The sequence below is a fragment of the Diospyros lotus genome, chromosome 15, assembly GCF_014633365.1.
Source record: "Diospyros lotus cultivar Yz01 chromosome 15, ASM1463336v1, whole genome shotgun sequence".
NCBI classification, from domain to species: domain Eukaryota; kingdom Viridiplantae; phylum Streptophyta; class Magnoliopsida; order Ericales; family Ebenaceae; genus Diospyros; species Diospyros lotus.
In genome coordinates, this window is record NC_068352.1 from 32,800,724 (window position 1) to 32,944,033 (window position 143,310).

General features: G+C 34.4%; 15 protein-coding genes and 1 pseudogene across 22 annotated transcripts; 11 read left to right on the forward strand and 5 right to left on the reverse strand.

Moving 5' to 3' along the window:
* Positions 1–396: 396 nt before the first annotated feature.
* On the forward strand, positions 397–22,322 carry LOC127792673 (anaphase-promoting complex subunit 6). The gene is made up of 16 exons (XM_052323286.1): positions 397–729; positions 1,700–1,834; positions 4,440–4,513; positions 5,704–5,743; positions 7,929–7,974; positions 8,206–8,285; positions 8,479–8,660; positions 8,761–8,886; positions 9,900–9,974; positions 11,486–11,611; positions 15,050–15,119; positions 16,098–16,180; positions 16,976–17,089; positions 20,380–20,479; positions 21,076–21,111; positions 21,710–22,322. Exons 1-16 carry the CDS (start codon positions 484–486, stop codon positions 21,833–21,835), a joined length of 1,659 nt encoding a protein of 552 aa, XP_052179246.1. The 5' UTR covers positions 397–483; the 3' UTR covers positions 21,836–22,322.
* Positions 22,323–24,074: 1,752 nt separating this feature from the next.
* LOC127792428 (uncharacterized) lies at positions 24,075–30,058 on the reverse strand. 4 transcript variants are annotated; one of them, XM_052322914.1, is made up of 8 exons: positions 29,466–30,058; positions 27,491–27,607; positions 26,349–26,476; positions 26,166–26,271; positions 25,941–26,088; positions 25,670–25,809; positions 24,719–24,885; positions 24,075–24,641 (listed from the first exon to the last, which is right to left on the reverse strand). In XM_052322914.1, exons 1-8 carry the CDS (start codon positions 29,533–29,535, stop codon positions 24,348–24,350), a joined length of 1,170 nt encoding a protein of 389 aa, XP_052178874.1. In that variant the 5' UTR covers positions 29,536–30,058; the 3' UTR covers positions 24,075–24,347. The 4 variants fall into 4 exon arrangements, with proteins under 4 accessions (XP_052178874.1, XP_052178873.1, XP_052178876.1 ...); XM_052322913.1 differs by having other exon boundaries at positions 26,349–26,542; XM_052322916.1 differs by lacking the exon at positions 26,349–26,476 and having other exon boundaries at positions 25,941–26,060.
* Positions 30,059–30,511: 453 nt separating this feature from the next.
* LOC127792300 (protein DOG1-like 4) lies at positions 30,512–31,795 on the forward strand. Its single transcript, XM_052322753.1, has 2 exons — positions 30,512–31,139; positions 31,405–31,795. The coding sequence occupies exons 1-2, from the start codon at positions 30,687–30,689 to the stop codon at positions 31,630–31,632; spliced, it is 681 nt and encodes a 226-aa protein (XP_052178713.1). The 5' UTR covers positions 30,512–30,686; the 3' UTR covers positions 31,633–31,795.
* A 4,606-nt stretch (positions 31,796–36,401) lies between these two features.
* Positions 36,402–40,827, forward strand: LOC127792015 (tubby-like F-box protein 7). The gene is made up of 4 exons (XM_052322295.1): positions 36,402–36,874; positions 38,220–38,307; positions 39,095–39,224; positions 40,005–40,827. The coding sequence occupies exons 1-4, from the start codon at positions 36,515–36,517 to the stop codon at positions 40,576–40,578; spliced, it is 1,152 nt and encodes a 383-aa protein (XP_052178255.1). The 5' UTR covers positions 36,402–36,514; the 3' UTR covers positions 40,579–40,827.
* A 320-nt stretch (positions 40,828–41,147) lies between these two features.
* Positions 41,148–45,602, reverse strand: LOC127792016 (multiprotein-bridging factor 1b). Of its 2 annotated transcripts, none has more exons than XM_052322296.1 (4): positions 45,409–45,602; positions 44,355–44,441; positions 41,640–41,722; positions 41,148–41,545 (listed from the first exon to the last, which is right to left on the reverse strand). In XM_052322296.1, exons 1-4 carry the CDS (start codon positions 45,542–45,544, stop codon positions 41,426–41,428), a joined length of 426 nt encoding a protein of 141 aa, XP_052178256.1. In that variant the 5' UTR covers positions 45,545–45,602; the 3' UTR covers positions 41,148–41,425. The 2 variants fall into 2 exon arrangements, with proteins under 2 accessions (XP_052178256.1, XP_052178257.1); XM_052322297.1 differs by having other exon boundaries at positions 44,355–44,438; positions 45,409–45,601.
* Positions 45,603–47,261: 1,659 nt separating this feature from the next.
* LOC127791345 (uncharacterized) lies at positions 47,262–50,358 on the reverse strand. 3 transcript variants are annotated; one of them, XR_008020932.1, is made up of 6 exons: positions 49,549–50,358; positions 49,025–49,207; positions 48,641–48,817; positions 48,447–48,548; positions 47,758–47,916; positions 47,262–47,674 (listed from the first exon to the last, which is right to left on the reverse strand). XR_008020932.1 is itself a non-coding variant. In XM_052321147.1 (6 exons), the coding sequence occupies exons 1-5, from the start codon at positions 50,299–50,301 to the stop codon at positions 47,798–47,800; spliced, it is 1,329 nt and encodes a 442-aa protein (XP_052177107.1). In that variant the 5' UTR covers positions 50,302–50,358; the 3' UTR covers positions 47,262–47,674; positions 47,758–47,797. The 3 variants fall into 3 exon arrangements, 2 of the variants coding, with proteins under 2 accessions (XP_052177107.1, XP_052177109.1); XM_052321147.1 differs by having other exon boundaries at positions 47,758–47,911; XM_052321149.1 differs by having other exon boundaries at positions 47,262–47,916.
* A 3,175-nt stretch (positions 50,359–53,533) lies between these two features.
* Positions 53,534–62,434, forward strand: LOC127792077 (polynucleotide 3'-phosphatase ZDP). The gene is made up of 12 exons (XM_052322410.1): positions 53,534–53,913; positions 54,261–54,320; positions 54,461–54,517; positions 54,588–54,650; positions 58,564–58,635; positions 58,825–58,881; positions 59,334–59,410; positions 59,843–59,924; positions 60,051–60,167; positions 61,204–61,331; positions 61,433–61,502; positions 62,212–62,434. The coding sequence occupies exons 1-12, from the start codon at positions 53,590–53,592 to the stop codon at positions 62,257–62,259; spliced, it is 1,155 nt and encodes a 384-aa protein (XP_052178370.1). The 5' UTR covers positions 53,534–53,589; the 3' UTR covers positions 62,260–62,434.
* Positions 62,435–62,512: 78 nt separating this feature from the next.
* LOC127792076 (uncharacterized) lies at positions 62,513–64,541 on the reverse strand. The gene has a single exon (XM_052322409.1). It carries the CDS (start codon positions 64,458–64,460, stop codon positions 62,634–62,636), a length of 1,827 nt encoding a protein of 608 aa, XP_052178369.1. The 5' UTR covers positions 64,461–64,541; the 3' UTR covers positions 62,513–62,633.
* A 3,480-nt stretch (positions 64,542–68,021) lies between these two features.
* On the forward strand, positions 68,022–71,086 carry LOC127792070 (peptide-N4-(N-acetyl-beta-glucosaminyl)asparagine amidase A). Its single transcript, XM_052322399.1, has 2 exons — positions 68,022–68,669; positions 69,274–71,086. The coding sequence occupies exons 1-2, from the start codon at positions 68,209–68,211 to the stop codon at positions 70,613–70,615; spliced, it is 1,803 nt and encodes a 600-aa protein (XP_052178359.1). The 5' UTR covers positions 68,022–68,208; the 3' UTR covers positions 70,616–71,086.
* A 3,240-nt stretch (positions 71,087–74,326) lies between these two features.
* LOC127792071 (uroporphyrinogen decarboxylase 1, chloroplastic) lies at positions 74,327–81,461 on the forward strand. Its single transcript, XM_052322400.1, has 6 exons — positions 74,327–74,519; positions 74,645–74,802; positions 76,563–76,945; positions 77,073–77,357; positions 79,951–80,186; positions 81,114–81,461. Exons 1-6 carry the CDS (start codon positions 74,497–74,499, stop codon positions 81,280–81,282), a joined length of 1,254 nt encoding a protein of 417 aa, XP_052178360.1. The 5' UTR covers positions 74,327–74,496; the 3' UTR covers positions 81,283–81,461.
* Positions 81,462–86,017: 4,556 nt separating this feature from the next.
* LOC127792072 (protein LIGHT-DEPENDENT SHORT HYPOCOTYLS 10-like) lies at positions 86,018–89,036 on the reverse strand. 2 transcript variants are annotated; one of them, XM_052322402.1, is made up of 3 exons: positions 88,715–89,036; positions 88,330–88,636; positions 86,018–86,353 (listed from the first exon to the last, which is right to left on the reverse strand). In XM_052322402.1, the coding sequence occupies exons 1-2, from the start codon at positions 88,901–88,903 to the stop codon at positions 88,364–88,366; spliced, it is 462 nt and encodes a 153-aa protein (XP_052178362.1). In that variant the 5' UTR covers positions 88,904–89,036; the 3' UTR covers positions 86,018–86,353; positions 88,330–88,363. The 2 variants fall into 2 exon arrangements, with proteins under 2 accessions (XP_052178362.1, XP_052178361.1); XM_052322401.1 differs by having other exon boundaries at positions 88,330–89,036.
* Positions 89,037–94,288: 5,252 nt separating this feature from the next.
* LOC127791733 (epidermis-specific secreted glycoprotein EP1-like) lies at positions 94,289–100,796 on the forward strand (annotated as a pseudogene).
* Positions 100,797–105,561: 4,765 nt separating this feature from the next.
* On the forward strand, positions 105,562–107,056 carry LOC127792447 (epidermis-specific secreted glycoprotein EP1-like). The gene has a single exon (XM_052322936.1). It carries the CDS (start codon positions 105,580–105,582, stop codon positions 106,897–106,899), a length of 1,320 nt encoding a protein of 439 aa, XP_052178896.1. The 5' UTR covers positions 105,562–105,579; the 3' UTR covers positions 106,900–107,056.
* Positions 107,057–112,082: 5,026 nt separating this feature from the next.
* LOC127792628 (epidermis-specific secreted glycoprotein EP1-like) lies at positions 112,083–113,682 on the forward strand. Its single transcript, XM_052323211.1, has one exon. The coding sequence runs from the start codon at positions 112,136–112,138 to the stop codon at positions 113,456–113,458; it is 1,323 nt and encodes a 440-aa protein (XP_052179171.1). The 5' UTR covers positions 112,083–112,135; the 3' UTR covers positions 113,459–113,682.
* Positions 113,683–122,092: 8,410 nt separating this feature from the next.
* Positions 122,093–123,713, forward strand: LOC127792210 (epidermis-specific secreted glycoprotein EP1-like). The gene has a single exon (XM_052322640.1). It carries the CDS (start codon positions 122,103–122,105, stop codon positions 123,423–123,425), a length of 1,323 nt encoding a protein of 440 aa, XP_052178600.1. The 5' UTR covers positions 122,093–122,102; the 3' UTR covers positions 123,426–123,713.
* A 3,970-nt stretch (positions 123,714–127,683) lies between these two features.
* LOC127792473 (epidermis-specific secreted glycoprotein EP1-like) lies at positions 127,684–129,150 on the forward strand. The gene has a single exon (XM_052322970.1). It carries the CDS (start codon positions 127,712–127,714, stop codon positions 129,035–129,037), a length of 1,326 nt encoding a protein of 441 aa, XP_052178930.1. The 5' UTR covers positions 127,684–127,711; the 3' UTR covers positions 129,038–129,150.
* Positions 129,151–143,310: the final 14,160 nt, after the last annotated feature.

The window sequence follows — 143,310 nt, forward strand, 5'->3', positions numbered from 1 at the left end:
TCAATCTCTATAAATAAGAGTTGATTCATGCAATTGAGGTACTTCAAGAACTTTACCAAAACTACACTTCTACCACTAATATTACATATACATATTCTTATAATTTTTGACTAATTTAACTTAAGTATCAAAGGTCTCAGTCGAAAAACACCTTATGCCTTTAATTGTCTTTTGTTTTATAAGTCTTTTGAAGATTGAAGATTGAAGATGAATATTCTCCCACAACTATAAATTTATTATTGTATTTCGATACCAACGAGTGTATATGAATAACATTTGTTAGAAGTATTTTGATTGAAATCAGGAAAATAATTGTTTTTTTTTTTAACCCGGCCCATAGGATAACTTCAGGCCCAGACCACACATGCGAGCCTCCCGCTCATTTAACTCCTTAAACACACTCCCCCCCTCCCTCCCTCTCTCATTGCAAATTCGAAAACCCTCCGCGATCGGAATCCAGTGGCCGTCGAATCGGGACCGAAGATGAGAGAAGAAGAGATCGAGAAGCTGAGAGGCGTGGTGGGGGATTGCGTGAGCAAGCATCTCTACTCGTCGGCCATCTTCTTCGCCGACAAGGTCGCCGCCATTACATCTGACCCCGCCGACATATACATGCAGGCCCAAGCTCTCTTCCTCGGCCGCCACTACCGCCGCGCCTTCCACCTCCTCAACGCCTCCCACGTCGTTCTCCGCGACCTCCGTTTCCGATACCTCGCAGCCAAGTGCCTGGTATTTCGATCTCCTCCTCCTCCTCTCATTTGCGTGATTGGTACCTTTCAGTTTATTTCGATGATATCTCGTTAATTAGGGCTTTCTTTGATTGACAGAGTAATAGTGACGTGAATATGTTTGTCCTCCCTGATAATTACGGCTGGGTTAATTTGATTTTTCATTTTCCCGCGACACGAACGAATGGAGAAGAAAACGACGGGACATTGCTTTAGAATAGCATATACTCAATTGTTACCCGATCTGTTGCTACAATGGCTCATGCCATTATAATACTAATTTTACTAGAGGTTAAGCGTGCAAGAATATGTTTTTTTTTTCTCTCTCATTTAGTTTCCTAGTTTTTCTCGGAGAAAATGCGAGGAAGCGGAAAAGACAGCACTCTGGAGAAGTTAAGAGTCTCGCACCTTCCACATCTCGAGGAATGACAAAAATCATGAAAAATTGAAATGACAGAGGTTTAATTCCGTATTTGTGCCACTGGCAAATGAAATTATTTAAAAAGTAAATCATTTAAATTTTGGGCATATGAATCCAACTTGAAAATAAGGGAATATGAATCCAATATTCTCCGTTTATGTACTAGTATTGATAAAAAACCAAATGTCCAGCCAACAAAAAGGATGAATTATACAAGAGGTCTTGTCATGATCTAAAATTTTCTACTGTTTCCATCTTATAGGTATCAATCACCTTAAATCTAATTCCATCTTGGTGTTGACTTCAACTCAAATTGGTATGAGAATTATTTAATCTGTGTTTGGGGAGTAGCCATTCTGGACCGTGATGCAATGCTATGCTTTATTTTTCTTTATTGTGCATTCATACTAAAGGCTGCATTTCCCCCTTTCCCCTTTTCTTCCCCAGTTCCTCTCAACCTTATTAAGTTGTGTTATCTTTCATTCTTTATCTATTCGTTTGCTTCAATATTTATTTTTCATTATCCAATGAATAAACCACATTTGACCAGGAGGAATTGAAGGAATGGGATCAATGTCTATTGATGCTTGGTGATGCTAAAGTGGATGAGCATGGGAATGTTCACGATACGAAAGACTCCAATGTCGTGTACTTGGATAAAGATGGGGAAGATCGCGAAATCAATGTAAAACCTTTTCCTTTATGGTACTTTTACCCGATGTTACTAAATAGGAATCTTTCAAGGGAAAAGAAAATGAAGTTACTGTATATTTATTTATTGTGAAGTCTAAACAGAAAAAACTGTTTTTTATTTTTTTTACTTTTTAGAAAATATCTTCAAATTTTTGTCTCATTTTCTAACCTAATGGTTATTTTTGGGCTCAAACTCTTCTCGCCCGCGCGGGGGGGGGGGGGGGGGGGGGGGTGCCTCTTTCCTTTCCTAACATAGAATGAAGACTATGAAAGTTGTCTCATTCACTGCAGTCCTAAATTTTCTCCTATCATGTGCTATGTCTTTGTGGGTAGCAAAATTTACCACCTGTTTGAAGACTTACTTCCTATGTTATTACATCATTGGTAAGGTAGACTACGGCACTGCTGTAGAGGCATCAAATGTATAGCAATGACTTAAACATGTTTACTTTAGATGCTAGAAGAAAAGACATCTCTCGTGTCCTACATTTATCTCTCATTTGATTTTTGTTGTTTGCTTTAAAAAATATGGGAATAAAGGGATAAGATGTCATTTGATACCTTTGTGTTGATTTTTGTTGGTTTGTATAATGATAGAATTCATGTAATTAATCTAATGTATTTTATTTTACACATATATTAATGAATTCACCTAATATATTTCTATGATTAGATTTGGGTTACAACTACAGTTATTCACTGATTTTTTTTCCCCAATATGCAGTTGTTATACATTTTTCCAAGATAGACGCAAAATAGAAATATGGTAACAAAACATTTAACAAAACCAAGTACTTATCCAAGCACAGCTGCATTTGAGTACACACAAATGCCAAAGCCAGAAAAAATATCAATGCATTTATAGCAAAGTGATGCAATGGAAAAAAACAAAAATGAAAAGAAATAAAAAAAAAGCTAAAACAGATGTACATAGAGCTAAACATAGGAGATTGTAAGAAAATATTGTCAGAGAGAAAATGTTTCTTCCTCCAACAGAGGAACACCAGAGCTTCTCTTGTTCAAATCCATGCTGTCATGCTATGGAATTCTCACCAAGTTAATCTAGGCTTCATCATGGAGTTTGTCATTGTTTGCTCTTTGGCCATCACTGTGGTCAGTGCTATCTTCTCTAACCCATTTGCTGGAATCCAATTCACTCTCCAAGTTTTATATTAGATGCTTTAGGAAGATGACACTTTTCTTTGTAACATCATGATAAATGCTCATCTTACTTAGATTCATTGAATGTACCACTCTATGTCAATATCTTAGGAGGGACATGAATTTCATGCCTGATAACTGCACTTTTTTTGTGGATTTCAAAGGCTTTTTTGGTCATAGAAAAAGCCTTTTGGTTGGCATTTTTTTTGCTTTGGATGGTTATTGATTCAAGAAGATGGAGAATAGAAAGGTACTGTCATAAAAGATATTTTAGTAGAAGAGCTTTTTGTTTGAGAAAGGGGTTCAGTTGACAAAGATGAAGAGCACAATTTCATGGAGCAGAGGAGGGAAAGGAAGAGAAACCAAGAGCAGGGCGAAGGGTTTGTGATGCAGATTGGCTTATGTTGTGGTGAGCAAAGTTTCAATGAAGTTTGCTTCTCTGTCTCTTGGAGTGAACTCAAAACTAATAACATGAAGTGGAATGAGGATGGGTACACCTTTCTGGTGTTTTCAAGTCTTGCCACTTCTTTTTGGGTTACTTTGTCTATATTATTTTCTGAAAAATGAAAATACATAATCAAACGGTGTTTTCAAAATTATGGAAGCAAAAACAAAAAAATTGAAGCAAAATGAAATGGGCACTTACTGTTTTCTGATCTTTGTTAAAACATCCGAGTTGTTGTACTCTTAACATGAAACTTTCAGTTCGTTATCCAGTTAGCTATCTCACAATTTTAAAAATTCCAACTCCTTTGAATTTCAAATCTACACTATTTTATGTCCGCACTTCATGTTTCCATGGAAAGCCAGTTTTACAGTCTTGAAATACTCCCAGCTCAATGAGTCTCTGCAATATTGCAAATTTGTGATCTTGCGTTTGCTTCACTATTTGTTTGTCATTTTTTTGTGGGTCCAGGTTTATCATTGGGCCTGCTTTGTTGAATTCCATTTGTTCAAATTTTTGATGCTTAATCTAACACCCTATTGTCGCACAATGGTGATGGTGCTCCATTGTGACCTGGAGGTCACAGGCTCAAGTCAGGAAACCACCTCTTTGCTAAGCAAGGCTAAGGTTACGTACAATTGACCTTCCATAGAGCCTGCAATGTGGGGAACCTCATGCACTGGATCTGGGTTCACCTTTTATATCCTTCCATAAGAACAAAAATGGCAATATAATGTATAGATATTGATGTTGTCATTTGCTTCTTTACTAGGGCCTTCTTTATACCACATGCATGTACGTTTCTGTTTGCTAGCCAGAGTTCATGAATGATCTGTTCTGCATGATTGATTACTGAACTTTTGTAGATGAGACAAGATATGATATTGGATACTTCATGATTTTGTCATGTGATATAATGATTATTATTATTATTAACTCTTTAATATGGAAGTATGCTTATATGTATTTATGTATATGTATCTTGTAATAGATTTCTTCAGCGATATGCTTTTTAAGAGGCAAGGCATATGAAGCATTGGAGAATCGTTCCCAAGCTAGACAATGGTAAGCATTTAGCTAAAGCATAAGCATGCAATCTTGAGGATGTTGTCATGATTTAAGATATGCAGTACATCCTTGTCAGGGTGTAAAGATATTTATTATTATGAGTTGTGAAGCATTAATTTCCATATATACATTGTTTGGGAATAATGGTTCTTTTGTATGGGTTAATTGCAAGTTGACGTTATAGTTGCTTATGAAGATATTTCTTTTTGTTTGGGTTTATCACAAGTTGACATTGAAGTTGCTTAAGAAGTGGTCATTAAGATTTATGGAATTTACCTTGATGATGCTTATGCAAGTAAGATTATATAAATTCTGGAGATTTTTTGGGTGGTGAAGATATAGTTGAATGTCTTAAAAATGAAGCACAAAATATATTTAGCAACTTGCAAGTTAATTATTTTGTAGAAATACTGATTGTATGATTGTAACTTGGTAATATCTTAAATGTTTATATATTGTGATGCATTGTTGTATAATTTCTTCCTCATTGTATCTACTTGTAGAGATTGACTTTTGATTAGCTTGAACCTTAATACAAGATTAAATCTCTAAGTTTAACACAATGGAAGTGTCGTAACACATTTTTTACCAATTTGAGTGATATGAGTAGATTTTATGAGATTCTGCTATACTGCAATAGAAAGCTTGACACTATGTTTGTAACTAGGATTTTGTGGAAGGAAAAAGGGCGAGGAAATTAAATATTTTTATGTCTATTTAAAGTTGCTCATACACGAGTTATTTAATTTCACTTTTTGTTAAACCATCTCGATTCAATGAAAGGTTATGGTTTTTAGAATAGTATATGGGTCTTATAATGCTACCATGTTTTATTAGGTTTATTTTAGAAGGTATGGCATGCTTTAAGAATTTTGTGAAGTCTATCATTAAGAATCTTGGGGAAGAGAGAAGAGAAGTGGAGAATACATGGTTAGGAGGGACTAAAAATAGCTACTTGTTTGATGTTTGAGCTCTACCTTTTTATCCATTGCCATCCCCTCTATTTATTGCACTTCATTTCTCTTCTTATTTCTATTGACTGCTTCAGACTTTCCTTCTCTTGGATTGTGTCTGTGCCTTAATTTGTTTAATTTTGTTCCTTAGTTTCTATCTTTCTTTTCGTTATTTCTTTCTTTTCTTTTCTAATACTTTGTTTGTCTCTGTTTTTTTTCACAATGGCTTTTAAGGTACAAAGCTGCCATCAAAGCTGATCCTTTATGCTATGAGGTAAGCAACATGGTAACTAATACTGTTTTTTCTTTATCTTTTCTTTTGTGGTACATTACATTTATTAAAAAATGCAATAACTTCTCAAGCTTTAAATCAGGGAATGATTGTTGTGTGTGTGTGTGTCTCTGGGGGGCGGGGGATTTTATCCTTGGAGACGGTTGACTTGCTCCAGCACTTTTGTGCCTTAATTTAGAGGCTTTATACAGTCACAATTACATGAAGGACTTTCACTTATAATTAAAACAACACAACGAGCTTTCATCTTTTTAGGTTGTCTTGGCTAAATGAATTCTAGTTTGCCAATATGTTTGTCCATGGTCACATCTTATGTAAGGTTGTTGTATGCTATGCTATGTGAGAGTTTGGGGGGGGGGGGGGGGAAGGGGGTGTTCTTTCTCTCCTCCTTTTGCCAAATGCTCCACTCTTCTCACAGGGGCATTATAGTTGGATATTTTCAATAAGCATCGCTTTGTCCAAATATGGATATTGTCATTTCTAATTGTCTTTCTTGTATGGCCGCACATCCACCATAATAGTCATCTCAGTGACGCTCATATTTTGCAAGTGTTAAATTTTAACAGCCTAATTTTTTTTGTTATATAATTTGGTTATTTTTTAGCCTCTGGTAAAATTGTTGTTTTGGTTTTAATGAGATTTTGCAATTGCATAAAACATTGTAAGGACTTATCCATTTTAACCATCTTACCTTGATTTTATAACATCCTCTCAATAATCTTCTCATGTTTTTGAAATCTTAACTGATGTTTTCTTGGATTTACTTGATCTTCAAGTTTTATCATAACATTATCCTCACTTCTACTTTTACCAACTTATATTCCATGTTCAATTGTCAATCTGTTAATTTGGATACTTCAGATTTTAAGGTGTTCTTCTATAACTAAAGCTTATTAATCATGTCTTCTTTTGCCTCATTCAGCAACTCAATGTTGTTCACAAATAATATACATCAAGACACATCATCTTAGATGTTTAGAGAGTTTATCCATCATTATAGCAAATAGGTATGTGCTTATTGGAGATTCTTGAGGTAATGCAATTGTAATTTGAAAAGTTCTGGTATCTCTTTTACAAGTTCTAACTTCTGATCTATGTTTTTCTTCTATGATACATGTTTCTTATACATTTTTTACTGTTTAAGTCCCCTAATTTGATTTTTGGGCTTCATCCATCATTTTTTTCCTATACGAAAGTTGAGGACTGTAGGTCTATGTTGATTAGTAAGGCACACTTTTAGTATAATTTTATAGTCCTTACGAGACAAGTGGTTTTTTTGTCTTGTAAGAACAAGGTCTATTTGGGAAGTTGATAAATCACTTATGCATGTTATTCTCATTCTTAAACATGACATTAGCTATGGTAGGATCATATGCCATATTGAAATCAGTTATCTCTCTCTCCAAAGCCATGACCTTAATGTCCGCCTCTATTCCCATTTACTTCTTTACCTACATTAGTGTTCGTGCCATCTCCTATAATGATCTCTTCTCTTTGAGGGTATTCCTTGTGACAATCCCTTCCAAAATTTTGTTTTTGCCTTTTCTTCCAATTTCGACTTGTGGTCCATTTACACTAGCAATATTCATAGTTTAATCTCCTAGAACAATTTTAATTTTGATAACCCTATCTTTCTACCTTATCCTTTAAAATTTTATCCATAATAATTTCCACTCTAATTCTCATATGATCCTTTGTTGAGTACCAAGGTTTATATTTTAACTGAGAGAACATTTTAGCCTTCTCGCCTGTCCATCTCTTCTCTTGGGGACAAATAATATTAATTCTTCCCCTAATCATCACAACCACCAACTCCATAGATTTTTCTAACTGCCAATGTTCCATGATCCAATCCCAAAAATGCTCCAATGTTCCATAGATTTTGACGTTCCATAGATGTTTCTGGTCTTGGACTAACTTCTTTAGCCATGTGTGTCTGTGAAAATGCAAGAACTCCTGCAAATTTCACTTATAATAAGTTGGGAATATTATCACCATTGTGTTAACTGTTTGCTAACAAATGTTGGACATTGTACTGCATTTTATTCAATAATTTATTAGAAATGATTTCCTGATCTAAATAGTAGTTTTCATTTTCTCACATCGTTTTCCTTGTGATTGTCTTTATTTGTTCAATTTTTTTTTTTACTATGTGCTCTTTTTGTAGGCATTGGAACGTCTTATCGAGAACCATATGCTTACATGTGAAGAAGGTGAAAATTTTATCACTTGGCCATTTTTGTATGTTTTTTGAGAGCAAAGCAATTGATGGCATACAACCCTAAATTCAGATCTTCTTTTCTACTACCTGTTATTACATTGCTTGAGATTCTCTAGAATCATCTACCATTGTGCTTGATTTGTCCTTACATTATTGGAAAACTACATGTGTGTTTTTTTCGTTCCTGTGGATTGAACCACTTAGTTCTGTTAATGAATTGCAGAGACAACTCTACTTTCATCATTGCAATTTTCAGCTGAAGATGGATGGATTTCGTCTTTCTATTCTTGTTTAGTGAAGAAGGTAAGCATGTGTGAGTTCTGATTAGAACATGATACAAGTCATTCAACATGTCTGTCCTTATTCAGTTCAAATTAATATTTTCCATTTCATAAGATAACATTTTCTTCTTTTTCTTTGGATTTTTTTAAATGTCTCTCACTATGAAATTCTTATGTTGTATTGATCAAATATTATGCTTTCTTTTATGATGCAGTATGATAAGGAAAACGTTGTAGAAGCCAAATTCAGTGAACTTGAGCAGGAGGGATGTAATGTTAAACCTTCAGAGAAGTCTCTGATGCGTACTCTGAAAAACAACACTGATCTTTTGGCCTGCAAAGCTGAATACTACCATCAATGTGGTGAATATCAAAAATGCTTTGAACTAACTTCCATGTAATGTTGCAATGACTTAGTAACAGAAAATAGTATTAGTTTCTTATTTAATGAATCTTGCTCGACTGATCTGTATCTTCTTGCATTCTATATAATCCAGATTGCTTGAAAATGATCCCTTCCATCTGAAATGTACCCTAGTACATTTGGCAGCAGCAATGGAGCTTGGACATTCAAATGAACTCTATCTTATGGCCTGCAACTTAGTAAAGGATTATCCTCAAAAGTGAGAATTCTTTTATCTTTGTATTTTTCTAATTGAGATTTGGTTTTATGGCAAAATTGAGTTCATCATCCAACATCCAGCTAACAATTTCCTTAACTACTTGGGGTTGGCTATATGGATCCTTTTTCCCCATTCAGCTTTATCTAGGAGAATAAATTCCATTAATCCACTGTAATTTATTCTGTGTCAATTTTCATATGGTATTGTGCAGTCTTATGCTAGGACTGAACTTATCAAGGTATTGGCTATATAGACATCCAATGTGATACTTTTCCCACCACGTATGGAGAGGGAGGCTTAGTTTGTGCTGCTATTTGTGTTTGTGGTTCACCTAGGAACTAGTTTTTTTTTTTTTTGTGATTTTCTTGTTTATTCACGAATAATCAATTTTTAGCTTTATTTGTTGGAAATTTTGGTGTGATTTCCCTTTAAATTATGGTCTGTGTATTTGAGGTTCTGGCAGACATACGGATGGGGTTGCAAGACGCCATTAGGGGGCTGTGATCCTGGTAACACTGTTTGTATCTACTATCTGCATTTCCTAGATTGAAGGTCTCTGCATTGGGAAGCTTTCACCAGGATTAAAACATGAACCATGATTTCATAGTAGTTTCTACAGAATTGATGGTTGGAATGATGTAGCGCATGGTGCTCCTTTTTTTTTGGTTATGTTTGGACATAGTTTTTAAGGTTGCTTTTGATTAACTTTTAAAACGACTTATAATCCTGTTACTTTATAATTGTATATCATATCATAGATAAATGTCAAACACCCTGTAAACTTTAGAAGGATAAGTTACTTCCACTAATATTATTTAGCCAATTTGTATTTAATGGCTCTAGGAACTCTTATTACCTTGTGATTTGAATATAATCATTGTATTGTTACCATACTAATCTGTTGAAACTGAAAATGGCATCTAGATAGTAGATTTTCAAATTTCGTAGAGAAACTGTACTTCACTATTCTACATTGGGCATTAAGTTGTTTCTCACTGGGATTTATGTTTTAGGGCTTTGTCTTGGTTTGCTGTTGGTTGCTACTACTATTGTATCAAAAAGTATGATCAATCACGCCGATACTTCAGGTAACACTCTTTTTAGTTGACTTTGATACCTCAACATTCTGGATATGGTCACTTCTATGAGTTCAATTTTGCCATTTGGTAGTGAAAAATATGTTATTCTGAAAAAGCCTAAAAGTTTGAATTTGTGCTGATTTATATTAATCAACAAAGTGGTATTGATAATATGTTTTTTTTGTGCTAAGATAAGTTGATAATATGTTAAGCAAACTTACACAAACAAAATCTGTAATACCCATATATCAACTCCACTTAATGGAATAATCTTATCTGACTGATCAAGTCCTCATCTCTAGCTTCTTTTGTTTAGTTGCATGAATCTGTTTTGCAGTTTCAATTGATTAAAAATCATAATGTCTTTTTAATTCTTCAAGGTCTGCAACTTTAAATTTATATAATAAAGTTAGGCATGTGAATATTTTAGGCAAAATAGAAACGCATGGAAGTTGACAGCTCGATCCATTATACAGTACATGGACCGAATGTACCACCCATGCCCAATAATGTGAGGACTATCACACCCGCAGATTCCTATGGCCATAAGCTTTGATGTGAGATCTTAAGGATCAACCACAATGTCATTATAGTTTGGGGAACCATGATTGGGGCCAAAGAAGTATGAACACTTAACTGAAGCCATATACAAGTACAGAACACTTTCTGGACAAGGATATGTGCTGCACAATGCTGCCTGGAGTGTGGTATTTTCTCTTTTTTTTTTTTCTTTCTTGGTGGACATGCTGTGGTACATTGGGAGTCTGCAAGTCTAAAAATAGGACATTCATTGGACATGCTTAGGGGTTATAACTTATAATGATATTGTTAAAATTTTTCTGGTGGTTGTAATGTAACATAACAAAATAGTTTGGTCTACAACAACAGCAAATATTTGTTGTGGTTGTAGAATGGTCTAATAGAACAATAAAAAAAAAAAAAAAAATTATCCCTTAATATGATCCTGATTGAACTACACTTTTGTTTGAGCCCCAAGTTGATGCTGCACTTACTAATGTAGCATTGATTCACCACTACCAGTGGGGGGCTGTTCTTATTGCTCAAAAGAAATAACCATAAGCATGAACCATGCAAATTTCAAGTTTCCCTCATTCTTCTTATCATGCCCGGTGTGGTTCTGGAGCATTATTTAGTATCTTGCATAGATTTCGTGTTGTTGCTAGTTACTATTTATTACCATCACTATTTGAAGCCATTATTTCGAGAGTGATTGGTCCATTATGTTCCTAAATTAAATTTTGGCATTTCCTTGATTACCAAACTAATCCAAGAGCAGTCTCTTTCTTCTGATCTTGTGCTTTACCCAATAGAATATTGGTCCTGGATATTTTCCAAGGTGGTATCCATTTTCATGAATTAGTTGCAAGTTCGACTATGTTACTTGCTGTCTTTGGGTTTTTTAATTTTATTTTTCTGCATAAAGGCTGCTCTTAATTTTTCCATCCTTGATGCCTAGCATATTGTCTGATTCGATTATTATTGGTTATATCAATCAACAGCAAGGCTTCAAATCTAGATGGAACATTTCCACCAGCTTGGATAGGTTTTGGGAATGCTTATGCAGCTCAAGAAGAGGGTGACCAAGCAATGTCAGCTTATCGCACTGCTGCTCGTCTGTTTCCTGGGTAAGTTTTTATTTATTGTTATTTTTAGTGATGTCTTTTTTTTTTTTTTGGGGGGGGGGGGGGTTGATGGTCTGCCCCTTAGAATGAAGCTCATATGGAGGAGAATGAGCTCTAGCTTAAGCTAGGCAACATAGTAGTTGTTGCCCAGAAAAATACCCAAGAGGGGGGTGAATTGGGTTTTTCAAAAATAAATAATTTTTAGCTCTTGTTGAAAACTCTTAATTTGTGATCTTAGTTAAAAGGTGATTGCAAGAAGAATATGAATAATAAGATCAAGCAAGCACAAGGAACACAATTTTTTATAGAGGTTTGAACTTTTAAGAGTTTACTCCTTTCTCCCAAGATTGAGCTTGAGGATATCACTAGGGAAAAGATAACACTCGCTTTTGATTGGAGCTAGAACTACATACAATTCCTTGCCTAAGCAAGAACCACTAGCACACAACTAGCAAAACCTCTCACACAAGTAGTGAGTAAAAAACAACAAACTTACAACCAGAAACAATTCCAAACAAGTGACAACTTGAGAATTCCACCAGCCAGCAACACTTCCAGCACTTGAACTTTTTCACTCTTGTTTGAATGTTCTATCACTAGTTTGTTCTATCTATCTATGAAGCCTTCATGCTCACTCTTTATATAGATATATTCAGAAAACTAGTTGTTACAAAGAAAGGTGGGAAGCAATTTTGAAATACGAAAAAAAAAGACCTTCAGCTTTTCCAGTCTTCAGCCAGCACTTGTTGGTATCTTGGAGCACAATCTCTACAGAAAAATATTCTACACAGAAATACCAATAGAGAAAGCTGAGGGGATAACCTGAGATTAAAATTGACCATAAACTTTTTGAGACAAAAGCTCATGAGAGTCAGAGACAAGAAAACCAGAATCTGCAAAAACTAAGTCAAAAGCCTTTTCTTCAAAAAGAGATTTTAATATTTTGCATGAGGACATCAGACTATGATATTAAGGTACAAGGTAAAAAATATTTGAACTAAGGAAAACACACAACTATGTATGACTCAACAAAGCTAACATTATCAATCGAAATCTCTAAGACTTATGTCTTCACCTACAAAAAGAAAAAAGAAAACATAAATCTCTAAGACTCCCAATCAAAGGTAAAATGCTTGTATTATCTAGGCTTGATATGAGATAGCTTAGCCCTCAATGCCATTCAACTCCATCTATCACTGCACATTGGGAAATCAATCAAGTTCCTTGAACAATTTTTTTTTTTTTTTTTTTTTGGGGGGGGGGGGGGGGGGGGGGAGCACACTCAAGGTGAGGTTTGGCCTTATTTTCACATGTACATGCACAAGCAACAATTCTATAGGTGGAAACACAACATCTTATTCATCGTTTCAACTACAACAAAAATGGCTTACTAATCACATAGCCCTTTCTACACTCAAAATAATAAGAGATTATCTATTTCCCCTAGGGGGAATGGTGGAATATCAGGGCAACAAGTAATAAATGATCAAAGATATCAAAATTTACACCGCTTTGCCATACACCATGTGGATTACTACTGTTAAACTCAAGGGTAAATAAATATGATTTTGATAATAACAAAAATATTTTTATGATATTAATGTATTTTATCCGTCTCTTGTGATGTAAAAATATTATTTTTTCGTATCCATGTATCTTAGGTCAACTGATGTTTAGTCTAAGTCGACTGAAGTGAGGCAATATGTTTGAATCTTCTTGCATACCATTTAGATCAAATGAAATTTAGTTTTGGTCGACCAAAGTTGGCCAAAAAGTTTGGTCTCATGTTTTAGGTCGACCTAGCCGTCAATTGAAGTTATGGCTTTGGTTATTGGACAATTTCGGTTGATCAAAGTTGTGCTTTAGGTCGATCGAAGTTGACCAGAATGTTGGCCTCTTGACTTAGGTTGACCGGTCCTTTGACCGAAGTTGAGCATTAGCCTATTGGATGACTTAGATCAACCAAAGTGGCAACTTCAGTTGACCAAAGTCCAGTGGCCGTTTCTAATTGTACGTTGCTTTCTGTATCTCTCTTTATTGCACGCCCATGGACTAGTGGAGTAATATTCTTGGTGGTTATTAGGTGATGATGAGGTTGGTGTTAGACAATTGAAAACTCATTTGCACTCTCATTTTCAGACCAAGTGTTTGGGCATATTGAAGTATTTTCTTGGCATTGAGGTAGCTCAATCTACACATGGTGCGTGCATCTCTCAACGGAAGTATCTTGGATATTTTGGAGAAGACTGGTATGCTTGATTCTTGGCCTGTAGGGTTACCCTATGGACCCTAATGTTAAGTTTGGACCAAGGCAAGGGAGCCATTGGAGGATCCTTGGCAATATAGGAGACTGGTTGGGAAGCTTAATTACCTCACCTTTACATGATCCAATATCTCTTTTGCTATTAGTGTGGTGAGTCAATTCTTGGACACTCCTTGTGATAGCCATTGGCATGCTTTAGTGCATATCGCCAAGTACATTAAGAGTGCTCCTAGTAGAGACTTGTTGTTTGAGAACAAAGAACTAATGTATCGATGCAGATTGGGTTGGTTGTCCTACAGATAAACACTCCACCTTGGGCTATTGTATTTTAGTTGGAGGTAATTTAGTGTCTTGGTAGAATTAGAAGCAAAATGTTGTGGCTAGATCTAGCAGAAAGGCAAAGTATCAAGCCATGGATTTAGTCACATGTGAGTTGGTTTGGCTCAACCAACTTCTTAAGGAGTTGAGATTTGGACATTTAGGGCCTATACAACTTATTTGTGATAATCAAACAACCCTTCATATTGCCTCTAATCCCGTTTTCATGAGTGGACTAAACATAAAGAGATAGATTATCACTTTGTGAAATAGAAGTTGATTTCATGAGAGATTAACACCTCATTTGTTGTCTCTGATGACCAGCTGGTTGATCTTCTTACAAAGGTATTATAGGGTCCACAGCTTGACTACATTTGTACTAAGCTAAGCACGTATGATGTGTATGCATTTGCTTGAGGGGGGAATGTTAGCTTTATTGTGTTATGCATAGTTATGTGTTTTCCTTTGTTGTACCTTGTAGAATTGTATATATATAAATATATCTAGTTATGAATAAAGTATTCAACATTTTTCTTTTCCTGAAAAACAATAAAAAATCAGAGAATAAAGGATTCTGGTTACTTGCAGAGATAAAAAGGGCTTGATAGGCTGCAATTTTCCTTATTTTTTTTTCTACTTTTTTGTCCGCCTCTGCCCCCTTGGGGCTCTTTTTGCAATTTTCATTTTTCATTGCTATCTTGATATGTTTTTAATCTAATCAAGATTTTCTTTGCTTATAAAAAAATATGAATAATATGATGAAATGAGTTTGCTCATGATTTCTTCATATGCACAATGGAAATCCTCTTTACTCGTGAATCATATTTTACAGGTTGAATCTTGATATTCTCTTGTTCCAGGTGTCATTTACCAACTCTGTATATTGGGATGGAGTACATGCGAACCCACAGTTTCAAACTTGCTGAGCAGGTGATAGATCAGGCCAACTTTAGCAATTAAATAGTTATGGTTCTGGGTTTGGTTTGATCAGTCAACTTCCATTTATAAGAATGAAATTTATTAAAGAAGAGAAAAAAAAATATCTCTAGAACTTGTCTTCTCAAATTTTCTATTTAGTTCCAGATTAGGTGATGTATCTTTCTTGTTGAACTAGTTCCCAATCGCTGTTGTTTCTGGATATATCTGTCAGTATATGCACTAGTAAGGTTTCTTTACCTCTCTTTTTAAAGAAAAAGTAGAAATCAGAAAAGGGCAATCCCCTCCTCCCCTGCACCCTTCTTCTCTTCATTAATCAATCCTCTATTTGTCATCCTACTCTCATTTGCAGTTCTCAATAGCTTTAATGGATGATTTTACGGCTTGAACTTCATGGGAAGAGATGCTAGGAGACGCTTTGGGTGTCTTTTTGTGAGTGTATTAGTATAAAACTGTTAGTTTGATCAAGGAGCCCTGTAACCACATGACTCTTACACACATTTACTAAAACATTAGGGAATAGTTTCAGTATTTTGGTTGTTTGGTGGATATTGATTTCCCTTTATTCCTCGGTTAAAATTTGTCCAATCTGGTTCAGTGTCATTGTTCTGAAATGGATTTGCCCCATGCAAGTTGTAATGCTGGAAATGGCATCTGCATGCTGACGCGTGTTCAATATTCTTCAAAATGCTAGAGCCAGATGACAATGTTCTTCACCACTTGAGATCAAACTTTTTATCTGCATTTATCTCTAAGTATTGAAAATCTAGAACTGCATTTGGATAAAGATGGTTCCCGTGGGAATGGTATGAAATTTTTCTGAAAACACTTTAGGCTATTTTTTCTTGGGGAAAAAATTTAGTATTCTTTGTTCTCCTGATGTTTTGGGTGATGGTATTTGATTTTATGAACCCAAATGGGTTTTGATGAATCCTGTTTTTGCCCAGGCTTCTGATTATATTATTCTCTCAGTTTCTTATGCAGGCAAAGGCAATATGCTCTGCAGATCCACTTGTATATAACGAGCTGGGAGTTGTTGCTTATCACATGAAGGAGTAAGGGCATTCACCCTTCAAAAGAAAGTTGGTTTAGGTATATAAGGATGCGTATTGAATCAAAGAACCATTGATTACTTACTGAAGTATTTCCAAATAGTACTCAGATAATAAAAGAATTGACCATAACTTTTTTTTTTTCCAAAAGGTATTGAAAAGAGAACTCCAAATTAATATGAAGATTCAATTGAATTCATGAAAAGTCAACATCACTTAACATATAATAGTTATGCTATTACTACATTGTGTTGATCGTACACAATGTGAAATTCACAATTCAAAGAAGATTAAATTCAATTCTATCATCAAAATTGCTGACAAATATAAAGATGAAGTAAAAAGTCATTGCCTACCAATGCATCATTGTAGTCTTAATGAAAAGTAAAAGTGTGTATTTTTTGACTTCCAACATTTAATTAGATATATCTTTAATCAAGTCATTACCATTAGGTATGCCATGTGGTACATTGGACTCATTTTTCAATCTGATTGAAGATTTATGAATATGAAAAGCCCTGTAGAAGTGTCTCTGTTTCATTTTGGTGCCCTCAAATTTAAAAGTAAGGCTGGTTAGTTTACTTTCGACCAGCATCATGATTGCTATCTTGCGTACAATTACCTCAAGGGAGCTACATGTACTGGTGCTGGAAATATTTATTTTCACTGGTATATTATCTGATTAGTTGTGCTTTTCAGTTCTTTCAATCATGCTACCCAATTTTGTGTAATTGTTTGAAAATGACTTTCATTTGGGAAGCTATTTCATTGTCTTACTTTGTCTTCTGACTCTTGCAGGTATAAAAAGGCTGTGTGGTGGTTTGAGAAGACTTTAGCTCTTGTTCCTTCATCTCTAAGTGAGATGTGGGAATCAACTGTGGTTAATCTTGCCCATGCACTGAGAAAGTTGAAGTATGTTCACTTTGCTTTCTATTCTACTGTTTACTTCTCAAACTGAATGATAGTAGATGGGATACTATTTTGTGCAGTTTTAGTTTCATGTTGAAGTAAAGTAGCATACCTAAATTGAAGTGGATTCGATTCATTTATGAACTAAGTCTATAGTCTATATATGCCTTCACTCAATTGTTTGATGTTTTCGTAATGACATCAAGATAAAATAATGGGCTGAAATCCTAGGCTAGGCGGGATGACTAATATCTTTAAGAAGTTTCACTGCTTTGAATACTGAACTATAATTGAGGTAAAATACATTTTATAGAATGATATCTTGCCTTGAGCTTACAGGTTAGAGCTAGAATGAGGATAAGGTACATATTACATGTAATTGGATCATAACTTTTTGGCCTTTTAATATCCCCGGAGAGCAAGTTCATTTCTTCTCCTCTGGTGGTGCATATCTTGATGAATTCCTGTCCTTTGTAGATGGGGTCTTTTTGATGTATGTGCAAATTGTAACTCTTGTCTAGGAACAAAATAGTGCCTAGAATGGTGGGAGGTAGTTGTCTAGTAGAAAAGTCGTGTTCAGACAATTGAGGAAGGGTCAAAAGACTCTTGGGGTAGATATGCAATATGCTCATGTTGTTATGATAAGATTTAGAGAAATTAGGAATCAATAGTCAAATATATGTTAATAAATGACTATCAATGAAAAATTTGTGATATTTTTTTCATTCTTCTACATGAAGAAAATATTTATATTTCTTACATCAAAACAGTAAAAAGAAAAAAACAATTAACGTCCTTCAAATTGAAAGAAGTTTGAACAACAAATTCTATTGTCTATTTTAGAAAGTGTTGTTCAAAAACAAGTTAAGCAACATGTTCACATATTCTTTCCTGCAAGTGAACGGAATCGTAACAAGTAATATAATGATGAATAAAGTATCGTTCCCACAAGGATTAGCTTTTGATCCCTACTTTAACCACTATTAACTTTAATAAGTCACACACAATAAAACAATTACTCACAATAGGTATTATATTAATTAAGACTGAATGACTAACTAAAAATGTAAAACAACTCCTTGGATTTTTAAATGCAGAAATCTAATGCACTAGGGTTCATGAATCCATTGTAGTTCTTTAATTGGTTTAATCTTTCAGTGATCAGGTTTTATAATTCTTGCTTTGAGCTGAAAATCAATGATCCTAAGTTAATCAAAAGCCTCTCTCGATGGTCAATTGAATCTATGCTTATATATGAGATTAATCTGCAAGTATACAAACATGCATTTATCCACAATAATCATCTAAATAAGATTTCACAGGGCATAACGGTATCTCTACCTATTATCGAACCTTGTGTCGTTTATTAGCAAGTGTTAATCTATATTGAATCTCTCGAAAACAATATAAATCACAAACACATTTTAATGGCGGCCAAGCATTAAAACAAAATTAGTGCATAATAAACGATCAACCCGAAAGACAAGAATATGATAAAACCTGAATACTTTTAATTAAACCATCATTGAACTAGGTTTCATCAATCACCCTAGTCACAAAGTAACATAGTTTCAACCAGTGAATGAATAATAAAAACGGAGTTCATGATGTGGAAGAAAAGAAAGAATAGAAAAATATAACCAAAACTGAAGTTCTTCAAGAAAATCTCTTTCTTCTTCCTCGACTTGTCTTCTTCTCTCTCTCTCCAAAAACTACCCCTAATCCTCCAAAACCCAGTATTTTTATAGTGGTTTCTAGGTCTTCAAAGTCATGCCTCTTGAAAGAGCCCATCTCCACTTGATTTGAAAGGAAACGGGCTTAAAACGGTCTTTTCGTGATGTTCTGTGCCTTACTGGGGCCTTACCACAGAATGCTTGTCGTAGTAGGCTGTGACTCACATAATACTTTTCCAACCATGGCCTTACCACAATGTTTTTCATGATTAAGGTCGTGAGCCACAGAAAGTTTAAACAACTGCTACCCTACCATGGTATGCTTTGCATGATAACACCGTGAGCCACATAAAGGAATTCTTACCACGACCCTACCATGCATTGCTTTGCGCGATAACATCGTGAGTTGTTTTTCCTTGCTTTCCCACACTTCACCAATGACATTCTCCTTCCAATGCTTTGCGACCTCATCAACCTCAACCCCGGGTAGACCTTTGACTTTGCCTTTAATGCCCAGTTTAGCTCCAAAGAATGCGACATCATCATCACTTTTTGCTCCAAATGTTTTCAACACATGTTTCACACCTACATGGCCAAATATTGAACAAATTAACATAGAAACCATGCTCATTAATAGAATAAATGCTAAGTTCATTGGCCTAATCTAAGTGTATAAAACACTTATCACAACACTTTTGGCAAATTCTGATTTCATTTTATAATCAATGTCCAACTTTATTTTAAACTTGTAAGGTTGTTAAAATATGTTTCCTCTTTCAACATGTGCATCCTCCAGGTCTCATGTTTGTGGTTTAAAAGTAAAAGGATAATGACAAGCGTTCAACAAGTGTTGGTGTTTGCCTTGATAAGCAACTTTCTTGTATTATTGTTAAAACTATGTGAATTTAAAAAATACTCAGTTATAATTGATGTCTGATAAAACAAGGCACAAAAGATGTTTAAGTACTTGTAGAGACATGCCAACTGTAGCTTGCTCAGATGTGAGAAGAACAACACATTGTTCCTTGACTAATCTTAATAATATGTGAACTTCAGAAATATTAGGAGAATAAAAACCACAATCATAACAATGTATCAAGCGTATCATTAAAAAAGCAAAAAGACACACAACAAGCCTTTATCCCACTACGTGGGGGTGGCTACATGAATTCTAGCTAAACAATCATTTTTATCTATAGTTTTATCTTCTAAAAACTGTTATAACTTATATTATACCTAAGTGTCTCACACCAAGTTTCTTTTGGTCTCCCTCTATGGCTCTTATCTCTTTTACTAAACATGTGCTCCATTCCATCCATTCGCCTAACAAAAGACACTCTATTGGTTTTATTCTTGTATGACTAAAAACCATCTTAATCATGTCACATACATTTTGTCTTAGGATATTAGTTATAATAAAAATTTCTTTGTAGATTATGGAAGTTCAGATTATGTGTGGTTAGTTTGTAATTCCATTCTTCAGTAAACAGACCAGACCATTTGTGGAATTCCTCTACTGCCTTGCTAGTTTGGTTGCTATGTGCTTATTTATTCTTTCTACAGACATGATTCGTCTATACGTTTTTCCAATTTCAATAATATAGATTTGCTCTGTTGCAGGAGGTACAGAGAGGCAATTACATACTATGAGAAAGCACTGGCAATATCAACTAGAAGTTTGAGTACTTATGCTGGCCTTGCATATACTTATCACTTGGAGGTACTTTATGTTCAAAGATGCCATATTGGTTTCATAACATGGTATGGTTTAAATGATAACAAGGACAATTTTCAGAATGGTTTCTTTAATCTCTATGTTGTTCCATGACAACTGGATCTGAAATTCTGAATGAAACCAACTGGGGTAAGTCAGATGGAGAAGATAATGTCCTGCGGTCATCACTGATAGTGATTGCTCATAGTGGTTTGCTCATTAGATTCCATTCAAAAATTTTGCATCATACTGTACATTCAATAAAACTGAAATTTTAAACTGGATTTTGTTTTCCAGGTGATATCCTCTTTAACTAGTAAGTAAACTGTTGTTTGCATTTGCTCTGAAAATGTTATGGTGATTACATGTTTGACAACTTTATCTTCCTGGACTAAGAAACCTGAATAGAACATTTCAATATCCTTATATCCTGAAATGATCACTTTATTGAACTTAGTTATGTGATTCTCCTTATTTCTTCTTTGAGTGTGGATTTCTGTTCAAGCTCTAGTTATGTCCAATCTGATCTGATGTTGCAACTTGATTTTTTCTTCCCCTTTGAGATGATTATCTTGTTGATAATGCTGTTTGTGATTCTGCAGGATCATTTTACTGCGGCAATTACATACTATCACAAGGTAAGTGGCGGAATCAGGATCATATAAATAAGTCCTGTTTGGTGGTCTGATGGCTTTTAGCAATGTGCTTTCTTTTTCCCCCTCCCAATAAGTTCTCCATATGACTCCAGAACCAAACCAAACCAATGTGGGTTGATCTGGTCTGGGATCTTTTTCCGACCTAGTCTGGTTTAATTGTATTTTTTGCGTCCGATTGAGATCAGGCCAGGTCTTGGTATGGACCGGACCCGACTAATACCCCATTCCCCTGAAATCGGTCAAATCTATTTTCTTTGCTCTGGTGGTTTTTATCTGGTTGATTCACTTTTGCTTTGTGATTTAATCTGTCCCATGTCCAAAATTTTAGACTAGGTAAATGATTTGTTTAGGTCTGGATTTTTATAAAATTCAAGCCAACCTGATTCGCAAGCACCCTTAGTAAGGATAACCAGGAAGACCAAATGGAGCACTTAGTTCTACAGATGACAAGCATTGAGCTAATGCTGAGAAAACTTATTTCTTAATTCGCTCACCTGGTCTTAAGTGACGCTATAGCATTACAAGCACATGTTTTTACCCATACGTTTCTTACAGCTTCCTCCTAACCTTTCCAAAGCAGGCTTTATGGCTGAAACCAGATGATCAGTTCTGCACGGAAATGTTGACTTTGGCCCTAGCAGATGAATGCCGCTTTGGTGTACGGACTGAAATAGATTCTCATTCTTCTGATGAGATATTTATATAGAGAGAATGTCATTTAGTCAATTTGTAGATTTTACATGGTATGCTATGCATATCTATTTATTGTATTAGATATAGTAGGCATCCCTGTCAAAGGGGAAGACTCACCAAAGGCATCTTACAGGCCTTTGAACTGTGTATTTCCGCACCCAACTCCCACCGAAATCCAACTCTATTGCAGCCCTAAGTGGAATGGGAGGGACTCATTAATAGGGTTGTCAGCCATGGTCCCCGGGGCTCTCTCTCTCTCTCTCTCTGTGCATGTGTGTATCCATATGCAGCATATACAACCATGGTCCGAAGATCAAGTTTTGGACAGCTGCATATTGGCTTAATTTTGGTAAGGTGCGTTAAATATGGCTTGTTGGATTACATGTTTATGGTATGAGTTGTGTGAATCGTGTGGCAGTTTTGTGGACATACATTATCTCTGATTGGTTGTAAATCTTGAAACATTGCTCATTTTGTTCTTCTCTCCAGACCATTGCCTAGCCATCCGTATTCACTTAACTAGTAGACATCTATGTAAAAACTGGCATTGAAAATATTCAGGTTAAATGAGGCACTGCCTTAATGTTGATTTGGGAATCTAATATTTCTGGGCTTTGAAACTGTGATAATGCCAAGGTTGGGCAGGTGAGGGCAAGTATAGCATTGTGTCCCAAGTCTGCGTCAGTTATTTGTCCATGCCTCAATTATTGCGTTTGTTTCAAATTGCGGGCGAATGTTGGCTATTCCAGGTCGAAAGCTACGCTCTCCTGGCAATTTCTTGCCGCTTTTTAAAAATAAACGGTCTAGAAATGTGGCCCCCCTTTTCTGTGCCAATATTGACAAACAATCGTCCCAAATTGGTTAAATGACCGGATGTTTTGCCCATTTTATTACAAATTCAAACCTCCCTTAAGTTTTCAAATAATTGCCCCTCTTAGATAAATGGGTGATGTTTTGCCATTTTTTCCCCTATTTTAACCAATCATCTCAAATAATTAGTTGATGTTCCGATGTTTAGAATCTGGCCAAGCTCCTTGGCTTCTTTGTTTTTGTCTAGTTTTCAAATAATCGGCCGTGCCATTTCATAAAATTGGGCGGCTGTTTTGTCCACTTTTTCAAGGAAAATGCTATTTGTACATAGAAGCCTATATTTTGAGTTACATACACACAAATGATCAAAATATTCTTACTCAATTGCAAATTTACTCTCTATGTAACCTGAAGTGTAACTTTCTATGTACAAGTAGCATGACTTCATTCTTCATTTAATGTAGTGAGCGGATGTATAGCCGAGTTTTTCAAATAATTAGCCACATTAAGAAATGGGAAAATTCCCTGCCAAGAGAGACCAATTGGAACGATGTTTAGTCGAACTTTTCTACTTACAACAACAATAACATATCCAGCCTTTATCCCACTATGTGGGGTCGGTTACATGAATTCTAGACTTCCATATATTTCTGTCTTTTGTCCCGAACTTTTCTACTTATCAACAAAAAATTGCCACTCTTTTAACATGATTGACACAACTTGGGAAGAGTTTCCTCATGACATCCCAGATCCAGGCAAGATTTTGTTTAACAATGCAATGTGGGAACTCATTGAAGTTAGAATGTAAATGGGTCAAGCCTATAAAACCTTTGCAGTTTCACATTTTTTTTATCTACCAACCAAACTTTTCATACTTTTCATTGTTTTATTTACACCCATCGACAATGCATTTTTGAATAATTTAATTCATATATTTTTAAGTACATTACACATCTCGTCAATACATGACTCAATTACATTTTTGTTGCTTCAATTGCATTTGTAAGATATGCAATTGATTTGAAAAAGCATTTGTAAGATATGCAATTGATTTGAAAAAGTATAATTTAAAAGTGTAATCGAAATAACAAAAAATTTAAATTGTCATACAAAAAAAATATCAAAATACAAGAATTAAATTACTCAAAAATATATTATCTAAAAATATAATCAAAACAACATAAAATTTAAATAGCCACACGAAAAAAAATCATTAAAATAAAAGGATAAAAATATAAATTTGGTCAATGAAAAGGGCCTTAACATTTAAGTCAGGTCCCAAGTATTGGGCCTTCCATATTTACATGATACCGCCCAAGTTGAGAGCCCCATGTGGCCTAATATTCTCCTTTTACAACTCCACCTGTTTGTGCAGCTCAGATGGAGTTAGGAGTCTCCCAATAGCCTCTTTGCCTTAAGGCGTAACAGTGCGTTGCAATTAGTTTTACACCTAAAAAACCAGAATGATTTATAAATTAACAATATACGCAACAACTATCAGCCCTGACGTCCATACCTTACAAACATGATAGTGCATGACGAATGTAATGAAGCACGACTGTGGGTCTTCCCCTACTAGAATAAATAGCCTTCAAGAGTGAACAAAATCCCATTAAGACCCATAGCCGTGCCACTCAATCGGGGCATATTTGCCCCAAGTGTACCGAGACATCATGGAGAAGAGAAGAGCATGGACCCCATTCGTTTAGATATACTCACTCACTCTTCCATCCGGCTATATCGATGACAATTTGATTCAAGCGTCGACCAAATATCTTGGTGGAAAATGACTCGGTGACATGACGTTTAGCTTCCGCTCCCATTCTCTCTGCCAGCTGGGGCTCCTGAATGAGCTTCGCCATGGCTGAACAGAATGCTTGAGGTGTAGGGTCACAAAGGAACCCTGTCACACCATCCTTGACTGTTTCAACAGGCCCCCCACTTTTGCATGCAATTACAGGTTTATGGGCGGCCATTGCCTCCAAGGGAACAATTCCAAAATGTTCATCCTATACTCATCATGCACTCTTGTGAGACCTCTCAACACATGTATGATCAAGTTGATAAATATAGAACATTCATGTACCTTGGGTGTATAAAGAACGCACAGGCAATCTGAAAGCAGGGCATTTCGATCAGCTGTGGAGCAGGATGTCATGAAATAGACTTGGTGAGACACGCCTTCCCTTTCTGCCAAGGTTTTCAATTCCTCCAAGTATTCAACATTCTCTTTTAGCCGTTTGTCAAAGCCACCTGGAGATGAATAAGCAAATAACAAATGAGCAGTTACACACGTGTTTGCTCCAAATGAGTGCATATATATATGCAAAGAGTATTGCCATAATTTCTTAAACACAAATTGAATATCGTTCAAGCAGGGTGATTAAAAGCAAAATGTAGGATTGTCTTGTAGAGCAAGGAGATGAGTACACATGGTCGTCTTGAATATCAGTTCCCAACAACCTCATTAAATCCTACTCTTTTTTAAATTTCAAGCTGAAAAACTACCATCACCAAGGAATTAAACTCAAGTCAATTTCATGCTACTACCATCCGTAGATTATACAAGATGACTTATATTTTCCACAAATCAACATTAAATTTGCTACTACTCAAGGACAACAGCAAGTATAATAAATATAAATGTAGTATCTTCATAGGAACAAATAAGAATTTTATTTGTATTATAGATGTTCATCAAACAATGCCATGTAAGAAAAATAATCACCATTTGCATACGAATACAAGTATATCTAAGTTAATAAAGTGTAAACATAATTGTCATCATAACACACATTCCAAGTCCAATGGTTACCAAAGAATGCTATATCTGAAATTATAGCATATTTGGTTATGGATCCACAACACTTGGCATGATCACAAAGCCTACACTAACACATTTATGCTAATCCCTTAAATGTACTGTAGCACAGCAGTAATATTAACTGCAGTTTCTTTATGATAGCAACAAGCAAATAGTATGCATTTAATAGAATATACAGGAAGCCAAGTATGACAATAGAACGAAGAGCCTTGCCTACAACTGTCAAGGTAACATCAGCCACATTGTGTGTTTGAGGAGCATCATCTTCAAGAGTGTGAAGCATGGCAAAGGCAGATATCGCTAATTCTATGTTCTTTTTCCTTTCAAAGCGGTTGATGGAGAGAAAATTCAACCTAAAACAGAATAGTGTTACATAACCTCCTAAACTTTGATGCAAGGGTCAAAACTAGATGAGGAAAATGCATGCACAGTAATAAAAAACCATGTCTAAGTAGAAGATACCAAGAATGAGCATGTTTATTACTTAGAAGCATGAGGTCTATCAAATTGATCTACATTGACAGCTGGGTAAAGCACGGCTGGTTTAATTCCTCTTGCGTCAAGATGCTTAAATGTATTTGCAAAAGTGGATGCAGTAAATTTGCTGTTAACAAGAATCAAATCAGCCATGCCTGCAAATCAATCAGGAAATCAATAAATATTTTAAAACACACTTTAATGCAGAACATACTAAGGATACAGAAATGACCAGTGGTTATTTCTTCTATAAAGTCTATGGGTTTCCGGTATATCCTTCTGAGAAGTGTTGTATGTTGAGCAAGCAACAAATCTGGAAAATGGCAATAGAACACAACCTGGACAAGAAAGGGCCAGGGTGAAATACCTATAAATGTCTAATGCTGGAGCGAGAAGAACAGAAAGTTGAAGTTACCTTAGCTGACTTCTTTAGCTTCATCAATGGAACAACTATAGAGACTTGATCAGCAAGTATGACATCAAATGATGGCCACAGGAACAATACACACAAAGCAACAAAAATGCACCGGATATATGCACATACTGCATGTAGACGGTAGAAGATATGACGGGGTAGGAAATCACCATATACAGCAACAGGGAAGGTTCCTGAACATTTCATTTTATGCTAATTTCACATATCACACAGAAGAATAAAGCCTACCTCAAAAGGGAAGTTGAAGCAAAACACATGCAGATATTTATAGCAGGTGTAATTCCAGGCATACCCTGATGATTGATGCTTGAATACACCAAAAAATAATAAACAAAGAGAAGCCGAGAAGCATGAAGACCCAGGAAGTTACTAATTTCCTAAATTTTTTCCTCATGTGTCATCAAGACACTTAAAATGAAAATAAGATCCAAAATCGTCCACCATTTCAAAAAATTTTATCCGCCAATAAAATAACAAAAATTGACATCTCATTTTAAAATATTTTTATCTAATTATTTCTTAGTGTATCAAAGCTGCTTACAATTTCATTCACACTGTGCTAAACTGTTCCTTCTGCATTTTAAACAGTACTGCTACATGATTCAAATTCATAGCAGAATCCAGCTTCCGACCAACATATTGCAAACCAAATTTTGACTGAATGGGAAATTCACAATTCCACAGGAAATGAAACTAGAAGAGAACAAGTGTGTCTAAGCAGAAGGGAAAACTTTTTCCTTTTGCAAATGATTTCCATTGTACATGCAAAACTTTTTCTATAAGCATACATGGAAGGAAAAAGGTACCATACTGAATTTTTGTTCAACAAATTATGGTTGCATTTCTACAATAACAAGCAGCTTTGTTGTGTTTCCTTTTCTTTCTTTTTTTTTTTAATGCTAAATAACACATGTTTTGCTGGGTGTTTGAAGGGCTTAGGTGTCGAATGCAAATGCAGCACCTGGAAGTGTCCATCTTTCTTAGACACCATATGAACATAAATTCAAGGCAGGCAAAATGAATAAATAAACAAACAAAAGAATCTAAGAATATTAACTCCAAATCACATGGGTTACAACCCATAAGCAAATTGTTAGGGCAAAAAGATACGAAATACGCACCACTTAGGGTCTCCTCAAAACATCGATTTTTATCATGATGCGCAGTAAAGATATGAACGTTGTGCCCATGGGATGCAAGCTCCACAGCAGCATCGACAATTAATCTTTCAGCTCCACCTATACATAAAACATCAAGATATTAAGTATAGTGACAACACATGTAGCAACAAGTCTAACAGCCAGGGCTAGATTTCCACATGCACAACATATGATTACAGTAAGATTTATTCATGATGAAACACCTCGCTATGGTGATAACAAGTGTACCAACAAAGTCTAATAGGGGCACAAGATTTTCACATGCACAAAAGTGTATGATGAGCGTACATGCTGCAATAATGTATCACATTATGGACAAGAGTTCCTTGTGCATAAAAAGTGTATGAACAAAATATATTCATAAATGATGAAATAGCTGAGTATATGATAACAGATTTGGCAACAAATTATCACAGTACGGCAACATTTCAACATACACAGAGCATAAGGCTACAATAGATTCATTCATGATGAAATACCAAGCAACATCTAATAGCAGTTAGATTATGTGCCACTCATCCTTGTTGACTGACACATTCAGAAAGCTTTACAAAAAAAAATGTTGGTAAAATTGACAGTCAAGAATTATTAAATTATCCAATAAAGTCGTTACATCCATTGCTGTTGTATCAATTAGAGATCAATTGGAATGAGAATGTTTTAGAGAATTTTTTGTTAATCCAAGATACTGCAGAATCTATGTAAGCCTTGAGACAATACCAATGGTCAGAACAGTTCCATTGGAATTGATAAGGTTAGGACATGCTAGCATTCTTGCTATTCTTGTTAGCATCAATTGGTTCAAAGACTTAGATTGAAACTGGGACTTTCTTCCACTTATAAGCTAATCATTTTTGGAATTTCATTGACCATACTTGTAGAGGCTACTTTAGAACTAGTATTTTGAAACTATGTTTGGTGCTAATATTTTCCAACAAAAAGAAAAATGACAACTTATGTATACATATTTTGGCATGCACATATGAATATTCATTTTCCTTTTCCTTTTCCTTCCAAAATCCTAGTTCCAAAACATAGCATAAAGATATCAAACAAGTTCACCATATCCTTCCTTTAGCTTACACTGAAGTGAAAACTATCAGCTGATTATAAATGATTAGAACAAGGTGGAATAACAAAATGAGTTGAACAGTTACTGATGGTATGCAAATCACAGATGTATTATATTAATGGTATTGTAGCACCTTATTTTATTATGTGAGGCAACATACACTTTTACAGTTCCTCTTTGCAACTATGGAATTCAAGACATATTTAGACTAATCCATGTCCTGGCAGTCTGAGATAAGTCTAATTATCAGTGGCTTGAATCCTCAGTTAATCTCATATATTTAGGATCCAGAGGTGGAGAGTTAAGACAAGAACAGTAAATATCCAAACTAAAAACCCTGAGCCTAACTTCTTAAGTAGTTTATGCAATTGACTCCTAGATGGTCAAACAGTAATAACCATATTCTCTAATGGCTTAGTGTTTGTGGCATGAAAATTGGACACATTGATTAATTCACTCATTTATCAATTGGATAATTCCGAAATTTGATTGCAGAAATGAAATAACTCCAAACCTTACAAATTAGCTTTCTTTATGAAAATTTGAATCATTTATTTTGCAGCATGTATTATCTACTCACTAGGCGTGTAGATGAAACTTGGAACGAAGTTGTTTTAGATCAACAAATGTTGAATTTGTTCAATCAAAATCGAAACAGGTTCATCCAGACAACCAGATTGAGCATTAATACAATTTCGACCATTTGAAACAAAAAAAAAAAGAAGCAAGATTAGAATATTGAAGAATTAATGATATATAATATCGTTCTGCCAACCCTAAAAACCAAAAATTGTCCCAAAACAGTGAGATCCAATCTTAACCCATAATTGTTAAATAAGATGTACATGCACACAATATAGTTACCGATTCCAAGATCTGGATGAATGATGGCAATGTTGAGCTTCGTTCGGGAGCTTTTTCCCCTCTTCTCCATGCCCGTACTCGCTCGTCCGTCCTCCCTTCGCTACCAAGTCGAGTGCGATTTTCAAAATGGAAAAAAGGGAAATGCACTAATTGTATTGGCTAATTGCCAGATATCAGTTATGTTGAGCGTGAAACGAACTGAGCGGACAATGGTGAAGAATTGGGGATGGTCTTTAGAGGGTAACAGTGGGCGTGTGTCTTCAAGGTAACGATTTGGAGTGATCGCTGGGTCACCGACTTTTGGGGGTGGATTTACAGAGGAAATCGATGATAACGGCTCAACAACTTGGTGATTGGGCTGTAGGCGATGGAGAACAAAACCTTGGGAGGGTGGAACAGAGAAGCGGAAGAACGTGGGAGAACAAGGAGATGGAATCAGCGGAAAGGGAAGAGAAATTGGAGAGGAAAGGAACCTTCGGCGTCGGCGGATCGTCGGATGGCCAGCTTGACAGCGGCGACGAGGGTTCAAGCCACAAACGGCGGCTGCTAGGGTATCTCGAAGAGAGAAAAACTCCAACGGGATCTGACATCCGTATCCGTAACTTTACATTTTTGTGTTTTTATTAAAATTTAAATTATTTACAAATAAAATTAAAAATTAAATTTCTTTCATTTTATTTTAATAATCAAAATTATTTATATTTTCACCCATATACTTTTATCTTTTTTTATAATTATCAAAAAAATATTATTTTAATTATATCTCTAAACATTTATTTTGAATTAACTTAATTTCTTTACTTTAATTTTTTTATATAATAAATTGAACTTCTTATTATTTTAATTAAATTTTTGTACCTATATTTTAGAATTAATTTTATCTCTTATATTTTAATATGTAAAAAAAATTAAAAATTTAAATTTAAAAATAGAAATATAAAAATATAATTTAAATAATAAAAAATTTAAATGGATAAAAAAAAGACATGAAATGAAGAGGGGAAGGATATGAATTTGGCTTATTGTAGAATTAATTAATTTAAAGTTTTAGCAAAAGCACTCAAACAGTGTCCAATGATAATCTCCCAAGTTTCTTCAAGGGCCTGCCACCGGGCATTCCTCACCGTCACCGTCGTGCCGTTTCAAATCCCATCTCTATAAATCAAAGCCAATCCCAATCACCTGAAAACCCAACCACTTTTCTCCCTAAAATCTCCCCAAATGAGCTTCCACGGCTTCTACCAGACCTGGTTCGACCACCTCCGCCGCATGGTCGACCAGCTGGCGGAGGCTCGCCGGCCGCCGGCCACCCAAGAGGACCACCACGCCCTCCGCCAGCTTGTCCACAAGGTAATGACCCACTATGCCGAGTACTACCGGGTCAAGTCCCTCGCCGCCAAGCACGACGTCGTGTCCGTCTTCGCGGAGCCGTGGTGCACCGCTCTGGAGCGGTCGCTGCACTGGATCGGCGGGTGGAGGCCCACCACAGCCTTCCACCTGGTCTACACCGAGTCCAGCATCCTGTTCGAGTCCCACGTCATCGACATCCTCCGTGGCCTACGCACCGGCGACCTCGGGGACCTCTCGCCCGCCCAGTTCCGCCGCGTCAGTGAGTTGCAGTGCGACACCGTCCGGGAAGAGAATTCCATCACCGATGAGTTGTCCGACTGGCAGGCATGAATTTCGGAACAAAATTCCCTCTTTTCTTCTTGATCCTCCTTATATGTGGGTTGTTCCTAATTACCTCGTTAAGATTAAAACATTAGCATATAATCATCACATTAATTACTGTCATTCTCCTAATAAACATAATTATATCTTTTCATACACTCAAACCAACATTTGCCATTGTTCTCTTACAACCCACAAACTCCAGAGTCCAGACACAGGCTCTTCATATTAACTCGCATGTTAATTAATTTATTCATTAATCGTTTAGGATTGTTCGAGTGATCTTCTGGGCGTATGCACAAATGTGGATGGGAAGATCGAACGGCTGGTGAGGATTCTGGAGAAGGCGGACGATCTACGGCTGAGAACGGTGCGGAAAGTGGTGGATCTGCTGACGCCGCAGCAGGGGGTGGAGTTCCTCGTCGCCGCCGCCGAGTTTCACTTCGGCGTCCGGAGTTGGGGTCTTAACCACGATCGTCTTCGTCGCAAAGTTTGACCGATCGGTCGACGACGACGAACTCGATCGACCAATCGTGCTTCTGTCTTAATGAGGGAAGATTGTGTTACAGTGGTTAATTAAAGTAATGTTACGCCGATCAAATAATTAATCGGGCCGGTTAGAAAATAAAAATCGTCAAAAGCGTGTCGGTCGCTCCAAATCGTCCGATTCCGATCAATTAGATGTTAAGAAGATATAATAAATAATTAATTAAGATAAACTTTTTTTTATTAAGTTTCCATAATCCTTTATTTGTAATTAATTAATCTTTTAATCATGGAAACTCTGAATGTTAATATAGAAGGGATTATCAGTGCTTAGAGAGGGAAAGAGGGTGGCTTAGTCAAAGCTGGGTGCTACGTGTCACGTGGATGTCTCGTGCGTGCATGCATGGCGACACCTGTCCACAGGTGGGGCACGTGTCTCGGAGACTATTAAAACCCGATCGTGTTTCCGGAGTGACTACAAAAATAATTTTTTAAATAAATTATCGCTAATATAATTTTATTTATTTTAGCAATTTGGTAATTAAAAGTCCCTATCTCTTAATCAAATATAGTAATCCTTTATTATTGAGAAATTATATAGAAAAAAATAAAAATAATCCACAATAAAGCAAAACAAACCCCTCAAAGTAATGTAGACGATTCGTTATACGTATTCGGTAAGTTGAGATATTGTGAGGTTATGAGTTTAATTTTATCTCTATACAAGATTATTTAATTATTTGTATCTATTTGTGGTAGAGATGGGAAATGAATTGGGCAGCCGGCCTCATAGCCCGTTACTATAACAAACGGGTTGGGCCGAGCCGGCCCACCTAGCAAAATGAGGGACGTGCTGAGCCAGCAATATGTGACCTGCGGCCCGACTCACCAAAATAGCCTGTTGGCCGACCCATCAACCAACTCGCTAAAATGGCTCTACCCAACCCACAAAAAAATTAAAAAAAATTAAAAAATTATGTTTGTATTTAATAATTATAAACATAATAATTAAAAATTATGTTTCTTGTAAATATAATTTTATTGTAATGTTTGTAAACATAATGTTTATTATGTTTGTAAACATAATTTTAGTGTAATTTTTGTAAACATAATGTTTATTGTAAATATCATAATTTTACAAACATCAAAATTATAAGTAAACATTAATAAACATATTTTAAAAATATTAGTTACATTTGAGAAAAAATAAAAAAATATATAAAAAAATTAAAAATAAATTGCTCACAGGCCGGCCTAGCCCAGCAGGCCCATGGCCCGGCCCGGCCCACTTTGGCCCATTTACTAAGGGCCATAAGGTCGTGCCAGGCCCAAGTTTCCATTTTCTTGGCCCGGCCCATCTCTCTCGTGGGCTAAATTCGGCCCGGCCCACCAAATTGCTGGGCCAAGCGGGATGCGGGCAGAGCCGTCCCGACCTGCCCATTTCCCATCTCTAATTTGTGGGGACAAATCTCAAGTTTCACTTATTGTCTAACATGTTCGTTATCTAGGCCATAGTACAAATAGATCGTGAATTTTAAAAAGGGTGAAATAGTTTGAATCGAATGTCATTTGTGTAAATTTTATGTTTGTATCTTAATTTTTATATTTACTTAATTGTAAATAAATAATTAAAATATCTATTATCATTCTTACGAGTAAGTGCATGTTTTTGATTGATGGGCTCACATTTTGAGATTAATTAAGAGTGTGCAAATGGTTTAAATAGGGATCGGAGAGCTTTTAATTTGAAGACCGAAGATTGAATCGAAACAAGAAGCACAATTCGATCACATATTACTTGGTTTTTGCTCCAAATCGAACCAAGTAGATCAAAAACTAATTTACTATTTCTTAATGAAAAATTGAATCAAAATGGTCTAATCTTAGATCAAATCAATGTTTTAAATTCAATCCAATCTATTTTTTCAATTTGAATTGAAATTTACGCAACCTAGTGTTTTAAAAGGCATGGATTTGGCAACTCCTAGGTGGTGGATGCGGGTCTCAATCCAAGTTGGACTTGGGTATTTGGGCCGTTTAACTTTCAGATCCACAGAGCTAGGGTTCTAAGGTTATCTCTAATACGAGTAGAAATTACTTGCTAAGTTAAAATTTTAAGAGCTATCTCCATAAAATCCACCTCAATATTGCTCTCCATATGTCTTGTCACTATTCAAATATTTGTTGAGTTTCAAATTGTTCAACTCTCTCTCTCTCTCTCCCACCCAATGACCATCAATAACCACCAAATTTGGTGGCGGCTAGACGCAGGAATTGACTAGAGAAGAACAAGTAGCAATAGAAGGGATGAGCAACAGCAAAAATGATGGGGACAATTAGAACTAGTGGCAACGGCAGCGTGGGTTTCTTCATGACCAATGATTATTTCGTGGGTTTCCTTTGAATTTTGGATTGGAATATTCAGAATTTGGAGACCAAATTTTGAGGAAGTGGGTTTGTGGGATTTTGATATTTTTTCTTTATTAATGTATTGGATGATTGATATTTTGTATTTGGTTATTAATTTTTATAGTTAATTATTGATTTTGTATATATGCATATTTAATTATTTTGTTTATGCATGTATGTGATTATTTTGTGTATTTAATTATTAATTTGTGTATTTGATTATTAATTTTGTGTATGTATAAAAATTATAGAGAAGATAAAATAAATAAAATTGGAGTTTATTAAAATAAATAAATGAAATAGAAAGTGAAATAGAGATGTGAATAGGGAATGTAGTTGGAACACACGTATTTTTGAAATAAGCTAAAAATAAAGAGTGAATTATTTATAATATAATAAGAAATTAGATTAAAAAATGAGTTGAAAATAGCCTAAAGACACTTGTTGGCCTAAGTGGCTTCCACCTTGAGTAGCATCGGTACCTCCAACTATACAGAACCAAGTGCAATAAAACACAATTGTATGGTCAATACAAAAACAAAATATAATATCAAATGATTTGTCTTTAATAATCTCCCTTATTTTTAATCTCTCAAGGTAGCTCAAGTGATCGACCGCATGAGTTTCTGGTGCTGGGTATGCCAAGGTTGTGTGTTCGAATCCTGCACAATGTAATAGGTATTGCTTAACTACACGGGGGGCCGCGGGCAAGGGTCTTTGACCCGAACTTACCTTGGCCTAGCCCGATGGTCCAGTTTGGGTTAGCTCATAGGTTATAAGGAGGCAATGCTCGCACTGAAGGCGCAACTAGGCAAAGCTCCTCGATTCCTATGTTTAAAAAAAAAAAAAAATCCCCCCTTTTATCTAAATTTGAAAATGATTTTAAATAAAATAAGGGTCATATTAATTATTGTATTAAGATATTAAGAAATATTATATAAGTATGCATAATTTTTGTTATGTCCAAAAAAGTGAGCCCATCCATGACTTAAAGAAAGAAGCCCAAAAGCCTAATAGAAGAGACGTCCACAAAAACAAGTTACAATTGCGTGAAATCATCGGATGACCAAGGCCAGGGAGACTCGAAGGACCTTCCTTAGATGACTCACTTGAGTGACAAAATGGTTGGAATCAACTAACTTCACTCGCACCCCTCATTGATTTCTTTCTTTGTAGATCACTCACATACTCGTCGAGATACTCTTTTACATTATGATCAAGAAACTTTTCGCACACAAAAAAATTATTATTTTATCTTATAACAAGTAATTTTTTAAGTAATGTGTATTTATTACAACTCATTTATAAATCTATACTTTCTTTATCGATCGATTTTATCATTGTGAATGTATTTATTTTAACATTGACTAACTAAAATTGCTCACTTATAAAATTTAGATATAATAAACACATATTATCAAAACATAACGTGTTAAAATATATGGTAATTACATAATTTACGAAAAAAATATACTATGTTGCTACACATGGTGATGATAGTTTGGAGTCAATCACAACCAAATATGTTAAAGATAGCAATCTTCGGTCTTGAGCGTATCCATAGCCTGCCCAACCTGCAATGGCAATGCTTGATTTTCGTAGTTTTGGATGATTAAATCAATCTTAATATGTGATAATACGTAATAAATTATGTATTTGATTTTTAAAAATTTACACATTTATGATCATATTATTTGTACATCATTTATATATATTTTGGATTACACAAGGCACATAGATGATATAAATACCTCTCGTCTCACTACGTCTCACTATCATGAGTGAGGACATTTTATACATTAATACATCATTATGTACCCCAAAATATACACAATAATATACTAATAATATTTTCCTACATATTTATATACTCAGTCATACTTGTACTATGTGAATGGTCAAATTGCTATCATAAGTCAATCTAAATAAATAAAAGTCAAATTTTTGACCGAAGAGAATTCAATGAGAGGAGAAAATTCAATGAGATGGACGAGTGGAGTCAAATTTTATATTTGAATCAAAATACATCAAATACATTGGGACACGTGTCGCGTGGTAAATAACTTGAAGGGCTTATATGTAAATTAGGAAAGAAATACACATGATTAACTATGATTAATCATCATAATAAACTAGATTAAAGCCTTGTATTTGTTGTTTACAGATAATAATCGTAACTCTTAAGATTCAGTCAAACTAGAACGGCAAAGTCCTCTTGACTCTACCTTTTTCAGGGAAACAAAAATAAAAAATAAAATAAATGAATGAATGATGAATCATAACGTCAAATGCCGGTCAAGAAAGACGAGAAACCGTCCGGTGGTGAGAGGACACGTGTCCATTCACGTCGTTTTAAGTTCTGTGACAAAATCTCAGACGTAGCAGGCCACTCTTATCAAATTTTCTCTTCCCCGAACAATTTTCCCGAGAAAATATTCTCTGATTTTCTGAGCGCCTATCTGAATGAGACCGTGTCGGTAACGATGTCACTCAGAAGGTCATTTCTGTCGCGAAGGATCAGTAGTCGGTCCTTCGCGCTCTCCAAATCGGTCAAGGGGCTCAAAACCCTAGAAAATGTGCAAATCGAGCAGAAAATGGATGGCAGTGGAGGGCTGGAAGATGGCGACGGCGACGGCGACGGCGACGTGTCCTGGTCGACGATGCTGCCGGAGCTGCTCAGAGAGATCATACAGAGAGTCGAGGCGAGCGAGGATCGGTGGCCGATTCGGAATACCGTCGTCGCTTGCGCTTGTGTGTGCAAGAGGTGGAGAGGCGTCACCAGAGAGATTGTTAGGTCTCCGCTTCAAAGTGGCAAGATCACGTTCCCCTCTTGCCTCAAACAGGTCTGATCTTTATTGGCATTTTTTGAATTTTTCGCTGATATGCATAATTAGATTTGTGCTTCCCTCTTTTCTATTTTTGATATAAAAGTTATATGCGTTTGTATAATTAACGTGCTGGTTGATTTTATGTGGACATGGTAGCTGGTTTTGTTCTTCTAAGTTTGCAATTGATTTTATGTTGTTCAACTTTTTCAGGGACTTCTTTCTATACGTTAAATTCGGGCTCCTTATGTTTTAAAAACTTTTTTGTAAAATGCTCCTCTAGTAATTGTGGATATTGGATTCCTAGTAGGTTGTTTGAGGACCCTTCTCGTAGTCTGTCTGGTGTTGAGCTGTGTTGGAGCATGGAAGTGAATTGGATGAAAGAGGAGGTCCTTTAGGACGCAGACTGAGAGAAGGTGGGGGGGAGTGTTTACGTAGCTGTAATGGAGCCCTTTGTAGATGAATTAGTCTTTGAGACTGTAAATGAATTGGAACAGGCAAAATCTCTAGCAAAAGGTATAGGAGCTAAAGGCCAGGTGCCCAGGCTTCTACTATTGGTGCATGAGTGTTACTAACTAGCTCGACATCCCATAGTGGAATAATTCTAACAAAGATCTCAATCGCAATGTTAATTGGACAAGTATGGGAGTTGGGGCATGCTGTAAGCCTCTGTCTTGGTTTGGAGTTGCTATGTGGCATAAATCTCATAAGATCAAAATTTTGGTGGATGACCCCTATATTAAGAAGTATGGCTTAATACTTTTATGTCAAATGCAAAATTTTGGCCATTGAACATTGTCGATGATCTTGGGATTGGCATGTCTTAATGCCCAAGCACTACTGGGACATAGTATCAGCGTCAGATAGATTTTTAGCCCTTTTTCCTGACCTAGACTGCTATGAGAGAATCTCCTTTGGTGGATGACCCCTATATTAAGGTAAGGAACATCTGAGCCCATTGTCCTGAATGGAAAATGAAAAAACTCAGCAAAGGATACTCTCAGTTAATTGTGCGAGGATTCAGCACTCTTGCCGAGACTTCTTGGAGAATTTCCATCATTTCACAGCCTCACCAAGGATGAATAGAATTACATGTGCATTGAGTAGCAATGCTTGACCTGGGAGGATTCCAAGATAAATGGTGACATCATCTGACATGTTTAGTTTGAGTATCACCTTATGAAGCTGATCTGTGGGCTCTAGCATGTCTCAGATGATGTGGTGTTCATATGGCATATACCCGTAATGATCATTATTTTGTATTTGAGTAAATCAAAGACTTTGAATATTTTGACTATCAACATTTTTGTTACTGGATGCAGAGGTTGGGATTTATGGTTTAACTATTTTCTCTCTTTTGCAGCCGGGCCCCCGGGACTCTCCTCTCCAGTGTCTTATACGGCGGAACAAGAAGAACTCAACATTTTACCTTTATCTTGGTCTCACACAATGTAAGTACATTTTTCAAACTTATTAATGATCATCATGCAGTGCTGCATTAAATTGATTCCATTTTTGTGTCAGATGTTTGGCATTGTGTCTAAAGTAGTTGATACAGACAAAAACGCTTGATGTCTAACTCATTAAAGACTGTACTAAAGGGATCATCTGTCGTCTTTTTGGATTTCTTACGTCACCAATCATAATTTTAATCAGGAAATGACCACGGATTCTTGCTTGGTCAGATGACTGGAAAGACTGAAATCAATTATTATAAATACTGTATCTTCAAGAATTCTTTTAAAATCCTTTTCATTTGAACAATGCGTATGCATGTATACATAAACAAACAAACAAAATATTATCTTGACTTGTTTGTTAAAAGGTCTTGCATGAGAATCTTGACCTGTTTCTCGATTTAAATGGAGTGTGGTTGGTTTGGCTGCTTTCATGTTCATAAATACTTATTTTTAGTATTATTAGCATCTTGAAGCTACCCTCAGGAGTTAGGAGTCATCTTGAGGGGATTAAGAAAAAACTTTAGCAGTCAGAAATCATAATTGTATGTCTTGGTGTCCTTGGGGTGCAATGCTTTAGGAGTTATCTTGCATATGGTAAGTGGTGGGTGAAACTGCGTGAGTTTTTTTAAAACTAAGGGGCCTAGCATACCAGGTTCTTTGACATCTGAAGCTGCCTACTGTTTATGTGATGTGCACATTGCAGTTCTGTTCTTCCTTTCTATTCTAGATGTTTTATTGTGATTTGAATTCAGAAACTTATGGTTTTTATTTTTTGCAGCTTTTACAGACGACGGAAAGTTTCTTCTAGCAGCACGAAGGTACAGACACGGTGCTCATACTGAGTATATTATATCACTTGATGCGGATGACATATCGCAAGGAAATAATGCCTATGTTGGAAAGCTGAGGTAAAGCACCTTGATAAAGAAACTGGATAAATAAAAAAGAAAAAGTAAGAAACTCAGTTATGGTGCACACCGATTTTCATTTGTTTGAATACAACCATTCTTGCACGTTGTTTTTGGTTACAGTGTCTTCTCTAGAATTTTCTCGAGTGCTAATTTGAAAAGCTTGTCAGTTAGTTTTGAGTAAGCTATTGATTTTTAACTAACTGTATATGCATATAAAGTTTTTGTCTGAACTGAACTAACCTGGTGGTGGTTCTGCATGTGTTAACTTTGTGTTTATTCCAATATATCGCCCCCCCCCCCCCAAAAAAAAAAAAAAAAAAAGAAAAAAAGAAAAAAAGACGTTAGTGTCTTATTCCATGTTAGGCAGTGAAATATGACATCAGCATTTTCTTTCTGATTAATACCCACATAATTCTTGGTTATCTGTCCATTTACTGAAACAGTCCCTTTTCTTTTCTTTTACGACAATCGTGTATGCCTGCATAGATATAATTTACCAATGCAGATATAAGAAACCATCTGTATTGGTAAAACAGCTATATAGCTGCAGACTATTGCTATAGTGACCAAGATTTTTTGTTTTTCTAATTTTCATTTGTGTGGCAGTAAGATTCTTTCTCCTCTTCTCTTTATGCCAGTGAGTTTATAATCATGTGAATTTGTGTTTGATTCCTTGGTACCAACATTAAGACACATCATAGGTGGTGGCCAGACGTTTATTCCCTCAACCACCTCCATTTTGTGCTAATGTTTTGACACAATCCTGTTCCTTTGCAGTTCGGATTTCCTTGGCACCAACTTTACAATCTACGACAGTCAGCCCCCCCACAATGGTGCAAAGCCCTCAGGCAGCAGAAGTAGCCGCCGTTTTGCCAGCAAGCAGGTGAGTCCCCAGGTCCCTGCAGGTAACTTCGAGGTTGGACATGTCTCCTACAAGTTTAACCTCTTGAAATCAAGAGGTCCTCGGAGAATGGTATGTTTGCTTAAGTGTACATGTTTGGGGGAAACAGAAATCAAGCCTGAGCACAATTCTAGGATGAAAAACCCAGAGTCATCTCCTGGCGAATGCACCATTCTAAGAAACAAAGCTCCAAGATGGCACGAGCACTTGCAGTGCTGGTGCTTAAATTTCCATGGCAGGGTGACAGTGGCATCTGTTAAGAACTTCCAACTGGTAGCAACAATGGATCAGAGCCAGCCAGGAGGGAAAGGTGACGAGGAAACAGTTCTTCTCCAGTTTGGTAAAGTAGGAGACGATACATTCACAATGGATTATAGGCAGCCCTTGTCTGCATTCCAGGCGTTTGCCATTTGCCTCACCAGCTTTGGTACGAAACTGGCATGCGAGTAACGCATTCTCTGCTTGTCGGTGTAGTATCCAGGAATGAAGCTAAGCTGGTACAGACGTTTGTTCTAATGTTTCGTTATCATACATGGTGGCTTTCCACGCAAGAACCTTACATTCTATGTACATGTTGGTGTTGTATTTTACTTACACTACGACTTGGGCTTTGTTACCGATTCCTACTTCCCGCAAAACAATTACGGACCACCTGGTGTTCTATTGAATGCATATGTTTAGTTAAGTCAATAAATTGAACATGCAGATCTACTCCAAGATAGGGTACCAACTTTAAGCAAAATCAATTATCGCCGACCGCAGTGCAGGGTACAAAGCATGCTTCCCCCCTCCAACCAAAATCAATCAACATTTCTCTGATTATCAAGCCGATATCTTCCTGCTGCTATCCAATCCATTAAAAGAAAAAGAAACAATAATGCGCATCATCACGATCATCATTACATTGCGCACTACAAAAAGCGCAGAATAAGCAGCGCATTCGCCCGCCGAGAGCTAGCTCGCCTCTTATAATGGCTTAACGTGACATAATTACACAATTGCAATAGGAAACACCATAATGGGGGAAAGGCGGAATGCATTCAAGTAGCAGCGACACCATCTCAGTAAACGAAATGAAATTAAAGTTCACAATTCCAGCAAAGCACGGTCGTTCGCCAAAGGTGGGGTTCTCACAACCACAGTTAAATTCTTACAGATGAGCCATGAAAATAGCCACGGGGACAACAAAGCAAGTGCATGTACAAAAACACCACTACCGAAGACTCTTCGGTGACAGAAGACACTATGACCATCATGCTGATATATAAAAGTTACTTTCACAAATTATTAGGCCTTTTCACTTCTTTCCTCGCAGTTTCGCACCAAGAGCCCTCTCCAATTTGGAAATTATCTGTTGATTTGGAATGGCTTTGCCCGATTCATATTCTTGTATGATTTGTGGTTTTTCATTGATCATCTGCAGCATAAAATTTGGCCAGTTAGGATCATTGTGCATTTTATACAACAGAGCTGCCTACCTCGGGAACATGATTATGCAGAGAGAGAGAGACCTGAGCCAGTTGAGCTTGAGTGAGTTTCTTGTCCATCCTAGCTTGCATGATGGCTTTCTTTAATTCAGTTGGCACCCTGTCATCTGTGCAAAATTAAGAGTTCAGATGAGCAAAAGCCACGAAAAATGAAACTAACACTTAGCATGGCATCACCTCAATAATAACTCAGATTTGTGAATGGCATGTGAACTGTCCAATTCAATTCAAATACAACATGGCCCAAGAGGTAATTGGTTGAAAAATAGACCTTGATAATCATGCCCAATCTCCATCAAATCATCATCAATATTTCTTTATCTTGAAAAATGAAACTAACACTTAGCTTGGTCGTTCAAACTAAAGACGCAAGACTAAATCCTGATGCATCAGGTCTTATCACCAACTGAATGTAAAGATCCAATAAAAATGTTACATCTGTGTATAGTTGCATCTTCAACATTCAAGTTATTCATTTAAAGATGTAGGAGAATAGACTGAATAGTGCCACAACCATAGAAAATAACAGGGGGAGAGCACACATGGTAAAGTTGAAGACAGAACATATTCATGATTTCCAATGAGATAAAAGAGACTCAAAAGTTATTTTCCAAATAAAAGGGGTAACAACCAGCTTTTTCTTTCCTTTCTGTCATCAGAAGTTCATCCAACTTACTTCGCCGCAATAAGGAAGAACCAGTAGGGAGTAGAAGCATCCAAAGTTTTTGATTTTTCAAAGTAGGACTTATGATCATTTTACCTTAGTGTGTAAAGGAAAATAGCTAAGAAAAGAGTTAGAAATTTCTCATATACCAAACTTTGATATATGTGATGAGAAATAGTGGAATTAAGGTCTGATATACTGTTGTTTGTATACCAAATTTTGACACCCACGTCAATGATTAAATGTTAACAAACAACCAAACCAATAAAATATTGTACCAATCCTTTTCCCTTTAACCATTCTTATTATCCACTTTGAAAGGTGTTCACAGGTACAACTTTTTAGCAATTCCATTAAGATAATTAGGTGCCAGAAAGATCCAAATATAAAGAACAATCTAAATTGAGAAAACTACTTTATCTACATTTTGTTTGGCAGTGATTTTAACCCTTGAGAGTGAATGGTCTCTTCTGTCAGAGGTCCTGGGTTAAGCAAATGTGAGATGTCATGCCAATTTTTTTTTTTTTTTTTGGTGGGGGGGGGGGGGGGGGTTGTTTGCGGTGGTGGGGGTGGGTGGGGGAGAAGAAGTAGAATGTTCAATTGCTAGGTAAGATTATGTGATGCTAGGGGTCTATGATGACAATAGATGAGCAACAATGGTGATGGTTAAGGATGAAGTCACAAAGTCAAACTTAAAGAGTAACGGGATTAAAATCAAGATCATTCACCAAAAGGGAGCAATACACCTAATTTAGATTTAAGGAAGCTTTCTAGATATGCTAATATGAGTGCATATGAAAATGATAAGAGACTAGTCACATCATTCCCTCGTTCAACAGATAAGACAAAAATGGGAATTAGACGCACTACATGCTGAGACTGATGTAACCTTGGCATGCCAGCAATCTCCAGCACTGTAACTGTCAGTAAATAAGCTAGGTGTCACCTTTGCAGGTAACATTAAAAAAAAAAGGGGTCTTTTGTGTTGAATGCCTCTGCTTAATGATTGGCTGTGGCGTCCAAATTTTGCATATGTCAAATCCACTTTTATTCTTTCCCTATTCTTATTATATTAAAAAAGGAAACAAAAAACATAAAAGAAAGAGAATAATGCATGGGAATGTTTTGATACAGATCTTTGAGTGTATCTAATGTTCTATTCAAGACTGGTAACTTCTACAAGATCTCCCTGGTGCTATTTAAAAGATTTGAGGCAATTATAGATTTTTGGAGGCAATTCTAACCGGTCAACAAAATTGTGAGTCACCAATTCATTCTTTATCTAATTGGCAGTGGAGGCCCAAGCTCCTCCAATTGATTCAGAACTTATAATTTCATTTTTTATTTATGTTCCCTACCTTAATACTTTGTTGAAATTTGTAAATGTATCTAATAAACTAAGATTTAGTTCGAGTATACTAGCATATTTATCTCCTTTTTCCTTTCTATAGAAGAGATATTCACACATAATGATTGGTTGTGGACACATATCATTCTAGTGCTTAAAAGATTACAAATGCTCTTAGGGATGGGGCCTTAATGTGTTCTTCTAGTCACCACATATGATTGCAATGCAAGGAAAGTTGGGCAGCATTTTCTAGGTCCCATGCAAAACCAATCCTTACAAGAGCTTAGGCCCCAAAAGCCAGAAACACCATGCTTAACAAGTATTCACAAAAAGACATATATAAAGTATTTACAAAGTTGTTCTACCAGCTTACAAAAAGTATATCAAAATATTGTGGCCAAACAAATTTAATTAACCAAAGAAAGTCAGTGTTATGACTTCTAACAATTTTTAACAGGCAACACCAATTGAGTTGTATCACGAAAGAAAGTTACGAACATAGAAACAAATTTCATCTTGCCCCCCCCCCCCCAAAAAAAAAAAAAAAAACAGAAAAAAAAGAAAACACACACACACACATCCCCCCAACTCCAGGCAGATAATAGATTACATTTCATCATTTCCATGGAAGTGCTAGTGAAGTATATAATTAGTTCAGAAAATGTACATGGAATTGAAGAAAAGAACATGAGTCATATATCTAGAATATGACTTAACATATACTCACGAGTAAGATTCTCTGTCTCTTCATCAAGCTTCCTTGTGTTCAGGGAAGTGCTACTAGAAGCAGCTTTATTTGAGCCTGCATTTGCTGCTACAGGAAAGATAAATTATAAGCAATAGCACTTTAAATGTAACAATACAGACTGCAAGCCCTAATCCTCATCATACTGCAAACACTTAATAAGCAATTGAAAATTCCTATGCTGGACAATTCATGTAATACACAATTTCCTCAAAAATATACATCAAAGTAGTTCAGTTGCAAATGATACTGCAAATCTAAAATGTGAAAATTTCTCGTCTTAAATAAAACAGAGTTGCTAAAGCTTCAAATGTTAATCAAGAATTAACATGGAATCCAGACTTCACATGAAATACCTAAACGTGTATACTAATTGTGACCTCACTGTGGAATTCACGTAATACATTACGTCAAAAAAAACATGGAAGTGGTACCACTGGGAACTACTTTTTTACAGTCCAATACTGGAAACTCATACCATGAAAAATGTTCTCATCTTAAATAAAAAGTGGAGTCCCTAGACCTTCAAATCTTAATTGCAAACTAACACCCAATCAAGACTTCAAGTTCAATATCAGAGACATTAGGAACAATTACATGTCAGCACTGTAATTCATGTATTACTCTCTTGCCTCAGAAATTAACATCAAAAGTAGAATCAGTTGCAACTGATCAAAAACCTAAACTGGAAAAATCTCTTATGTGAAATTAAAAAATTATAGTCAGTGGAGACTCGCAGATAAATCATCATTAACATATTTTAAAAAGTCAATCCAGACATCCAAGCATATAGTACTTTACGAATTTGAATCCGAGCGTATGATCTCCTTGTTATAATTTCGCGCACAACGTTCAATCTCTACTGTCTCTCTCCGATGATTTCAAGATCAATCATACTCATCCGTATATATAAAAAAGAACGCATCAATACACAGAGAGCAAACATGAACGGATTTTCAAGGATGCAAAGGACTCAGAAACCCTAATTGAAGCGAAAAGGTTCACAAAGAGAGTGAAACAGAGACAGAGAAGAGACATTTCTTGATAGTTTCGATCTCGGCGCCGGAGCGACGAGCGGCGTTGACGGCTTTCTCGTCTTTGCGAGCGGCGGCGGTCGGAGCCTTCTTGCGGATCACCACCGGTTCCCAGTCTTGCGTGATTGGTCCAGCCATGTCCTCTCTCTCTCTCGATAACTATCCAAATATCAGAGTATACGCTCGATTGATCCGACTCGCTGATTGGAGGCGGTTCATATAAAAGGGTTTTCGAGAAGTGTTTGGACGCACGGTTTACGCTATCCCACATTGGGATAAGAGGATGCCGTCTGCTCCAAGTACAAGATTACGAGTATATTTTTGTAACAAAATAATACGAATAAATGAGAAAAAAAAACCAAAATAATAAGTAAAAGGATAATGATATTTACGGCCTGTTTGGTAATTTTAAAAGTTTTGGAAATAAGATTTTAATTCTATAATTTTAATGAATTATTCTATTTAATAGAATGGAAATAATATTCATTTTCAAAGTGTATGAATGCATTCTATAATTTAATATAACTTTTTAACTATATTTCAAATAATCATGTTAGATGTACACCTATTTTGTACATTTTAGGCTACTTAAGGAAGTATTATGACCAAAATACCTTGCGTCTCACATGCGCCTCACGCGTCTCTATGCGCTTCATGAAGGACTTTTTTGTCATCATACCCCATTATGTAGCTCAAGATGTACAAAATGGATGTACCAATAGCATTTTCCTATTTCAAATGTATTGGAGGCACAGATTTAATTTCTCTTCTTAAAAAATTAATGTCAGAAAAATATATATCTCATAAAATTAATTTTGAAGAGATATATATATAAATGTGAATATATATTTTTTAATTTTGATAATTATATATTTTTTATTTAAACACTCAAATTTTTTGTTATTGCAAAAACATAATGAATTTGTAATTTTAAATCAATTACACCCATAATTTTTTTTTATTATTTCAATTATACTTTAAAATTATATAATTTCTAATTAATTATACATTTTGACAAATTTATTAAGAATAGTAAATTTAAAGATATAATTAAAATAATAAAAAATTTAAAAATATAATTAACTTAAAATTACATAATTTAAAAATATATTTAAAACAAAAAAAATAAAATATTTAAATAAAAAAATAAAATATATATTTAACTCTTGTACTTGTCATTTTTTCATTTAACCTTCGTATATTATTACATGCATTCAAAATCTATTCAGTATATGCTTGTAAAATAATGGTAAAAATTCCTCATCATAATAAAAAAAGAGATATACATATATATAATTGATGATAATTAATATGAATTTATTTTTAAAATTATCTAATTTACAATAAATTTTCTTGAGATTTTCATCTTCTTTGAGCCTCGCATCTCAAAACAATATACAAGAACTTAGAATACTGCAAATTTGTAAATTCAATTCAATCTCCATCTCCATGCAAGATTGTGCAATCGATTATGTCTATTAAAAAAATCAAGACTCTTGAAGTTTGACTCGCAATTGTTTATCTAGAACTGTAAAACAGATACACTGTGAATTTTAAAAAACATGAGATAAGTCCAAACTATGACTATTAGGAGAGTTTCCCACGTTATAAATAAATAAATAAATAAATATATATATATATATATATGCTTGCTTCAATCACAGTTTTAAGTTTACCTGGACCAAGCTATGACTCTATTAGGAGACTTTAACAAGGATTTTATCTAGAAAACGTAAGATGAATCAAACACAGTTGCATCATCAGCAACTGAGAACAAGATGAATCAAGATGGAATTGCTCATCAATTATGAAATGCACCATATGCATAATCAGCTGCCGTTTTAAACACACATCAAGCATAAACAGAGTCATCAATCACATCCTTACTGTAAAAAAACCCAGAAAAACAAGACAAGAGTTCAAGGCAGGAAAAAGAATGGATGCAAAAGAGAAAATCTTCTATAGTAGACATGCATCAACCTAACAAAAAAGAAAGAGCAGGTGCAGCTGAGAGAAAGCCAAGAAATTTGCCAATTTGGCCTAACAAGGGAATGTAATATGGATTAATGCACCCAGAGCCTCAACAATAGTAATTTACTGTCTCGCTCTTCTCCCTAGCAAATATGATTAGTAATCTCACTGTGCATAGCTAGTTACAAAGTTCATGTTATCAAGGAAAGATTTTTAACCAATCCCATTCCATTTTTTTCTTCCAGATAATGTAATTTCCTTGCAAGTCAAAGAAAACCACCCACCTTTTATATGCACCTGCAAATCAGATACAAACCACAACCGTCAAATGGTGCATGTAAAATTACTGATCTCAAACGCCAATAATACGAATGTCTCACTAGGTGATTGTGCTCTTTGACATCTTTTTGATACCATCCTTCAACTTGCTTGGCAATTTTGATTCTCATCAGAGTTCCTCAGATCATTATCAACTACGGCTCCCTCTGGATTGTCTTCGAGTTCCTTTCCAATACCATTGTCCTTGAAAGGTTCCTGCACTGCACATATGTCAATTATAGAAACCGAAATACATAATAAGTTATCAAATAAATGGGCAAAACTAACCTCGAATGCTAGCTTGAAACACGGAATAGATTATTCCCTAACTATCATATCTGTGAAAATGTTCACTTGAAACAACTACCACCATAATCACAAGCCTTAATCTCACTGGGTAAGGTAATAATAAATAAAACGTTCCCTTGAATGTACAAAAATTTTCTTTTTCCTTCGCCATCCAGCCGAAGGGAAAAAGCTCTGCATGCATTTATTAGATGTCAGGAACAATAATTTCCAACAGATGTACCAGGCCAAGTTATACATCTTTTTCATGTAATTATACTTTCACATGATTTTACTTACTAGGCAAGAATTTCTTTCTAGGGAAAATGTAAGATAAATAGGTTGAAGAATTATCAAATTGTTACCCAGAATATATTTGGTTCATCAAAAAAATTGCTCATAGTTACACAATCTACTGGTTATACAAGCATGACTATCCTAAAGCATGATAATGACGACAACTCACCAGGCAACTAACAGCTCCCTCTGGCTTTCCTTCTGCTGCATCAAAATTCTGATTTTCAAGATTTTCCTCACATTTGTTTTCGTCGCCAACCATTGAAGAACCCTACAATGCAAAACAAGTAGAGACGTTATAGTCACATTGTTTAGACCACAATATCCCAAACCTAAAACTACATAAATCCTCCTAAGACTAACCTCACAAAGCATCATATCATTGCCAATAGCAGTTGGCGTGCCAGGAACATTGGCATTCTGCAATTCTTCCTCCCAACCAACATTAGAAACAGATTCAGGAACTAGTTCGCCATTATTAACATTTTCCAAACCCAATGTTTGGTTATTCAGATCCTCCATCCCCACTGCATCATTTCCCTGTAATGTCACAACTTAAGGTAATACCCAAACTCTAGTATGAGGATATGTAAATGTCAGAATGAATTGTTCAGTTGCTGATACCAGCAGGAATTGACCAATGAGCTACAACAAGCAGACAACTAGTGCCACATTGTTTTAAATTGCAGAATCATAAACCCAAAATTCATACATACTCCTAAAAGCAATAGCAATCAGCTAACTAACCTCACAAAGAATCACATTATCACCACCAAGATTTGATGAGGCATCAACACTAGAATTCAGTAACTCTTCTTCCTGACAAACATTAGAGCACTCCTTCAGATCCAGTTCACCATTAGTAGCATTGCCTGAGCTCGAGCTCTTGTTAAGCTCTTTCAATTGTTCCACACCAACCTTAGAATTGCCCTGTAATACTACAATTTTAGCTGATAATTCAAACTTTAAATGAAATGGATCAAATTAGAAATGAACTTACTCCTATTAAGGTTGGAGTGATTCCTACTAAAAATATGAACATAATGCATAAAACACGACTAAAATGTTTTGGTCCGGTGAGGAAGTGAATGGAATGGAACAAATATTCAGCAAAAGAGATAGGGGAATTAAAACTTAATGGGAAACACTTAGGCACGGCCATAGATAAAACCAATGGAAAGCTATAATTCATGTAGCCGATCCAATATGAACTTTAAATGAGAACATGATTTGTGATCAAATGTCATACAGTTGAATTGCTTGCTAGTTACCTGAGAATTGCCGGCCAACGAGGAAACAATAGTTGGGAGCCGATCAAGATCCCAACCAAGAACTTTGCATATAACCTGAGCGAAAGCTCTGTGCGCTCTCTTCTTCTTCGTCTTCACGATCGAAATTGAATGCTGAACTAGGGAAACGCAGCTTTTAAAGATCTTCCCTACCTTATGCCTAATTCCGCCACACACTAAGCAACAAAATTCACCGCCCTCGAAATTCTTCTCGTAGTAGCCCCGCAATTCATCGTCCTCCGCAAACACATTCACAAAGAACCTGTATTCCTCACTCCCGTCTTTATCTTCGTCCTCGTTGTCGTCTCCATCTTCGTCCATGCAATTTTCTCCGTCGCTGTCACAACTCGCTAAGAACTCTTGCGCGGCCTTCAAGGCCTTCTGCTGCAACTGCATCGCGGCAAAGCGCGCCTGTTCCTCGGCCGAGGGCAGCCGGGTCGTCGCCGCCGGTGGTAGCTTCAGAGAGGGCCACCCCGACTCCGGCAGCGGCGGCGGCTCCGTTGGACTGTTGCAGGGCCATTCGATGGCGGAGGCGGCGGCTGGAGGGTCATTTTTAGGCTGCCTGTTCTTGGATTTTTTGCCCCTGGATCCCCTTCCCGTTTTCTTGAAGTGCGTAGGATTGGAAGGTTGGAGGGGTATGGATGATGAGTTAGGGTTTCTGGGAGGGCCTTGGCGCCAGAGAGAATGAAGGTACATGACCTCATTTCTCAATACCTGCTCGTAGCATGGGTCCATTGTCGTGAAGATTCTGAGAATTAGGGTTCGGGATTCGGACGAAGAAAGAACCGTCGCCTTCTCCTACTGTGTAGCCTTATAAATATAGGTTTTGACCTTTTACACCAATTTAGCTCTTGAAATTTTCGATTTTGACAAATTTTGCTTTATTTTCTTGTTTAATTTTAAATAATTAAATTTATATATAAATTTAGGGAAAAAAAAATATTCCACTCACAAAGTAAATCAAAATTAACATTTAGGTTTTAGTATTCAAGAAAGATTTAGGTTACGATCGATTGAAAGCGATGGTGAGCGAGGGATTTGGAATGAAATTATAACAAAGTAGACATTTGATTATATAGAGTATGCATATTAGGTTTTTTTTTTTCCTTATAGTGTGTTTAATTGTAAGGGTATAATTTAGGTAGAAATAAAATGAATTTTAAGGAATTGAATTATATAAAAAAAAAAATTTTGAATATTGAAAGTTTAAACTATTTGATTGGTATAATTTTTACCTGAAAAATTATGTTATTTTCTATCTTTTGGTATTTGATTGATAATATTTTATATAAAATTTGATCATTTTCCTAGCATTTTGTGTTTGATAAGCATTATTTTTTTATGAAAAATAACATATTTTTCATAAAATTCAATGGTGAAAATGTCTTAAAAAATATTGAATTTTGTACAGAAAAAATCAAATAATAACATATTTTAGGTTAATTAAATAATTTCTCTAAATAAATAAATTCATAAAATTAAGATTCCGTTCTTTTTGTTGTTTTAGTCTATTTTTAGTTTTTAATTTTTTAAAATAATAAAAATATGTTTATTTTTTTATTTTTAAAAATAAAAAAATTATAAAAAAACCCAAAACAACAAATGTTATTTTGATTGTTTTCAATCAAAACAATCTCTAAGTCTAAAATATAGAAAACACAATCCATTTTCATGTTTTGGCTCTAAAAATGAAAAGAAAGGAAAAAAGAAAAAAAAAATATTCTTAAATTTTTAAAATAAAATTATATATTTATTTAAAAATTAAAAAATATAGTGTATCTATATTATAATTAAAAATATAAGATAATATATAATATATTATTAAATATATTACACATATTATTTATAATAATATTTAATATAAATTATCAGTATGTTTGTAATTTATTATTTTATTTTAATAGTAAAATTTTATTTAAAAAAATAATTTTATCATTTAATAATTAAATTTATTGAATCAAATATTATAAAATATTTTTTTTCAAAATTATAAAATAAATGTGTTTTTTAATTTTCTGTTTTAAAAAATAATTTTTTTAAATAACAAAAAGAATACATTTTTTAATTTTTTGAAAACAAACTATCAGAAAATTGAAAATAAATTTAAAATTCAAAATTAAAATTTAAAAATACACAACCTAAATTTTTGTTATTTTTCAAATTTATTAATTTATACATAAATTTTTTATTTTTATTTTTATATATTTATATTTATTAATTATTAAAAATAAAAAATATATTATTCAGTAAACCATCCCTCGTTTCCTTCTCTGGCCTCCTTCTCTCTATCACATGCCAAGGAAGAAATATTTATAAGGTTTCAAAAATATTATAAATATTTTTTTATTTTTTTAATAAAATTCTTATATATAGAAAAATTCAATGAAATCAAATAAAATATTTTTATTTATTTATTTACAAGATAATATGATGGAAAACAATGAAATTTGATGCAAATGATTGATGGAAAAGTTTAATTTCCATCAAATATTCTCCAATTTAGAGTATATTAGATAGAAAATAATTACATCTAATTCATTTTATTTGCATTATTAACGAGTAGCCCAAACAAATAAAATATATTTTCATCAATTCTCGTTCCATCCAATCTTATTACTTTACATCCTCCCAAACATCTTCTTAAGGATAAAATAAATAATTTTAAGAAATTTAAGGGTGAATATATACATAAAAAAAAGTTGAAGATTTAAAAGGATCAAAATCAAATAATTTAAAGACCAATTTAGTATTTTTTATTCCTTTATTCCATTCAATGACTTATTTTATTTTTTCTTGAAATTGTATTTTTAAATTACAATGTTTTACCCGTATAAATATAAAAATTATACTAATCTACCTTGTTCAAATAACAATATTATACAAATTCCCGGTAGTTAGTGTTATTTATTTTTTTTATCTATTATGTAATCAATAATAATAAAAAAATTATCTTATTTTAAGTAAAATCAAGCATATATTTATTATCTCTTAATTATTATGACAAATGATTATCTTGTTGATATTTTACATATATATTTGAGGGTAAATAGTAAAAATAATTTAAAAACTTTCACAAATTTATAAATTTATCACGTGTCAATTTTAATAATTATATCTTAATTGACTCAATTAAGTATAATTTTATTTAATATTATAAATTAATTTAAAAGAAATGTGTCATACTGATATGACAAGTCACATGTCATAAAAAATATATAAGAGTTGGATTTACACGTACATATATAAGAAACACCCACACGTATAATTTTATTTTTTACTTTTTTAGATATATATATGTAAGTTCTATTTATATATTTTTTTTATGACAAATAGCGCACTATATCAATAATGATATATGTTTTTTAAATTGATTTTAGGTGTTAATAAAATTATATGAGTTAATTGAAATACAATTATTAAAATTAAAATATTTAAAGAAATTTATAAATTCACAAACAAAATTTATTTTTTTTTTTGCTATTTACCCTGTATTTAATTTATTTCAAGTAATTCGTTAAATAACTTAGAGTAAATCACATCAAAGATCACTAAATTTTAGTGTGTTTTTTATTTTGGTCACTAAACTTTAATTTTTTTCAATGCGATCATAGAAGTTTAAAAAATTTTGTAATGTGGTCACATATAAAATTTTATGACTAATGTAGAAAATAATAAAAATTATTGTGCAATGACAACCAATTAGAATGTATCACGTGTCAATATATATAATAATATTATATTAAAATATTATTATATAATATTTTTATTATTTTTCACATCAGCACCACGTCACCCACTTCGGTTATAAAGTGGTTGAAAAATTTTATATGTGATAATATTGTAAAATTTTTAAAATTTTTGTAATTATATTAAAAGGAATTAAAATTTAGAAATTAAAATAAAATACACACTCAAATTCAAATTTAATTATCTTTGGTGTGATTTACCCGCTCCGCTCTAGAAATAGCGGGTGAATATTGGGATTTTCTTCGATAAACCCTACTATCGAAATCATGATCGCTCATGCTAGCCATCTCAAATCTCTCTGCATTCTACCATAACCCTAGCATTTCGAACCTGTTCATTGTTCCCAAAAACCCCAGGCTCCTTCGGCCTGTGCCTTCAATGGCGTCTTCGAAGGTCGTTGCCGAGTACGCGAAGTCAGGTCGGTCTTCGTGCAAGAAGTGCTCGAAGGCGATCGCCGCCAAGGCCTTGAGGCTGGGGCTGGTGAGCCGAGACGCGAGAGGTTTCGACATGACCAAGTGGCACCACTTCAGCTGCTTTCCCTTGGATTCGAAGGACTCGGTTGCTTCGCCTGATGAGATCAAAGGGTTCTCTTCACTGACGGTTGGTTCTTTTTATAATACCAGGTTCCCAATTTTACAGTCTGCGCTCGAGTTTGCTGCGTAGAAGTCTAAGGCGATGTTTGGAATTAGGATTTATAGGGGAAAATAGAATGGAGGCTCTGTTTGGGGAACTGGTGGGAATGGGAAAGAAAAGAAGGGCTAGAAAATAGAGAGAAATGGAGGGACCTGATTATTTTATCTGTTTGGTTTTGCAAAGAAAACGAGGAAAAAAGAACAATGCTGATTATGCACTAAAAGTGCATAAATGTTAACAATTTCACTTTTGTTCCATTTTTTCTTTTTGATTTGCATCTTCTTCAAGCCTTTTTTGTGTTTATGATTTCGCAGAGTAGTGATCAGGAAACTCTAAAGATACTGATCGAGGAAAGTGCCTGCCCAACAGAAAAGGTACGAGTCTGCATTTCCTTGCTGCCACACGGGTGAAGGAATTGTGATGTCCTTAATGTAACTTATGCATGTAACTGTGATTATATGGCTGATGCTTATTTTACTCGAATTTATATAAGTGCAACCTAGCTGTGCTGTAGGTTGCTGATGGAGCTGAAGATGAAGGAAGTGAAACGAAAATTGCTAGAAGTTCAAGGGTAAACAAACTGGCTAATACCAAGTCATTAGCTATTAGTGTGATATGACTTATATTTCTTCATTAATCAGGTCCGTAAGACAGATAAAGGTGGAAATGATGACCTGGAAGATAGGAATTCAAAGAAAATAAAGGTATGCAGATGCACTTTGGCAATGGTTCTTCAAGGATATACTTGATAGGCTTCTGCTACATGATATTCAATGTCTCTGCCCTGGTTAATGCTACATGATGGTCAATGGTAATATGGTTTATGGATGGCTGTTGGGTGGTTTGCATGTTGATCCTCTTCTTTATGTTTATGGGAAAGTGCTTGGATTCTATCCTTAAATCAGGTTTTCTTTTTCTTTTTCCGGCAAAGTATATTCTAGCAATTATTTATTCCTTTTACAAACAATAAATGAAAAAAAATAATGGAATTAATCTTGAGAACTTAAAAATTGGTAACATGGCTCAAAACAACAAAGGGTATAAGGTCACTAGCCTTGTGCCTGAAAAAGAAGTTAAAAGAACTTAATGATACCAATACAACCGAACTTGGAACCTTGTTGATATGATGATAATTGCACTTCCAGGCCCTTTTGTGCCATAGTTGAACCTCTTTTCTTTAATTTGAAGTTTGGAACATGGTCATAATTATGGCATTTGAGTTTTTATATTGGAAATTTCAAGATTTCTGCAAATGATGTCACAGAAAAGCCTTGCCTAATTCATGGACATGTTTCCAGAAAATCTCTTCAATAATTCTCAGCCTATGCATTTAATGAAACTCATCAATATGCTCGTACAGAAGGTGGAGTTTTTGAAATGAAAATTTAACTGAGCTTTATAAAAGTGTGATTTACTGTTTAAACATAGCCACTGCTGCCATCTTCATAATCACCAAGAACTGCACCTTATGCTAAGAGCAACTCCGAGGGGGAGTGCCATCCGGGGTGCCAATTCCATAACTGCCGAAATGGCACCCCAAATTCAAAATTTTCCACTCTAACGGGTGTGGCATCCAGGGTTGCAAAATGGCAACAATGTTTTTGGGGTGCCAATTTTCCAAACTTTGGAGAGAGAAAAGGGAGAGGTGCCATTGAATCGTTGAATCGTTTCGTCATTTTTCTGATTCTACTGTTCCAATGGTTATAATTCAACTGCTCTATTTCAACAAAAAAGTTCTATAATAAATACATAGATTTTGTGAAGATAAAACTTACCAAAGGTCGGCAAGTCATCTGAAAATCGTTGTAAGTTTTCTGCTCCTTGATTTTTCTTTCAGCCATGAATGTTGGTGATGGAAGATGGAGGAGGAGGCACAGAGAGAGGGAAAGGGGAAGGAGGTGCATAAGAGGGGAAGGGGGAGGAGGCGCAGAGGAGAAGGAGAAGGGGAGGGGAAGGAGGCGGGGGGGTAGGGATGCATCCGAATAGTTGACTCAAGCTATTCGGATATCCTTCGTTGAATGGGTCTTGTATTTGGATGTGGGCTTTGGTATCCGAATTCGGATAACCTCCTCAGGTATTCGAATATGCCTTCGCTTTAGGGTGAATTTATTTATTTAGCTAATTTTTATAATTGAAGAATTTTTTTCTATTTTAGTTAATTGTTATTTTAGAATTTAAATTGATTTTTTAATTAAATTAATTTTTGTAATTTAATTTGAATTTTCTAATTTGATTTCATTTATAATTTTTTTTTAATTAAGGGTGATTTGATTTATTTTTTAATTGATTATTTTATGTTCATTCTTTAAATTGATTATAGTTTTTTTTTAGTAGATGGTTTCACAATTTGACTGTTCTTTCACTGATTTACTTATGAGCGACACCGATTTATATGATAATGCTATGCAGACCAATCCCACAGTATTGGCGCCACCAATACAAAATAAAGCTGTTCCAAGAGTGAGAAAATCGCAAAGGGCAAAGAATTTCTCTCAAGAAGAAGATAAATTAATTGTGTCTGTGTGGCTTAACATGAGTAAAGATGCAATTATTGGGAATGAACAGCAAGGTGGTGCTTTTTGGCATAGAATATTAAAATATTTAGAACTTCATGGAGGCAATCAAGAAGAGCGTTCACAAGCTTCTATTAAAAGCCGTTGGACTAATATAAATGCAAAATGTGACAAATTTGTCGGTTTTTATAGTCAAATTGAAAGATTGCGACAAAATGGACACACCGAGCAAAATAATGTAATGATTGAGCTTTTTTAGATAGATATTACTATGATTTGATATTTGAACTATTGACTGAATGATTTCATATGTGTTTCAGGTTGATGAAGCAAAAGAAATGTTTGCTAAGATCATTAGAAGACCATTTCAATACGAGCATTGTTGGAATATATTGAAAATGGAGCGGAAATGGACTGATAATCTTAGTAGCAATAAGAGAGCAAAAATCCATTCAACTGGTAGTTCTGCTGAATCAAATTATGTTGAATCTTGTTATTCAACTTCACATTTAGGGGATGACATTGAACCCTCGTCCACTTCCAACCTCGATAGTCTAATTGGTAGAAAGGCTTCGAAGAAACAACTTAAAAACAAAGAGAAGCAAACTGAGGCTGAAGATATACTAGATCATCACCATTGGAATCAAATAATGGAAGTGGAACGACAAAAAGTTGAGCGGCATGAGAAAATGTTTGCTCAACAGGAGATAGCATTGGAGCAACATCGTAGACAGTTAGAAATTGAAGAAATGTGGTTAGAAGTTGAAAAAAGGCAGGTAGAAGTTGAAGAAAGGCATTATGAAATGAAAATCATGGAAACTGACACTATTGGCATGGACCCAATTTTTGCAACATATTGGAATAACCTGAAGATAGAGATTATGAAAAAGCGGGGTTTTAATTTTTAGTCATTATTTATTATGTTGCTATTATTTATAAAAAACTATGTATTAAGTTTGATTGCTATGAAAGTACTTGTGAAATTGAAAATTGAAATTTTTATTGTAAAAATATATCCGTTAAATTACGACCGTTATGAAAATTATATCCGTTAAAATATAATCGTTAAGTTTAATTACATTTTTTAATAAAAAATATTAAAATATTAAAATGACACCCCTATTTTGGCACTTGTCATTAGAGCAGATTTATAATTCAGGGATGTCATAACACTGTTCAAAGTTGCAAATGGGTGATATGGCACCCCAAAATGGAAACTCCTTTTGGAGTTGCTGAATAGGGGTGCCATTTTAGTATTTTAATATTTTTTATTCTAGTTAATGCCAAAATAAGGGTGCCTTCCTCTGTATTTCTTCCCCCCTCCCTCGCTGCAGCCTCCTTCCCCTTCTCCTCTACGCCTCCTTCCCCTTCCTTTCTCCTGCGCCTCCTTCCCCTTTCCCTCTCTCTATGCCTCCTTCTCCGTCTGCCATCACCAACATTCATGGTCGAAGAAAAATTAGGGAGCAGAAAACTTATAGCGATTTTCACGGCAAGCGATTTTCAGATGACTTTCCAACATTTGATAAGTTTTCTCTTCACAAAATTTATGTATTTATAGAACTTTTTAGTTGAAATAGAGCCGTTGAATTGTAACCGTTGGAACAGTAGAATTGGAAAAATGACAGAACGGTTCAATGGCACCTCTTCCTTTTCTCTCTCCAGAGTTTGGAAAATTGGCACCCCAAGAACATTGCTGCCATTTTGCTACCCTGGATGCCACTCTTGTTGGAGTGGAAAATTTTGAATTTAGGGTGCCATTTCGGCAGTTATTGACAGTTATGGAATTGGCACCCCAGATGACACTCTCCCTTGTAGTTGCTCTTAGTGGCACGGCACTCATAATATCAATTGACTTCTAGAAGTCTCATTGACAATATAAATCTATGCAAAAGACATTTATGGTCTCTTGAAATTTATGTGGGTATGAACTATCTAATTGACAGTGAGGTATTTGCATGATTATCACGGTAATCACTAGACTGAACTTAACAGCCTAGTTTTCTATTGTATGGAGCTTCTCAATATTCTTTTTATTCTTCCTTTTTTAGCAAGTTGTCTAGACACAGCCATAAATTTCTTATATTTAACATTTGATTGCATTCAGTTGTCTGTGAATTCTGAAGGAGCCAAGCTGGGCATATCTTTTTCACTTTCTGATGCCAAGGATAAATATAAGGTACAATCTTTTTAGGACCAATTTGAGGATAATTTCAACTAATTTCTGTCATATTATACAATGTGCTGGCCATTTTTTGGCAGGGTAAAATTCTGAAGCAGAACTGGTGCAGTTAATGTCATTAAGCTGCACAGATTCAGTCATGTTGTTTAATTTTACTAAGATTCTCTTTAAATTACCCTGATTCAGGATGCTACACTTTTACCGAAGTGGAAAGCATTTCAGACAGTCATATTCCTTGAACAGGTGAGATGGATTACTACGAAACAATTGTTAAACTGCAGCTTATTATTGGATAAGTCAAGCTTAAGGTTCACATTCATATTTGTTCAGAAAGGAACTCTACTTTTGGCCTGATTGCATGGTCATGTGCATGAGTGCTAAAGGAAGATGCGCTTCATTACGTCACAAGTTTTTAACTGTACCAGTAGTTGCAAAGTATTACAGTACCTTTATTCTTATAAACAAGGATATCGATGAGATTGCTTTTGATCTACTGTTAATCCTCTCTCTCAACCACATATCTAAAGTTGCATACTGAAGTGAGTATTGATGCTCAATTTGACATGTTGGAGATGTCATTGAAGTTCTTCTGCTTCCTTGGAATGGCAATGAATATCCATGTGTTTCTATCATAATGTTCTGCATTGAGATGGCATCTGGTGTTCCTTGTTGCTGATACATTTTACTTTTCATAGGATGAGGGCCTTCATGATTCAGGAAAGATTGCTGCATTTGATTTTGATGGATGTCTTGTGAATACATCTATGAAAAGGTACAACAATCTCTAATCATATAAAAGTTATGGTTAGAATTATTATAAACCTTAAACTGTTGCATTGCATAGACTATATTCTATGAAGCTCTTCAGAGAGGAGGTTTCCATGTATTAGATGATACCCTGACATATCTAGTGACAGTTTTCAGACATTTGTTTTACAGTTATTATTATCTGATATATGATAGAGCAATGCAGCTAAATTTCATTTGACACAGTGTTATCTTTTGTCATATTCTAATTCTTCTCCATGTCTGCTACTATGGCAAAATATTCTCTGTGCTTGAAAGGAAGGTGGGTCCTGGCGGATGGACCTGTAATTCTGGTGCTACTACCAACTTTCAGCCTCATTAGAATCATGATTTTTAATCCCGTTGTATCGCATGATTGAAGAGATTAGTTGACAATTCAGTTTTACATTATATGCAGAGTGGGTGCAGATGCTTGGTCGCTTATGTATTCTTCAATACCAGATAAACTGCGAAGGTTATATAGTGAAGGCTACAAGCTGGTCGGGTTCTTTCTCTGATGGATGGCCTTTGAAAATCTGATATTGAATCTAAACAAAAGATGAATAGTTGTATTATTTTTTCCCTGATATTTCTTATCACTATCATTACTTTGTTTTCATTAATAGGTGATATTTACCAACGAATCTAACATTGATCGCTGGAAGAATAAGAGACAAGTAGCTGTGGACTCAAAAATTGGACGACTGAGCAATTTTATCAAGCTCGTGAAGGTCCCAATTCAGGTGGTTCAATATTTCCATTATATTTTTGCTTTCCATCTGATGGTAATTAACTGGTTTAGATGACATCAAAGTTGTAATGAATTCGTGAACCCATAGCGAGATAAAGGCTTGACATGTTATAGTGTTGTACATCACTGATCTTTATTAGGACTGCTACTTCAATCGTCAATTAATAAGATAATTTGTGTATGGGCACCTTAGTTTACGCATTGGTGTTTACAAAAGAAAGTGAATGGCATGCTTTTTTTTGTCACATGGGTGGAGGACATTTTACTCAAGTGACAGAATGTCACCAACAATTTCCCCTTCCTAGAAATTGGAGAAATTGCTTCATTACTTTAGAGGTAATATGCCAAAATATTAAAGCATGAATATAGTTGTAAGAGAAGGTGAGCCTCGGTCTAATGGTAAGGTTGCTTCATTGTGACCTCTCTAGGTCACAGGTTCAAGTCAAAAACGATCTTGCCAAGCAAGGGTAAGGTTGTAAATAATTGACCTTTACTAGAGCCTGCAATACAGGGACTCACTGGGTTTACCTTTTTTAAAATGAATATTTTAAGAGTGGTTTAGAAGTTTATGGAATTACTTCAAAGCTTCTAAAATGCTTGCGTCTTTTTGATTTCCCCTCAAAATTTTGCTGTTAACGTACATAAATACAGATATTTCTTATTTTTGCTGGCATTTCCTTTCTCCTGCATCTATAGTAATAACTGGAGTGGCTATTCATGGGTTTAGGCTTGACTTGCTGCAGCGCACTCTCTCAGTACAAGTTCCTTCACTATGGCGCCTTAATATTTCTTCATATCATCTGGCATAGGGTTTCAATGCTTTATGGTTTATGCATGATTTTGTTCAGAAATAAGAATGCCATATGCCTTGTGAGAAACACATTGTTTTGATTTGTGCGTAGGATGTGGGAACTTTATTTTCTTAATGCTGCTGAACTTGTCTGCAGCTCTTAAAACATAATGATGGCTTATGTAGTTAGAATATCATAGAAAATTACAGGCTTTAATTGGGAATTACCAACGTGCAGGTATTCATAGCTTGTGGAATAGGTAAATCTGATAGCAAAACAGATGACCCCTTCCGCAAACCGAAGCCTGGGATGTGGCATCTTATGGAACAGCACTTCAACTCTGGCATTTCAGTTGATATGGATCAGTTATCTTTTCTCTTTCTTGCTTGCTTTTAGTTTCTAGTCCAGCAAGTTTTTCTTTGTATGATTACACTCTTGGTCTGACTCTTAATCTATGCACTTGTAGATCATTTTATGTTGGTGATGCAGCTGGGAGACCAAATGATCACAGTGATGCTGACATCAAATTTGCCCAGGTATAATTGAACACGCGTCACTATTAATTCATATCATTATTATTCATAAGCTGATTGCATTTTGAGTTTTTATCCCACCGTTTATGAAAAATTACTTTTTTAGTTTTTACACTTTGTATATAATATGATTCAGTTGGCCTTTCACTCTTGACGATGGAATGCTACACAAAACATGATACCTGGCTTATTCATAGATTCATTTTTTTCGCTATATCATTATCAAACACGAGTTAATATCTGGGAGGAATTGGAGTCGTGATTTGGAGAGTGGCAAATTGTAGGCTTTTCAAGCCTAGTTCCTTATTTCATGTTAAAACTCACTGAAAATGTCATCTTTCATCAATTGGCTTAAAAGAATAACAAGAATCTAGCATCCGGGTAGCTTCCAAAGGCTACCCTATGGAGCCCATGGCACATGCAATTATGGTCTAGCCTGGTTTGTGGGAGCATCTCGGATCCATCATATTACACTTAAGAGACTTGTTGTCCAATATCATAGAGTTTGAAAAAAAACTTGAATTTAGGAATCTGGGACCTGGGAAGTCATTGCAACACATCTTTCTTTAATCTTTTTGATTTGTTCAATAAGCATATATACTACAGAGAGGATAGGAGAGGTTGTAGATGTGGGATACAACCCACCGAATGCTCTCAGTAGTATGGTTTGCGGTGTCGGGACTTTTAACAATTAATTGTTTCTGGTTTGCAGGCCATTGGTTTAAAATTTTTCGTTCCAGAAGAATACTTCAGCACGTAGAGAGCATCTGGTCTAGTTGGACTGCCATTCGTGAAATTCCTGTCTTCTTTCTTTCTGGCAGCTAACTACTGTTTATCTAAAAACTAACCAACTGTTGTGTATTCATGGTAGTGGGAAGTCACTGTAAATACCGACCACTGCTTATCGGAAAACTAATGAACTGTTGTTAGTGCTACCCTTTGCAACCCTTATAAAAGCAAAAGGGAAAGACTGTCTACAAATACGTCTCAACTCAACTCTCCGGCTACCAAACTGATAAGCAGTCTTGCTATGTTACATGATATAAATTCTTTAAGACCGATGATTAAAGTAGAAATGTAATAGGAAGAATACAATACAATGACAAGGCAACAACAGTCAGCAACACAGCAGCTTCATTTCTTCCCACCAATCTCACCTTCCAATATTGCATGCCTCGTCAAAACAATCTCCTTCACAAGATTTCTGTAGGTAAATGGCCTCACAGCTGCTCGCAAGAACAGTTCGGGGGGGATTCTACTCTTCTTAATCCTCTTCCTGAATGGGCCATACCCAACTACTTTCCACTCCTTTGGGCTCACCTTTGCTCTATTACCCCTGATTGCCAATTCATCCCCATCTTCAGAGGCTGGGCTTTCTCCATTCTCTTCCATGGTTCTCAGTTGCTTCTTGTACATCTTGGTAGACATCTCCACACTTCGTTTGGCAATACCCTCCATTGCTTCATTGCTACTCAATGCCTTTCCAAACTCTTCATTCCAATAGTTTTCATTGCCTTCCTCTTCTTCCGCATCTTTCATACCCAATGTGCCATCTCCATCTGCTTCCATGTCCATGTCCACGACAATGTCATCCTTCATACCCAATTTGCCATCTCCATCTGCTTCCATGTCCATGTCCACGACAATGTCATCTTCCCCGTCATCTTCCATCCAATCCACGACACCTGTCTCTCTGCCATTGGCACCACGATAATCATCGTCATCATCATCTGGGGCATCACAACCCAACTCCATCTCCTCCAACTTAGCCTTCCACTCCTTGGTATAAGGATGCAACAGTGGAACAGGGTGATTCACCAGCAAAAACTCCAAACACTTGGACTTCCCCTCATCATTCAACTTCTCAAAACCCTTCACAACATCATCAACAAAGGCCTTGGGATTCACCTTTACAATCTTACACAACCCACCAAAATAAGTACACAGCTCAACCCTCCCACCATTACCATAGCCCTCCAACTCCAACTCAAACAGAAAATCCTGCTCTGTCTCCGGATCGAGCAGCGGCGTCAGAGCCCGAAAGAACTCATCTTGAGGCTCAAACCTACACTGATACACCGGCCTCTTCACGTATATCACATCCGGCCTCATCCAAGCGGCGCACTGCGTGATCAAAGCCCTTGCCTTGTTCCCAAGCCTTCCCATCAAATTCCACTTGTCCAATCTCTGGTTCCCAGCTTCAAGCACCACTTCACAAACCAGGGTCCATTGCTGCCATGGCAAATCTGAAACTCTCCACTTTGGATGCCTAACGAACACCCAAAAGTATTTCAATCCCACGCTTTTATCCAATGAATTCAATCTCTTGCCAAAATCCTGAGCCATTTCGAACTGCTCGATCCTTTCCCACTCCTCGTGGTCCCGAACCTCGCCGATCATGGTCACGCACTCGTCCGTCAATCGGCCGCGAATCGGCTCGCCCAGAACGACGCCACGCCACGAGTAGGGCCCGAATTCGCCGTACTTGAACCAGTCGTAAGGGTGGCGGAGATTGGGGTCGTCCTTTTCCATGAACCTGACCATCCGGTCGTAGCCGAGGCCGATCATTTGAAGCTCTTCTTCGGAGAAATTGTCGGGGTAGTTCTTGTGCGGATTCTTCAGCCGGTAGAAGAGGTTCTCTGCCAGCCTCCGGCTTCGCTTCCTCGCGTTGCGCTTGGCCTCACGGCGGACCTGGGCGTTTCCCTCGATTCGTCCGGGGGAGGGCCCGTCGGGACTCTTCTTGCTCCGGCCGGCGGAGGAGCGGACGTCTCGCCGCCGGGGGAGGTTTTGGCGGGCAAATGAAGGGTTTGGATTCTGAGAGAGGCATTGAATGTGGATGGGTTGAGGGTTTTGGGGAGAAACGCGAATTGGGATTAGGGTTTTACGAAGAGGGATTGGGAATTGGAAGATGGCGAGAGAAGGGTTTAGGGTTTTAGAAAGAAAGGGGTTTTGAGTCTGCATTTGGAGCGACACGACGGCGCCGAAATGCGGACGAGAGAGGCAGAGAGCCCTGTGAAATGGGAGAGTGCCGCCGCATTAAGGCTTTGTTTGGATAGTAAATAACAGTTGAATGACAGAAAAGCAATTTCCTTTTTCTCTATTGATTCATTGTTTATGGCACTTGGAATAGCTGAGCTACGAGTGTTTAAATTTTGATTTAAAGAAAAAAAGTAATCCGATTGGATTGAATCGACCAGTTTGGTCTTAACATTTGAGAAGATCTACTCAGATCTTTGATTCTAAAATTTAGTTGAACTAATTTTTGGTTCAATAACCAATAACCAATTTAATCCAATTGTGTCTAAAAAAGTGGGTTTTAAGCCGAAGAAAGAGGATATTAAAAACCTATTGAAAGAAGAAATTTATGAAAATAAGTTATAAATTTATGAAATCATTGGATGATCGAGACTAAAGGACACCGGTCTTAGTGATTGAGTGATGTGCTCAAAATACAAAAAAAATGCTAGCACTTATTGTTTGATAAGAAAATTTGTCATAAATAAGAAAATATTAGTTTTAATTCGTTACACTCTAAGATAGAAGAATGAAGAGTGATAAAAATAAAGTAAATTCGTCAATAAATAAATGAATTACTTAGATAAAAATTAGGATAAAAACATTTTCTGCACTTTCTTCATAAAAAATTAAAAATGTTCATGTCAAAATATTACAAAATCACACATATAAATACTAGTTTTAAAGACAAATTTAATAATTAAAGACAGACAATATTATTGTCTTTTTTTTTGACAAAAGAGGGCTAATGATGATAAAAGAAAAATCAAAAGTATAAAGAAAAACATCATCATGCCACTTTTGATAAATGGAGTTATGATGATAAAATACAATGATATATAAAGACAAAATACTCTCAAACATAAAGGACAAATGAAACGTGATATCATCAATAACATCAATTTTGAGACTTGAGCTTGTTAGAAAGACTTAGGTTTGACAGATGGACTGATTGCTTGGGCTTGATTATAGAGTGCCTAGATTTCATTCTAGTTCTGGACTTCTAGGCAAACAAACAATGTGATTAATTTGGATTTTAATTCATTCACTTTGAATTCTAACTCTTCCAAATGGGTTGGAGTCTTTCCAATAAATAATTAAAGTTCATTTTAAAATTCTTTAGCCATTGAACGAGTAATTGACCCAAGACTTACATGTTCTTTGACAACCCTTGCCTTTGTTTCTTTACCGTTCACATCACCGAGATTGAGTGATTTCACCTGACAGTCTATCTCGAAAATTCATGAGTCCCTCGACAATTATTATTCGAAAGACTCTCGAGGGCTAGTTAGACCCTTGAGCTTTTCTCCTACAAACATTGAGAGACTTGATTTTCAAATACTATTCACGTGAAATAATCTATATCTTTGATATTCTCGTTTATAAATTTGGAAGAGATTCTAAAATGCTTGTTGAGGATTGTGGCTATTCCTTTGCTTATCAGTCTCATTTCCTTATAAATATGAGGCTTTTCTTTTAGCAAAGATACGTGTACAACTTTGTTCAGACTATAATTTTATTTACTTTTTACATTCTATATTTTAAATATTAAATTGATTTAAGCATTGAAAGATTCGTGCCAAAAACTTACTTGCGTTCTTATTCAGTTTATTTTTTAAAAAAATATATATTTTTTATATTTTATATTGTATTCATTTTTGTGCAACTTAGAGTCTATCTACCATAGATTTGATGATTATGGCACCATTTGTAGGTTTTTTGACAACGAATTCACGAGATCCGATAATTTTCAGGCTATTATTCGCTACAGATTCAGCGACAATCGCACTAATAATTGTAATGTTTGAATGATTGTAGTTCTACCAATATTTTCTTTTATTCACGGTATAATAAAAATGAGATATTTTTAACGACGGAGAGTATACTATATTAATTAATATAAAAATATTACCTAAATGCGACATGTGAGTATCCAAATTTGTAGTTGGGAAATTTGCAAAAATGGGACTCTCGGCAGGAAACTTTGCAAAAATAGGATACTTTAAATTTTTTTGTAAAAGTAGGGACTTGTGAATGTATATTGGACAAAAATACCCTCATTTTTAAGTTAACTATTTCCGTGTTCTTTTTTTTTTTTTTTCAATAGATCTTTGCTTCTCTCTATTACTCTATATATATAAGGTATATATATATATAAGGTATATATATATATATATTCACCTATCATTTTTTTTTTCTTTCACCACACTCTGTAACCTAAATATATGTGTATATATTGTTTATGTTCAATAATTGGATTCAAGAGATGCGAGTCTCTCTCATTCTCTCTCCATTGTGTATTTATGTATTATATATGTATGGTGTGTATTTGCGTTAATGGAAGATGAGAAAAGACAAATGGCGGTCATGTATAGGAAAATGAGAAAAGCGACTGCAGTGGGGCCATGGCATCGCTAATTGCGGTCGTGACTGATATTTTATTGCGGTTGTTTCAGTTTTTTATCGTGGTTATGACAGATATCTGTTAAAGATATCCGTAATAGATATCTGTTATTGTTTCTTTCGATTCTCATTTACAGAAGAAAGCCTTAATAACCTTTATTGTTTCTTTCAATTCTCATTTACAGTTATTGTCCAAATATATCACTTTTAGATTATCGATTATTGATAAATATCGGTTCAGCGATATCGGTTATTGATATATATCGATTTAACGATATTAATTATTGATAGATATCGGTTCAACAATATTGATTATTGATAGATATTCTGCAACTTGTTCTTCACTTTTATGGAACACTTCAACTTTATAATAAAAACCATTTCATGTTTCTTTGCAATTTTTTGTTATTATTGATATATATTTAATCAACCAATATCTATTACAATTGATATATATAATAGATATCTACAACCAATATATTTGGACAACCGTATTTTACGACAAAAATTTACAATCGATATCTATCAATAACTGATATCGTTGAATCGATATCTACATCAAATATCTATCAATAATCAATATTGTTGAACTGATATTTATATCATATATCTATCAATAATCGATATCGTTGGACCGATATCTAAAATTGATATCTTTAACAATTATCTGTTAAAAATATCTGTTATAACCACGATAAGAAACTAAAACAACTGCAGTGAAATATCGATCATGACCGCAATCAGCGATGCTATGGCCTCGTTGCGATCGCTTTTCTCATTTTCCTTTACATGACCGTCATTTGTCTCTTCTCATATTCCATCAACGTAAATACACATAATATATGTATAATACATATATATACAATAAAGAGAGAAAGAGAGAGACCCACATCTCTTGAATCCAATCGTTGAATATGAACAATATATACACATATATTTAGGTTATAGAGAGTGATAAAAAAAAATGATAAGTGAATATATAGATATATATATATATCTTATATATATAGGGTAATAGAGCGAGAAGAAAAGATTTATTAAAAAAAAAAAAAACACGAAAAGAGTTAATTTAAAAGTCTTACTTTTGCAAAGATTTTTGAAGTGTCCTATTTTTACAAATTTCCCTTTGTAGTTTCAATCTTCCAGTTGGAGCAAACAAACTCATCATATTGTCGTCGTCGTCGTCGTCAATTGTAAGGAGTATCGAAATCACCCCCATTTCTCCCTTCCTTTCTCTTGTTTTCTACTCAAGAACAGAAGCAGAAGGACCAGGACCCTCCAACCACCATCCATGGCTGCCACTCGCTTCTCTCTCCTCCTCCTCTGCTCTCTCTTCCTCCTCCACTGTCCATTCTCCGCCACCGCCAACATCCATAAAACCTCCAAGCTCTTCAGATCAGGGCTCATCTCCGAGCTCACTGACTCCCCCGCTGAAGCCCCATTGACGAGATACTTCGAAGTCACCAAACCCATCAAACTGCCCAGAACTGCGCCGTGCTCGTACCTTCTCCTCGAGCACGATTTCGGCTACACTTACTCAAAACCACCAGTTCTTGCCAATTACACGCCCCCTTTTAATTGCCCATCTCGGGATTTCTCCACGATTGTGCTTGAATGGGAGGCTACGTGTAAGGGGAGGCAGTTTGATCGGATTTTTGGGGTTTGGCTCGGCGGCGTTGAGCTTCTCCGGAGCTGCACGGCCGAGCCGAGGGCCACCGGTATTGTTTGGACCGTCGAGAAGGACATCACCAGGTATTTTTGGATCCAAACTCAAAATACCAACATGAATTATAAGGGGAAGATGCTATTTTATTGTTACCGGTTAAATAGGTCATCAAATTCACGCCCAACCCGACTAGGAATAGGGGATATGGACAGATACCAAAGACCTAATTCAATTAAAGTTGTTCCCTTCAAATTGGTATCCCGGTATAGTTGATGTTTGCCCCCACTTCATTAATCTGTGAGATGATACTAGATTATGATTGTGTACTCAAGAGTATAACTGAAGTTATCAATTGTCTAAAGTTGTGATGATTATGAGTGTTTTCAGTCTTTTATCTGTTGAAAAATTGGGTTATTGATGCTGAACCACATTAAAATTTAAGTGGTACCAGAGCTACCCCAACATTACTAAATATTTCTCAAAATCACTACACACTTCACACTAAAATCCCTAACTTCTTCATATTTATAATAATCCCTTAAATGCTGTTCTCATTGTACTTTTGTATTCTATCCCTACTGAATAATGATTGCTTTTCTAAATCTACAAAATATTGGATTAACCGTTACATTTATCACCAACTGAAATAGCTAAGAATCTGGTGACCATGCTTGGTTTATTTGCCTACAGGTATTACTCCTTGCTCATGACCAATCAAACACTTGCCGTTTATCTAGGCAATCTTATTGATAAAACTTACACTGGAATCTACCATGTCAAAATCAAGATTCACTTTTATCCTGCTGAAGCAAATTACAAGTCTCATGAGCCAAAATTGGATGGTTTGGCAAATTTGTACCATCCCAAGGCTGATCTCATCTTACCCATTTCAAGAGATTTGCCATTGAATGATGGGTTGTGGTTTGAAATTGAGAACTCAACTGATGTGGAATCAAAGAAGTTCAAGATTCCCCAAAATGCATATAGGGCAGTGTTGGAGGTTTATGTCTCATTTCATGAGAATGATGAATTTTGGTACTTAAATTTCCCCAATGAGTACATTTCTGCTAATAACCTCACAGATACCCCTGGGAACGGGCCGTTTAGGGAGGTTGTGATCAGTTTGGATGGTGCAGTAGTTGGGGCAGTGTGGCCTTTTACTGTAATATACACTGGAGGTGTCAATCCCCTGCTATGGAGACCGATAACTGGAATTGGTTCTTTTGATCTCCCTTCTTATGATATCGAAATCACTCCATATCTGGGAACATTGTTAGATGGGCAGATTCATGAGTTTGAATTCAGTGTAACTAATGCCCTGAATGCCTGGTACATAGATGCAAATTTGCACGTGTGGTTGGACAAAATGAGTGAAAAAACCAAAGGACAGCTTCTGGGACACAATAGTCTGCCTGCTGTTCAGTCTTTGACACTGAATTTTACAGGTCTAAATGGAAAGTTTTTGACTAGTGCTAGTAGGTCCATATCATCAGCTGGATGGGTAAAGTCATCCCACGGGAAGATCCTGACCAATTCTACTCAGGTATTCACTTTTGAAAACCATATGGTCTTGCAGAAGGATGCGAATTTGCAGATTGTGAACCAGATTATTGACTTCAATGACAGCGTCAATGCAACAATGCCATCTTCTTCTGTCCGTTCAATCCAATCATTTAAAAGATTTCCCCTTTACCTTTACTCTGACTCTGTTGACCAAGGTCATGAAACGTATAAGTTAGTAACGAATCTAACATTCAGTTTTAATGAGAAGAGGAATAAAGATGCTGGTTTTCGAGCTTTGGGTAGTTCTGTTAAAAATTTTCAGGATGCAAACGGAACCATGCTTGTAAAGAAGAACTTGGTGGTTAACGGGCTAGGGAGTACACAGCAGGCATACCAATATGACAGTAGTAAATTCTGCTATTTTCGAAATGTGTCCGGCTCGAATTACACTATTCTTTACGATAAACAGGACAATACTTGCAGCAAAAAGTTTTGGCCTCGTTTCTTTTTCACACTTGCCAGAATCTAGTCTTTTCCTGCTCGAAAGATCTTTCTTGCTAATCTCAGTGATAATAAGAAATGCCACTGAATCAGTCGGTTGGTTGGATGCTACAATGGCTTTGTGAAGGCAATTTCCTGCTTGCAACGCACAGAATTTTGGATGAGTTGGTAAGCTGCACAACAAAGTTATTTCACCATAATCTTCAATCATCGTGACTTGAATCATTCATTTCATTATGCACTTGCAGATTCCTAGTTTGTATTTATACAGGCCATGCCTGCATTGGATTGTGATTAGGTTGCTGTTCTGAATCTGATTGTGTTATCTGAACTGACACAATATCGAAAATCTGCCAAATAAGATGGGAGTTTAGGTCTTTGTAAAATCTCAATCTTTCTCAAGTACTGAGCTTTCCTGGTTATTCATTTATTGGTGCTAAGCTTGTTGCTTGTATTTTCAGCTGTTTGTGTTAATGTGCTTACACCTTGTTGGATGCCTTATTTGATCTCACAAACAGCAGAAATTGCTTCTGTTTCTAGCCACAACTCTTTTCTTTTTGCATATCACATGAAGCTAATTTCAGGCCAAAAACTCTTTCTTCTTGACTCTTGGACACTGCTATAATGCTTCTGGGTACCTGTTTTATATGTTGTAAGTATTGAACTGAACCACTGGTTCATAAGCTGCAGGAATCTATGAACATTTCTAGCAACTTTAATGTAATGTAGAAAGATACTAAATATTAAGAGAATTCAATTTTGTTGCATTTTAGATGACCATTCTATATTATGGTTGCTCAAGGATGAACATATACTAAGCCTTCGTCTCACTCTGCGGGGTTTGGTTATTAAGTTTTACCACTTTTAAGTTATTTCTATTTGTGGTTTTGTCTTCCGTGAGTTCTTTATAACTAACAATATACCTAACTGTCTGCCGTCATGATCTTTTTCTTCCTCTTTCGATAACTATGTGTTCTATTCTAACTACTCTCTTTGCAGGAATTTCTATTAGTTTTTAATTTCATATTACCAAATTATCTTAATAATATCTAATGTATCTTATCTCTAATTCGAGCTATTTTAACTTTTTTACGAATGACATTATTTTTAATTTTATTATTATTTTTTTTGTATTATCACACATCTATTTTAACATTCTCATTTGTGTTTCCCTTATATTTTACACATACACATATTAGTGTTTTATTATGCCACATTTGCACTATCGAAATGCTCGGTTTGGGTTGATAGTTGGGTCATCACTTTCTCTTTACTTTCTCTTTGCCATGGACCTAGTAGGTCACCAATTATCTCATTTAAAATTGAAATAAGTATAAAAATAGGCCAAATTTATATTTTTGCTCTCTATTCTTTATATTTTCTTTATATAGTAACTCAATTTTTTTATTGTTTCGTTTATACTTATGAACTTGATTTTTGAGTCAATTAATTTATATATTTTATCATTTTTTTCGTACGTCAACTTGAACTTTTCGTTATTTTAGTTATATCTCTAGACCTGTATTTTCGAGTAAATTTAATCTCCTTATCTTTATGTGTAAAATAAAAATGATAAAATATATGTCATATCTTGTTGATGATGTTAAAGTACAAATGTTAAATTAACTTAAAAATAAATGTTTAGAAGTGTAATTGAAATAACGAAAAGTCCAAGTGATTATTCGAAAAAAAATTGTGAAAGAATATGGATAAAAATATAAGTTTGATTTATAAAAATAATATATAAATGTAAGATTTATTTAATTATATATTACAATAAACATATAAATAAGATGATTAATTGGGTCATTTACATCCTACTATGGAGAAGATTGGTGTTCAGAGTTTTGCAGTGAACACCCAAAGACTTGGCAAAAGAAACACTTTTATTTGTAACTCAAAACTGTATGTCTTCTCAACTGGAGGGTTGGAATTGCATTGAAGCTGCGGCTGCTGCAACTGAAGGTGAACTTGGGAGACCCATAAAGCTTTATAAATGATGAAAGGAACGTTATGTTTATTCAATTTTTTTTGTATATAATAAAGTTTATATAACATAATATGATAATATAATAATAACATTTCTATCGTTTTTTCTTTATAATTATAAAAAAAAATTGGAGCATTTAATAGAGTTATCACTCTACTAATAAAGTGGATTATTAGGATATTGATAATACTAATTTTCTTATGGAATTAATTTTTTATTTATTATCGATAAAAGTTTACAATTATTATTTTTAAGTATGTATTAAATAAATTAATCGAGTTAGCTCAGTACTCCACACTAAGGTCAAAAATTGAATAGATTGAATTTTTTTTTAAAAATTAAACCGAATGGCCAAATAAATACTCAAATTAAAAAATAAAAAAAATAAAAAAACTGAATTGACTTAAAAAATTGATAAAATGATGTGTTTTTAACATTTTGATCAATTCAATTATTTTAATTTTTTTTTCAATACTAAGAGCGAATTAAATTGAACTGAAATAATTAGAACATTTAAAATTAAAAATTAAACTAAATTAAAATTGTCGACGGTGATTCGTTGGCCCGTTTTGATGCGGTGGATTCTTGGGGGGAGAAAGCAGGATGCTTGGTTCAACACCTTGACTCGTCGGCCATTCCCTGCAAAGTACTCCGATGCCCAAGTCAGTGAGTGAGCAAGTAAGTGTACAAGATATTCGTTTGTGGACTAAAAAAGAACATACTATGGCTCTCAGAAGAGCTGATTAATATATATCACAGGACATGCCTCCCTGCCTTTCCTGCATGTATACAGATGATGGGATGGAATAGCTAGTGTCGGCAGCGACGACCATGTAGCAGCAAAGTGTCGACGAGACCCTCATTAATGTGGATGAGATTCGTCATTAATGAGGATGTGATCTGAGGTGAACGCGCAAAAACCAAGACGCGACTGTAATGATATTGTAAAAGAGGGACCAAGATGGGATCGGTGTGGGCTGTCCAAATGGGTCGAGAAAATGGGACTGAATAGTCCAGCTGGGATGGCCCCTGGCCAAATGATATTCGTGGCATATGCCTTTTTTGTTATGCGAGCTGATCGTCTGCGCCAACGAACTACAAGGATCGTTGAGAGCTCACTCAAAACGTAGCTGGGAGCTCACCCGAGTACGTTAATAAGTTAAAGGCGTTACCGGGAGCTCGTTTGGTTCTAGCGTATGAGCATGGGCGCTAACAGTGTGTGAGCTCGCTTTGATGGGCTCAGCTCGAGGTCTCTCAGATCTTAAATGGTTAAGCCGACCCATTGACTTAAGTCTAATCCACATAGTGTAGAATGGAAAATACTCGTAACAAAATATAAATTAAATTAAATTATTAATTTTAATTAATTTAATTCAATTATTTTAGATTAACCAAAATGTTAATAACCTTTACTTCACATATATAAATAAAAATGAATGTGTTGATTGGCTTCTAAAAATGTTTGAATCTTAATAGTTAAAAAATTATTTTTGCCTCTACTCGGGACAAGAAAAAAAGGGTCTTTTTTTTTATGTTTATTGAAGAAAAAGAGCAATTTTTTTTCTAATGCAAAAGCAGACCAATTTGTTTTGTTAAGGTTCGTGAAATTTGATGTTTAAAACTAAAGATTGAATGCTAAGTTGGGATTTTATCCGAAGAAGATGAGGTACTTTGACGGGGTACAATCCAGTAGGGTAAGATGCACCAATTGGATAAGGATAATCGGTCCATCTCTGATCACAGAGAGCATTCGGAGAGAATTCCGAATCAGTTGACCGAGAGAGAGAGAGAGAGAGAGAGAGAGAGAGAGATAAGGAGATAGAAGAAGTGACGGAGATAAGCGCGAAAGATCATCGACCCCTTTCATACACACTGTCCATTCAACTCTCTCTCTTCATTTCCAAATCCTGTTTCGCCAAATGAGTTTCTCACCTTCAAGCAGGTCTCTCTCTCTCTCTCTCTCTCTCTCTCTCTCTCTCTCTCTCTCTCTCTCTCTATTGGGTTTTGGGTGTTTTTCCTTTTTTCTTCGAAGCTCCATGTTCTGACCCTGCAATACGGTGTTTGCAGTGTGAATAGTTGCAATCTGGGCTGGAAATCTTCGAGCTTGTTTGTACAATTGGGGTTTCTTTCCGGTCACCAAATTCCACATGGTTTCTCGGCTTCTCTTCGAAAATTCGATTCTTACAAGTCTCCTTGGGCTTGCTCGTCATCCTCTTCCTCTTCAGGTATGTTCCTGCTCTGGGTTTCCCTTTTCTTTTTCCCCAATCGGATGCATTCACCTTTGCAGTTTCTCAACAGTTGGTGGTAGTGTCGTTGAAAGATTGTAAATTCCAGCAGCTCTCTATCGTGAGGAAATTTTCTTTTCGGAAAATTGAATGGTCCAATAAAATTTGCTTTTGTAATTTTAATGTGTTGAGAGGCTGTATTGAGGATGTTAAGATGGATGTGCCGTTATACAAAAAACGGTAAAATTGAGAATGAGGTTATTCGAATTAATGTCAAAATGGCTCTTATATTGGAGATAAGATTCGTGAGACATGATTTAGATGGTTCGATCATGTAAAAAAAAAAAGAGCAATAGAGGCTCTTGTGCAGAATGGATGGAATGGAACAATTAAGTAGCTAGTAGAAGAGGTAGAGGAAGATGTAGAAAAATTTGGTTGACCCTAGCTATAATATTAGTTATAAATCCCTTACAAAAGATATAGTCATGGATATAAATGATTGGAGAGCTAGAATTCATATAGTCAACCTCATATGGTGGGATAAAGGCTTGCTATGTTGTTGTTTCCACATTGTGTGCTTTTCTCCTTTGTGAACCCCTACTTCAAGATTGTGGTGTTTGTTTCTGTAGTTTCCTGCATTATAACTGGATTGTTGTTTTAGTTTTCTGCCTCAAATTTTTGAACCTGTTGATTGATATAGTATATTTTTGCAATAGAAGATTTGACATTCGTTATTTTTGTCAAGGAAAACCATAATAGTCACTACTATAATTTTACCTAAGCCTCTTCTTGAGTATGCTAATTCCATATGGGGAGATGAGGAAACAATTCCTGCCTTCTGCATATAGTCAGATGAAGGAATTTAAGTTGTTTTCCTGTTGTTTCATTGGACATGATATAGAAGGTCTTGTGTACTCTAGTGATCCAAGGTGAGGCATTGGCATAATCTTTTGTTTCTCATGCATCCGATATTTGGTGCCTGGAAGTATGAAATGAGTTTAGGCAGATCATGGAGTTTCACATTACCTGTACATTAAGTGCCTATTACAAGTTGATGGATGTATACTTTTTGCACCTGTTTCCCCTTCTATGATCATAAGCTTCCTAAATGATTTTATACTAAAAGTGCTCAAGGAAATTAGAATTAGAAGAAATTATGATTGAATTATATCTACTGACTCTTGCATTGAGTTCCTACATTGTTTCTCGTGGGAAGTATCCATCTGAATCGTTTGCACGAATGTGATTGCTTGCCATTCCTAACTTTTTCCCCTGTCAATGCTTTCAACTTGGACCTTATTTTTCAATGATTGTAGTTCAGTTGGTTTAGAAAGTAGCTTTAATAAACATATATTCTTTACGTGTTTAAGATAGGTGACCAAGTTTCCATTAGCGACCATCCACAAAGATTTCTCTGAAATCTCTAATTAATCCAGTGCCTGATAGTTCATTCCTGTTTGTCAGAACAAGATCCATAAGTATAGTTTTTTCCTCTGAAATTTCCTGAATGATGATATGGTCTTTTTTGGGAGTACTTTTACCCTCAATGATTTAGTGGTTATGAACCTTGGTTGGACAGATGATATTCATTTTCTGAACCGACCACTTGTAATTTTATTAAGTTACTAGTGTTTATGTTCTGTTGATACCATTTTCCCCTTGCATTTTCTCCAATTTTATACAAATATGCAGGACTTTCTTTCTTCCTCTTCTTCTTTGTCTTCTTTTTTCATTTTATTTATTGAGCATATCAATTTCAGATCTGCTGTTAGTGAAAGCTGCAAGAGGTGAACCTGTTCGCAGGCCTCCAGCATGGATGATGCGTCAAGCAGGAAGGTATATGGCTGTTTACAGAAAGCTTGCAGAGAAATACCCATCATTCAGAGAGAGGTCAGAGACAACTGATCTCATTGTGAAAATTTCTTTGCAGCCATGGGAAGCTTTCCGTCCTGACGGTGTTATTATTTTCTCCGACATTCTTACCCCTCTACCTGCTTTTGGTGTGCCATTTGACATAGAAGAAGTGAAGGGTCCTGTTATTCACTCGCCACTTCGTTCTGAGGAGAGCTTGAAATCAATGCATCCAATTGACTTGGAGAAACTTAATTTTGTAGGAGAATCTCTCAGAATTTTGCGCCAAGAGGTATTGCTTACTATTTATCTCATGAAGTAAAAGGTGGTCTAAAGTTCTAGTTTATTGCTAGTTTGATTTTTCATGTTTTATAATTGTATAGATTTTGCTGTTAGTTCATGTTATTCTACTTATTCAGGTTCAGGGACAGGCAGCAATTCTTGGTTTTGTGGGAGCTCCCTGGACAATTGCAACATATATTGTAGAAGGGGGTACAACTCGGACATATACCACCATAAAAAGCATGTGCCATACTGCACCACATGTATTGAGGTCTATTCTTTCCCATTTAACAAAGGCAATGTCAGACTACATTGTTTTCCAAGTTGAATCTGGGGCTGATTGTATACAAATATTTGATTCATGGGGAGGGCAACTACCCCCAAATATGTGGGAGCAGTGGTCGAGGCCCTACATTGAAGAGGTGATTTGAGTTCCTTTAGTAATACTGACAGTTTATTAGATCTTGCCGTGTTGACATTTGAGCATAACTTTAGCTATATATTAACTGCTCTTGCACTAACGTTATAAACATATTGCTCTTTCTCTGTGGATTGGCTTCAGCAAAGCTTATTTATGCCAATCAAGCTACCCTTTGGCTTGCTTAATGCACTTTATTTTTAAGATTTTAAGTGCTTGTGGGTTTGTCATTTTAATTGAGAAGCACAGGAGAAACTACTAATTCTTAAACTTTAAAGTTGAGAAGAATAACTACAAGGTAGAAATTTAGGAATGTTGGATCCCTTGCTCATTCACTTATTTGCCGGTAGGGTTCAAGTTCATTCTTAACCATTCCAGTTCAGTTCCTGGCTATGCATGCTTGTAAACATTTTAAGTCCTTGATGTACACTAGCTAAGGTTATTAAGAAATGTGTAACAAAATATTCATTTGAAGTTGAGGAATAGAGATTACAGATTTAAACTGTGGCCAGTTGTAATACCCGAAAACTTTGTAAAGCCTGTATACATAAGGAAATGGAACATTTCAAAGAGTTACGGAAATTTTGGGTCAAAAGAGCAGCCTCCAAAATGGGGGTAGAAGTGTAGTTTCAAGAAAACTCGGGGCACAAGTGTAATTTACTAAAATTCTGGGGTATTGGCATAATAAATCCTTTCCCTAGGGGCATAAGGGAGAGTGGCAAGGGGTCTAAGTGCGATTACTCGAAAAGCTTGGGCCAAGGTATAATTCTTGAAATCCCAAAAGTAGACCATTAGATTAACGAACTAAACCAATGGTGTTGGAAGTAATTATGAGACGCAAAACGGAGCATGAGGTGGTAGGAGCAAGTGGCAATGTAATAATTATGGCACTAGGTGGCCGAACACTTGGTGGAAGATGATTGGCCTGAAAAACTATAAATAAGGCCTTGGGGGTGAAGAACAAAGCATTCGGGTTGGAATTTAGGCTAGATTTTTGGCCATTTGAGAGGAGTGGAAGAGAGGATTTTGTTCTTCAAAGAAAGGGGAAAATTCTGCAAAAAGAAGAGGAGGAATCGGAAAAGAAACGAGGGAGAACGGGTTTCGCTGGAGTTTCCAGAGCTTCGTTGGAGTTCAGACCAAAACTAACGGAAAACAACAAGGAAGTTTGATCTAAACTTATATTCTAGTAGAGGAGAGAGAGAGGGCTATAGGAAAAAACGGAAGTCGAATTAGAGTTAAAATAAAGGAGAAAAGCGCAAAAAACAGAGGCAGTTGTTCATCGTCGCCGAAGAAGGAGGCGGTGCATGTAGAACACTCACCGGCAGAGGCTGCGCGCGGGCCATCTTCTGGCAGCTCATGCAGCCTCCTCTCGACCTGCAAATTTCCAGAAAAGTCGGTTAATTCAAGTAGAACAAGATTATGTAAAAATATTTGATGTTTGAATTACAGAAATTAGTGTTTTTTGCAGAAACCTAAGTTCGTTTGCTGTGAACTGAACAATAACTTCCAAAGATAAATAGTTAATGTGAGTGGTTCCTGCATCCTTCTTGCTCCATGTTGGCCATTTGTTGATTCATTTGTGTGCGATTGGTAGCTTTCATCTCATGTTTCATTTGTGTGAAGCATACTTTTCTATTTTTCATGCATCATGGTACTTGTGGACTATGGCTAGTTGTTGTAGGTCATCATGTGTGATCGGGAGGGATCACATGCCTGTGCGGTGGGGCCGATGAGTTTAGACATGATGACCAGCGGGAGTGATTGCAACACCTTGGCATGGTTACTACAGGGGGAGATTTCATACTGCATATTGCATTTGCACACATGTATTTTCCTTTTTGAATCACTCATTGAGATATTTCATATCTCATATCGGCATATTCAAATGTGCCAAGTACTCCAGGTTCCAGTTCTAATAAGGGAAAAGAGGTGATGCTCGATTAGCTTTGAGTTTTGATTGTTGTATACTCATGTAATCCAATTGGTGTATTGTAAATAGCAGTTAGGATACTCAAAGTTTGTAAGGGGTGTGTGAGTATCCCACGGATGTTCCGTGTTGTATTACAAATGATGTATGTAAGTTACCCACGAAACACTATAGATTAGTGGGTTTGATGTATTGTACGTGCTAGAGGGTGATGCACTGTAGTTTGTAATCCAGATATTTGAGTCCAAAGATGTGCCTGCGTAAGTGTGGGAGTCCATTACATTCGTGCTAAAGGTATCATTGTTGGGAAATCCTAGCCATCTAGCTACTCAAGTTCGGTCCTTAGCTTCCATTGTCAAGGATTTTCCCCTAACACCTCTGTGTGGTCTTAGTATTGATATAGCATAAAAAGGCAAGGCGTTACACAAGTCCATGAACACCCAAAGGATCTCTTCCCCTTAGTGATTTGCAACTTCTGACTATGAACTATATTCTTTACCTTTTTATTATTGACACCTAGTCACTTGTTTTTAGGAATCAGAATCTGCTCCAAGGAAAGTTTCCACTTGTATGTTTTTCACTTCTACAGCATAATGTACAGTTCTGCTACCACTGGTCATTTTTTGCTTTTTTCCCTCTTAGTCACCTTATGGACTTGTTGACATTGCAGATTGTGAGTCTAGTAAGGAAAAAGTGCCCTGGAACCCCACTTGTTCTCTACATTAATGGGAACGGGGGCCTTCTTGAGCAGATGAAAGGAACTGGAGTCGATGTGATTGGGCTGGACTGGACGGTGGATATGGCTGATGGAAGAAAGCGTTTGGGCAGTGAAATAAGTGTACAAGGAAATGTGGACCCTGCTTATTTGTTTTCTCCTCTTCCGGCCTTGACTGATGAAATTCAAAGGTTTGTGATGCAAACTCAAATTCATGTATGAACATTTCCTATCATTTATTTCTGTAGTGTTGATTGGACCTGTACTTGAAATGCTAAAGCTTGGGATTGAATTGCCTCTTCTTCTGATTATTGTTTAAGTAAGATTATTTAATAACATCAAGAGGCCATGGTTACTAGTTGTATGTGAAAGAAGTTATGCCCCATTGACTTGCTTGTCCGGGTGCTTAGACCAAAATATTTGTCACTAGGAATGACCAGAAAGAAAGTCGACACTCACATAATGGGATAGGTGGTTTCAATTATTTAGTATTTTTCTTCAATACATATAGCTATATATTTCAGAATATGTGGACTTGTAAGAGTAGTGTTGCCTTTGTGTCTTCCTTGTTTTCATCTGCTATTCGACACCGACAACATGTATGGTTGTTATTCTGACACAGATCTGAGGTTGTCTCAGCCAGCAGCCTCCGAAAATCTTGATGTTCAAACACAGATAACTCATTATCTGGTGTGGCAGAAACAGGCAAAAAAGAAAACATTGTTGATGCATGAACATGTGGGCTGGATTTGCCATAAACTTTGCAGTTTGGTGGGCTGGATTTGCCAATAAACTTTGCAGTTTGGTTGAACTTACACCAAACAAAAAACGAGATTACTAATAAGGTTGGGGTGACGCCTATTTTAAGGTAAAATGAGGGAGCAACAATTAAAATGGTTTAGATATATGAAAAGAGGACTGATAGAAGCACTTGTGAGGCTAGAAAATAAAATGAAAGAAATTTATGGCAAAAGAGGGAGATGAAGACCAAAGGAATAGTTCATGAAGATCTAGAATTCATTTAGCCGTCACCTAATGAAATTAATGCTTATGATTGCTGTTTGTGTTATCCCTAATTGTGATTCCAATTAATCCAGCTCATTGAATCCATTTGGCAGGGTTGTGAACTGTGCAGGGCCAAGAGGTCACATTCTCAATTTGGGTCATGGGGTTCTTGTTGGGACACCTGAGGAAGCAGTCGCCCATTTTTTTGACGTAGCAAGAACCTTGAACTTTGAGGAACTTGCCGAAGATCATTTTGTGGAGGAACCTAGATTGGTAGTTTGAAGACGATTGTTTTCGTAGAAACAGGCTCCTGTTCTGTTGTAGAATTAGCCCTTTGTTTTCGCTCTTAACCCAGTACCCAGCTGTGCGTCGACCATTATTTTAGCTTGCACATTGTAGTTTGAGATACAATAGACTGCATTGTTGAGATGAATGGAAAATTTGTTTCTCCTTTCAATTGATTACTTTCCCATCTTGTTTTCTTCCTTTTGTTTTAGTACTTTCCTTCGTCTTCTTCCCTGCATATTAGGGAACATTTTCTCTGCATTTGGGGACCTGATTCATTGCTATTTGGTAGATATGTTGTTGCTACTTGCTAGATGATTGTGAACACAATCAGCAAAATGGACTATGTCCAGCTGCAACCCTAGCCTTTGCTGCTCAATGCTTTCAGTTTCATCAAGCCAAAGCAGATGCCAATTCTGGTTCTTGAATCCTCCACCACACAAGGTGGTGGTGACACTATTTTGAACAAAGATTTGAGGTTTAAGTTCGAGTCTAATACTTAATTATCGTTATATTATTTATGAATTTGATAGTAATAGAGTTGATAACTATGTCTTGAATGATGCTTAATATGATTTTTTCCGAATAAAGATTTAAGATCTTAAATTTGAGTGTAATACTCGATTATCGTCATATTATTTATGAATTTAATAATAGAGGAGTTGGTGACTCTATCTTGAATGACGCTTAACATAATTTATTTCGAACAAAGATTTGAGATCTTAAATTTAAATATAATACTTGATCGTCGCTATATTATTAATGAGTTTTATAATAGTAGAGTTATGACTTTATTTGGAACGAAACTTAATATGATTTCTTTTAAATAAAGATTTGAGATCTTAAGTTTAAGTGTAATACTTGTCTTGAATGACACTTAACATAATTTTTTTAATATTATAAATAATTAATAGGATAAATATTTGTCAAACTAAAACAAAAAAAAATATACTATGGGTATTATCTTGAATTTCCTTTTTAAGAAACTGCCACCTCCCAAATCTGCATGACAGAGTTGACTGGCCAGGTGGCCTACCCACCAATGTTTGCCTTCCAAGGACAAGAAAGCCTTGGAAGTATAAAAAAAAAGAATATCACATAGGTGGCTCTAGCTGTCTGGGACTTTGTTCATGGGGCATTCATAGGGTGTCCAAATTGAGCCAAGTTGGCTCAATTTGATGATAGCTTAAAAGGGCACTCTGCCTTTGTGCCATGCACTACCTGGATTTTGTTTGGAATATTTAGGGTTTAGAATTTTGTTTGGAATATTTTTTTTTATTAATTTATAATATTATAAGAAATAAAAAAATTTAATTTTAAAATAAAGTCATATAAAGTTTCCTCTAACTTTTGTATATGTTTTCTTTATGTTAGGAAGAATGTATATATATTCGTTGATTAGAGTTTCTCTTTTCTAATTTTTTATTGTGAGATTCAAGATATGTCTTAACACTAAGTTATAAATGTTTTGAATTTTTTTTTTATGAAATATTTACTTATAAAAAAAATAATTTAAGTTTTAGTTTAAACTAAAGAAATCGATTTGAACAAATTAGTTTAATTCGAGATTGATCAAAAAATGATTTGGTCCACGATTCATTCAAAAGTTTTAACCAGTTTTTAACGCTTGCGATAATAATACATATAAATTAAATTATATAATATATTATTAAAATTGTAGTATAATATTTTTTTTGGATGATATATATGCAAATATGTATTTTTAAAATTTTATATTTAAAATAAAAAATATATATCGATTTGGATAGGACTGGCTAGAACGGAATCACACTCTCTTATTCTTTGCCAAAACAGGAAAAGGCTCTTTCCTCTCAAATTTTGTATTTCTTAGGATTTGTTTGGTATCTATATTAAATAACGATGAGATAAAATTAATAATAACTTATAATAATATTATTAATTTACATTTGGTAAATGAAATACTATCTAAGGTTATAAAGATAATATATTTTTATATGATATATATATATATTATAATTACATTAAAATTTAAAAAAAAAGAAAAGAAAAAAGAGCTCTAGTAAAGTGGCAGAGTTGCCGGAACTCCTTCCTAGGGTTCTGGCAAATTGACAGACCGACCGACCGATCAAGAGAGAGAGAGAGAGAGGAAATTGAAGAAGAAGCAATTGCAAAGAGAGGGCTAAAATGGAGAAGAAGCAGTTGTAGGAAAAGGGAATCAAAGATGGAGCTTTGCAAAATGGAGGTCTGGAAATCTCAATCTAGACAATGGTAGCGGCGGTAGCAGAGATGATGGTGGCCGACGGTAGTAGTGGCAGTGGTTGTGGATAGTGGTGATGGTGGGCATTGGCAGTGGCCAGATCTGCAAAGAGGCATGGAACATCAAACTCCAAGAGAAATCATTTTTAGTTTTGTTTTAAAATGTTACATATATATACATATATATATATATCCAAATTTAAAGAAGTAATAAAAATATTCAAATTTTTTCATTAAAATAACTTGTCGATTTTTGTTATCTTAAAATAAAAAAATTAATTCATTAGAATAACATAGACAATCCATTACATACGCTCGAGAACTTGAAATATTGTAAGGTCATGAATTTAATTTTATCTCCACGTGAGACTACGACAATCAACAATCTATTTGAAGGGACAGTATCCAAATTTTGATTCATAATGAATCTATCCATTTATCAAAAATTATGGAACAAGTGAATAGTAAATTTTAAAAAAGATGACCAACTAGATAAAATATCTGATATACTCTTTAGTTACTTTTACGGGTTCAACCTAACTAACCAAATAACATAGTGAATATATCGTATTAGTTGGTAGCACAAACTATTATCATGACACCTACAAAATCAACACAAACCAATACCCACAATTTGTGCACCATTAGGGCATGATAGGCACCGATTAGGCTGTTAATTTGTTATTGAGACAATTAGTGGGTCTTTTAAGCTAATCAGCTTTCAAGCTTTTATTGTCTCCTCGTAGCCCAGTAGGGAGACTTTCTTATGGTCCCATGCTCCATTAAGACCCCTCCTTGTCCCTTCTTCAGGCGCCATCCTAATTATTCATAGAGATCTGGGATTCTCTTTGATTGATGACCACAGGTGTGTTCCTAGCTAGCTAGCTAGGACCCCTTCAATTGCCCTAACCTATGCACTTTTTTTCTTCCTTAAGGGCTATTTATGAATCCCAAAATTTGGGTCAAATTTTTAGGGTGAAAGGACAAATGGGTTTTTTTTTTTTTTATTCTCTTGGTTTAAGTTAATATTTACGAAAGTTCCAATAAAAGATGGTACTGTACTAAATGAGTTAGTCAAATTAGAACTTGAGGAGCAATAGAAGAAGGATGATTTAATTGATAGTTTTATTGAAAACCCTCAAGGTGAGAGCTTCCACATAATTGAGATTAGTTGTGTTGATTAGAGTTGAGGGCATACTTAACTTGATAACTCAATAGAATTATTATATCAATATAAAAATCAATAGAACATAATAGTTCACTCATCAATTTCTTCTTTTGGTTTCATATTTCAACTTACCAAATACATGAACCCATACCGACCAAATAAGTGTGCCGCTAGTGCTAGCTGAGTGCGCGTCAAGTCGTAATTTTGGAATATCAGATGAACAGTTTATTTTTTTGTCGGTTTATATTTTTTCTTTTTTTTGTATCAGAGTCATTGAGTACTTAAAGTCACATCGACAAGACAAAAGTCACTCATACGAGTTTAGTGCATATCGAGGTGTCAACTATATAAAAATATAGTCTCATTCTTATCAATTCCCAAATATTACTTAAAACATTTTCTTTGAGGTACCCTCCACAACAATTTATGTGGTTTAGGGTCTCAACCCATCTTTATAGATTCTTTTCTCCATTACTAGCTGCTTGGAAGTTTTCTCTTATCTATCATCTATATGGGATAAAAATCTATGAAATAAATAAATATTAATTTGGCAATCTAAGTTCTATATATGTGTGTGTGTCTATATGTATGCATATATAAGCAAATGAAGTGGACCATCACAATCAATAATTGGCTTTCATTTATGGTGTGGACAGATTTTATTTTGTTGTCTGAGAGATCATGAATTGTGTCTATACAATGGACAAAGCATAAACATTGTTTTTGTCAGTCATAAATCAAAGAGATTCTACTTTCTGGTCACTCATATAAATGCTCTTTTTGGGTATTTAATTACATATATATAACAATAATTAGATTAAAATAAAATATCTTTTAACTATAAACTTTGTTATTTTTTCACTATTTTACTGGCAAAAATGGAGTGCTTAAGTCTATATCTATATAATGCCTCTCTCTCTCTCTCTCTCTCTGTATATATATATATATATATGTATGTATATTCAAGTTGAGATACATAATTAGGATAATGAAATTAATATGGGGAATCCAATGGTACTATGTGGACCAAGGTATATATATAGATGATGATGTGCATGGGACAGATCACATCATAAAGTGGGACATGCCATCATACATAATTCTGAAGGAAAATAAGAATGAATTCTTGTGTTCAGACATGGGTTTAGATCAGATAAAGGAAAATACAATCATGTACACATTCAACATAAACTTCATTTATTTATCTATTTGGCTGAACTAGCAGGATGTAACTAGCTAAAAGCCATAGACATTAATGTGATCAAGAAATGATGCAAAATTTAGGGTTTCTTTAAATGTGGGAAGAAGTTTATGTTGATCTATAAATGATCAGACTGATTGCATGTGATAATATATAATATTGCTAAATGGGAGCTAATGAAAGAAGAGAACATACTGATCGGTACTTCAACTTCCGGATCGGTCTGCATCAACTTCACGCATTAATCCTCATTTACACAATTAGCATATAGTGCTTAAGCAACATATTTAGAGAGAAAAACAAGAGAAGAACAGATTGGGGACTTGATCATGATCAGCATCGATCCCTCGATCCATCGAACACTGATAGCAACATCCATCCAATCCTATGTAGAGTTTCCAAAAATGTACCAAAGCTTGCCAAGAGCTGAAAATTATATATATATATATATATCGAGGGACCTGTAAATTTGCAACATATTAATTAATTCACAGGTTACAAAAGAAATAATCTGCTAGTTATGACAAATAATTAATTAAAATTTTTTGCTTATGGAAATGATTAAGCAATGCCAAAATCAACAGAATAAACTAATTAACAGGTAATGTCTTTGAATTAAATGATGTATTGTGAACTATATATGAATTAAACTACATTGATATGCATGATATTATTGTTTTGATTTCCCATATCAATAATCTCTATATGTATATAGTATTGTAACCAATGCCCACGAATATAAATGAATTTATGTATGCATGTATAATATATGTTTGATCACCCATAGAAATAAGTCCAAAAGCTTCATTGCATCTACTGTCAGCACAACATAATGTAAGAATATTAGGTGACTAAACATTCAGCCTAAACATGGTAGACATGGGTATTAACTAAATAAGATAATATACTCAAGATTGAGTCATAGAATTTCTCAATTTTGACACAAGATACTTCTTAGGATTGATTAATTTCATTTGATCTAATAGAATGATTTTTCCATATCCAGACTAATCCCAATCCAAGCGATATTGAAACGTAACATACGATTCCATTCCTTCAGCTATATCCTGTATACAAGTAATATTGCAAGAAGACGTTGGATCAAATTGAAAACAAATGATGAACGAAGGGGACACATGATCTTCAACATATCTGCAAAATCTCAGATTATCATATAGCTGTTGCAGTTGAAAACAGAAAATTAGGAGAAGTAGAGGAATTAATTACGCATTAACATGTCTAGTAATCTTTGCAAGAATGTAATTAAGGCTGTGGAACTGGCGAAAGATCACTGATATGAAACTAATCAAAGGGTTTATTCCGAATGCCTAGTGCTAACTAATTAATGATGACAAGGCTCAAAATGAAATTACAGATGCTTAATCAGGAATATATATATATATACTGATGTTTGATCTGAAGATATGTAGTTGATACAATTATTAGTTTGAAAAGATTTGTTTAATTTTTGAAGGTGCCTCATTATTTTCCGTTGATCCATTAAAGTTTTTCATCCCATAGCAAGCTTCTAACTAAGCCTAGACGATCCAAAACTTCATTGATACCTAGGTCATTCAAAGAAGAAGAAGAAGAAGAAGAAGAAGAAGAAGAAGAAGAGAATCTGGGACAAAATTGCAAGAGATAAAGAGGAGAGATTTGTTCATGCATTTAGTTAAGATCCAAAAGAATCTAAGACAAAGAGCTGATATGCTGATGTGTTAACAACCACAAATAAACAAATCATATACATAAGCAATGGGTTGCTTAATTAATTAATTAACTGTATTTCTACTGTTTTCTTATTTATTTAGTTATTTGAAAATTGAAATTATGCACATAATATGATCATGTCTTAATGGCCATTCATGGCGGGCACAAAAGATCTTGTAAAATCCTTAAAAGGGCCAAAACCAGAGAAAAGTAGACATACAAACAGGTGACCTTAACTTTGGGTATTAACCACCAAAGAGCTGTGGTTTTGCATGAGAGAGAGAGAGAGACCTATAGTTGTCATTGGCCCCTAACGTTGGTAAAAGACGTCATAGTAAAGTTATATGATTAGGGTAAGTCTATCTCTGTCTTGAAGGAGACAATATAAATTAGGGTTTTGGAGCACTAGCTAGTCCTAGCTAGGGTTTACTATCAAGGAAAAACAAGATGCCTCAATCAAGAAGGGATAAATGCATAGTTCCAATTGGAGGAGGTTTCTTCCTTTAGCGATTTCCTCATTCAACGAGGTCGTTGGAACGATCTAAGGTTCAGAACAGAAAAGCAGAAAAACAAAAATCACAAGCCTTATTGCCACCACTTCATCATGAAAAACTCATGAATTGAGTTCCATGAAATTTTTGTACCCCCTGCGAAGTCAGTAATTTCTATGATTTGATCATCTCATGGCTAGATTCAGCAAATTAATAAATAATCCAATTCTACGTACCCATTTGATTAATTAAGAAGCTAGCCAAGAACATTCAAGAAGGCTGCATAAGAGAGCTGGATGCAGTATTATCACTGGCTTTCATTTGATTCCTCTTCTTCTTCTTCTTCTTGTATGGAATCCCTCTCGCCTTCGCCTGAGAATCCCTCACTTCGCGAAGATAAACCCGAATTGCGCCACTGGCAAAAGGATTAGTCTCTGGCAATCCACCGTTCTCTTCGTAAGCAGCCCTAAGGCGGCCGATAAGCGCATCGAGGCTGCCCCAAGCTTGCCTTAGCGGGCAAGTGCAAGGCCCCGGCGGCTCGGGCTGCCCAAAAAACACACACCCTTGTAAGTGCACCTTAGTCTTGCCAAACTGATCCAGATACCTCAAAAAATCAAGTACATGGTTGTAGTTGCACTGTGCCATAGCCACTGGCGGCCTCTGGTTCTTCAAGTACTGCCCAAAAGTGTTCCAATCGCGTCGCTTCTGCGACTCATACCGGCTCAGCTGTGCCGGCTGCTGCTGATCAGCAGCTGCAGGACCCGTTCGCGACGATCCTTCGCCTAATTCTTTGCCCTTGTCAGTAGACATGAAGGCCTCAAATGGGGCTGCGGTGAAGAGTAGTTTTGGCCAAGTCGATCGAGAGAAGAAGTAGGAAGGAAAGGAAGGATATATTATTATTGAAGGGGTGGAAGAGAAAAATGGAGATCACATCATGGGGCTGCTGAGGAGACACAGAATGGGGCCAATGAAAGTGCTTTAGCTGGCTCCTTTTTCTACCTCCATGACATTATTTTTTTCCATATTTTTATAATTATGTTACCATCATAAAAGCAATCATTATAAGGCATATTAGCAAATTTAGCACTATGATTTGGGACCCCCCTAGAGATTAGGTGGCCTGTGGAGGTAATTAACCTGGGTTAGCTAAGGTGCGTTTGGCTGGTGATGCAGTTAATTGAATAGCGAAAAGGGAGATCATCAACATAAAAGATGCAGCATCTTCCTAGTGTTTATGAGTGGTGAACAAGCTTGTCTCCTTTGAAATTTTGAATGAATCTGTTGAATTGTAAAGAAGGATATAACTTCTGCTGGTAGCCAACTAGCCTTTAATAGAAGTTCTTTATTATTTGTTTTTTATTTTTATTCTTTTGGTTCTGTAAAATAAGAGAATGTTTGGGAGTACTACAGGTAATCCTATGAGGCCAAAAGGGTAAGTAGGTATAAGTTTTTTAGGAGGTGTCTTTGTACATGAATTTAGATTAAACACTTAACCGTTTATTATTCATAATGTAAAACTTCATTTTAAAATCTTTTTATTAAGCTGGTGGTCCGTGTGATTCGATACTGTTAATTACATAAAAAATAGAAATAAACTATTCTTACAAGATTTAAAGTGAGTTCTTATGGACAAATTGACCCAACTTTGCCATCTGATATACCATGCACCTTCTTGGGGTAAAAGTTCTCTATCACAAGATGATTTTATATTTTGCTAATCCCACTTGTTGAATGTTTATGAAATTTCATGTGTAAATCATCTAATTCAAGGGAATAAATTTAAGATTAATTACGTACCATCCATTTTAATTGACTAATTAATTGATTGATTTCAAATCAGCAATTATATATATTACAGGTATTCAGTGGAGGTGGTCTCTTATCCTTCCTTAATTTCAGTAGTGGCAGACCTTGCTTGAGATTACCTTCTGGTGATGAAGGTGGGAAGACCCTATTGAGGGTATAGATAATAATCAATTGGGCATCCCTAAAACAAATAAAAATTTAATATTGGTTACCAAATATATAATAATACTGTGGCTACTATTTATCTGTTAATTTTAGTGGACGATATTATACGTTTTACTTAAGTCGAGATGTATCATATTTATACGTAATTTTCTCTTAAATTTAGCCAAAAAAAAAAAAAAAAAAACTGTTTCAGGACTAATAGTCGATATAGAGTAAACTTCTCTTAATGCACGGGAGAAATTCTCTTTCTTTTATTTATTTTTATGAGTAAACTTTTTCAGCATTTCTAATCTCAACCTTGCCTGTCAAATAAATAATTAAATTGAAATAGAGACAAAGAATGCTATATGCAATTGATTAGCTTGGAATCAAGGTCACCTTTTGCATTAATATGAAGAAAAAACAACAATTTGTCCATTTTTGCCTACCCTGTAGATTTAGCAATGGCCTTTTGTCTTAGCCTAAATTGGCTTTCACCCTTCAAAAAGGCTAGGAGAGAGGAGAAAGTGAAGGACTCATCAAACTCTCTCATTGTGTTACAATTTTCCCTTTTTTTAGCCAAAAAATAAATCTTATTCTTTGAGAATGGTAGACATACATCATATTCTTAAGAAGATTTGGTTGACGACTCTTAAAAATCTTGTACAAAATGGGATTAACATGTACAATCTTGTCATTCTCAATGTCCAATTATAGCAATTCATTTTTTTTTTTAAATAAAAAGGGCAAGTTTAGATTTTGAGGGACATTGTGCATAGAAAGAATAATCCTAATTCTTCACCTTTTTCATTATGTTCGGCTTGATTGAGCTTAGCCCATGCTAGTTATCTCATTTTACTATAGGCATGTATTATTCATGAGACCAGCAATACCTCTGTTAAGCTTTAGTGACCATTATTAATCCTTTTATATTTATACTTCATTTGTCATCGTTGTTTTTAACTTTTTATTTTTATCAAAACCGACAACCATTGTTTGTAGAATATATATTGAATTAATTTTTTACATACAAATAATAATTAACAAATTATGTATATCTAATAAATATATAAAAAATTATATGCTAACTTGCTTATCAAGACAATTTTTACTCGATCCCCTCTATCTTACTTCTTTTCTTTTCTTTTTTTTTTTTAAAAAAAAACTTTGAAACATATACCTTTTACATTGAAGAACAAACAATATTGGGATTATGGGACAGATGGCCCCATCTCAGGTACTCTTGTTGCTTCACTCTCAAATTAAGCAAAGTCATTAATGAAATAATTAGTACTATAGCTAATTATGTATAATTTTCATTTTCTTATATCATTAGAAAAGCACAAATTCAAATTCAAGTATTGTTCATGAATTCATAATATCAATCATTAGTTAATGATTCAAATTCCTCATGGGTTTTGATTTTAATTCACAATTAAAAATTTATATACTACTTGTACATCAAGGATTACACCTTGGGTTACACACACGAGCACAAATGACTAAAATATTTCTCGCACCTCACTATCTTGGGTGAGAGGTATTTTTATTATTTTAGCTATATTGTGTAATCTAAAAAATATAAATAACATTTTTTATTTCACAAAGCCTTTTTATATGAGTGTTTAGATTGTTACGTTTTTCTTATTGTTTGAACCTTACCCAACCAACAATTTTGTTGGCTTAGAAAGACTCATGGTAATGGTGCACCACCCTTCTTCGTGACTTCTATTGTCAACTCTTTCGTCATCAAGTTGTAAATTTTTTTATTAGGTGTCAATTTTTTATTTTATGAAAAAATGTGTTTTGTTAAATACTCAAAGGGGTATGATTACTCTGACCCATTTGTGAGCTGTGTTTTTGGTAAACATTGTAGTTTCATACTTTAGGTTGTTTTCCACTATTTTGAGTTTTGAGTTATTTAGGAATCTTCCAAATACATGGAAGACACATATGGCATTTCTCAAATTGAAAACTATATCTAGATAGAAAATTGATTGAGCCTCTAATTGGTTTTAGGTGTATCTATTGATGTGACATATTTTGAGTAACAAAATATTTGGACTAATAATATTGTCACGTAAGATTAATAAAAATATAATATTGATTCAGAGTTGACATCGAAGTGAAACTCAATAGTAGAAAAAAAATAATCTAAATCAAACTTGACACGAAATCCATTTACACATAAGAATTTCTAATTTTAATTTGTACTTATCTTTTCTCATAAAAAAAAATAAATTTTGAATATTTATTGAGCAAGATCTTGTTTTTTCCTCAAGGGTGTCATTGGATTCCAAGCTCAATTTTGGGTTTTGTAAATTAATTAGAATTTCTTTATGTTTTTGCCAATAACACCTAGATATATCTAGAGATGTTAAACTAGGGGAAAAAACAAAATCTATCTCAATTGATGTGACCTGAGCATTTTCCCATTTAGGGCACAAAAGAAAATGCTAAAGTTATTGGATTTATTTGGAAACCCTCATCGTTAATGGAGAATAATGTTTTTTCATAATTTGGAATATTATTAATGTATTATATTCTGTATCATATTAATTACATTTTAATTATTTTCCCTAACTAAATTGGAAGTTTGATTAATTAAATAAGACATATAGTGTTAATACATTTATGTCTACAATCTTAATCTATGATGATATAAATTTGAAAAAAAAAACTACAAAATTATTCCACCATCATTTTTACACGAACAAAACTATAAACCCTTATAAGTCACATTGTCGTTTTCTTAAAGAAGCTTTTTGTAATCACCATTTCGTATTTCATTGAATGATTGGTCACTCACATTTAGATGACACTAATAATTATTGAGTCGTGACATACGGTCATAATATCATTTTTTTAAATTACTAATGCGAGGTAACTCGAAACTAAATTAGAAGAGTTTATTTATAACCAACGACTCATCAGATTTTTTTTTTCTTATTCTCACTTAAAACTTGTTTATGGGAGTTTTGAATTTGAAGAATTACCTAATAGAGAAACAACATGTATCATGAGGGGTTGAATTAGGCAGTGAACAGTTGAAGGGGTTGGCCCCCCTTGCATTCAGTGATTAAGCTTGTTGGACCATGTTAGATTCTTCTCATTAATTTCATCTCAAGTTGATGAATCAGGAAAAAAGATTTGTTGAGATGCCTTAGTCAACTAAAATGGATCTGATTAGACAACTGATTGAGGCACCACTGATAATTAGCCCCCACCTCCAACTTGTCATTTGGTTAATTTGTGTGTAAAATGCCCTTTCATTTGGCTGCAATTAGCAAACTAATTCTGCCCATTAATTAATTGCCATTGCTCTTCTGGGACTGTGTTGCTGTGGTTGGCATCATCAACTCTGGGAAAATTTTCACAAGCCCTCAATCAAACAGTACAGCTACTAGGAGTTTTGGATTGCATGCAAATTAAAATCACTTGAAAAACCAATTCAAAGGCGATCTTGACAGCTGAGTTATTTGCAGTGGTTTCCTTCAATTTTCTCAGGCATGGATGTGTGTTGAGATTTTGTGCATTTTCTTATGTGAATCAGATCTTCTCTCCAAGGAGAAATAATGAAGTTAATGTTGTGCATATATTGGGCAACAAGTTTTCGGTCAAATACTATGTATAGTTGGTGCGATTATCCGCTACATTTCGTTGCGTGGTCTTTTAACTTCAACAAAATAATGACCGTATTGTCGTTCATCATTCTCTTCAATGTAAAATGTCACCTCGAGCTAATCTGGTTAAGTAAGTATCTCTTGGAAATTAATAGTTTGAAAGATATGGTTAGGCTTGAGTTTGATTAACATCATTGGGATTGAAAATAAAAAAGAGAGAGATAAATATCTCATGTGAAATTAAAATCTTATTGAAAAATGAATGGTAATATCTTTCAAGATTAGACAAGGACAGACAACATTATCGAAGTGGAATATAAATCACTATAGCATCATAATCGCATTGAATGCATAATTCTCGACTTTTGATTATATTACATCTCCTTTCTTGCAACTAGTTGAGAGCCTTTAGCAATTTGCTAATTTAGGTATTGGAAAGCTCGTGGTGGAGACACTCGAGACAGTTCTTTGTTCTTTTTGTATAATATCAGAAGAAATCACCTACTCACCATCCTCTCTCCCTCTTTCCTTCGATCGAAGCCGTCAATTTCTTGATGGATCATCATCAATAGGATTGATGGATGAATTAACAAAATGTAAAACAAGCCAAAGGGTGGGGGAAATGTGTCTTGAAGCTGCAGAAAGGTAAACTAACTAGCAAGAACTTGAGGATTCACAAAAAGGGATCAATTTTAACTTGATCAGAAACCTTTGAATTGTTACCAAGATCCAAAGATCTTGCTGCTGCCATAAACCAAAATCATTGTCCTCTTCTGCTTTAGGTGAAAGGATTTAATCACTAGGGGAAAAGGGTTTCACTAGGAAGGAAAAATTAAGACAATTGACATAAAGCCCCTTTGTACCAAAATCTTTAAGCAAATGAAAAGACTAAACTCATGAGCAACACAACAGCTAATTAACCCATGGTGCATTGATTTAAAAAAAAAAAAAAAGGAACAATAAAACTGTCTCTTTACTTATGCAAATACATCTAACTCTTGCCTAATTAAGTATTTGACGATGGTATTTGGGACTGATCAGCATAACTCTGCTTTGATCCAAGAACTTGTATGAAGAGACTGTGCTAGTTCTCTCAATATAGTATCTAACGCTTAAGTTAGTAAAGTAAATGAACAGTAAAACATATTAAGTACTTAGAGTTACTTGGTTTATCTTTCTTTATAAATGTGGTGTGAGTCAAAATATTTAAAGTTATATTTGAGATTCTTGAGTTTGGATGTCTTGGCTTAATAAAGAATCCAATGGAGTAGATATCTCTAAGAGATTCTTGAAGTAATTTAATGGGTTTTGTTGGCCTGACATGACCCAATTTACATATTTATTTAATATCATATTGTAATTTGGCAGATTATATCTCATCAAATAATTGACGATCACATAAAAATTGTGTATGACCTATTTGTACCACATTAATCACAAACAAGTTAATTGAATGATAAAAAATAAAAATAATGCATTTAATAATTTTGACTCCTTTTCAAAAAATGGATAACAAGACAAAGTTCTAGCATAGAAAAATAATCAATATTTAAGAATTAGTGTGAATCAATTATTCGTTTCTAATCAGAACATAAAGGGAGTGATAGTTTAAGTGTGTTTGTTAAGCTTCTAGTGTCTCGTAATTTAGCTTTTTGGCGACACATTTTTTTGTCAAAGTATTCTTGTGTCGGTATACTCTTTTCTTTGGTTAGTGGAGACATGGCCTTTGGAATGGACCGAGATGTATGAGCTACACGCCAACCAACACCATACTCTCAAGTCACATCACAAAAAATGATTCAGCGAAAATTATGCTCGAACAGTTCTGGATTAAGTTGTAAAAACCCAATAACTTTAAAAGTAAATAGGACTAATTAAACCTTAATCTACTTATTTTGACCTCTTATATTCGTTCTTTGAAATTCAAATACTAATTTGATCATTAGACATTCTCTCGAGGACAAAAACCCTTTGCTTATAGGAATTATTAGGTGATAATTTAAGTCCCAACTCTCAAACAACATCATTTATTATCATGCTTCAACGCATTGCAAAAGTAAATAAATGAAATTATTTTCATCTAGAGATCCATTTTTTTAAAACTTAATAAGAGTTTATAGCTCCATTATTCCTTCTAATTTAGTAAAAATGATGAGGTTGGAGGTTAATCTGTTCATCAATAATGAATTTTTCACCAAAAAATAATGGTTTATTCAGTTGTAGAAAATATTTTTTTAATTTTATTTTTTATTAAATAATTAAATCTTGCATTAAAAAATAAAAATTCAATTTCTTAATTTCTCAATTTATACTGTGAATTAGAAAATACCATTTTTGATATGTTCTTGAACTGAAAATGAATATTACGACTTTTTAAAACATAAAATGTTACGACGTCTTCGTTGATTAAATTATAATTGAAAATTAAAAAATATTTTTCAAAACTAAACGGGACCTTTTTTTTTTTTTGTTGTAAATAAGTATTTATTGAAAAAAAAACCACAAAACGTTTACATCTTTTGTTAAAGTATACCCCGAGCATCACTACGAAAACAAAAAAATTATCTTTAAACTATTTACATACAATGATATATTCCTTCAAACATATAAAAAATACTAAAAATATCAGATAAAATCTTCAAACGATCGCTCTTGCAATAATACACACTATCTACACTATCTTCACTTTACTCACATCTCGAGCTTACAAGATTTGGGGGCGGGGGGCCGGGTGGGGGTGTTTGATAGAAAGTGAAGGAAAGCAAATTTACCTCCACCAAACTAGCTAGTCTCCTCACTAGCCCTAGCAGCTACATATTGTGTAGCTAGCTTAGTTAGTAGCAGTACTGCCCACAATGTGATAAGATGCTATATGCTGCTTGAAAATTGGGAAATGGGGATTTTCCACTTTTGATCAATCAGACAGCTTTGTGGTGGAAAGATGAATTGTTTTGGCAAGATGGTTCACCAATAGGCCAATAATTAATCTAACCCTAAAATTAACATTCTCCCCCTTTGAAGGGCAACCCTACCCTATAGCTAGCTGCATCTATATATGCCCATAGTATAATGGGCATTTACTATGGGCTGAATTCATAATTGTCCCCCTTTTGGGGTTGCTATATATGCCTTTTGCATTTTGGGCTCAAGTGTAATTGATTGTAATTGCTAACTCTAAGATGTAGTTTATTTAAATTTTTTGTTATTCCAATTACTAAGATTATATTTTTAAATCAATTTAATTTATATACTTTGACGTGAATCGAATATGATGTGTACTTTATCATCTCACTTTATTTTTTTTTTATATATATAAAAATATAGAAGTTAAATTGACTCAAAAATATAGGTATAGGTGTATAATTAAAACAACGAAAAATTTGGTTTGTCACACGAAAAAAAAAATTTAAAGTACAGGTGTTATATTGACTCAAAAATCAAGTTTAGTGGTGTAATCGAAATAATGAAAAATACGAATAATAACATAAAAATACATAAACAAAAATATAGATTTGGCATTTGAATGTATCTTAACAAATTTACATATAAATGTGTGTGCAGCTCCGATGCTTATGTTGGGTTAATGACCAGGTCTTATCCATTAAAATAAGCCCAGCTGGCCCATCCAAAGGAAAATAGCCTGATCCGTAAGGTTTTGTAAGCCCGCTGGGCCATTTCCTGAAGCCCGTGATAATGTATCTTTACATATAAATGTGTAGAAATATATATTTTTTTCTTGGGTTCTTATGAATTCTTCTAAGTAAAATTCAACTAATGAAATATTAATTAATTTAAAATTAATCACAAATAAAAAATAAGTTAGGACTTATTGAACTAAACCCAACACCGATGACTTGTTATTTGATGAGGTAACATCTTAATTTTATGAAAAAAATGGGTACTACGAATTCTAATTGGTACTATGAAATAACATGTGACCAGAGACATCTCGAACTTGGTCCTAGACCAATGGGTACTACGAACTCTAAGTCCAAAACTAAGATCTAACTTGAGGGGTCTATCAAATTCAAATGAAATGACTAGATGGGTTGAATCTAAACCTAGAAGAATCGTACTCACATCACTCTTAAGATTAATCTATGGACTTGAACTTAATCATCCTTATGGTATGATCATTAATTATATCATTATTGTGTTATTCTATAACGGGTCTCATGATTAATTTAATTATTAGCAGATCTAAGAGAGAATAGAGTTTTACTCTCCTTATTTTATAAGTCAAATAAATGTTGAATAAATTTAAAATCAAGTAAAAACAAAAAGAGCTCGTGGTCGAGGAAAGGTAGTCAAGACTATAGCCCTTGAACAAGTTTATTGGCTCCAAGACATCATCACTATTACTTCTCTTATTTATTTATTTATTTATTTTTTATAAAAATTTCTATACAAATTACCTAAATTCATATTATATCTAAAAAAAAACTTGTATTTAATGCTTCTAATGGCTTTTTCTTTAAAAATATTTTTATTAGTTAATAAAAAATTAATCGAGTTTTACAATAGTTTATAAATCATTAAAATTATTTTTAAATTAATGTGTAATAAATATATATTATTAAAATTAAAATAAATTTTTGACACTTTAACCATTATCTTTAAAACAATAATAATTTATATGAGAGATTTCAGAATCTAATTGTCACTTATTGAATAGAAAAAGACAAAAGTAGTGGTTGATTATCCAAATCTATCAGCTTTAAACATTTATTTAACATTTGCCATTGATTAATTGTTGTTATTATTTATTTAAAAATTCGTGTTTATTTTTTTAAATAAGATATATTTATTATATTTTATCTTTTTGGTATAGGTCAATTAATCCAATTGCTTAAATCGAATGGATCAAACATGTAAAAAACCAAACCAACTAATTGAATAGATTATCAAATCGATCAAATCAAAAGAACAAGAAAAAAAAAATGAACTCACCAAAAAAACTGAAAAAATAAAAAAATTAAAATAACAAAGTGCAAAAACGATGTCATTTTTTACATTTTGGTTGCTTAGGTTATTTTGATTATTTTCAATACAGAGATTAAAATAAATTGAAATAATCGAAGTTGTCAAACTTGAAAACTAAAACCAAATTGAACTACGGCTTGATCTGAATCAGATTGACAATTTCAATTAGTTCAGATTGATTAAAAAAAAATGTTGCTCACCCTTGAGTTACATTTTTAATAAAAACATAAATACATCGATCAAAAGAATTGCTCAAACTAAATAGATTGAATTTTTTTAAAAATTAAATTGAACCAACTAAATAGATACTCATACTAAAAAATTAAAAATCCGAATTGACCAAAAAAACTGAAAAAAAACCCAAAAATTTGATCAAAATGACATTATTTTTTATATTTCAAACGATTTAATTGTTTTAATTTTTTGAATAAAAAACCAAATTGAAGCGAAATAACAAAACATTCAAATTTAAAAATCAAATCAAATTAAAATACAAATTAAACTGAATTAAATAATCAATTTCAACTTATTTAATTTGATTATTTGAATTCAACCAAAATATTACTCACCCTTATATCTATCCACGCAGCACATGCTTCTGCATCCTTTCCCACTTGCACAATAATATAATAAAAAGGTCCTAATAAATAAAAAATGAAAAGGAACCCATAAATTAAAATAATCATATTAATAAACAAACAACCTCCTTTTCTGGGCGACTTCTAAGATTAAATGTTTTTTTAAGTTGACAGTGCGGCAGTTCTGACCCACACCCACCAAATGCATAATTAATTAAGAGAGTGCTAATAATGTGTATCACTCTAAATATTAAAACTTTAGTGTTTAATTAACATTTCCGAATTAATTAAGTTCAATAAATCTTCTATAAATCTGGAAATCTGATGGCCCAATTCACAGCTCAAACAAACAACGTAGGGGCAGCACTAGCATTGCTTTGTCTTCTCATGCTCTTACATTTTCTTTCCTCTTTCTCATCATCCAAACACTCTCTTCCCCTTCCCAAGCCGACGTTCATGCCTACACCTTGGCTTTACGAATGGGCGTGGTCCGGTCTGAGTCACTCTTTAGATGGGTATGGGAAGCGAACCGAGGCAACCCAGTTGGCGAGAACGCCACTCTAACATTCGGGAGTGACGGGAACCTTGTATTGGCTGATGCTGATGGGCCGGCGAGCGGCGTGGCAAACTGACACTGCCAATAAGGGAGTATATAGTCGGCTTGAAGTTGTTGCCAAATGGTAACTTAGTCTTGCACGACAGCAGTGGAAGTTTCGTATGGCAGAGTTTTGATTATCCAACTGATACCATCTTAATTGGTGGGTCAGTCTCTTAAACTTGGATCGAAGCTTGTAAGTCGAGCATCGCCACAAGACAACATTGATGGTCCGTATAGCTTCGTAGCAGAGCCCAAACAGTTGGGCTTGTACTACAGGAGCAACAACTCTCCTAAGCCCTTGCTCTACTTCTCCTCCTCTGAATGGTTTAGCATTAGCAAAGGTACCTTGGCTAATGTGACATTCACCATTTCGGAAAAAGACGATGGCTATTCTTATTACTTGTCATTTGACTACCATTTGGACAACCCAGCTGGGTCTGGTGGTCGATACTTGGCCAGGACCATATACAATAGCACATTAACCTTTCTAAGGTTGGGAATCGATGGAGATACTAGGTCTTGCGCTTACAATGACAAGGTAGATATTGGAGCATGAGATGTGAGCTATACACTATTCAACAGAGATTCTGGTGATGTGAGTGAGTGCCAATTGCCAGAGAGGTGTGGGAAATTTGGGCTTTGTGAGGACAGCCAATGCGTTGCTTGCCCATTACCAAATGGGTTGGAGCAAAACTTGCGAGCCAGTGAAAGTGCGATCTTGCAAGGCCACTGATTTTTACTATTACACGATGGAAGGAGTCGACCATTTGTTGAGCAAGTACACTAGGGGAGATGGGCCTGTGAAGAAGAGCGATTGTGAGAGTATAAGTGTACAAAAGACTGCAAGTGTATGGGCTATTTCTATCGCGAGAACGCATCCAGATGCTGGCTTGCTTACGACCTCAAGACTCTCACAAAAGTTGAAGATTCAGCGCATGTTGCCTACACAAAGGCCCCAAACCCTAATGGTAAGTCTCTAGTGTTTATTTGAAGAATAATTTGTGCTTACGGAATTGATATGTTGTCCGCCGCAAACCCCACCCCCCACACTCCACCCCCTGCTGCCTGTGTCACCCCATCGCCTTTGCAACCCCCTCCCCACCCCCCACCCCCACGTCGACGTCCCACCCCATGCAACCCTCTCTTGTGGCCCACGTCGAGTAACATAATGTTACTCAATATTTATTGGTCGATACGGATAACATATCAATCCACTTTGTGCTTATCATCTTAAATGATTTCCCACACATTTTGTTTTATTTGTATGTTTCTTCCCTTTGTGTTCTACGAATAGAATGAACTCAAGTTGGAGATTCTAGTTAGGTATCTGCAAAAATTCGGTTTTAACCGAACTAATTGAATCAAATCGAACAATTTTTTTTTTTAAATTCACTTCGATTTAGTTAATTTTTCAGGAAAATTTAGTTTTTTTCTTATTTTAGTTTTTTTTTTAGTTGAAAATAATCGAACTAAATTAACTAATTGAACTTTAAAACGATGACGTTTTTATGATTATAAAACTACATCGTTTTTGGCCAGCTGTATAATTTTTCAACTTGTTCGGTCTATCGGTTAATTCTATTTTGATCGATTTTTTTGTGTTTGTTTGATTTATTCAATCGGTTCAATTAATTTATACAGTTTAAATTTAATTTTTTTATTATTGATGAGTTTGGTTTATTGGATTTGATCAGTTAGCTGGATTTGGTTTAATCCCTCAATTCGATTTATTCAATTAGTTGATTTCGGTCAATTTGGTAATGAAATCAATCGTTTGCACACTCCTAATTCTAGTGCTAACCAAGGACAATATATTTTTATTTTTTTAAGAAAATGTTAATTTATTAGGAGTAACTTATATAAGTATCAAATCAAATAAGTTACTATTTTGTTGTAAAATTAAATTAACCCATATACTTTAAAAAGAGTAAAATAAATCACTATACTTTTAGATTTAAAGTTAAATAGATAATTGTATTTTAAAAATAGTCAAATAAACTATTATATTTTGAAACTCATAATCGTATTCTCATTATATTAAATGTTAATTTAACACTATTAATGAGATTTTAATTTCCCTAAACTTAGTAACAACCAAATTAAATTAAATTTAGGTATATAGATGACTTATTCCCATTAAATGAGTAAATTAAATTGTTTTTAGTGTATCAAATTAAACTTTCATTTACTCTTTCTAATAATATATGAAATTTAAATTTGAAAATAGTGAAGGACTGCCCTTAAAAATTCTCAATCCCAATTATACTTTTACTTTTATCATATTTACATGTCCTAAGTACATGACATGATATGGATAAATTTTATTTTTTTAAAAATAGATAAATTATATTGTTAGTCCCTTAATTTTGTAATATTAACTAATTGATCGCTTTATTTTTGTTTTTGTTACTATAACCACTAAACTTTGATTTTTGTTAAAATTTAGTCATTTTTTTTTACTTTTCTATTGAATTCTATTAACAAAACTAAATTGGACATGACATGCATTAATATAAATATTAAAATTACTTAATTATGGTGTTTAGGTTATTTTAACATCAAGTATGTCCGTCAATTTTTATGAACATAATTTAATAAAAAATTAAAAGAATGACTAAATTTTAATAATTGAGATATAAAATTTTAATATTTTGTATATTAAGAACCAAATACTATATTTTGTAATTATTGAAGAAGCGTAACAAATCAATTAATCTATTCAAATATTATTAATCGATTAATTACGTGACGTGTCATTTATGGTAATATTTCATTATAATAGACGTAAAATAATAATTTTTAATAATTAAGATATAAAATCTTGACATTTTATATATCAAAAATTAAATATCATATTTTTTAATTATTAAATGGTTAACATATGTATTAGGCCACTAATTTAAGTGAAACCTGACGTAATACAGAAAAAAATATTAATTAAATTTAAAAATAAACATAAATTTAACCAAATTAAAAAAGAAATCAATTCAATTGTTAATTTAGGATTTGAGATCGCCGTCAGCCGCCAGAAGTGCGGCGATTCGTGGATATTGGATCACAACTGGCGTTCAATGTTGTCCCAAGTGGTCCCCACTTCTTTTCCAAGTTGCTGCATAACACGTGCAACGATGCACGTGCTAAAGCAAAAACATACTTTCACTTTTACTTTATTTTTTTCGATTAAATTATTGACCTTTCATTTAGCTTTAACTCTAAAATATCATTTATTATAATTACATTTTTTAGTTAATTATTAAAGTGATAAGATATGTCTTTTAAAGAAGCAACGGCTGGGGGAGAGTTCACACTCTTCTCCAAGGAAGAACTAGGGAGAGATCAACAAATTAATAATTTAAACAATTACTTTTTAAAAGTTACTGTCTAGTCATGTCATCGTACCAACTCAATGATCATTCACTGACTTGTATAGTATATGCTTACTATATTCTTAGGATCGTGAGCAATATTCCTATATAACGATCAGTTGCGTTAGCTCTAATATTAATTATTACAACTTAAGTAATCATTTTTTTAAAAGATTAATGTCTAGCCAACATATTAACCTAGTAATCGTCCACTAGCTTATATAGTACATGCCTACCACACATTTTGAGTAGTGGATAGTATCCCTGAACAGCGACTAATTGAATTAACTCTTTTACTAACTATAACAGATTAGATAATTATTTTTAAAATATTAATATCTAGTCAATATATATAAGTCTTACTTTCACCCATTAGCGGACCGACTTGAAATTTGGCATGCTACAATAACACAAGTAAGTTAATTAGCGGATTTACGACTAATTGAATGAACTCTTTTACCAACTATAACAGATTAGATAACTATCTTTAAAATATTGATGTCTAGTCAATATATATAAGTCTGACTTTCACCCATTAGCGGACCGACTTGAAATTTGGCATGCTACAATAACACACGTAAGTTAATTAGCGGATCCACGTAAAATTTGGCATGCTACAATAACACACATAAGCTATCTTGCTTGAGGGAAGGGCTTCGCTACTTGAGAAATAGTTGCTGCAAGGTAATACAATGCAAGAGGGCCAGCATGGGGATGGACTAAAATTAAATAATAAATAATTTTTTTTGAAAAATTCAAATTAATCTAATTTAATTCTGCAATTTAGATCCATTTTTCATAAATATTATTTAAATACTGATACTTTATATTAATATTTTATATATTTATATTGATATAATATAAAATATATAAAATTTTAATAGAAAATATTATCATAAATATTTAATTTAAATAATATTTCGATTAATTTTTTTAAATTTGTTTTGGATCAAACCTGCATACGGCATGAAATTACGGTCAACCGTCAACCACCGTACGTTTGCCGTTTCGTGAATGACAACTGGCTCCAATCCCATGTTCCCAAATGGCCAATTGAACAACGTTCTATATTGAATTATGCTAGATGTACAACTATTTTGTACATCTTGGACTATATAAAGGAGTATTATAACTAAAATACTCTGCGCCTCACGTCCCTCTATGCGTCTCATGAGGGACTTTTTTGTTATTGGTACACTTTTATGTAGCTCAAAAAGTACACAAAGGTGTACCAATAGCATTTTCCTTCTATATTTATACGACAAAAATTTTTAATATTTTAATATATAAATTTATTTTTTTAATCATAAAAAACTCAAGAATTTCCTTATCATTAATGTACAACTTTAGGTTGGAACTCTTTTATCGTCTATAAAAGCCACACGTTACCCTACTCTTCATTTAAGTGGATAAATAGATGGATCGTGAGTTAAACTCTTAAGTCTAACTCGCGAATAATTACATATTACTGCAAGTTTCATAAAAGTAAACTCAAATCCACAATTTTATAGTAATCCAAGCTTCCAAATGTGTATAGCGTTATTTCTAGGGATTAATATATAAATTTTTGTTTTATAAAGGTTGTGAGTGAATGTTTAAATAGTATTTCTAAAACAAATTAAAAATACTATTTAAATGAAGAGTTTTGATAATCTATACATAATGTTAATTATTAATATTATTGAGGGTGAGTCCTAGTCCTTCACCAGTTTCTTTAATGTTAAAAGTTAGTTATTATGATTGGAAATAATATAATAATGATATAATAAATGTGTTTTTTTGTCTCCTAAGAGATTACATCTTTATATAACCAGGTTGAAGAGTCAGTATAAGTCTAAATAATATCATGTAGACAATCAAATTTGATCCTTTAAAGGGATTGGGCAAGCTAGCTATGGGCACCAATTTTGGACCTAACCCCTTTATTTGGATAACCTTGGATACAGTTTTGGAGCAAGTTCAAGCATTTAACCCTTGTCTTGTTGGAGCCTTAGATTAAATCCAGGTTGTTGTAAGCTTAGGGCCCTGCCCTTAAAAACGGGTGATCCCATCATCATGTGAGTTATATTAAAGACTTTACCCTTAACATATAAGTAACACTAAAAATATCATAGATCCAAATCACTTGTTTTTTACCGGTTTGTCAACGGAGGCCAAAGTCCAGTTCCAATTAGCTAGCATCCAGTTTTGTGCCGCCTTTCAAAACCAGATCTTTATTTACTGTTTTATTTTAAGTCCACTGCGCCCCAGTTTTAGGACTCATGATCCACAAATGGATAATTGATTAAGGTTCCTTAGCCAAGCTCTGCCCTTTCTCAACCTCTATAAATCTCAAAATCTCTCTATGACCCAATTCACAGTTGATCAAACAATTAAGCAGCACCAACATATGGCTTTCTCTTCTCGTTCCCTCACATTTCCTTTCCTCTTTCTCTTCATCCAAACACTATGCTTCCATTCTCAAGCTGTCGTTCCTAAGTCGAAGACATTCAAGGTCGTCAATGAAGGAGATTTCGGGCAGTATGCAGTTGAGTATGATGCGTACTACCGTCCTCTCCATGTTTATGACTCTATGTTCCATCTTTGCTTCTACAACACCACCCCTAATGCCTATACCTTGGCTCTACGTATGGGCTCATTTCGATCAGAGTCGCTGCTGAGATGGGTATGGGAAGCAAACCGTGGGAACCCAGTTGGTGAGAACGCCACTTTGGCATTAGGGAAGGATGGAAATCTAGTCTTGGCCGACTCCGACGGTCGAGTAGCATGGCAAACTGGCACTGCCAACAAGGCGGTTGTTGGGTTGAAGCTGTTACCAAATGGTAACATGGTTTTGCATGATGCCAAGGGCAGTTTCATTTGGCAGAGTTTTGACTACCCAACCGATAGTCTCTTGGTCGGGCAATCTCTTGGGCTTGGGTCCAAGCTGGTGAGCCGAGCATCTGTTGAAAACAATGTTTACGGGGCTTATAGCTTTGCAGTGGAGCCCAAACAGGTGGGCTTGTATTACAGAAGCAATAACACCCCTAAGCCGTTACTCTATTTCTCCTTTGCCGAATGGTTTAGCATCACCAAGGGCACCATAGTTAACGTCACGCTTGGTGTTTTAGAAGAAGACGGAGGCTATTCCTATCGCCTGTTATTGAACTACCATCTGGCCAACCCAGTTGGGTCCGGACATGTATACGTGGCTAGGACCAAATACAATGGAACATTGACATTTCTAAGGCTAGGAATTGATGGAAATGTTAGGTTTTACACTTACAACGACAAGATGGACGAGGGGGCATGGGAGGTGAGCTATACTCTGTTCAACAGAGATTCTGGCGATTTAAGTGAATGCCAATTGCCAGGGAGGTGCGGGAAATTTGGGCTTTGTGAAGACAGCCAATGTGTTGCTTGCCCATTACCAAGTGGGTTGATGGGGTGGAGCAAGAATTGTGAGCCAGTGAATGTGCCATCTTGCAAGGCTTCTGAGTTCTACTATTACGAGTTGGAAGGGGTCGATCACTTTCTACGCAAGTACACAAAGGGAGAAGGGCGAATGAAGCAAAGCGAATGCGAAAGTAGGTGTACGAAAGACTGCAAGTGCATGGGCTATTTCTACCACAAAGACACGTCCAAGTGCTGGATTGCTTACGATCTCAGAACTCTCACAAAGGTTGAGAATGCAGCATATGTTGGCTACATAAAGGCCCCCAAGAAGTAAAGGGAACCAACCTCTTGTTGTCTACCTAATAGATGCTATTTCTTTGTTCCCTTTTGTGTGTTTCTTTCAAGTTGGAACCTAAGCTGAAGAATTCTAATGTTAGCTTAGTGTTCATTCTTTTCAAGTGCATGTTAATTTAATGATGAATAAATATGCAAAGTCTACATTTTTTTTTAGTAAAAATATACATTTTCATTTATCTTGACCAATAAAAAAGTTACTGATTTGACTTAGGATAGTCGAACAATACATAACAACAATAGAAAACTACCTTTAAGTCGTACTCCAAAAGATGTAAAAAGATTCAAATTCATTATACATCAAAAGGTCCCTTTTCTTTGGCAAAAAAAACACATTAATGCTTCAAAATTTTTAATTTTTTTTTGGTAGAACCTTAAATTTTTTGTGATTTCAAATGTGTACTTTAATTTTTCTTGATTTTAAATATATTCTTGAACTATGCAAAATAACTCATTTAAACATTCAACTAATAAGTGATATGCATGCGCACTGATATAGTAGTTATTCGACATCTCATCAATTATCTTTCTTTCTCTCTCTAATTGTGTCTTCTTTTGCTACGTTTTTTTTCTCTCTCTCTCTCTCTCTTTGACATCTCCTATACACGTCTCTTTCAGTTCAACTATGAAAGTCGATTAAGTTAGACGAGTTACTCATGTACTTGAGTCGATGAACACCCTGCTTATGTGTGATTTTATGCACAATTAATTAGGGCAAGTGTACCCTAGTCAAAATCTGCATATAGTGATGAAAAGATGTCGATCACACGAGTACTGGATCACAATACCAAAATAATTTTAATTTAGCCTAAGTTGAACTAATTAATTAATCGGAAGAATAAAATAAAAATAAATAAAAAAATAAATTCTTTATGAGAAAAATTAATTAATAAATGTACTAGGGTTTAGATTTCATTTAATTTAGGTTATGAAATTATCTATTCAACCCAATTCAAAATTAAAAATACACTTACAATATTTTATAATTATTTGCATGTGATGGTTGATTTCTCTCAATTAATTAATAAACTTTCTCAAGTCATATTAATTCTTTATTACTTCAATTTCACTGTCAGATTTCTGAGCAGATATCAACGAAATAAATAAGTAAGTTATTTGAAAATCTCTAATCTCGAAAGGAAATTTGACTTAGTAAACTTTCTCGATTTTCACACATGAACTAATTATCTTTTGATCTCATAGTCTAGCATGTGATTTATATTACTTATGAATCTAATTTATAACAATCTTTTAGTCAGTCATGCATAAATCATTAAAAGGTGACCAATCTTTTAAAGCATTAAACACAATAATATAAATTCCTCACGCAAATAATAATCAGGTTTTAAATCGAACTAAATAAATAATCACATAATCTCAAAATCAAAATCCATCCAAACCCTAGCTAAAACAATTTAGCTAGATATTATTAAAATAAAAACAAACACTAAGATTTAATAAACAAAAGAGATGCTCCCTGTCCAGATCTAAAATAGATCTGCTTCGCAATGAATTTGTTGTCGTGCGTGAGGCTTGGCTGGTGCATTCTTCAATCCCTTCTGTGCGCCACGGAGATGCCTCCAATCCTCAATCCCTTGCGCCACAGAAAGCCCCCTCCGTTTCCATCTCCAATCCATCCTCACATATATATATATATATATATATCTGTGTGTGTGTGTGTGGCCCTGGCTTCCAATTTGGACTCGGCGCGCTGCTTCAATTCTTCCTCAACATGGACTTCACTTTTACTTTATAATAATGATAATATTATATTCTATATATAATATAATCAATATCTTATAATATATCTTAATATAATATATATCTTATATTAATATCTTATAATATATTATATATAAATGTGCACATGGAATGCCTTAGTACACGTTCACGCCACTTTTGTATAATATATAATATATATAAATAATATAATATACTATTAATTATATTAATTTTAAAATTAACTTTATAATATTATTTTTATACTCAAATCTTCAATTAATGTCCTTTCTCGGGTTCTTAAAAAAGAGATTGAAATAATATAAAATTCATATAAACACACATTTATGTAATAAAATTAATACAAAATTAAGATAAAAATAAATACAAATATATATACAATTAAGCCCCACTAAAGGAAATCAAAGATAAGATCAATATGAGAGTAATATTTTCTATAGGAGACATACTTGAAAGAGACACAATTGGATGAGACCTAAGAAACATCGAAAAGAGATGAGATGTCGGAGAAATAGAGAGTGTGAGCTTAGAAGATGCAAAAAATTTATCACATTAACGTGCGTGCATATTACTTGTTTGTCATGTATTTAAATAAGTGATGTTATATAATTTAAAAATATATTTAAAATTATAAAAAAAATTAAAATTTCACAAAAATTTACGAGCATAAATATGTTTTTATCTAAATTTAAGGATATATTTAAATCCACAACAAAATTTAGAATTTCACCAACCAAAAAAAATCATTTTGGCCCATTTTTGTTGCTCCACAACTCACCCCGTGTTATAATAATATTATCTATTTTTTGGGACTAAAAGGTGAAATCTCTCATTTTAAGGGTCTCCTACAATTCAGTCTCATAAATTTTGTAAGAGAGATAAATCATAAAATTCAAAATGAGATTTTTTTGGGACTAAAAGGTGAAATCTCTCACTTTAAGAGTTCTCTACAATTCAATCTCATAAATTCTGTAAGAAAGATAAATCACAAAATTTAAAATAGATTCGAACACAAAACTTGTTACCGTTATATTTTACCCACTACTGTCGTTCCTGTCGGTAGTTTATGCCTTCGTTTTGACTAAAATATAAAATAATATATATAAAATATAACAAGTGGATCAATTGAACCAATAATTACGACTGTACCTAAAGAGAAAGAAACATAATGATTGTGGGCCATCTCATTCCTTTATGGATTCTGGATAAGATCACCAACTAACCAAGCTTTAATTGTGAACAATATATATACATACAAATATATATATAAAGTCGATCAATATTTTAAAATTTAAAAAAAAAATGAAAAATAGTTTTCAACTCAAAAAACTTTTAAAATTCATAAAAAAATTGGTTTTCGATCGTGACAAAGAGGTACCCAAAAAGATAATAGCAACTGCTCTCATTTTGCGTGTCTATGCTAACAAGCGAGAAGGGAAAGACACCTAACTCTTCACATAATTCAAATTTGATGATTTGAAGGTTAGGCACAAAATCTATCTCTAATCATATTGATCTAGTAATCCTAAAATAGTCGAGATATGAGTACTTAATTTTGAGAGATATTTTTTTTAAGAAATTTTTTTCTAATTTGAGATATTTGAGATTGAAAATCTCATAGATAACTTCGACTTTGAGTATTTTTATTTATATCATTTATAAAGAATTAGAATATTCATAGGTAAATTAAGTAATTTTAAACATTTAATGTGATTTATTGTTTATTTTCTTACTAAATTGAGTATTGAAGACTACACGAAAAGAACTAACTTTCCCCATTTTTTACTATGATGAAATCCGATAATCAATCTCAAAAACTATAATCGAGTTGTATAAATTTATATAAATTGTAAAAAAAATAAAAGTAATGGTCAAATATTCAAATTGGGTTGAACTTTGTTCATAATTATAACTTCTAAGGAATGACTCATCCCTTTGGAGGGATTATTCTACATTGTCCAATAGTTTATAGACGAGCTTATCGAATTGGGTTAAAAAGACCCAAATGTTTTCGCCCAGCCATCGTCTCTCTCTCTCTTCTTTCATGGTTGTGCACTTAGCCCTCGCCTATCTCCTCCCTTCTCCCATGACAGCGCGATTGCCGACTGTCGCACCTTTCCCCAATGTCGTCGCCTCGCCAACAGTCGTTGAATGCAGCAACGGTCAGCGAGACGACGTGGCAGGACTGTAGGCAGTTGCATGACCATGAGAGAAGAGAGAGGTGAAGACTGGGTAGTGGCATCCCTTTGCAAATTTATATTTTGAGCGAGGGTATTTTGATATTTTTGTTCATATTTTATAAGAATTTCGGTGAGATTTTTTTGGCTTTGTAGTAGAAGTCTCCTATGGAGATATCTTTTTCTATTAATGTGTGGCCCATTTTTTATTTCTAAAGAATTATAATCAACTAATTCCAATTCGACAAATATGGCTAAGACCATGTATTTTTGGTACACGTGTTCCCTTGCACAAGTAACGGAAGAGATAATGATATTTAAATCACTTTCATATATTATATTTAATTATTATCTTTAATTCTAACCGACACTTCTTTAAAAATTTTTAAAGGGATATAAGGGAATAGAGGTGGTCATTTGATCGGTTGATAATTGCTCAAATTGAATCCATTTAATTTGTGTTAAAAATAAAATTAAACTAATTAAATATATGTTCAAATTGAAAAAAATAAAAAAAATTATCATTTTAATATTTTAATCAGTTCGATTATTTTAATAACACTTTAAGCAAATTATCATTTGCTTAATTTATTATAATTTAAAAATATTAAAAATTATTTCATTAATTAAGATATCATACCCCACCCTAAATACCTACTCATGGTATATTATATTTTAAAAGTCTCAATCATATGGTGTCCTACTTTATTAAAGAAGGTCATATTTTTATAAGCTTAAAACATAAAATGCTCCTAAACTTTAAACACTATGTTGATCGCATCCCACCCTCAATTCAGATTTTTGATTTATTATGTTTCTCAACTATTTAAATTTGAAATAATTAAAGAATATAATAAATCAAAGTTTGAATTAAAAATACCAACGGACCAAAATGACAAAATTGAGAGAGATTTGAATGCTTTGTGCCTATCCTTATATCTAGTGTCCTCGTGTATGTACCCGTGGCCGTGAGTGCCAGCCAACTCGGTTGAGAAAATAGCTTCCGTCGTACGCGAAGGGGCAGCTTGAAAACGAATTTATTGAGCATTGGATGCGACACCAAAGGGTCAAAGAAATAAAAACCTATCATTTAATAAGGGTCAAAATAATAAACTGGGGGGGCAGCAAGTTTTGGGCCGCCTTGCAAGACTACATTTGTCGTTTGTTGACTGTCGCCCCCTGCAATTGCATTATTGTACCCGCGTGCCTGCCCGCCCGCCCGCCCTTATCCGCTATAAATCTCTTCACCCATTTCACAGTTGAAGCGAACAACACAGAAGCAGCATCAACACAACGTAAATGGCTTTCTCTTCTCGTTCACTCGCATTTTCTTTCCTCTTTCTCGCCATCCAAACACTATTCTTCCTTTCGCAAGCCCAAGTTCCTGACTCGGAAACATTCAAGTTTGTCAATGAAGGAGAGTTCGGATACTATATAGTTGAGTACGATGGGAATTACCGTGCTCTTGACACTTTCGCCGCTCCATTTCAGCTTTGCTTTTACAACACGACTCCCAATGCGTATACCTTGGCCTTACGAATGGCCTTGGTCCATTCGGAGTCACTCTTTAGATGGGTATGGGAAGCAAACAGAGGCAACCCGGTGGGGGAGAATGCGACCCTGACGTTCGGGAAGGACGGGAACTTAGTCCTGGCGGATGCCGACGGCCGCATCGCGTGGCAAACCAACACTGCTAACAAGGGAGTGGTTGGCTTGAAGTTGTTTTCGAACGGTAACATGGTTCTGCGTGATGCCAAGGGAAATTTCGTCTGGCAAAGTTTCGATTACCCGACAGATACTCTCTTGGTGGGCCAATCTCTTCGACTTGGATCAAAACTTGTGAGCAGAGCCTCCCCGGAAAACAACGTTAACGGCCCTTATAGCTTCGTGGCGGAGCCTAAGCAATTGGGTTTGTACTACAAGAGCAGTAACTCTCCTAAGCCATTGCTTTTTTTCTCCTCGTCTGAATGGTTTAACATCACCAAGGGCACATTGGTTAACGCTACTTTCAGCGTTTCAGAACATGATGATGGCTATGCTTACTACTTCGAACTCGACGCCCATTTGGCCAAACCAACTGGGTCTGTAGGTCGGTACTTGTCTTGGTCCAAATACAATGGTACATCGACATTGCTAAGACTTGGAATCGATGGAAATATAAGGCTCTACACTTACAACGACAAGGTCGATGTAGGAGCATGGGAGATGACCTATATCTTGTTCAACAGAGATTCCGGCGATGTCAGTGAATGCCAGTTGCCAGAAAGGTGTGGAAAATTTGGGCTCTGTGAGGATAGCCAATGCGTTGCTTGCCCATTACCAAGTGGGTTGATGGGTTGGAGTAAAACTTGTGAGCCCGTCAAAGTGACATCTTGCAAGGCCAGTGACTTCTACTATTACAAGCTGGAAGGAGTGGACCACTTCTTAAGTAGGTACACGAAAGGAGATGGGCCAGTGAAGGAAAGCAATTGTGCGAGTAAGTGTACAAAGGACTGCAAGTGCATGGGTTACTTCTATCACAAGGACACCTCTAGGTGTTGGATTGCTTATGATCTCAAGACTCTAACGAGGGTTGAAAACTCAGGGCACGTGGGCTATATAAAGGCTCCCAAGAAACAGTGAAAACCTTGTTTGAAGAAGTTTGTGCTTAAGTAATCAATAAGGAGTTGTGATCTTAAATTATTTCCACCAAGTGGTCATTAATGTCCCTATTATTATTTGTTTCTTAGAATAAGTGGAAGCTGAGCGAAAGAATTGTAATGTTGTCATTTAAGGTTTGACCCTTCATGGTGCCCTATAATATTAGGACATGTTCTTAATTTTACAAATATTGTTACTGATTCTAACTCTTTCCTACATATAAATGAGCACAAACACCCCCCCCCCCCCCCCAAAAAAAATAAATAAATAAATAAATAAATGATATAATGACAAAAAAATCCTTTTCCCAACCTAAAAAGATGAGAGTTGTTGCAATCACATTTAATTTTTATGTTAAAATTCACTAGATTTTCTTATTATTTATAATTTGAGATATTTAATTCTTTTACTTTGATAGAGAATTTCTTTTAATATAATTTTCTGGTCAAAAAAACTAGATTTGTATGTCCAAAAAAGAAAATAACTACAATGCCCAAATTCATTTTAAACAATTATATATAATTCTATTATTATAAATCAATTGAAAATAAGAATACTAAACTTAAATTTAAGCAACCGAATGTGGCACCAAGTAATGATTTGAGAGAAAATATATATATATATATATATAATCATTAACCCTAATCAGTTTCTAAACTCAATTAAAATCTTAATTAATTTATCTCTAAAAAAGTGTAAAATTTAATCAACTCATAACTTAAGCAAAATTCAATTCATCTTTGAATCACAAAAGCAAATTAAGCTTCAATTTATCTTTAAATTACAAGAAATTAGTCTCTAATTTAGTGGGGACTAATTTGCTTTTGTGATTTAAAGATGAATTAAATTTAATATGATTGAAAAATGATATTATGTAATTGTTGTTTGGACAATATATGCCGGGCAATAAATTATATGGTCCGGCTATGGGACGTCGTCATTGAGGAGTAATGGAGCAAGTCAGAGAGTGATAGCTAAGACCACATGCACACATCCATTTTAATTTATTTTTGTAGGAGCATTCATTTTCCTCCGGCAATGAATTTGATTCCTATATAGCCCACAAACACGCCACCCCAGCATTGTTGAATCCAGACCCTCTTTGTCATTGACACCTGAAGTTTGGGGATCATCCATGCCCATTGTTGTCCATTAAAATCGTCGAAGGATACATTCTTCGTAAGTATTTCTTATTCAATAATCATATTTAACTTGAACAAAGAAAGTTTTATTTTTATATATGAGTTTACAAGTTAATGTGTACTTTAACATGTTTGATAATATTGATATTGATTGCAAATAGGACATTACATTAATAATCCAATTGACAGACAACATAGCAGGTGCCCGCCAGTGAGGGAGACACGGGCCCCATGTACGTGAGCCCGCCTCTACACATGGCCCCACATGCATGAGGCCCACGTCTCCTTCCTTGGCTGGCACCTGTTATGTTGCTCGCTAATAAACAACATAACAAGCCTATCCTAAAATTACACTGAAGAGGTAAATTAAGAGATATGTCTGAATGATTAGAATGATAGATCTTATCACCATTAATGTTACTTTCAAAGTTCTACCCAAAGGAAAGCATTCTGCCACACTGAGAATCCCCGGACAAGACAAGCTTTCAGCCTGCAAGAATAATCTTGATCGATCTAAAGATGATTTTATTGTTTGTTTCTTGATCATCTCCACAACAGATTTTAATATCTTGCTCCTACGTACTACATAGCTAGAGCAAAAAAATAACTTTTGTAATCTTAAAACACCGCGCGCTGATAGCTTTTATCTTCACTACGTAAAGTCGGTTACATGAATTCAAGCATTTATTATCGTACGAAAGCCCTTCAGAAATTGAAAGGCATTAAATGTACTGAATACAGGACAATGTTCCATACTTCTATTTAACTATCTCACTGTGCTTAATTATTTTCCCATCAGAGCAACAAGAAATTAAGGGTTATAAAACCCCTTTAATTGATTATATATGATTCATAGAAACCCTTCAGAAAGCCCCAAAGAGAACCTATCAATGCTGTAAACTTTCAAGTTATTAAACCTATTACTGTTGAAATTCTCATGCCATGAAGACGAAATACAATGGAAGAACAAAACAAAATAAAACTTATGAAAATATTACTTAAGACTGTCAAATAAAACTTCTGAAACTTATTACTGGAGGTGACGGCGACTTAGAGGCAGCGAGGAGCTGGAGGTGGCGGCGCTGAAACGATGGGCTAGAGACGGCTTCGGCGGGTTGAGAAGGGAAGATGAAGATAATGGAGATTTTAAAATATGGCTAAGGGAAAGAGGGAGGGCATCTCCCACCATTATAATTAATTTTTTTTATTTTAAGATAATAATCTAAAGTATGACAATTATTAATATTTTTTTAAAAATGTAATTATATTATAAATTAAATAATTATAATAAATTAGTTTAATATATGGTATTCTTTTTAATATGTTCATAATTTTTAAATATGTTGTATTATCAATAAATAATTAACGCTAAATTATATTAGTTTAACAATTATATGCGTACATTTACAGAAAAATATAATTATATTACGGATTACTTATATAAGTGTTTGTTAAATCTTAATAATTTTTTCTATTATTTCATGGTTATAATTAAAAATTTTAGCCGACGAAAAAATTGTATATTAATAACGATTTATTTAGTCTATCATTAAAATTTATTTTATAACAAAAAAATTTATATTTAGTCATTAATAATATTTCATTAACCACCAAAATTAATATCGCCGTTAGTCTTAGTGCAATTCATAATTCAAAAATACAATAAATTATTAAAAAATATAATATTTGAAAGATTCACATCGAGCAAAAGATAATAGTCATAATTCAAAAATATAATAAATTATTAAAAAATATAATATTTGAAAGACTCACATCGAGCAAAAGATAATAGTAACAATGGAGAAAGATACAAATTGAGTGAGGTTAAACTAAGCTAATTATATTTTTTTTTCCTATTTTATATAGTCATAAAACCTATTCCATAAATTTCAACATATATAACTGTAATTATCGATTATAGAAAATTAAATTAAATTTTTTATCACTAATTTAAATAATTACAATAATATAATTTAAAATTTATATTTACAATATAAATTAAATATTAATATATAAAGTAGATGGTATGTGTTTATAGCATAATATTTTTAAATTATTATGAAATACTAATAATTCCATAAAATATCTATAATATTTTTTCCCGCTAATTCTTTTGTATTTTATATTTTTAAATTTTCATTATTTTTTATTTTGGAAAAAAATAAATTTATCTTTTAACTATAATTTAATAATTTTGTAACAAAATTTTATTTTTTTAAGACAAAATTAAGAATTGTAGATAAAATTTTTATAGTCAAAAATTATATTTTGTGGCAAAAAATATGACTCATTTAAATTGCCTATGATTTAAGAATTTCGTAGCAAAATATTGACCTTCAAGTACAAAACTTATAGCGTAGATAAAAAAAAATTAGGTAAAAACTATATTTGATATGAAAAATTTAACTCCCTTAAATTGTTTGCAATTTAATAGTTTTGTAGCATAATATTAATATTTTGCTACAAAATTTGTTACCTAAAAACAAATATAGGGAAAAGCTTGTTTTGATATATTGTAATATGTGACAATTTATTTTATCACACTAAAAATTATATTAAATAAGTGTTGTCACTATTTAAATTGTGAGAAAATATTTTAGTAAACATTTTAATTTATGTCAAAACATTTTTTGTCAAAAGATACAGTTTGTCACAATAAAACATATGAGTTATATTTAAAATTTAGATTTATTGTGATTAAATAGTATTTATTATTATAAAAATATTTTATTTTCCAATAAAATAGTCATTATAATAGACTGATTTAAGTGACAAAATATTCTTTATCACAATAATATTGATTACATTGCAATAAAAATAAATTTTATCATAATACACTTATTGAGACAAACATGTTGTGACCAATACGATAACAAACTAAATTTGTCAAAATAAATATATTGTGATAATTTTTATAGTTATTATGATAAATTAATTTATTATAAAAAAATCTAAATTTTTGTAATAATACTAATAATACTCTCACCCGTAATCGTCATCACTCCTCTAAACTCCTTAGGGCCAACAAATTGATGTTTTTACTTGGTTGCTTCATAAAATAATTGCTCATTGTATAGTATCAAAAATTGGATCATTTAATCGCATGATATACCAAAATTTTGAAATTTCATCTCACTTTCCTTCGTCACTCCTCTAAATTTTGATTTGCAACAAGAACAAAGTAAAATAATGTCGTTTTATTGATATATCAATTATTATACACATTTGTACATCATTTTGCCATCAATTTAGTTTAGTCACACGTCAGGTCGATCGATCATAAAATTGACATCAATACTAAAATATAGAAATTAAATTAAAATAATTTTAAAAATAAAATAAACTTAAAAAATAATTCAAAATTGAAGATAGACCAGACTAGCAGATACCTTTATAATAAAATTATAAATATAAACTATTGAACCGAGCACTTTTTTTTATTTATTTATTAATCATTATGAATCCCCACGATTGGACTCTGCTTTAAAATTGCCCCAAGGGCCAGGACGAGCGACAAACGAATCGGGGCTACGGGTGTGGTATGGGTCACTTTACAGGTGATGTGACAATCTGTCAATTCTCACCTTTACCACCAAACCCAAATCACAGCTTAAATTATTCTAATTTTAAAAGCTTGCGAAAATTCATATTTTTCTTCTTTCACTTTTACTTTTTTTTAGTTATTTTAATTAAAATTTTAAATTAATTTAATTTATATACTTTAGTCTTCTTTTTATGTGATAATTTAATTTTTTTTTGTTATTTTAACTATACCTTACACTTATATTTTTAATTTAATTTAATCTTTATCTTTTACAATATAAAGTGAAATAATAAAATGAACATTATAATTTATTTATGTTAAAATATAAAAATTAAATTAATTTAAACATATAAGTATAGAGGTGTAATCGAAATAATAAAATATATAAGTTGTCACATGAAAAGAAGATTTATGTATATAAAATTAAATTGATTCAAAAATATAAATTTAAAAATATAATTAAAATAATAAAAAATTTAAATAATTACATTTAAAAAATACAAAAATACAAAGACAAAAATATAAATTTACTTTATCTTTCCTAGGGGTGTTCAAAAAAATCGGTGCACCGCGAAAATTGGCCAGACTGAATCGAACCGGTCGATTTTTTTGTTTTGCGATCGAAAATGGTTTGAAGGCTGTCCAAATCGCGCGGTTCGCGATTTGGACAGCAGGCGGTTCGATTTTAAACCGAATCACCCAGAACATAAAATATATATATATATTAATAAATAAACTCACCATAAGCCCCGTGCAACCCCCTCCCTCACACGCAACCCTAATCCCTAATCGCATTCGGCAGAGCCGCCTCCCCCACCCACAACCCTATTGCAATCGGCAGCCCCCTCCTCCACCCGCGCAACCTTATACAACAGTCCCATTTGGCCCTCCCCCACCCACGCAACCCTTCCCCAGTTCCCCCAATTGGAATCATCCATCAGCAGCCCACACCCACGGTTCCACCGTCGGCTACGACAAATCGAGGCAGATGAGAGGAAGCTCGAGTTGAAGCGGAGAAGAAGCCTAGTAGATCGAGGCAGAGGAGAGGAAGCTCGAGCAGATCAAGACAAAGGAGAGGAAGCTCGGCAGATCTAGAGCTATCTACGAGACATAGCTGGGGCCGAAGCTCAGGCCAAAACGGTTCGCCAATCTCACCAACGAGGATCATTCAGTGTTAATCTATTTCAAGTTTAAGGTGAATATATATATATATATAAGTATCAAATTCATTGCTACGTATACTTACAATGCTAAGAAAAGAATATCGACAGACTTTAATCATGTAGTGCTTTAAATGGTATATATCCTTCATGTATATACATGCGGTATGCCCCTTCCTAATCCAAAAGCTTAGTCGAAAGGAAGGAACCAACAAAAATTCCTGATAATTTCTTTTTGAAGCGGACAGAAAAGGAAGAAAATTGGAATCTAGCTTTATTAAGGCACTTTAATCATGTAGTGCTTTAAATCGCGGTAAATCGCACCAAACCAAACCGCAAATGCGGTGTGGTTTGGTCAGAAAACCGCACTAGCGGTTTGACTTGTTGAAAATGGTTCAGACCGACCAAACCGTACCGCAAACACCCATAATCTTTCATTTTCTCTTCCTCCAAGCACCATGCTTCCTTCCAGGAGACACAGTTGAAGGGGACGCAAATGGAAGAGAAGTAAGAGGACATAATAAAAGAAGAAAAAAAAATACACTATAGAGATGTTGTCAGAGAGAATCAAAGAGCCAAGGAGATATCGAAGTGAGATGAGATGTCAGAGAGAGAGAGAGGGCGAAGGGAAAGAGTTTAGAAGATATTGAAAAACTGTCATATTAGTGTATGTTTGTATTATTCGTTGGCTAAATATTTAAATGAGTAATTTTGTATAATTTAATAATATATTTAAAATTATAAAAAAATATAAAAATTTAGGAATATAAATACACTTTTAAGTTAAATTTGGGAATACATTTGAAATTTTAAAAAAAATATTTCACCCAAAAAAAAAAAAAAAAACACAAAAATTTAGGAAGATATCTTTTGGCCTTTTTCTTTTGTTTATTATATCCACGTGTTATAATAATATCATCCACTTGTATCGTTTGTGCGGGACAGCCTATGCTTTGATTTGGACCGCTGGCAATTGCAGCCCAACAATGCATATTTGACTAACATATATAAGAAGTGGATCAATTGCTCCGACACTTCCGGTTCCTTCTACCATAAAGAGAGAGAAACCACAATGTTGTGGGCCATCTCATTCCATTATGGATTTTGGATAAGATCTCCCACCAAGCTTTAATTGTGAACTATATATATATATATATATATACAAGTAGATCAATATTTTAAAATTTAAAAAAATGAAAAATAATTTTCAACACAAAAATTTTAAAAATTGAAAAAAAAATTGGTTTTCAATTGAAGAGATATCCAAAAAAAAAAAAAAAAAGTTTGGTAGCGAGACGACGATAACAAAGCCACAGAGATAAGGTAAAGGGAGCGAGGCGACGATTATAGCACATAGAGACACAACAATAATAAAAAGGGAGACGAGAAAGCAAAATAATAATCTAATTTATAAATTTATAAAATAAACAAAGATAATTTTATCTTTTTATCCTATTTGATAATCTTATCAATAAATCTATCATGCTCTCAAGACTTCTCATCTTTTAAGACTGTTCCACTGATGTGGGGCCCACTTTTTATTTTTAAAGATTTATAATGTACTAATTCCTACCCGACCCACGTGGCTAAGAGCACGGGTTTTTGGTACACGTGTTCCCCTGCTCAAGTAACGGAAGAGATAATGATATTTAAATTACTTTCATATATTATATTTAAATAATTTAATTATTATCTTTAATTCTAACCGACATTTCTTTAAAAAAATTTTAATAATTTAACTGCTGCGATAATTGTTCAAATTAAATAAATTAAACTCATGTAAAAAATAAAATTGAACCAATCGAATATATGTATAAACCAAATAAATTGAAAAATAAAAAAGAATTGAATTGATTACAATTAAAAAAAAGCAAAAAATGTTTTTTTGACATTTAAATCGCTTGAATTATTTTGATTTCTTTTAATATAAAATTTTAACCGAAATGAAATAATTAAAATTACTAAATTTAAAATTTGAACTAAATTCACCTACAATTTGAACTAAAATGGTAAATTCGATTAATTCAATTCAGTTTAAACTTTGACTCATTGTGTCACTCAATTGTCTAATTTTATAACAATTAGATACCTCTTTACATAATCATGCAATCACATGAATAGAGGAATGTCTAATTATTATAGAATTAAATAATTGAGAGATATGATAGATCAAAATCTAAATTAAAAATACAAAACGACCAAAATGACAAAATTTAGTGATATTTTAATGTTTTATGTCACATGTGAAAAAAAAGAAATAAAAATAATTAAATTTATATTTATATTTTTATACTTTTATATATATATTTTTTGTGATCATTCAAAAATTTTATTATTTGGATTAAATTTATGTATTCACTTTTTTAAGTAAATTTAACTGTTTTATTATGATTTTTTTATGTAATAATTAAAATTTTGTATTTCAATTATATTTATGAATTTATATTTTTAAATTAATTTAATTTTGTATTTTTATAAATAAATAAAGTGCGACAATGGCAGGGAGAATCTGTCCTTGAGCGGTGAGATGCGTAGATTAGCACGTGCGAAAGCACTGGGTTTGGCCAAGAAAGGAAAACAAATCTATCATTTAATAATAATAATGGTCATAATAATGAACTGGCGGGCGGGCAGCCAGTTTTCGGCCGCCTTGCGAGAATAGATCTAGATCTGTCGTTCGTTGACTGTGGGCCCTACAATTGCAATATTGTACCCGCCCGCCGTTATCCTCTATAAATCTCTTCACCCATTTCCCAGTTGAAGCGAACAACACAACAGAAATGGCTCTCTCTTCTCGTTCCCTCACATTTTCCTTCCTCTTTCTCACCATCCAAACACTATTCTTCCGTTCGCAAGCCCAAGTTCCTGACTCGGAAACATTCAAGTTTGTCAATCAAGGAGACTTCGGAGACTATGTAATTGAGTACGATGGGAATTACCGCGTTCTTCAGCCTTTCGCCGCTCCATTTCAGCTTTGCTTTTACAACACGACTCCCAATGCGTATACCTTGGCCTTACGAATGGCCTTGGTCCATTCGGAGTCACTCTTTAGATGGGTATGGGAAGCAAACAGAGGCAACCCGGTGGGGGAGAATGCGACCCTGACGTTAGGGAAGGACGGGAACTTAGTCCTGGCGGATGCCGACGGCCGCGTCGCGTGGCAAACCAACACTGCAAACAAGGGAGTGGTTGGCTTGAAGTTGTTTTCGAACGGTAACATGGTTCTGCGTGATGCCAAGGGAAATTTCGTCTGGCAAAGTTTCGATTACCCAACAGATACTCTCTTGGTGGGGCAATCCCTTCGACTTGGATCAAAACTTGTGAGCAGAGCCTCCGCGGAAAACAACGTTAACGGCCCTTATAGCTTCGTGGTGGAGCCTAAGCAATTGGGTTTGTGCCACAAGAGCAGTAACTCTCCTAAGCCATTGCTTTATTTCTCCTCGTCTGAATGGTTTAACATCACCAAGGGCACATTGGTTAACGTTACATTCAGCGTTTCAGAAACAGATGAAGGCTATTCTTACTACTTCGGACTCGACGCCAATTGGGCCAATCCAACTGGGTCTGTAGGTCGGTACTTGGCTAGGTCCAAATACAATGGTACATCGACATTGCTACGACTTGGAATCGATGGAAATATAAGGTTCTACACTTACAACGACAAGGTCGATGTAGGAGCATGGGAGATGACCTATATCTTGTTCGACAGAGATTCCGGCGACGTCAGTGAATGCCAGTTACCAGAAAGGTGTGGAAAATTTGGGCTCTGTGAGGATAGCCAATGCGTTGCTTGCCCATTACCAAGCGGGTTGATGGGTTGGAGTAAAACTTGTGAGCCCGTCAAGGTGACATCTTGCAAGGCCAGTGACTTCTACTATTACAAGCTGGAAGGAGTGGACCACTTCTTAAGTAGGTACACGAAAGGAGATGGGCCAGTGAAGGAAAGCAACTGTGCGAGTAAGTGTACAAAGGACTGCAAGTGCATGGGTTATTTCTATCACAAGGACACCTCTAGGTGTTGGATTGCTTATGATCTCAAGACTCTTACGAGGGTTGAAAACTCAGGGCACGTGGGCTATATAAAGGCTCCCAAGAAACAGTGAAAACCTTGTTTGAAGAAGTTTGTGCTTATGTAGTCAATAAAAGGAGTTGTGATCTTAAATTATTTCCACCAAGTGGTTATTATTGTTACTGTTATTTGTTTCTTAGAATAAGTTTCTGCCTCATTTTTCATTGTGGGCTGAGGCTGTCTTTGTTGATTGGAGATCTTTGTGTGTGATGGGTCCTTATAGGGCTGCTGTAGTTTTTCTTTTGGCCCTTTTTTATTTTGCTCTTTTACTAGAAGAGACAGGAAAAATGATGTCATATATTAATATATTAATTATTAGATATATTAACACGCAATCTCATCGTCAAATCAGTTGGACTATATGATAGATTTATTGAGAATAAAATTAATATTAATATTAAAATATAAAAACTAAATTAAAGTAATTTTTAGATAGAATAAAATTAAAAAATAATTCAAAATTAAAGATAAATTAAGATATTACTCCGACTAATAAATACTCTTATAATAAAATTATAAATGTAAACTACTGAATCAAGCACGATTTTTTTATTTTTTTTATTTGTCATTCTGAATCTCCACGAATGGACTCTACTTTAAAATTGCCCCCGAGACGTCCGACAAAAGAATCAGGCTTCGGGTGTGCTACGGACCACTTTACAGGTGATGCGACAATCTGTCAATTATTTTTTTTTTTAATCAAATTGGTAAATAGAATTGACAATCTGTCAATTCTAACCACCCCCTTGTTTGCAGTGTCGGTTTGCCAAACCAGGCGGCCGTCGGCATCGGCCAAGACTAGCTTTCCATCCATCCCGAATGTCAAGGTGGCGTTCTCGGCAACCGGGTTGCCTCGATACTCACCTAAAGAGTGACTCCAGTCGGGTTGCAATTTTGTTTACCCCTTTTAACGGGTGAACATGACCCTCAATACTTTGAGAGTTAAAATTAATAGAGTGAGGGACAATTTGTTATTTAGGGAATTCTTCTCTCTGTTAGTTTTGACCCCCAAAGTACTGGAGTTATATTCACTCATGGGGTCATCTTCACCCCTGTTAAAGGGGTGAACAAAATTGCACTCCTCTAATCGAGCGAGACCCATGCGCAGAACGAGGATGTAGGCATTGGGAGTGGTGTGGTGGAAGCCAAGTTAGAATGGAGAGGTGAAAACGTGAAGAACACTCGACTCCATAGTCCCCAAACTATCTTTCATTGACAAACTTGAACGTTTGCGAGTCAAGAACAGAGCCGGACCTTCCATGAGGGCCATGAGGCAGCTGTCTTAGGGCTCATGAAAATGTTATGGAAACTTCACTACTTAGGGGCCTATAAATAAAAAACATTTCCATTTGTAAGGCCCCATTTTTCAACCCAGCCCAGCCACCCACCATTTTCCAGTCTGTAAAGTTTCTCTCTCCTTCTCTTTCGCTCGCTGCCCTAGCCCTACCTCTCTCGTTCTAGCGTGCCTTGCCCTCGATCTCGCCTCTCGCTTCTCACTGCTGCTCCGTCGCCGGTCACTCGCTGCCCCTCTCTCCTCTTGTTGAGTAGTTTCCCTTCGCCCTCGACCTCGCCCTCACCCTCTCACTCTCATCCTCGCTCTCTCGCCTATCGCTGCTCAGTCGGTAGTTGCTCGTCCTCACCGACTTGCCTCTCCCTCGTGGCCAGTGGCTCGCTGCTCAGTCACTCGCCCTTGTGGGTTGTGGCCTGCCGGTGGCTCGCTGCCTCTTGCTTCATTGCTCGCTGTTACTGGTGGCTCGCTGCTTCTCGATTGTCGATTGGCTCATTAGATTCATTATTTCAGATTTGCTTCAATTTTTAGCGGTTATATTTGGGGGGGCCATTTTTTATATTTCGTCTCAGGACTCCAAAAACTCAAGTATGGCTCTGGTCCGGAACGGTGGCTTGTGAAAGGAAAAATAATAGTGTTTGGATGAAGAGAAAGAGGAAAGAAAATGTGAGAGAAGGAGAAGAGAAAGCAATGCATATATGTTGGATGATGCTGAATTTTTGGTGTTTCTTTGAACTGTGAATCATAGCGGCAGAGGAGGAGGAAAGGCAGCTTTTTCAAGGAACCATCCTATATTATATTATTATTATTATTATTATTATTATGCTTTTGTGGGTGTTGGACAGAAGTGATAAAAATGGGTAACATTATTATAGCACGTGCATGTGTTGTATGCGGCAACTAGCTGAAGAAAACGGGACCACTTGTGACGATGTTAATTGGAGGCCTTTTGCTCCCCCACTTCAAATATTCAAAATGGGTGGAACTTTGTTCTTAATTATAACTTCTAAGGAATGACTCGTCACTTTGGAGATAACGTTTTTATTTAAAGTGCTTCAAAGTCTGGTATACTAATGGCGGGGCCCATTTCTTATTTTTAAAGAATTATTATTATTATAATCTACTAATTCCAACGACATATGAGTGAGACCACGGGCTTTTTGGTATGAATAATGTTATTGGTATATCTTTGTGTACATCTTAACTTACATAAAGATATATCAATGATAAAAATATCTCTCATGAGGTGCATAGAAGCGCTTGATACGTATGAAAACGAGAGATATTTTGGTTATAATACCTCTTTGTATAACTCAAAATATAAAAAATATATATATATATATATACATCTAATATGATTTTTTTGATACACGTGTTTGCTTGCACAAGCAACGAAAGAGAGAATGATACTTAAATTACTTTCATATATTACATTTAATTTATTTATTTATTATCTTTAACGGAAGAGGTAATGATTCCACCGGTTGATAATTGTTCAAATTGAGTAAATTAAATATGTGTTAAAAATATAATTAAACTCATCAAATAGATACTTAAAATTGAACAAATTAAAAAATAAAAAAAATGAAAAAATAGCATCGACTAAAAAATTGAAAAAAAAAATCATGTTTGAGATTTCAATTGATTCAATTATTTTAATTTTTTAATATAAAAATTAAAATAATTAAAATTTTCGAAGTTAAAAACTAAACAGAACCGATCAACAACTTAAACTAAACCGATAAATTTAAGTACTTCTAAATCAGTTTAATCAAAATATTAGTATGCATATTTTTTACTGTACACTTTAAAGACTAAAAAGTCCGATTTTTTTATCTTCTTTAGCTTTACGACTTGGCAATTGCATAACTTTTTTGTTTTTTTTTTTATGCTTTACAACTTGTTTTAAATACTTTTGCTTATTTTATTATACTCTAAAAATATTAGAAATTATTTTATAAATTAACATATGGTACACTAAATTAACCCTACATACTCGTAGTGTATCATATTTAATTTAAAAGTCTCAAAACCATATGGTGTCCCACTCTGTTAAAGAATATCATAACCCTATAGATTTAAAACTTAAAAATGCTCTTGAACTTTGAATACTATTTTAATTGTATCGTACCCTTCAACTCAGATTTTAATCAATTGTGTCTCTTAATTATTTAATTTTATAATAATTAAATATTTCTCTGTCTAATCGTACAACACATGCAATCACGCGAAAAGAGGAGTGCTTAATTATTACAAATTAGATAATTGAAGAATAAAATAGATCTAAGCATGAATTAAAAATACCAAACGTGACAAAATTCATATATATATATATTAATGCTTTATGCCTATCCTTATATCCAGTGTCCTTATGTCCCCGTGGCCGTGAGTGACAACTTGGTTGAGAAAATAGCTTCCCTCGTACGTGAAGGGGCAGCTTGAAAACGAATTAATTAAGCATTGGATGCTACATCAAAGGCCCAAGTTGGCTTAAATTGTTAAGATCTTTCTTTTTTTTTTGGATCTTTGTTATTTTGATTATATCTTATTTTTATATTTTTTAATAAATTTATTTTCTTAATTTTGTATATAATAATTTGAATTTTTTATTATTTTAATTATATTTTTAAACTTAAATTTTTGAGTTAATTTAATTTCATATTTTTATATATTAAAAAATATAAAATAAAATGACAAATTACATGTTATATTTTATTTACATTAAAGTACAAGAGTTAAATCTTAAAAAAATAATAAAACAAAATTATTTTGTTATCTGTATTGGGTAACATAATATTTGTCTAATAAGGGGTAAAATCAAATAATATTTGGGTATTTATCTAATAAGGAGTTTTGGGCCGCCTTGCGAGACTAGATCTAGATCTAGATCTGTAGTTCAGTTCGTGGACCGTGGGCCCTACAATTGCATTTTGTACCCGCCCGCCCTGATCCTCTATAAATTAAATCTCTTCACCCATTTCACAGTCGAAGCGAACAACACAGAATTAGCAGCACCGATCAACACAGCATAAATGGCTTTCTCTTCTCGTTCGCTCACATTTTCTTTCCTCTTTCTCATCATCCAAACACTATTCTTCCTTTCGCAAGCCCAAGTTCCTGACTCCGAAACATTCGAGTTTGACAACCAAGGAGACTTCGGAGACTATATAGTTGAGTACGGTGGGAATTACCGCGCCCTTCAGCCTTTCGCCTCTCCATTTCAGCTTTGCTTTTACAACACGACTCCCAATGCGTATACCCTGGCCTTACGAATGGCCTTGGTCAGTTCGGAGTCACAGTTTAGGTGGGTATGGGAAGCAAACAGAGGCAACCCGGTGGGGGAGAATGCAACCCTGACATTCGGGAAGGATGGGAACTTGGTCCTGGCGGATGCCGACGCCCGCGTCGCGTGGCAAACCAACACTGCTAACAAGGGAGTGGTTGGCTTCGAGTTGTTATCGAACGGTAACATGGTTCTGCGTGATGCCAAGGGAAATTTCGTCTGGCAAAGTTTCGATTACCCAACAGATACTCTCTTGGTGGGGCAATCCCTTCGACTTGGATCAAAACTTGTGAGCAGAGCCTCCGCGGAAAACAACGTTAACGGCCCTTATAGCTTCGTAGTGGAGCGTAAGCAATTGGGTTTGTACTACAAGAGCAGTAACTCTCCTAAGCCATTGCTTTATTTCTCCTCGTCTGAATGGTTTAACATTACCAAGGGCACATTGGTTGACGTTTCATTCGACGGTTCAGAACAAGATGATGGCTATTCCTACTACTACTCACTCGACTACAATTTGGCCAATCCAACTGGGATTGGAGGCCGGTACTTGGCTTGGTCCAAATACAATGGTACATTGACATTGCTAAGACTTGGAATGGATGGAAATATAAGGTTCTACACTTACAATGACAAGGTCCATATAGTAGGAGCATGGGAGATGACCTATATCTTGTTCAGCAGAGATTCCGAAGATGTCAGTGAATGCCAGTTACCAGAAAGGTGTGGAAAATTTGGGCTTTGTGAGGATAGCCAATGCGTTGCTTGCCCATTACCAAGCGGGTTGATGGGTTGGAGTAAAACTTGTGAGCCCGTCAAGGTGACATCTTGCAAGGCCAGTGACTTCTACTATTACAAGCTGGAAGGAGTCGACCACTTCTTAAGTAGGTTCACGAAAGGAGATGGGCCAGTGAAGGAAAGCACCTGTGCGAGTAAGTGTACAAAGGACTGCAAGTGCATGGGTTACTTCTATCACAAGGACACCTCTAGGTGTTGGATTGCTTATGATCTCAAGACTCTCACGAGGGTAGAAAACTCAGGGCACGTGGGCTATATAAAGGCTCCCAAGAAACAATGAAAATCTTATTTGAAGAGGTTTGTGCTTATGTAATCAATAAGGACTTATATATGATGTTAAATAATTTCCACCAAGTGGTTATTATTGTTACTGTTATTATTTGTTTCTTAGAATAAGTTGAATCTGAGTGGAAGATCAATTGTAATGTTGTTTTAAGGTTTGACCCTTCATGGCCCTATAATATTAGGACATGTTCTTAATTATACAATTGTTATTCTAACTCTTTCCTACATATAAAAGAGCAACAACTCTCCAAAGCCCTGGCTTTATCTCTCCTTCTCTGAATGGTTTAACATCACCAAAACCTTGGATTTATCTCTCTTCACTGGATCATCACTGCAACAAAAATAATGATTTGTTAAAGCATCTTTTTTAGATTATTTTTTAAAAAATGCTCTCTAAAATATCATTTTAAGACACAATCTAAAGAAGTGTCATAATACAATAATTCTAATGAGACACAACAATTAAGTGTCCCAATAGACAAATTTAAGTGCCTTATAAAATACCATTTTAAGACACAATTTAAAGAAATATCCTAATAAAATAATTCTAATGAGACACGGCGATAAAATGCCCTAATAGACAAATTTAATATGGTAGAATTTTTAAAATGTCCCATTAAAATAATTCTAACGAGACACTTTGATGAAGTGACATAATAAACAAATCTTAAGTACCCCAATAGAGTAATTCTAATGAAACTTAGATATACTATAAAATTAATATAGGCACATATATTAATAAGATGATGTGTAGATTAGGTGATCACGCGTGTGCAAGAAGAATGAAAGGTTCAGGGTTTAAGTTGAGGGGAAGGGTAAGTTGGAGTTAAGAGAAGGTTTTGCGAGAAATGTAAAAAATAAATTTATTGTGATTTTTTAGACATTTTTAAGTGTTACAACAAATTTAAATCTATAATTGTTTTTGAGACATTTGTAAGTGTCTCGATACATTTTTGGGCCACAATTACACGCGATATTATTATTAGCTCCCTAATAGTTAAAATGCCCCAATAAATTATTTATTAAGGAATTTTTAAATGCCTCTTAATCCAAAATTTGTTGTAGTGGATTTTAGCATCACGAAGGTAACCTAGTTAATGTTACATCCATTATTTCAGAAGAAGATAATAGCTATTCTTATTACCTATTATTCGACTACCATCTGGATTTAGAGAGTGATATTAATTTGGCTTGAACCAAATACAATGGCACATTGATATTTCGAAGGTTTGGATTGGATGAAATTATTAAGATCTACACTTACAATGACAAGGTGGATATAAGAGCATGGGAGGTGAGCTACACTCTGTTGATCAAAGATTCTAGCTAGTGATGTAATTGAATGTCAACTAGCTACCAATGAGAGGTGGGAAATTTGGGCTTTGTAAGGACAACCAATGAGTTGCTTGCCCATTATCAAATGTACAAATGGGTTGGAGCGAGTAAGGGCACCATCTTGCAAGGCCACTAATTTATATTATTACAAGGTGGAAGGAAGTACACAATTAGGGGAGATAGCCCTATATATGAAGGAAAGTGATTGCGAGGGGGTAAGTGTACTAAGGACTACAAGTGCGTGGATTATTTCTATCACAAGAACACCTCTAAGTGTTGGATTACTACTCGATCTCAAATTAAAGCCTCATAACATTTGAAATAATTAAATTAAAGAGATTGACGACTAAGCCATATATCTCAAATACTGATCAAACTCATTATAATAAAGTTGATCATTATTGTCTCCTAAATTCATGATATGGACTATGAAAAATAATTTCACGAGCTACGGATAGAATTTCCCGTAACATTATTATAGCATGTGCATGTGTTGTATGCGGCAACTACTTGAAGAAAACGGGACCACTTGTGACGATGTTAATTGGAGGCCTCTTGTTATTTGAACGAACCACCAACGTTGTGGCTGCTGATCCGTACGTACGTGATTTGGTGTAGTCTAGTGGGTAATGACACGTGTCTTTTTATTCTTGAATTTTAATTTTAAAAAAAGCTAAAACGGATCTATCAAATTCTCTGTTATCCCAATTTAACATGGAAAATTTTTCATCCTCCCATAACAGCAAAGAGAAACTAAAAGATAATACCAAATATCTTATCTTGTGACGTATATAAGGATCGAGATTCTATAAATAAATTTATCTGATTAATCTTGCTCATTACATACTTTCTATTAATATTTTGTACTGATTCAAGCATCAACTCGAAGCAACATTAACGAGTCTTACAACTTTGTAGTGGAGACTGATATTTGAGTCGGACCAAATACAATGGCACATTGGCATTTAGATGGTTTGGAATGGATGAAAATATTAAGCTCTGTACTTATAATCGCAAGGACATAAAGAGCATGGGAGGTGAGCTATACTTTATTGAACAAAGATTTCGGTGATGTAATTGAATGCCAACCGGAGAGATGTGGGAAATTTGGCCTTTGTGAGGACAATCAATGAGTTGCTTGTCCATTACCAAATGTTCAAATGGGTTGGAGCAAGAATACCAAGCCAATGAGTGTATTATTCAGGGTCGAGTGACAGTAGAGTTGGAAAATAGGCGGGACGGTATGTCTCCCGTTTGGCCCGCCAATTTCATGGGCTGGGTCGAGTCGGGTCAGGCTAGACAATGAAAAATGGGAGGCCAGCATGGCCCTATAGTCCTTAATAAACAGGTTAAGGTGGACCCGACCATGAACTTACAAGCAGGGCATTTGAGGGCTTATAATAAGGAAAAGATTTGTCGGGCAAGGCCAGGCTATTTTGGTGGGTCAAGTCGCGGGCCACAAAGCACTAGCCCAGCACAACCTACGTTCTTTGGATCGAGAAGGCCCATGGGTCGCTTGACTCATTTGTCAACTCTAGCTGAGAGCATAGACCACTAAGTCTTGTATCTAAATTTTTTCCAAAAAAAAGGGTCTCAAAAAAATGAGTTCTCCCATCTTTTGAAAATTTTCTTCCATGATAATTTGTTATTTGAACTTATGCTACGTTTATTTAGTTTTTTCATTTAAATGAAGAGACTCCCAACACCTTAAATTGACGAATTATTTGCTAATGTTGGACAATAAATAGTGTTTTAAAATATGACGTGCTCTCTAATATTTGATGGATTGGATTTATTTTCAAAATTAAAAATCTTAAAAAAATTATAACTATGAAAATACCACTTGCAATACTAAATTTAATAAAAAAGGTAAATTATTTTTAAATACATGAATAACTTATATAATATTATTAACTATTAAGTTCAGCAGAAAAAAGTTTTTTAAAATTAAAATTAATAAAATCTTATTTACGTTCAAATTTGTCAAGAAAGATTAAGTAATTTGGCTATATTGTTAGTTGAAAAATATTTACTTTCTAAATTTAAATACAAAAATTTAATTAGTGATTTTTTATTTCAAAAGGCAAGAAAAGTAAATTTTAAATAATTTTTAATATATATTGAATTAAGAAAAAACTGAATTGTACTTGCTTTTTTAGTCTGGATTTCAAAATGTTTTAAATGTCCTTAATAAAATGTATGAAAATAAAGAGTTGTTATGAGTATTTAACATATTCCATAACCTAAATTACAAAAAAAAAAAAAATACCGTTCAGAGTGATAAATTAATAAATTAATAATAAATTTATTATAAATGGCGGCGACCCTGTTGGAAGCCTTCAATTTTGGACAGAAATAATAAAAATGGATAACATTAGGGAAATTCTATCCGGAACCTGTGAAATTGCTCTTCATAGCCCATACCATACAAAATGCTTCCATAATTTTACAATTCCCGTTTTAGCCTCACAGCTATAGCAGAGAGAAGAGAAAGAAAAAGAATAGGTCGGCTGCCATGGCCAAACCCCCCCCCCCCACACACATATATATATATACACACACACGATTCCATGGCCGCGGCCATGGAAGCAGACCCACCTTGCGGCCGTCGTAGAGAGAGAAAGAAAGAGAAAGAGATAGTGGGTCGGCCATGGCCGACCCACCCACACCTATATATATATATATATACACACACACTCACACACACACATATATATACACACACATATATATACACACAAACACGCATGGTAGCGGCCATGGAACCTAACCATGGCAGCAATCGGGGAATCCAGCGTTCCCTGACTCGGGGTGATAGTGATTGCATCGCGGCCACCACCATCGCTGCTGACGAAGGCAGCGATGCTGCCATTGTCATCGGGGTGGGAAGGGGTCGAGGTGGAGGTTTTTGATGGCCTCGACTGCCATAACCGCGGCCATGCTTTGTGTGTGTGAATGTGTATATGTGTGTGTGTGTGCTGGGTTGGGTTCCATGGTCGCGGCTGCCATGGCCGCGGCCATACTGTGTGTGTATATATATGTGTGTGTGTGGATTGGTCATGGCAGCCGACCCACTCTTTCTCTTTTTTTTTTCTCTGTTACAGCTCGCGACCATTGTACAAAGAGAGAGAACGATAGTGTGGGGGATAATGGCGGTGGGTCAACAGCCTTGGTTGCTGCCTGTGTGTATATATATATATACGTATGTATTTGTGTGTGTATGTGTATATATGGTGCAGGAGAGAAAGAGAGATGTGAGGCGGCGATCAAGGGTGGCTGGAAGAGATAGTGGGTTGTGGGGTTAAATTGAAAATTTTAAAATTAGTAAGGAATTTTTTATGATATGGGCTATGAAAAGCAATTTCATGGGCCGTGATAGAATTTCCCATAACATTATTATTATAACACGTGCATGTGTTGTATGCGGCAACTAGTTGAAGAAAACGGGACCACTTGTGACGATGTTAATTGGAGGCCTCTTGTTATTTGAACGAACCACCAGCGTTGTGGCTGCTGACCTGTACGTATGTGATTTGGTGTAGTCTAGTGGGTAATGACACGTGTCTTTTTATTCTTGAATTTTAATTTAAAAAAAAAACTAAAACGGATCTATCAAATTCTCTGTTATCCCAATTTAACATGGAAAATTTTTCATCCTCCCATAACAGCAAAGAGAAACTAAAAGATAATACCAAATATCTTATCTTGTGACGTATATAAGATTCGAGATTCTATAAATAAATGTATTTGATTAATCTTGCTCGTTACATACTTTCTATTAATATTTTGTACTGATTCAAGCATCAACTCTAAGCAACATTAACGAGTCTTACAACTTTGTAGTGGAGACTGATATTTGAGTCGGACCAAATACAATGGCACATTGGCATTTAGATGGTTTGGAATGGATGAAAATATTAAGCTCTGCACTTATAATCGCAAGGACATAAAGAGCATGGGAGGTGAGCTATACTTTATTGAACAAAGATTTCGGTGATGTAATTGAATGCCAACCGGAGAGATGTGGGAAATTTGGCCTTTGTGAGGACAATCAATGAGTTGCTTGTCCATTACCAAATGTACAAATGGGTTGGAGCAACAATACCAAGCCAATAAGTGTATTATTCAGGGTGGAGTGAGAGTAGAGTTGGAAAATAGGCTGGATGGCCCGTCTCCCGTTTGGCCCACCCATTTCATGGGCTGGGTCGAGTCGGGTCAGATTGGACAATGAAAAATGGGGGCCCAACACGGCATTATAGTCCTTAATAAACAGGTCAAGATGGACCCGACCATGAACTTGCAAGCAGGGCATTTGAGGACTTGTAATAAGGAAAAAATTTGTCGGGCAAGGCCAGGCTATTTTGGTGGGTCAGGCCGCGGGCCACAAAGCACTGGCCTAGCACAACCTACGTTATTTGGATCGAGAGAGCCCATGAGTCGCTTGACCCATTTGTCAACTCTAGCTGAGAGCATAGTCCACTAAATTTTGTATCTAAACTTTTTCCAAAAAAGAGGGTCTCGAAAAAATGAGTCCTCCCATCTTTTGAAAATTTTCTTCCATGATAATTTGTTATTTGAACTTATGCTACGTTTATTTAGTTGTTTCATTTAAATGAAGAGACTCCCAACACCTTAAATTGACGAATTATTTGTCAATGTTGGATAATGAATAGTGTTCTAAAATATGACATGCTCTCTAATATTTGATGGATTGGATTTATTTTCAAAATTAAAAATCTTAAAACAAATTATAACTATGAAAATACCACTTGCAATACTAAATTTAATAAAAAAGGTAAATTATTTTTAAATACATGAATAACTTATATAATATTATTAACTATTAAGTTCAGCAGAAAAAAGTTTTTTAAAATTAAAATTAATAAAATCTGAATTTGTAATTCCATAACCTAAATTACAAAAAAAAAAAATACCGTTCAGAGTGAAAATAATCAATCTCTTAAATTAAATTGTTGGTTTTACATAACATATCAACGGGATAATTATTAATTAAGAAATATAAATAATCTGAATTTATTAATTATTTGAAAAAAATGTATGAAATAATAAATTTATGAATAATAATTATATTAACACACTAAGACTTATTTTACCTAAAATTTTGTTTAAAAAATATAAAAAAAAAATAAATCGGTATCGAACACCATTTATCATAAAAATATTATATTTTATAAAATAAAAGTATTCTAATATGACATTTATCAGGTTGAAAATCAATTTTAATCAATAATAAGGACATTATAGAGTTTTCATCCCGCTTGTAAAGAAAGTAGATACTACTGCGATAATATTTACGAAAATATTATTTAAATACTTAAATTTAACACTTATGATAATACTCTGTATTAATGTTTTATATTTCATACTATATCAATATAAATATATAAAATATCAATTAAAGTATCAAATTTAAGTATTTAAACAACATTTATGTAATGCATTATTAAAGTGTTGTACACCCCATTTCCAATGACCCACAACAACAAATGCATTATTATTAATTGATAAGAGGAGGCTACCCTTTCTATTTTCTATTCCTCTATAAATTTGGGGAGATGGACCATGAAATAAAGTGAAAGTAGGAATAAGTGTACAATGGACTGTACAAAAAAAAAAAAAATATGATTTTCAGGTCATTTTTGTAATTTAAAAAACTTTTCGAGACTATTTTGTAACATCGAGAAAATATCATAAACATGTTTCGAAGAAGGTAGAAACAAAAATTTTATCCATCTCTAACTCAAATTTTTTTAATTTTCTTTGGAATTTATTTTCTGAGTTTGTTTGAATGGATTATAGAATTTATGTTTATTTTTAAATTAAATGACTATTTTTTTATAAATTTTTATATTAAAATTTATATTTACAAAAAAAAAATCTTATATTTTTTTTAGTTACTCATTTCTCTTGTGCTTCAATTTTTTTTAAAATATTATTTTTTATTTTTATTTCTTGTAGACATGATTTGATTACCCAACAAATACACTTTTATTGGGTCAATCGTTCGAGTTGGATCAGACCAGTGTCACGACCCGAAATCTAGTATGTCATGACCGGCACTAATCCCTAGACTCAACGGCCCCAAAATGGATTAGTAAGCCTCTTCTCTAGCTCGATTTGAATAAAATAATATTACTGACAAGATATAGAGCATGAATAAAATACCAATTCACCTTCTAACATAATATCTCAATATTTCATATACAGCAGCTGTACAAAATAAATATCTATCACACTGCTGTCAATAATACATACCCGATCCCGTATCTCGGGCCCTTGGCACAATTATGTGCCAACAAAAATAAAGACAAAACATCAGACTCTACAACACGTGTATGTCTCCACAGAGCATCCTATAATACATCCAGAATCAAAAGAGGGTATGATGTCATATCAGAAGATCTGTTGGACCAATAATCAAAAAGAGAATTTCCTGAAAATATTTTTAATAAAACGAGGTGAGTCTTGTGGACTCGCGAGTATAAGGTATGTCATGCCCACTAGAAGAGTATACAATAAAATGCTAGGATGATCATCATGAGTATAATAACGTAATAACAGTATGAACAGTGAAAATATGAACCATAAGTTTAAATAGTTTGAGGTTTCAAAGGAAAACATAGTGTAGGAAAAATAGGTGCCTAAAGACAACCCCCATAAGTTGTTCCCTAACCACTTAAGTCCCCTATACTTTTGTATGAGATGCATGCACTGATTTCTGAGGACACACTAGTAGAAACTGGCCTAACGCCTATATACACATGCACAAAAGTATATATATCGGCACATACATCATCATCACACAATATCATCATAAAGGCCCACGTGATAGTAGTGCTGAAACGTACTATCCGTGTCTCTCATGGCCTTGGCATGCCAAGCCTTACAGTACCATGATCTTTTCCTGTTGTGAGTCACCAGGGAATCTACTAGATAATCCTCTAATAATAATGCAAATGATACCCTAATTTATGCACAAGTCATAATCATTTATCATTTCATGTGGTGTCTAAAATACACCATATCATTCAACATTTCACATTCTCAAAACAAGAAATCAGTTAGGGTATCTTTCTGTTTATGTCTCTCCTAGTAGGATGAAAATATTTCATGTAATTTAGGAACAATTAAAAGAGAATATTTTCTATGATTCGCATATAGAAATCATTTACAAGTTATGCATAGAACAATTTATATACGTGCATAAAAATATGGTAAACATAACATATCTTGTCTACTCGCCTGGGAAACGATGACTCAAATCCGAGTCTGGGGAGAAGATCGAACAAAATCCTGAGAATCTGAGCCTACAATAAATAGAATGGGGTGTCACATTTAGGTAACAAGAATAACGACGTAATGAAATTACCGAAAATCCTAACCATTGCCTAACACCCTGAATCGATTATTTGGTACCTTGGCCCGCGCAATATTCAAATCTGGCGTCATGGAATTCGTCGAGCTAAGCCATCGACTACGTCATCATGTCTCGCTTTGCTTGCTACGCGTAAGTGTATAGTGGAACTACACACCCACTTATAGGCTGCAATATCATAATATATATATATATATATATTTACCCATAAACTAGTTTTCTTTTAATATAGATAATATATATTTTTTATCTAAATTCCTCATTTATCAAAAATACATACATATATATATTTATAACTAAATTGATAAATTTTCTTAAAAATTTAATAATTAATTAATAATTTAATAAATGGTTTAAAAGGAATAAATTGCAATATTCTAGCCTCAAAATAGAAGAAATCCATCAGAAACCAGGATTCGAAATAAACCCACGTCATCATCATAGGCTAGCCTAGAACGCACTCGGGGTCAGTCTTGCTCGGCCTCGAGTCATCTAATAGGGCTTCGTCCTTAAGACTCCGATCAACAAAATGACTTGCCAATCATATCGCCAATTCTAAGAGACCTAAAGAGAACCCAAATTAGATCAACCTCGATATCCTAAGTAAGACCAACCTAACCAAGTCATCCTAGGTCCACGGACAAGCGACAAGGGAGAACAAGCCGAGTGGGCTAGCCCAAGGGCTGCCACAACTGGGTCAGTCATGCCCAACACATTGGGCCATCCTAAAACCCAATCGGGCCCCGCCATCCTAGGCTAAAACCTAACCCGACATGCCCAACCCCAAAAGTCCTCATTTCCTTTTTCCTTATATTTTATTTATTTTTATTTTTCTTTTCTTTTTTATTTCTTTTCTTTTCTTTCTTTTTCTTTTCTTTTTCCTTGCCATCAAACTGCCGCCGCCGGCCGGCCAAAAACGGCCGACCAATATACGAATACGAAACCCTCGCCATGAATAACAACATATATTAAAATGAAACCAATCGGACGGTCAGATCTTAATAGATCTGAAAATTAATTTTCGGCCAAAAATAGAGGCAAATCTGGCCGTCGCCGTTCACCGGCCGCCGGCCATTTTTTCGACAATCAGAAACTACCCCAAGGTGCGCAACACTAAGGAGAGCAACATACCCAAAAATGCGAAAGATCGGACGGCTAGATCTTTGTAGATCTAGAGTCAAACTCTCGGCCAAAATGGATAAACAAACTGCCAACGTCGCCGGCCACCGTGGCCGGCGATTTCCGGCGATCCAAGACCGCCACCCAACCCCCTCAAGCAAACCGACCAACATATCCAAGAATCAAAGAAATCCAACGATCGGATCTTCGTAGATCTAACTTAAACATTCGGCCATCAAACCCCATCGCGCCTCAACACATATTTCACGAAAACAACAAGAAAAATCGAAAAGATGAAGCCAAAGCACTTACCTCCTTGTAGATTGGGGGCACTTTAACAGTGAAAACGAAGTCGGATCGTCGATCGAACGGTCAGATTGCTCAAAATCGCCGAAAATCTGAGAGGGAAAATGAGAGAATAAAAGAGAGAGAGATTTTGATTTGAGGGGGGCTGTCGAGCACCTCCCCTTTTTTTTTATATTTTTATTTTTTTATTTAATTATTATATATATAATTTAATTAAATTAATTAATTTAGATTTATTTATTTATTTATTATTATTATTATTATTATTATTTGGATCTTTACAACCAGGCCGTGAGCTAATGGGCCTTACAGCTTCATTTCAAAGCCCAAAAATTGGGCCTGCAAACAACTTGCCCGGCCCACAGAGCGAGAGACCAGTAAACCACTGCCACCCCACCAAGCCATTATTGATGATTTGTTTTCTTGACAAATGCTAGTCAAAACCTTAAGAGTAAGCAACTTTGATTCTCCACGCCGCCCATTAGGTAGAAGCTTCTTTTTCTGTTTAGGCGTGATAGGTGCTCCAAAATATGCGGGTCCACTTTGACAAAGAATATCACGTTTATAAATAATAAAATATTACTAGATATTATTATATAATTTTAAAATATTAAATATTTATTTATAGATCTACCTATTATCTCTAGATATATATAAAAATAATTAATTTATATAAATTTATATATTGATCAAAAAATGAGGTATAAAGATAAATTTTTTATCGCAGATGAAGTCACAATTACAGTCAAATTTAATGCCTTAATCATAGTCAAATTTAAAGTTTTAATTGTAATTAAATTTAAATTCTGAATCACAATTATAATAGATATTTATAATAACATTTTATATGGATATATTATTTTATATATGATATTAATATAAATGTATAGAACATCAATGTGAAGTGTCAAAGCGCATCCAAATAGCATTTTAGTATTTAATAATAAGTACTGGCATGGCTCTTGCTCTTGCTATGCACGTAAAAATAATAAAAAATTTAAATAAAAATTCATCGGATGTCTTATGAAATGAGCCGTTACATAGTGTTAAGCTATGAAATGCACAAGTTAAGTGATTAGGTCACGATAAATTCAGAATTTACATCAATAGGTCGTGAGTTTAATTTATTATTCTGCGTAATGAGATAAAATCTCTACATACAATTTATCTCCTCTATCAAAATTGAGAGTAGGAGTAGCGAGGAATCGCGCAAAAATAATAATTTTAAATTATTTTAAAAATTAGTTATTATTTAAGGGGTTTTGATTTTTTATTTTTTTAAACAAGTTATGAAAAAAGTACTTTAAAAAATTATTTTATCGATGGAGATTCTTAACACCAAAATCCACTGTTTGCTTATATAACGTACAGATATAAACAACTAATTATATAATTATTAATTATTTCAAATAACAAATAAAAGAAAGCAACAATATTCTTTTTTGAGAAATGCTATAATCACAAATAAATTAGACAAAAAAAACTCACAAATTGATATAAAATGCATAAATTCATAATAATTTATTTAAAATTAATAATAATTCATAATAAATTCAAGTAATATTATTATAAATATATATTATGTAAATTTATATATAACATTTCTCTATTATTTTATTTTATTTTTTCTTAGTCAAAAGAGTGGAGGCAAGATAAGTAGGCCGCACGCCTCATCGGATTCACAAGTCGGTCTGCATGAACAGCAGCGACAATGTCACATCAGTCGCCTGCCTTTTCTCGATGGGTCCCCTTCCCTTTCCGCTTTCTTCTTCCACTACGCTTAGGCATATGAAATTAAAGCTAATTTTAGCCCCCATGGGCATAATTGGTGGGCAAACTAGGGATTGTAAAGTCATCTTAAGAGATTGTCAGTATGGATGGAGAAAGCAAAAATTTGTATTTTTTTAAGAGTGATTTTGGTTAGTGTCAGTAAACTCAATTTTAAAAAAAAAATTGATCACTCAGACACATCTCTAATTTATCTTCTTTATAATGATCCCGGGAGGAGGCCGCAAGTGACAACTTGTAATTTAAAAAAATTAAAGCTAACTTTAAGGAATTTTTAGTGGGATATCAAAGTGTACCACCGTACCACCAGCTGTCTTTGATGTCTCTCCCTCCATCATCTTCCTTTCTTTTAACGAGTTTCAAAATTAAAATATAAAATAATTAAGATAAAATTATAAAATATTCTAAAATTTTTATCAAATTATTTATTAAATTTTTTAGAATATATTAAGAGACATATGAGTCTTTTTTTTTTATTTGTAAAGTTTAAAATAAATTTATTTAAAAGAGATAAAAATAAATTTATCTAAACAATTTCGACTTCTTAATTTGTCTATATAAATGCACTCGTTTTCGCGAGCGACACACCACGTGGATGATCAGTTGACAATATTTGAATAGACTGACTAATTTGTTATCCTCCTTCAACAATTACAAAATATGGTATTTGATTCCTAATACAAAAAAATGTCAAGATTCCATATATTAACTATTAAAAATTGTTATTTTAAGTCTTTACCTTAAGTAAGAATAAACAAAATTATTATCTACGTCACATAGAACATACACGTAGAAAAAAGAAAGTGTTATATCATAAAAAAATCATGTCAGCAAAATATCTCAAATTAAAATTTACTTTAATGAGGAAAAGATCAAATTACTCATAGTTAAAAAAAAAAAAAATCTAAATCCCAAACTTCTAAGTATCTGAATCACTAACCCAAAAAATGTTATTTTCAATCACAAAATATAATAAAATTAATCTGCATCATTTCTCGTTGTTGAACTCAGTTTCATTGCTCGCTCGCCCAATCTCTTGTTTATATTCTTTTTTATGTCTCAGGAAATAAGAACTTAAAATAATAATTTTTAATAGTTGAAATATTAAATTTTAATATTTTACACATTAATGATCAAATATTATATTTTTTAATTATTGAACGAACACAGTAAACCAGTCAATTTATTCTAATATAGCCAACTATTCATCCATGTGGTGTGTCATTGACTAAAACATGCGCATTCATATACACGCTAACATTCCTTCACAATAAGGATTTAAAGTAATAATTTTTAATAATTAAGATAACTAATCTTAAAGTTTTGTACACATATTTTTTTAAAATTTTAAAGAGACGCCATATATATTAAGCCAAAATCAGTCCGAATTCATTAAAACGATGTCCTTCTCCGCCTTTTCCTTGTATAGTCCTTTCGTTTTCTACAATTGGAAACGTGAAGATAAAGCACAAATTTGACAAGTTTGGACCATAAAATTTTTCTTTTCTTTTCTTTTTACAATTTTGACATAGTTTATGAATATTTTGAACGGTTGCAATTGCTTGGGTGTTTCTAAAGTCAACTTTAAAAGGTATTTGTTGACTTTTATATGGAGGTAAGCACCATCATAAAAGTCAACTATTCAATGTTTTATTGCCTTAGCACTTAGCTAAGCACGTTGTAATCAATGTCACGCATGGACCATGAGTTATATATATATATATATATATTTTTAGTTAATAAGAGGCCCTCGCCATCCACCCATGACTGATAGCTTATAAACAGCTTAGATAATTAATAAGCAACCACCCCAATAATTCACTTGTCTTATCACTTTGGTCCCCCAATAATTCACTTTTCTTATCAATTTCTAAAGTGTCTAATCCTTTCAACATCAACTCTCTTAACATTAATTAATAAATCCAAATGGGTTAGTGGGTCACTGGTCAGACGTATGCGCATAATCCTCATATTTTAGATTATAAGTTCGTTCATTTTTGTCTTTTCCAAAAGCCTGCGTCATCTCTTGCATCAAGTTCGTGCGACAATACAAATTTCATTATTTTAATTTTAATTAGTAATTCTATAAGTATTACGTACAATTATATCATATAAGTATTATAAATTATATTATTTTAATTTGTTGTTGTCTAAATATAACAATAAATTTGTTTGTAACGAAAAAAGTCATCGAGTCACTTAGAGTCTACAAGAAAAAAAATAATTAGAAAGCGTAGGGAAGTTCTGGTGCAAACACTCCGATAATTAAATCAATCAAAAAATGTAGAGCATAACAAGGCACTTGATTGTAGGCCAAAAGGCAA

What these genes read in the sequence shown, in the direction of transcription:
- LOC127792673 (XM_052323286.1), top strand. Translation starts at nt 484, where the DNA reads ATGAGAGAAGAAGAGATCGAGAAGCTGAGAGGCGTGGTGGGGGATTGC. An exon ending in CTGATCCTTTATGCTATGAG is followed by an intron (nt 5,744 to 7,928) that starts GTAAGCAACATG and finishes CTCTTTTTGTAG; the next exon opens with GCATTGGAACGTCTTATCGA. An exon ending in TATGCTTACATGTGAAGAAG is followed by an intron (nt 7,975 to 8,205) that starts GTGAAAATTTTA and finishes AATGAATTGCAG; the next exon opens with AGACAACTCTACTTTCATCA.
- LOC127792428 (XM_052322913.1), bottom strand. Translation starts at nt 29,535, where the DNA reads ATGGAGAAGAGGGGAAAAAGCTCCCGAACGAAGCTCAACATTGCCATC. An exon ending in TTTTGAGGAGACCCTAAGTG is followed by an intron (nt 26,543 to 27,490) that starts GTGCGTATTTCG and finishes TGAAATGTTCAG; the next exon opens with GAACCTTCCCTGTTGCTGTA. An exon ending in GCGTTCTTTATACACCCAAG is followed by an intron (nt 24,642 to 24,718) that starts GTACATGAATGT and finishes TGATGAGTATAG; the next exon opens with GATGAACATTTTGGAATTGT.
- LOC127792300 (XM_052322753.1), top strand. Translation starts at nt 30,687, where the DNA reads ATGAGCTTCCACGGCTTCTACCAGACCTGGTTCGACCACCTCCGCCGC. An exon ending in ATGAGTTGTCCGACTGGCAG is followed by an intron (nt 31,140 to 31,404) that starts GCATGAATTTCG and finishes TTAATCGTTTAG; the next exon opens with GATTGTTCGAGTGATCTTCT.
- LOC127792015 (XM_052322295.1), top strand. Translation starts at nt 36,515, where the DNA reads ATGTCACTCAGAAGGTCATTTCTGTCGCGAAGGATCAGTAGTCGGTCC. An exon ending in TCCCCTCTTGCCTCAAACAG is followed by an intron (nt 36,875 to 38,219) that starts GTCTGATCTTTA and finishes TCTCTTTTGCAG; the next exon opens with CCGGGCCCCCGGGACTCTCC. An exon ending in GCCTATGTTGGAAAGCTGAG is followed by an intron (nt 39,225 to 40,004) that starts GTAAAGCACCTT and finishes GTTCCTTTGCAG; the next exon opens with TTCGGATTTCCTTGGCACCA.
- LOC127792016 (XM_052322296.1), bottom strand. Translation starts at nt 45,544, where the DNA reads ATGGCTGGACCAATCACGCAAGACTGGGAACCGGTGGTGATCCGCAAG. An exon ending in AGAGACAGAGAATCTTACTC is followed by an intron (nt 41,723 to 44,354) that starts GTGAGTATATGT and finishes AATTTTGCACAG; the next exon opens with ATGACAGGGTGCCAACTGAA. An exon ending in CTCAAGCTCAACTGGCTCAG is followed by an intron (nt 41,546 to 41,639) that starts GTCTCTCTCTCT and finishes TTTATGCTGCAG; the next exon opens with ATGATCAATGAAAAACCACA.
- LOC127791345 (XM_052321147.1), bottom strand. Translation starts at nt 50,301, where the DNA reads ATGGACCCATGCTACGAGCAGGTATTGAGAAATGAGGTCATGTACCTT. An exon ending in CGTTGGCCGGCAATTCTCAG is followed by an intron (nt 49,208 to 49,548) that starts GTAACTAGCAAG and finishes GTAGTATTACAG; the next exon opens with GGCAATTCTAAGGTTGGTGT. An exon ending in ATGATATGATGCTTTGTGAG is followed by an intron (nt 48,549 to 48,640) that starts GTTAGTCTTAGG and finishes TTTGCATTGTAG; the next exon opens with GGTTCTTCAATGGTTGGCGA.
- LOC127792077 (XM_052322410.1), top strand. Translation starts at nt 53,590, where the DNA reads ATGCTAGCCATCTCAAATCTCTCTGCATTCTACCATAACCCTAGCATT. An exon ending in GTGCCTGCCCAACAGAAAAG is followed by an intron (nt 54,321 to 54,460) that starts GTACGAGTCTGC and finishes GCTGTGCTGTAG; the next exon opens with GTTGCTGATGGAGCTGAAGA. An exon ending in ATGCCAAGGATAAATATAAG is followed by an intron (nt 58,636 to 58,824) that starts GTACAATCTTTT and finishes ACCCTGATTCAG; the next exon opens with GATGCTACACTTTTACCGAA.
- LOC127792076 (XM_052322409.1), bottom strand. Translation starts at nt 64,460, where the DNA reads ATGCAGACTCAAAACCCCTTTCTTTCTAAAACCCTAAACCCTTCTCTC.
- LOC127792070 (XM_052322399.1), top strand. Translation starts at nt 68,209, where the DNA reads ATGGCTGCCACTCGCTTCTCTCTCCTCCTCCTCTGCTCTCTCTTCCTC. An exon ending in GTCGAGAAGGACATCACCAG is followed by an intron (nt 68,670 to 69,273) that starts GTATTTTTGGAT and finishes ATTTGCCTACAG; the next exon opens with GTATTACTCCTTGCTCATGA.
- LOC127792071 (XM_052322400.1), top strand. Translation starts at nt 74,497, where the DNA reads ATGAGTTTCTCACCTTCAAGCAG. An exon ending in GTCATCCTCTTCCTCTTCAG is followed by an intron (nt 74,803 to 76,562) that starts GTATGTTCCTGC and finishes TATCAATTTCAG; the next exon opens with ATCTGCTGTTAGTGAAAGCT. An exon ending in TCAGAATTTTGCGCCAAGAG is followed by an intron (nt 76,946 to 77,072) that starts GTATTGCTTACT and finishes CTACTTATTCAG; the next exon opens with GTTCAGGGACAGGCAGCAAT.
- LOC127792072 (XM_052322401.1), bottom strand. Translation starts at nt 88,903, where the DNA reads ATGTCTACTGACAAGGGCAAAGAATTAGGCGAAGGATCGTCGCGAACG.
- LOC127792447 (XM_052322936.1), top strand. Translation starts at nt 105,580, where the DNA reads ATGGCTTTCTCTTCTCGTTCCCTCACATTTCCTTTCCTCTTTCTCTTC.
- LOC127792628 (XM_052323211.1), top strand. Translation starts at nt 112,136, where the DNA reads ATGGCTTTCTCTTCTCGTTCACTCGCATTTTCTTTCCTCTTTCTCGCC.
- LOC127792210 (XM_052322640.1), top strand. Translation starts at nt 122,103, where the DNA reads ATGGCTCTCTCTTCTCGTTCCCTCACATTTTCCTTCCTCTTTCTCACC.
- LOC127792473 (XM_052322970.1), top strand. Translation starts at nt 127,712, where the DNA reads ATGGCTTTCTCTTCTCGTTCGCTCACATTTTCTTTCCTCTTTCTCATC.